At 42.2% G+C, this 123667-nt stretch overlaps 1 protein-coding gene across 2 annotated transcripts; it reads left to right on the top strand.

The window, feature by feature from the left end:
* Positions 1-39522: 39522 nt before the first annotated feature.
* CPXM2 (carboxypeptidase X, M14 family member 2) lies at positions 39523-106329 on the top strand. 2 transcript variants are annotated; one of them, XM_069020220.1, is made up of 14 exons: positions 39523-39996; positions 40236-40746; positions 61453-61562; positions 67872-68011; positions 81567-81651; positions 82634-82784; positions 89943-90031; positions 92732-92855; positions 93796-93992; positions 94831-95010; positions 96209-96506; positions 99943-100082; positions 100559-100658; positions 105147-106329. In XM_069020220.1, exons 1-14 carry the CDS (start codon positions 39823-39825, stop codon positions 105401-105403), a joined length of 2556 nt encoding a protein of 851 aa, XP_068876321.1. In that variant the 5' UTR covers positions 39523-39822; the 3' UTR covers positions 105404-106329. The 2 variants fall into 2 exon arrangements, with proteins under 2 accessions (XP_068876321.1, XP_068876320.1); XM_069020219.1 differs by lacking the exon at positions 39523-39996 and having other exon boundaries at positions 40111-40746.
* The last annotated feature ends 17338 nt before the right edge of the window (positions 106330-123667 follow it).

Here is a 123667-nt window from a genome sequence, read left to right as displayed (position 1 = left end):
CACTGTCAGCTACAATTTGGAGCCCTTCTGCAGGTGGAAGTCCCACCTAAGTGAGGGATTTTTTAAGAGACAAATATAAATGCTGCCTATTGATCATTTCCTCCCTGAATGTGTGTTGAGTGAGTCAAATGAAGCTCCTGTTCAGCTGACAGCTATCAAAAGCCCAGAGAATCCTCTCTGATTAGCTTCATGTGTCCTTTCAACCTTGATGCTGGACCCCACAATGCAGCTTTATTGATGGACTCACGAGTACATTTACAAATATTAAAAGTAACTTCTCCCTATTCCCTTCCACAGGGACATATTATTCACTTCATGTGTCTCTAAGCTGAAAATTAATGCTGAAAACTTGATGAATCCTGAACATTTCAAATGGGAATATGATTGGTAACATATGAGATGTTTTGCAACAGAAGACCATGTCTAGGTTCTCTGCGAACTGGTAATGTGCTGCTTGAAAAAGGATTCAGTCTGGGGTTTGAAAAGCTTAATATAAGTAACTTACTGAAGTATTCTCAACAAGCAGAACAGATTAGTTCTAGTTCAGAAATGCTCACAGTCCAAAAATGGTTGGAGAGCTGAGAATGGACTATTTTAGCAGTACAAATAAAAAGTGTCATGGGACCATGAAACAGAAAATCAGAATGAATTTGCCACCGTTTGCAGATGTAAAAAATTTAATCAACAACTTATCTACACCAAAAATTTCACCCAGATGTGCTTTGATTTGGAGTCAACACTGTGTGGTCAGGATAACTCTACACAGATGTTTCCTAACCTGGCCTGCCACGGTCAAATATTTCCATTTAGTTGTCAACTACAGCCATGATCTAATGATATTATTTTACCAGCCCTAAGAGCTAATTAATACATCTGTCCTTATCATTAACTTGAGTGCTGAACAGCTCAGGCACTCTCGTTTGTGCCTGGGGTCTTTCTGAAAGTGAAGTCTTCAACGAGGCTGCTTTTATGTCTCCAAAAGAGGATCTCCTGATTTTATCACATTGCAAACTTACGCTGTTGGGTTGTGGCGTGACTAGGGATGAAAGAGCAGCAAATGTTTGTTGAGAAGGTGTTTTGGAGGTAAGGATATCACTCTCTAGGTTCAGGCTGGAAAAATAAAATTGATCTGGTGACTCTGAATGAAATAAAACAGCGTTTTCTCAAGTGATGTGGCAGTGCTGTTTCAGAGCCTCTCTTCTTCAGCCACAGCCATTCAGTGGCTTCACAGCAAATCTCTACCCAGGACAAGGGTCACCCAAGTTCTTCCAGTTCCCTTTACCTTTCTGCTGACAATTCTAGCTGTGAAAAAATTCAATTTTATTCTTATTAGTCACTGTAGCACTGAGGTGAACTGCACCCCCAAAAGGGCAATGTGCCAAGAAGTTGGAATTCATATCAAGACAATATGTTTCAATTTTTTGTGTTTTGTGCCAAGGCATAGCAGCAGCTCCTTGCAAAGACCTCAGAAAATCCATGTCTCATACCGTGCTTCTGCTCTTATCTCTGCTGAACAAAACTAATCAGACAAAGATGCAGCTTTCCTGAGAGCAAAGGCACTGAGGAAAGGGTTCTTTCCAAATGTTCTCGCTGCTACTGCAGAAGAATGTGAAATGTGTTTTCTGTAAGACCTTGAGTGTTTGGGCCAAGCATCTTGGCTGTCTGGAAGAAGTACAATGAAAACAAAGGATCTCCTGCGAAGGAAAACAGGCAGTGGTTGACATGGAAAATGGTGTGTTGTTATCTGTTCAGTCCAGGCCCCAGGCCCTGGGCCTCAGCCTAGCAAGCTGAGGATAACTGGTGAAGTTGTTGCAGTTCTGGATGTATCTTTCTGCCAAGAAATTAATCCATTTTCCAACTGAGCCAAATGCTCTTTTGTTAAACACAAGGCACAACAGTGTCATAAAAAGTCATTCCTGCTTGATCCCCCTCGCACAGTTGAGGGGAAATTTGATAGGACCAGAGGGGACAGCCTCAATTTGCATCAGGGGAGGTTCAGGTTGGATATCAGGAAAAAATTCTTCGCTGAAAGGGTTGTCAAGCGTGGAACAGGCTGTCCCGGGCAGTGAAGCCACCATCTCTGGAGGGACTTAAAGGACCTGTGGATGTGGAGCTTAGGGACATGGGTTAGTGGTGGCCTTGGCAGTGCTGTGGGACGGTCTGAGATCTCAGAGGTCTTTCCAACCTCAACAAGCCTATGGTTCCATGAGCAGATCGTTCCTGACAGGAATTCTTGTCTTGCATTACCATCTTGTGGCCAATCCCGGCAGTGCTTTGTGCCATGCACGCAGGTTTTTCCTGCTTTGAAAAAATAAGAGGCAGGTGCAAAAAGACAGAACAATTTCCACCTCTTCTCAGATGCTCACAGGAATAAAATTTCCGGTGCAGCTCAGGAGCTGGGGAGTGTGTGGAGAAGTGCTGGCTTGGCACAGCCTCAGCATCAGGGAATCACAGAGTCATTTAGGTTAGGAAAGACCTCTGAGATCGAGTCAGAGATCTCAGCACTGCCAAGGCCATCACTAACCCACCACCCAAAGTGGCACATGGACACAGCTTTTAAATCCCTCCAGGGATGGGGACTCCACCACTGCCCTGGGCAGCTGTGCCAGGGCTGGACAGCCCTTTCCATGAAGAATTTTTCCTTAATATCCAATCTAAACCTCCCCTGTTGCAATTTGAGGTCTTCCCCTCTCGTCCTGTCCCTTGTTACTTGGGAGAAGAGACTGACCCCCACCTCATCCAGGGAAAGATGTCACCAGCAGCTGAGGCTGGGAGCTGTTCACTCTGCTGATTTAATCCCTGTCCTGCTGGGGACAGATGCTTTTAAGTCACAGCTCCTGTGAAAACTCCGCACAGCCTACATCAATAGAAAGACCCTCAAAATGATTGCCAGCATGGCAGGGGCTTAATGGGCTGCCAGGCTGGAAGCTGCCATTAAAATTCGAGGCCTGCTGTGAATATATTGTCACAATTAGCAGAAAATAAGGTCTGAAAGAGACACAAGTAGTAATCACTGCATCACAGTTCAGAGGAAAGGCACTTTCCCTCACCCTCATCATTTCTGAACATCCCTTTGCTGGGTGAAAAACTTCCCATTCCAGCAGGTTTGGATGTGACGGTGCCTCAGCTGGGCTGGACAGGCATGGCAGATCTACTGAAAAAATGCTGAAAATACAACTCAAGAGATTTCAAATTGCTGTTGAGTCACTGAAGAAACAGTTGCTGTGTGACACTGCACTAAAGGGCAGCGCTGGCACTGCAAGGCAACTGCACAGGACACCTTCCTCGAGGAAAACAGGGCAGATTTCCAATTCTTTCCTCAGTCTGGGTTTGTCTCACACACTTAGAAAATTATTTCTTCCTCTTCTAATGAATGGGAATGAAGAGAGGGAAGGGTTCTGCTGGAACTCAGAGCTTTGCAGTAAATGAACAGCTCCAGAGCACCTCCCAAAACTTCATTTAATTTAGGCTACAGAGGCTTAAGCCACAGGTGACGTGCAAATAACTTGGGGTTCAGCTTTTGATGAAGCTAAACCCAGTTCATCCTGATTGTTGAACACATTGTGTGTCTCAGACACCAAAGATTTGGGGCTGCTGTTGCTGCTCCGTCTGGGTGGTTAATTGGGTCTACACACGTTATTTCCTCCTCTAGGATGTTGAAACTTCTGTCCATCAGTACAAGCTGGGCACTCCTACAGGACAAGGAGGCAAAGGCTGTTGTATAACAGCTGCAGAAAGGGATGGAGAAAGGGGGAAAATAAGAAAGAAATCCTGTCGCTGAGTCTAGTGAATTCCTGGAAAGCTGAGAACAAATTGATGACACAAAATTGCATGGAAGAAAGTAAAGCCAAGCAAGGGAGCCAAAACCCCCAGAAGAAATAAGACAGAAATAAGCAGAAAGGGATGTGTGGCTGTAAGATGAAAAGGTGGATTTTTTAACCATAGGAAAAAGCTTAGGAAAGCAAAATAATCCTATCACCTGGGAAAGGATGGTGGCTTGACTGGAAAGGCATCAGCTGAGCCCACTGCAGGCTTTGCTTTTGTTGTTTGTTGCACTGAGAGGTCTAAATTCAGCATCAGGGATGGGATCCATAGAAATGTGGGTTACTCACCTCCTCTGCCTGGCTTGTGCAAGACTCGAATGCTTCATTGAAACTTGGGAAGGAGCAAACCCTGTGGAAGGGAATAGAACAATTATTGAGGGGAAGGTCTAAAAAAAGAACAAGAGGTGCTTGACTGGATTAAGAGTCTGAAAAGGAGGCTAAAAGCTGAATTTCTGGCTAAAAAAGAGGAAAGGATTGGCATTAGAGATTTCTCAGGTATCTCTGTCCCTGAGTGCAGGCTTTAGATGTGAGGATCCATTAAAAGGCAGGATGTATAACAGGTGGCAAAAATATGCCTTTCATTTTGGGCTGTTTGGGGGGAAAACTCGTTGATTTTAGGTGCTGGGGTGTGCTGCTGCCGACAGAGGCAACGTGGGGAGCAGAGAGGTGGGGTGCAGCACTTTGCCACCCCAGCCCTCCAGCTGCAGCTCTGAGGGGTCACCAGGCAATCTTTTCTTTTCCACTGGTGCAAGAGCAGCAAGAAATAAGCGTGGCTGGGCCGGCAGCACGCCACGAGAGGGCAGGGCGTAGCTGGAAATTCAGCTGCAGCTGGAAATCCAGCGCCACAGCCCGACCCAGCTCCTCGTCCTGCAGCGCAGCTGCAGCAAAGGACACCTGGAATGTGGAAAAGGGAGGGAAAGGAGGGACGTGTCTGATAGTGCATGTCTGGTGGGCAAAAAACCCAGAGATTTCACCAGAATTGCACCAAGCGGTGGAGAGAAATAGGTTCTCATGCTATGGAGCATAAACACACACAATATAACAGAATGCAATATAACTCATATGTAACTCAAGATAACTCATGTAAAACATAACCCAAACAGCACTGGGAGAGTACAATTTACACACAGTATAGAATCATGGGATTGATTATGTTGGAAAAGACCTTTAAGGTCATCAAATCCGCCCTCATGGCATTGATGCTCCTCACACAGAGCCATTGGCATCATGATCCCACTCTCTCTCCTGCGTGAACCGACAAGGACTGGGAGAACTTTGCTCTGCTCCACGCTGCTGAACACAAATCCCTTCTCAAACCTCAATGCAGTTTTGAAGGTGCCAAATAAAAGTCCCATTTCCTTGCTGTGACTGGAAAATGTAAGCCCAGCTTCTCTGAGTTTATAATTTCAGTGCAATATTTTATTCTCCTGTATCAGGATGTATCAGGAAACGGACACACGAACAATTCATCCCCACTGAAAATTCCTCCTGTGACAGTGGCACACTCAGCAGTCAGCTCAGTATTCATGGAATCATTAACAGCATTTGCTAAGTGCTCTGGTGCCTCACAGTGATATTACCAAACCAAGCACTGCTGAAGCATTTCTTTGCTTCAGTAGTACTATTAACGCATGAAAAAAGTTTCTTGGACTGAAAAAAATTTAAATAACACCTACCAAACTGGCAAATATGAGTCAGTCCTTGACAGTGCTGTGCCACACAGTCCAGAGTGAATCCTGGAACATTTGCTCCCAATCCAAAGCCAAGTGAGCAGGATGCCTGGCCTATTGCAATGGTTAATATGGGCCTTCCTGAAACTGGATTTAAAAATATTTCACTTCAGCAGGCGGTGCTGGAGAGCAGTTCTGTCATTCTAACCATGCCTGAGCTTTTGTGCTGCTGCGTTTAAGAACTGAATTCATACATTTACACCGGGCTGCTTCTCAGTAGTTTCCTTCTATCTGTGCCACAGCAGTGAATATTACTTAATGAACATCCCAGGAGGTCTAGCTTGCTGTGGAATTACAGACAGCAGGGGGGTGGGGGGGTGAAGGCAGCGCAGCAGGAGCTAAGGCAGGTGTTTGAAAGAGAACAATTCAGCAAACAATCAAACCACTGAGTTTCTGAAGCCAGGAGGTTCGAAGCACTTGGGCTAGCAAAGGTGTATGGTGTGAGCATGGTAAAACCTCACGAGGCAGAAGCTGTAGGTGTCCAGCACTGCAGGAGGCAGGGTTTGCTGAAGTTAGCTGCTGCCAGAGCCAGGAAATTGGGAATTTTAACACTTAAGTTGAGGAACTGACATGCTGGAGAACTGGGGAACTCAGGGCAGAGAGGGATGGAAGGCTCCAAGTGCAGCCCTGGTGAGGGTAAGCTGATTGATTTTAGAGAAACTGAGGCTTGTGCCAGAGTGGTTTGGTACTCCAGCTGCAAAGAGAACCAGCTACCACAAGATGCTTGCTCACTGTTCACTGCTGTCTTGGCAGGTATCTCAGACATTTTACACTGTAAGTGTTTAAAATTTGAAGGGCTTTCACCTGTGGGTGTTTAAAAATCTGTTATTGCTCTAAGGACTACCTTTTTTAAGATTTTTTTTCATGTCTTCTGTATTTTCTTTACTTCCAAGAATGCTGCATCAAGGATTTTCCCACAGACAATAATACACCCAGCTCATGGCTGTAGTCACCAAACCTGAAGGAAAGGAAGATAATTTTGCAGCTATCCCCCGCTTCCTTGGGATTCAGAAGGTGTTAAGGACCTTGCCATCCCCAGATCCTCCTCAAACCTCAAGGAAGCCTCTAACAAGACAGCCCTGGGCTCACCTTGCCTTCCCCTCAAGGCTGGCAAACCAGCAATGCTGGCTTGGCTTTACACCTAAACTGATATTTCCCTGGGAGTAAATTATCACCAAAAGTTCCTTGTCTCATGAGATAGCCTGGGGGAAAAAAAAAAAAGGTAACTTAGGCAACCCATCTTACCCACACGTAGCTCCTGGTGAGAAGACTGAAGGACAGTGGAGAGGATTTGGGCAGGTTTGCATCCCAGCATGGGGAGAAATTCCTCTGCTGCAAGGAGCCAGCCCAGTGTTTGCCTTCTGGTTGCTTTAAAAGGACAAGGCAAAAAGGGATATGAGGAATGTAACTGATTAGAATAAGTAGCTTGAACAATATCCTGAGATTGTTTTGATACACGGAGCTGTTCACAAAGCTTTGAGAGGGTAGCCAAAAACTGGTTGTCATTAAGTCCAAGAACCAACAAAATATTGATTTTTTTTTTAAATATAAAATTATTTTACATACTTTGAAACATGCACAGTGTTATTTAGCCCCATTCAGGCCTGGGTTCCTTAACATATTAATCCTGCTTTTCCCCAGAGCAACCAATTTCCACACACATGCTGCAGATTTTCTGCTCTGCCATTCAAACAACTTCCCAGAATAAGCTGGGCTGGTTCCTGGTTGTCTTTGAAGCATTTCCACACCAGCCCAGTTTTAATGAGCAGATGCAACACAAAGGGCTCATGTTTGCAGGTTAGGTCGATGCAAACACTTGGATAATGCCAAAGCTTTTCTATGGAATCACAGAATCCCAAAGTGGAAGGGACCTCAAAAACCATTAAGTTCCAACCCCCCACCATGGTCAGAGACACTGCCCATGTAACATGTGCACTCTAACACATCAGGAAGGATACTGAAGTATAATTTTTGGGTTTTTTTTCTCCTGAACTACAATTTTTCAAAGTCACTCCATGTTAAGGAAAATGCACATATTGAGATGCAAAGCCCTACGAATATTATTCAAGAAAAGTATCTCTAGGTGAGTCACTACAGGAAATGTAGATGCCTAAAATGTACATGTAGTGCTGTTCATTGCAGTTTAGGAATAATTTTACATGTTTAAGGTCAATTTGAATATGACTGTAAGGGGCAGCAGCACCTATTCCCAGCATCTACTATCTTATTTTTATATTTTATTGAATATATTTGGGAAAATAATTGCTTTCCCTTGTTCCAGCATGAAAATGAAATGAAACTCCCCCTTGCAGAGCAGAGCTGAAGCCTGAATGTCACAAGTCCCAAGAGATGGTGCCACCACATTCCCATAAGCAGGGACATCCCTGCTGCAGACAAACCCAGCTGTGCATTGCAGGGAACGTGGGATGGCTGCACAGAGACAGCAGGAGAGGGTGGGACAACACCAAAGTCACCCATGGAGAGAACAACACAAGTTCTCTGAAGCACTGGGCCTCCTCTGGGTGTTTCTTTTGGTGAAAAGACACTTCTTTCTTCTCCACCGACCTGTGAGGGTGGGATGGCACAAACCTTGCCTTGCAGGAGCAGCCAGCCCCAGCTGTGGGAGGCTTTTCTCCAGTGCTTGCTCCACCCAGGGCAGGTGACAGCTGAGCAGGTCCTGGGCAAACAGATGTGCATCCAACACACCTGCTGGGAGCCAGCTGGCGGCTGGAAAGGAGCTTGGCTGCTGCTGGAGGGGTATTTCTCACACCAGGAATTTGTTCTTACCAGCAAATCCAAACTCCAAGCGTGGGCTGCTGTCTTGGCTGTGTGAGTTGAAGGGCTGGAGTGGCCCAGTTTCAGTAAAAGAGGCACTTTCAGGTGAAATGTTCAATCTTCTCACCCCTGGAAGAAAATGCCTCATCAAAATTTCATATGGCCTTGGGATCTTGGTGTTTCATCAACAAGGCCTTTTCAGATGCATAAATAAGAAAAGACTGCAATATCACAAATTGCTTGTCTGGGGGAAAAAAAAAGAAAAGTAGATTAAAAAAGAAAAATTCAAGAATTTGCTTTAAATTTATGGACATTTATAGACACTGTTGGGAGTATTATCCAGCAGCAATACTGCTGCTCTTGCAGGAAACAAAAGTAACTGGGAATTTCCTAGATCATTCATTCTTTTTCCCTGGGGTACTTCTTAACAAGACCTTTGAGCTGAGGTCCTGAATGTGTTTCTGGGATAAGTGGTGCAGGCTGTAGGGGATAGATCACCTCAGATGGGTTTTTAGGTACCCTTCAGAACTGAGCATCCATTTATATGGCAACCTTGGGATATGGCAACCTATGGGATGTGAGTAGATGACCCCAAGCAGTCTTTTCCAGTTTCTTATTAAAGAAAATTAGTGAAAGAAATGCTTGCTGTTCTAGGGCTCTTTTATAATTCCCATAAAGACACTCTCATATAATAAAGAGAAGATTGTAAAAGACCATAATAATGTTAAAGAAGGTTTGATCTCTTTGTACTCATCATTCACCTCCCTAGTGAAAATAACAGGTTTTTTCCTTTACAAGAAAAATAAAAGTGACTGTTTGTGGTGAGGGTTTTTCAGTCTAGTTGTAAAGTCCAGTTACACAATGCCCCATCCCTGGAGGTGTCCAAGGCCAGGTTGAATGGGACCCTGAGCACCTGATCCAGTGGGTGGTTTCCCTGCCCATGGAAGAGGGATTGGAACAAGATAAGCTTTAATGTCCCTGACAACCCAAACCATTTTGTGATTCCATAAAAAAGTCATTTTCCAAAATTACAAAAAGTGTTTCAAGCCTCTAAGGAAAGAATAAGAAATCTTTGGGCTGCTATTGCTAAAGTACTTTAGGGTCTTCCACACTGCTGGGATTCCTATGTGTGCTTTTCCATCCTTCCCAGATATCCTTGAACCGAGTCAGATTCCTCCATTGCTCAGGGCCCTGCAGTGCTGCTTGTTGGGCTAACACAAAGTGGTAGAGAGGCATCACCAGCTACAAGGTTGTTGCCCTGCCCCAGAAGACAAGAATAACCCAGGTTGCTGTTAATAGAGCCCTCGGGGCAGATTAGAGTGAAATGACACTGAGCAATCAGTGTTTGTAAAAATACACATGGAGGGGTTACTGGAGAAAAGTTGGGATGCCCAGGAAAACATGTATGGAGCTGTTTTGGTTGTTGTTATCCATAGGACTATGACAATATAAAAGCATAAAAATATCACTTGAGAAAATGGAGAAGAAAGAGAAGGAAAGGGTAAGAGTAGAAAGATCTCACCCCCTCTAAGCCTTGCAATGAAACTCGGTTGTTGTAATTTAGATGTCCTGGTCAAAGCAATAGTTGCAGTCTGGATCCATCAGGGGAAGGGGAGAAATCCCAAAGAAGCAATGAGCAGAAAGCCCCAGGCCCCTCTATTGGGATTATATCACTCAGGTGCATGGGGGAACTCCCAGGTACCTCCCCTGGGGCAGGGAGCTTCAACTGGATGATGTCATGTTGTGGATCATGGACACCTGGATGATGGAATGTTGTGGATCAGACACTTGAGGAGTCTTTGACACCTTCTAAGGTGATACAGCTGATATAATATCAGTGCAGTTGAGCCAGTTATGGCACATCATTGCCCATCAGCAGAGGGGAACACCTTCAGGCCACGTGTGGACTTATCACAGCTGAGTTCACTTGATAAGGACAAAGAATCAGTTCCTGCCTCCCAGGGTTTGCCTCTTTCCTCATCTCACTCATCACCAGCTGTAGCCTGGGGTGGGCTGTGCTGTGCACCATTCTACAAAGGATGGGATTCATCCAAAGCATCTGTAGGACATTTGTTCTGTCCAGGTACCAATAAATGTCTGTTTTACTGAGCACTCCTGCACAAGGCCCTCCGTTCTTGGACCATGGTGTGTCTTCAAGACAAAAGAAAATCTCTAAAAACCGTTTGGTCACAAGAGAAATTCTATACTCTCAGATCATTCAGGTTTAATTAAATGAAAAAGAAATTCTATAAAAGGTGAACTGCTGCTAATGCTATATATTGAAAAATGCAAAGCTCACACCCATGAAATGTGAGATTAAAATAAAACATTAGGGCTTTTTCCGAAACTTGCATTTTCCTGTTTCCCACTTCATTTTCATGTTTTCTTTCCCAGCCACGTAGCCTAGAAATGAACCTCTTTTTAAAAGAAAGTTGAGATTCTTACACATTAAATAAGTTCAGCTGACGGAGCTCTAAAGAAAATATTCATTACCAGGTGAGTTGAAATAAAATCTCCTGTGTCTGGCACGGTATGTGCAGGGAGGTTCTCTGGGCTGGCTCCTGGGAGTGCTGGGTGTTTCTCCTGGTGCCTGGCTGATCTCCAGCCCTCTGCCAGGTCAAGGCAAACATTGGAAGCCTAGGCAGTGAACCAACTCCATCGATTGGCCTCATTATTAACCTCATTATTGCCTCATTATTTGCCTCATTATTGCTGCAGGTGAGTTGGTTACTCAGGTAGAGTTCCTCGAAAGCCAAGCATTTACATTCATCTATTTTCACAAGATTCTGCTCACACTTTGACCCTAAACCATCACATTTCTGTGCTTTTACCACGACAAACACTGTACAAATAAGAATGCATTTTCTGTTCTAACACCTGAGACTCTCAGGAAATACCAAATCTGTGCTGAACTAAAGGAGGAGGAAGTGCCAACACAGGAAAATAGAGCAGGCCTTGAATCAATTAGCACCACATGGTTTTATTTAATGCATTTATTATGGTTTCTACTCAAAAGCCAGCCCTTGCCCTGTTACATAAAGCTATCATTTCCTGGATGGCAGGACTGGAACCCTCTTTATAAAATATGATCTTCTTTTGGTTCGTTATTCCAAGAAAATTTTCTCTTTACTTTTGCTAAGCTCAACAAAGCAGAATGAGGCTGACTCTGATAGTTTGGAAGGAAACAGGTAAGAATTTTGTAGAATAGAGATTGTATGGATGAAGTGAAATGTACAGAGAGACACTGCCACCATTCCAGGTGCCATCATGTTAGTTGGACACCATTCAGAGAGAAAGTGGGACAAAGACACAAAGCAAGTGATTTTACAGCTCCTCAGGGAGCAGCACTGGCCAGGGGTCTTAAATGCATTAAACCCCAATCCTTAACTTTCATCATTGCTCCCTGCTGTCACAGGCTCATTCCCAGTCCCTCAAGCAACCTCCTGAAGGGTGGTGGAGCTGGTGAAGGACGTGCTGAGAGTCTGGGAGGGAAATCCTGAATTATCTGTGTTGACACTGATGAGCTGATATCAGTGTACAGCCACAGATCTGTGTCAGCTGGAGATCCAGGCTTGGGGATATTCCCATACCCTAAGGAAATAATACAGCTCCTTGTGTTTCTGCCCTTCTCATTTCCTCCAACTTTTCCTTGTTTATCCCAATGGTTTTTTGCCACTTCTCCTCCCCTTTTAACACTAATTCCCATAATCAATTATATTACACTTATTTTGAGCTTTGTACTGGTACATATAATTTCAGAATACACATTTCCATGTGTTTTCTATATAAAATGCCATACATTTTTCTAAAACGTGGCTTACATGAAGAATAAAAGGAATAAAGTCAAATGTCTGGTTAGAAGTTTCAAAGTTTGATTTAAAAATTAAAGCAAGAGTATACACATTAAAAAAAAAAAGGAAGAAATCAACATTTCAACACATCCTCCTGAAATCTCCTGTCTCCTTGCTCTGGTTTATGGTTGAACTGGCAAAACCCTCTACAAAATAATCTGTGGATCTACTCCGTTTGCAGAGCTGACATTTTACAGCTGGAAACAAGCACAGAAGCAGAAGTTTGTGTTGCTGTTGAATATAGGACCAGTTTCACTGATTTCCAAGGTGTTGCCTGAGTATTATGTGACTGATCCAATTTTTTTTAGAAAAAAAAAGAAAATTAAGATCTAAAATCTGAACTGAAATCTCTGCTCTAATGAAAAACACTTTAAGGCCTGACCCCACTCTGCCTCATGCTTGACAGAGCTACAGACTGAGACCTTATTACTGAGAAATTGTTTATTTAAATCACCACAAAATCACAAATAACTGCAAATAAAGTACCTGAAGTTTTCAACTGTTCAGAACCAGAGCTACAACCACACTGGCCTGAGTTTTGAGTACATGGTTTCACTCTAAGTTAGTTAAATAGCACATGAGTTAGTTAAACAGAGCAGTGGGGTTTTGAGGATATTGTCTTGGAAATATTTGGAAATTCCTGCAGTAGTTACTGTGGAGCAGCACATAACACAATCACAGCCTTCCCAGTGTTAATTGTTCTAAAAAGCAGGATAAAGATTATACTCCTGACACACAGCCAACTCGAAAATTACCCTCTTATTAGAGCTCTGACCCAGGAAGAAAAAACCTGTGACTCAGGACTCATGAGAACATTAAGAAATACAGTAGGATCTTTTAAACTTTTTATTCCCTCTTTCCTTCAGGGATAACAATAATAGGACTAATGACAACACAGGTTCTACCATTTTTAAAACTGAATTTGTTTCCTTGGTTGCGACATAATGACTTTGCTTAGCCTGCCTGGACTCAACGTGGCACTTCTTAATGAGCATTTTTATTAGTGTTTAAGGTTAATCATCTTGATTTTTTTTTTTCAGGAATCAAAAAATTGGACTAATTTTACTTCTTTTTGATGAAAATCCAGATGAAATCAACGGAACACGTGTCAGTGACTGCAGCACTGTAACACCACAGCTGGGTCACACCATGGGCTTGTTCTCCACAGGCAGCAGCATCTTCTGCTGGGCACCTCAGTGACTGCAGGGGTCAAACTGAGGAAGGTTTTGGTTCCTTTTTTAGGGGAACCAACCAGGATCAGGATTCAAACCTGTACAGATTGAGGAATGCCACTGAAACCTCTCTGCTGGGCTGATCTTATTTTTTTTTCTTTATTTCACTTACAGGACATATCGGAACAGGCTTTTTATTATTGGGATAACCTCTGGAAAACCTACAGTGACTGCAAGCAACAAAACACATTTTATTAATGCACCATGGGTTATTACCAAGAAATGGCAGCAAATTCAGAAAAATCTGTTCTTATTTAAATAAAATAAATGAGCCGGGTTTGAGATTTGCAAAAGCTTTTTAATAATATTTCTGTCTCAGAATGTGCATTTTTTCATGCTGATCAATATGAAGAATAACCTTACAGAAGTTGGTGGAGAAAAATGAATGTAGGGGGAGAACTGAGGAAAGTAATCTGAAGGAGAAACCACAGCCTCATGGTAAAGGAAAAAAGGAAGTGTCTGTTGTATCTCATAAGTGAAATTTATCTGTTACACTGACATTTTGAGGCTGTAGTTGCGGGTCCTTCGAGAGTAAATATTATTACACAAAGAAAAAGAAACTGTAGGGTCCTGACAACACAAGTTGTCAGCAATTTGATTCATTGCCTCAAGTAATTCTTGCATGTAAACAGAAGCCCCCCAAACCCACTCCCACACACTGCTGAAAGCGTTCTCTGTTTTGTTTTGTCAGCTGGATGAAAAGCCATGCCACAGTTTGTTTAAAGAAAAAGCTTTTTATTTCAGAAGACATACTCCTCAGTAAGTCACCAGAGACCAGCCTGTGGAGAAGAAAGTACAACAAACAGATCCAGGGTAATCCTTACCCTGAGAATATCGGGGTAAGAAAAATACATTTTCTAACTTAAAAAATCTCTGCCTTCCTTGGTTTATATTGTGTGATGAAGCCACAATGGGTTTACCTTCTAAAGTATGGACAGGGATCTTCACAAAAAGAAAGTTTAATTACTGTTTATCCTCTTAAGTGTGTTCTGGGGGTGTTACTGATTCGCTGGGTTTTTGTATCCACACCAAGAGTGTTTGAATTCAGGGATACACCCACACAAAATGTATCTTCCTTTTCTGACAGTTCTAGATACAGACTCACAGAGTGGTTTGGGTTGGGAGGGTCCTTAAATCCCATCTCATTCCACCCCCTGCCATGGGCAGGGACACCTCCCACTGTCCCAGAGTGCTCCAAGCCCCAATGTCCAGCCTGGCCTTGGACACTTCCAGTGATCCAGGGGCAGTCACAGCTTCTCTGGGCACCCTATTCCATTGAAAAAGCTCTGCCATTAATTACTGGTGACATTTTCCTGCTGAATTGTGATATCTTTGCCTTTAAATGCTGCCTACTCCACATATTTGGATCCCCATCCTGGTTGGGATCTGCCAGACGCATTTCAGACTCATCCTCTACCACTCAGTTGGGAGGGTGAAGAAAAGTCAAACCAGCCAGAAAATTCCAGCTCCACCAAGAGAACAGTAAATAGGACACCCCAATTTGAATTACTCTGTTGGATCTTGGGAACATTTTGAATAACTCTGGCTTGGTATTGTCCCAAAAAGTCAAAATTGTTCAGACACACTAATTAAAAAAAACAGAGAACAATCCATTTCATTTCTAACTGGAGCAGATCAAAAAACTCTATTGCATTTATTTTTCTTGTCCAAGTCCCAAACAACATCCCTCAACTTTGTGTTCTCGGTTTTGTGAGACTGAAATGAGACAAAGAGTGAAAAACAGCCAAATATGGAATAAACATTTTTCAGGGAAGGCGACTTTGAGAGTCAATCCACGATAACTTCCTGAATTACGTCTTAAACTAAGAGGAAATTTTTGTTGCATAGTAATTTTCTTCAGATTTTTTTAAAAAGTGATATATAAAGCCAGCGAACATCAGGCTTTGACAATTTTATCAAAATTCTGTAATTTTTACATGTGCTTTTGAACCCCTCTGGAAGTGGAATCATATGAATAATCTCTTATTCAATTAAGATGCGATTTTTATTAAAAATGGGTGTTTCCAATAACATATTTTTAGTTTTCTCTTTTTAAAATTGGCTCAAAGCCTGTAAAGGTAATTCTGCTTGTGGGCTGCATGGGCTGTGTCCCAAGACAGAGTTCTGCCAGCTTATCATTCCAGTAAAGCATTCATATTAGAATATAAGGTACAGACAGGCAAAAAGAACTTGATTTTGATGTTTCTGAGGAAAAAAAAAATTCAGATGACAAGTCACCCAGGTGAAAGAACAATGACCAGACTGAAAAGTTTCTCCCTGTTTCACCTGGGTAAAAGTCTAAGTTGGTAAGGATTTGCATTCAGCAGTTTCAAAGCACACTCATTTTGGTTGGGTTTTTTTTACATAAAAGAATGAATGCTCAGCAGAGAGATTCAGAGCCTCTTTCAGCAGCAGTCTTTGCCACCATCTACTGAGGGGGATTTTCATTGCCAGGGAAAGCAGGAGATTGCAGTTCAAACACAGCACTCTTCAAAAAGGCAGCTGGGATTCCTTCCCTCATTTCTGACCCTGAGATTGACCCATTTTCCCCTCATTTGCCAAGTGGAAAAATATCCTGACTTCTGTAATTAAAGCATTTTAATCAGAGGATGGGACAGAGAAGAAAATGGAGGCAGAGTTGGAAAATTACTTTGCCTAACCCTTATTTATTAAGTCAGATGGAGACCCTGGGGCCCATCCAGCACCTCAGAGCCCTTCCAGCACCTGAAGGAGCTCCAAAAGAGCTGGAGAGGGACTTGGGACAAGGGCCTGGAGTGACAGGACAAGGAGGAATGGCTTCCCAGTGCCAGAGGGCAGGGATGGATGGGAGATTGGGAAGGAATTGTTCCCTGGGAGGGTGGGCAGGCCCTGGCACAGGGTGCCCAGAGCAGCTGTGGCTGCCCCTGGATCCCTGGCAGTGCCCAAGGCCAGGTTGGACATTGGGGCTTGGAGCAGCCTGGGATAGTGGGAGGTGTCCCTGCCCATGGCAGGGGTGGGGGACTGGATGAGCTTTAATGTCCTCTCCAACCCAAACCACTCTGTGATTATATAACTCTATATAATAATATAGCTTCTATAATTCTATATAATTCCCACCTTCCCACCACGAGTTTCAGCAAGATCCCAGCCTTCCTCCCAAACCCCATCAAAGCATCTTTCAACCCAACAATGTCAGCACACACAGCCCTCCCCTCCCTCAGTGTCATCTCCACAAAGTTCCTGCGGTGGGACAAGTTGTGAGAAAACCTTCTTGGTTCTCTTCCACAGCTTTGTGACACTCGGGGGGGGAAAGAAGGAGCAAACCATACATCTGGGAATTGCTCTGAGTGCCCGTGGGGAAATCACCAGGGCTCAGATCAGCACCTCAGTCCCTTGGCATGGGAGAGGCATTCCATGGCATTCCATGGCGTTCCATGGTGTTCCATGGCATTCCATGACGTTCCATGGCACAGCTGGCTGATAGTGATGACCAGAGAGGCACAAGGTTGACAGGGATATAAAGAACTGTTCCCTGCACGTTGCAAAAGCTGTGCCACTTAGACAAAAGTTGTTGTTTTCTTTCACACTGACTGATTCCAGAGAGTCCCCAGAGCCCGCTGGGTCCCCAAGCTGGCGAGCTCATGATATTTTTAATAATCAGCAGTTGTGTCCATGTGGCTGGGCTGATGGACAGACTGACAGGATTTACCTTCAGGGTAGAAATTGCTCTGAAACTGTAACAGCAGCATGGAGGGATTGATGTGGAGAGGTGCTGGTTCTCACTTCTCTGCAGTCTGCAGGGGCAGGATTGCTCCATGCCAGGGCAGGAGGAGAGGTGGGCTGAGAAACGGAGCTCAAAACGAAGTGTTTCTATTTTTTGCTTTTTTTCCAAGAAGCAAGATCTCTCAGCTGGTGTTTTTTGCTGGAATGCGTTCAGAGCAATGGGATTATTTAATTTCTTTCTTCTCGTTTTTGTGTTTTGGGTGCTTTAAACCAACTGGACCAGATTTCTGCCCATCACAGCTGTGGCAGTGCAGCTGCCATGACATGGCTCAGCAGTGACAGCCACTTTGGGGGTCATAGCAGTGTCCTTTGGGGGTCTTCAAGCCACGGATATCTGGGGGATCAGGGGAGCCCTCTGCCCAGCCCCTGGGCCCCCATTTCAGACCTCACAAGAAGGGAGCTCATGAACACCCATTACAAGGTGTGAGGGACATTGCTCTTTTCTCCACTCCTCTGCCTTTGTGCCCAGCCCTGCCTGCTTGAAGCACAAAATTTCCTTTCCCCAATTTGCTCCTTCTAATTGTCCCCATTTTCAGCACGAGGGTTTTAGTGCTAATTTGACTTTTGCTTCAGCCTTGCTGTTTTCTTCTTATCCCCTGAATTCCCTACGTTTTCCACCCCAGCAGGGCTGTTGGATGCTTTCTTTCTGCTGGTAAATCTAAATTGTATGCCCTAACCCCGTTTGTACAGAAGATTAGTGGCAAAGCAGGCTGAGGAGAAGCAGCAAGGCAGTCAGTGAATTACCCCCTGGTTAAACACCACAACATGTGACAGGACCAGTGCATCACGAGCCCTCTTTGGTTTAGAAATGCAAATTTCAACAAGGGGGATTAGTGCAGTTTATAATGACCCAGAATGTTTGCCTGTAAAAAAGGAAGGCCCAGATGTTGGCCAGCAGACAGGGATTCAGCCTCTGGAGCCTCAGCAATGTGCCTGCCACGTGAAAAACCTGCTCCCATCGAGGAGTGGAGACTCCACGCTCAGTATTGATTGAAATTTATCAGCATATTCCAGAGGCAGCAGAGGGTTTATTTAGTGCAGACCACTGGCTGGAAACAACACTGTTGCTTCCCAGGGTCGAGCAGAGAGGTGTGTGGGTCAAACTGTGCATGTAAAGCTGGGCAAGGGGGAAAACCAAATCCTTTCTTCCAAGTCTCGGAGAAGGCAGCTCACCCCTCAGCCTGAAGGAGCAGCTCTGGAACAGGAGATCTGCTTTGTGTCTACCTGTGGGATTGGGAAATCAGCTGTGGGGACAGCTGGAGTCTGGAAAACTCTTCAGTTCTGCATCTGGTGGGAGAGAAGCTGCTGATCCCTCAGGGCACCTGGAGGAGCTTCTTGCTCATTAATGAGGGAAGAGCATCCTGTTCCTTTCCTTGCACTCTTGAAGAAGGCACAGCTTAAGAGAATGACCAGTGAGGATCAAAGATTTGCTGTAAATGTCCCCGTTTCCCTGTGGATTGGCCAGCTGGGGCCAGGAACTCTTTCTGAGGACACACAGTTCTTCCATATTGTCCATCATGGATTGTCTCCTGCCATCCCCTTTGGCAGGCTCACACTTTTCCTTTAGCCATGTTTAACTGTCTCACAGGTCAATGAAAGAAGAAATTGGGCTGAGGGAAAACCTCCAGCTCGCAGAAAAACCCCCTTAGGATTTTACTATTCATTGACTGGCACAGACTTATTTCTACTTTAAAATGGACATTATGGATTATTTTGGGAAGGAATCCTAGACTTAAACGCTGATTGAAGCGGATATGTTCTTACATACATTTTGAAAGCAATTCGATTTTCTTTAAAAATCAGAACTTTCCTTTTTACTTTTAAGGATCTTCAGCTACGGCTTCCCCCAAACTTTTCAATTTTCCAGAAGTTCCTTATTTCTCTCCATTAGGTGGCATGTCAGTTTATCCTTGATTAAATGCTGGAATTGAGTTCTCAAGGATTAAGCTGATCACTTTTTTCTCTTTGATTTCCATTTTTAACTCATATATATTTATTTAGGGTACTTGTTGAGCACCAGAAGCTTCATGTGCATTTTAAAATGCACAAAGATGTCCATATTGTTAAATACAATGACTAAAAGGTCAGATGTCTTAAACTCAGCTCTTTATAGAATTCCCACTGAACAAAATTTAGAAAGGTGTCATTGACATTTGAGTCTGTCTGTCCAGGATAGACAACCCTAGCTGGGGTTTAATAATACCTCACAAGCTTTCCTCCTTCTTCCAGACAGCTCAAAAGAAAGACAGAAACAAAAGGTGGAAATTAAGAAGACAATGGATATAACTCTGAAAGAAAAGAGAGAAACAGTAGAAGTAAATTATTAATAGAACAGCCTTGCTAAAATTGTATGGTCCTCTAAAACCATAAGACAGTTTTGAGGAAGATTTTTGGCTTTTAGGACGAGGTTACTCTTACATTTAAGTGAGATTGAATTAGTTATGTTATAAAGCAGGACATCTGTAAAAAGAGACAATAATTTAAAGGAATTCAGCTCCTAATGGAGTCGTCCTGAAGGCAAAAAAATCCTTTCTGGCCACAGTGAGAGCCCTGGCATTTATAAAGAAAATTGCCTGAAGGAGTCCAAAACCTGAGCGTAACCACTGCTGTACATCTGCCATTGACACTCCTCAGCATCCAAATAAAGACTTCCCTCCATGACCACAGAAAACTGCATCTAGAATTGAATCTAAGGTAGAATTCAACCCCACCAGAGTTAGAGTCTTGAAATGAATTTAAAAACATTTAGAGGGAAACTTAAAGACGGTGATTTGGTGGGCAAGAGTCACTTGTGAGGTAACAAAGTGGAGAAGAAAACAGTGAAAAAGGAAAATGCGGTGGGGGGTGTTGAGGTGGTGCAAAACTAAATGAAGAGTCCCTTAATCCAGGCCTTCCATGAGCCCTCAAAAGGCTAAGCTTTCATTTGTCATCACTTTGCCTGTGTTTACATTGCTGTACACATCATCCCAAAGTTCTGCTGGAAATTTTGTCAATTAAATATTTCTCAGCCCTTCTGCATCCCAGAAAACTTTAACTAAAATTATTCTTCTGGTCTGAATGTAAATAAAGTCTGTTATTAGAAAAGCTGCACTCAAGTGCTGCTTTAGAGTGTGTGTACCTGTCCTAGGTATGAGAAAAACTTCAACCATCTACAGATACATCAGAGGCAGAAAATACAAGATGAAACTCATGGTTTAGATTTACACTTAGATTCAGCATCTGGTGATTGAATCAAAATAAAAGCCTTTGGAAAAACAGAGCAGAAGGGACAATGACTTTTCTATATTTTCAAAATAATTTCATTAGTCAATTAATAATGCAATCCAGATTATCTAAATAATTTAGCAACTATTTATTTCCATTACTTACAATAAGGAAAATAAAAATCTGGCATCTTCCTAAAGTCATATTTTCTTGTAGCAAATGCATCTGTAGTTAATACAGACCAAAGGAGGAGAGAAATTTAGATTAAAAACACAGAATAAAAAGTTAAGCTTGTTACTTAAAAACTTCATAATAAAGGTCCTTGCTGCTCATATGACACTCACTATTAAGTATAAAATGTCTTTTAAATTGGACCTTTCTCCTCACCTGGGAAGTGTTACAGCATGAAGATACTGAACTGAATTCTGCAGATACCCCTGTTATGTACTCCACTCTATTTGCAGATAGACCCTGAAGAAAGAATTTCTCACTTAAAGGGAGACTAATTATATGACCTTTGCATTTTGAGGATCCATCTGGAGAATTTTAATCACTTAGACAGCATGAATGGTTCAAGTCAGCTCTACTTACAATCAATTACAACACATAAGCAGTTTTATCGTTTACACAAGCCAGAAAAGAGGCACCTTGATAGAAAAAAATGCTGTTTACAATCATACTGTGATCCATCTTAAGATTTATCTTTTCCCTGATAGCAATCAAGAGATCAGGATACCAGCTCTGATCAATATATACCAGAGGGACAATGTTTGGACAAGCTGGGATTGAGAAGCAGTGCAGCACATTTTCTAGCTCAAGAAGAAAGATTTCTATCAACTTTTAAAAGAATATTTAGTGGGAGGTGATACACTGTGCTCTTTTACACAGCAGCCCAGAGCCATGAAACTCCCAGAGATGCTTAGTAAAAATCATCCTGATACACCCTCAGAAATACTGTCCCTTTGGACAGAGAAACACAGCCAGGTGGGAGAGATGGGATGTGTAAAAGAGAGGCCCTGAGTGGAGAAAGTGCACTTGGGATGGCAATAGGAAAGGAATGAAGGACATCAGTGCAAGTGTTCTGAAATGCTCTGAAATGCTGAAGAGCTTCCTCGGCTCTGTGGAGGTTTTATATGTGCATTTCTCAGAGTCATTAGCAGCCATCAGACTCGGGAGAAAAGCTCTGCATGTCTTTCCATGGACTTGCCAGCTGAACAGCCCAGTAAGGTCACTTCTCCCCTTTCAAAATGTAGAATAGATTAGAGAAAACTTGATTATCTCTGCAACTTGCAAAGATGTTTTCGATGCAAACAAGAGGCTCTCAATCTTCATTTTGTTAAGCAGAACAAATGTGAAGTTTCTCATTATAAGGCATCTCTTCCAGGCTTTAAATTATGTACTGCTTTTTAAAAGTTCCGCTTCATTTCCTTTTCTTTGTAAAACTTACATTTTGCTATGGAACATCTTACTGCCAATTCCCATTAAAGTTAGGGCATCAAACTACCACTGAAGATCCTGGCTGAAGAGTTTACAGGTTTCACCAGTGATTGTTATGGTTCTTTTCAATCATCTTTATCTTCTGACACCTCACATTTGATAATATCCAGCTGCCTCAGCCACATGGGCTAAGATTCACTGAATTTTGGCTGTTAAGCTTATGAAAAGGTATCACTGCTATGGCTACTGCTCAGCAATCAGTTAGTGTGGGGTTTCTGTGCCATTACTCTGTCAGTAAAGTTGTTTCTTATTAAAACTCTGGAAGGAAAGATGTGTAGAAGGCAAAGAGCCTTTTACAGCACCAGAAAAGCAAAGTAGCTGCATTCTTTAGTTCTGGAGCAGTTCAGTATTTTTCCCTAAAATACTAACTCAGCCTCCTTGTGTTTATAAAGATGAATAGATTTTACTGCTCCTTATCAGAGAAGCAAATACGGACTCAGGACTGACTTGCAGATAAGGAAATGTCACAAAAGGACAAATCAAATTGTTGGGATTATTGGGGACTTCAGACATAGAAACTCTTGCCTTTCTATTAGACTAATGACAAATATCAGTTTTAAGATGCACAAGGCACGTCTGTATCTGCCTGACTGAATGAACTGAATATTGCAATATGCAATTGAGCTCAGCTCAGAAATGGGAGTTATCTCACCTTCTGGGCATGGCAGATCCTTAAACCTGGGCTCATGTGGTGCCTTTGCTTCCCAGAGGAATCCAAGACCAAAGGGAATGTATTACATGATTCCTCTTGGACCACAGGTCATCAATCAAATCAAAAGCTCAGCCTTGAGCTTTTAGTAGAAGATTTTATGTATATGCATGTTACCAGCTGGTTTTTGCCAGAGGTCCCTTATTATTTTCTTAAATATTATTAGTTCAGCCACAGGAAAAAAATATTAAGAAAACATTTGGGAGATTTTATTTCAAGATTTAGCTTTCACCCCAGTATCTGAAGCTGAACAAAACCATTTTCCCTAACTGCAAATCCACATCAAGATATTTCATCACACCTTGGATAAACAGACCCAGAGCCTGACAAAGAGTCTTTGCCTCTGCATGATTTTTCTGTGTTCTGTTTTTCTGCTGAGAACATGAGGAGGCAGGACACAGATACCTACAGGTGATGCCTGAAAATTCATGTGCAGGTGATTTAAAAGATTATTTCTTCACCTGCCCATGGCTCCCTTTGCTGTAAGAACTTTCCATAGCACATTACAAAGCTTTTTTCAGCTCTGCTATGATGCTGGTGAGCTGTAGTGGCTGTGGAACCTGAACATCTTGGGCCCTGTGGAGCCTGTGGGGTGGAAGTCTGTGGGGGAATACCTGGTGCCAGGTTTCTGCATAAATATGGAGACACCAGCAGCAAAAATTGGGTGGGATATTTCCTAGTTTAGAGCACCAAACCTGTTGAAATTTCAGGAGATGAACACTTCCCTTATTGAACCAGTAACTTTGATTTCATCAACTTCTGCACCCAAACCTAAGATAAGGAAATCCTGTGATGGACTTAGGGAAATCTATGGTAGGAATAAAAATAGTAACACACTGCTGATGTGAAATACATTATGGTTTTATTTCCAGAGACAGACTCTGCTATCAGATGACTATAGATGTGAGTTAAGCCAGTAGGTGGTTAAAAGCAGCATTTATGGGATAAACATCACCCAGGCCTTCTGCCCCTATTGCTGACCATATGGGAAACATGCTGGTGAGGCTGGGGGCCTTACAGAATTTTTAGTTCTGTATTCCTGTGTGGGAGAAAATGAAATATTTTTCTGTTGTGACAGCTGTAGGAAATGCTCCAATGTACCCTCTAATTCCCCTCATCGATCAGTTCAGATTGTTTTTAAATGGGGATCATAGGGGAGCCATATGCTCAGAGACATTCTCAGTACATTGTTCAGTTGAACAGGACTGAACTTGCTCCTTAGCAGGCTAATTTTTCACTGAAATGCTGTTTTCTGATGGAGTTTCCCAGCAGTTGGTGGCCCGTTCATTGTGCAAGGGCCATTTCAGTCAACTCCAAGCTCATATGGCAGAAGAGCTCTCCCCACTTCCTTCTAATTGCTTCAGACCTCTCCAAATGCAAACGATGCACAAAGGTTTTGAGCAGTGACAAGTGCAGCTGAGCAGATCAAAGCAGAAGATTGTTGTGAGGTGCTGTATTCTCTATTTGAAGAAAGTATTTCCTTTATCACAAGACTCACAGACGTGGCTGGATGTGCCTTTTGCTCTCAGAGGGATAATGGGTTCTTCTCACCCCTCTGGGCACTCAGCAAAATCTCTGAGCTCCCCCCTACCTTTCCCTTTAATCTGTAAGGTTCTCTCTGTGGGACTCCAGCTTTGCAGAATTCAGAATTTGAAGAAGATCCTGCCTTGCCTCCCTTTGTGTGTGAAGAGCTGCACGTTTCCAAAGGGAGCAGTTAGCTCTGAGAAGCTGCTGGCACTGAAATGCCCACAGCTGTTATGAGAGATAAATACTCACAAATGCCATTTTTTCTTTTTTTCACTCCCCAGCCTTTTATTGCTTATGAAGGAGGCCCTGGAAACAGAAGGAGGGTCAATGAAGATGAGATAAAAGGTTTAAAATTAGATAAGGATGAAGTTTTTTATAATGAAGGTGGTGAGGCAGTGGAACAGGTTCCCTCATCCCTGGAAACATTCAAGGTGAGGTTGGACAGGGCTCTGAGCGACCTGGTCTAGTGGAAGGTGAAACAAGATGATCATTAAGGTTCCTTCCAGTGCAAACCATTCAGTGATTCCATAACCTGCTCATTTTCAGGGATGTGCAGTCAGACCCTGTTCCCTGGGCTCCTGCTCTGGAAAAGGAGCAGGTTTCTGTGTGAGGCTCAGCCCAGTGCCTGGGCACTAAAAGGTGGCATCACCTCCAAGGAAGAGGAGAATGAGTTTTCCAGGCTGATGGAATTGCCAGCACTGGGCATTGCATAAATATCACCTGCTGCTTTCTGGGTGTGTAAATCAAGACTGGATCCATTCTGAGTAAGAGATATAAAGTGCTGTACTTGGAAAGCAAAAAAGGTGAGAACTCTGTTTCTTCTGCTCTCTGCAGCCTGGAGTAACAGCCCTCAGCATGGGAGATATTTTATATAACAACATCTGGTTACAGAGTGCAAACAAACCAACAATTTACACAAGGGCATGTGAAAAGGTTTGACATATGGTATTTATTTATGAAATTCAAAGAGGTGCCTGTATTCAGTTTACATTCAAATATTCCCTATGTCCCACGAAGAGACCCCGCGTGTAGGCTGAAATAATTTCACTGTATTTACTCATGATGCTATGCTAAGTAACCTCTAATTGGCAGGCTCAGATTATACAGACATTAATCACAATTTCCCCATGGAATAGACAGCTACAGCAATGTTTTCTGCAATAATTATCACCAGCAAATTCAGAACTGAAAAAAAAATTCACTCAATAAAATGTGAAAATTCTGTGGACAGCATTTGCATCAAAACAAATTTCTAGAATACCAACATAAAAAATGCAAGAATTAAAATCATGTTAACCACCCCAATCCTCAACTTTTAATATTTTTCATAGGGGAATAAGAAGCTGCAAATTTGGAATGGATTGTTATGGTTATCCATTTTGATATACTACATAATGCCAGCTAGAAGGAGTGTTTTATTAGGTTATTTCTACAGCAAAATTCACTTTTAAAGATATTCTCACTTCTCTGTCACATCTGTCAGCAGTTGAGCTGTTCCAATAAAGTTTAGCCTTGCTGTTTAAATTCACAGCTCATTTCTTTTGTGCTTTTAATTTGTTTTATCAGTTAGTTTCAGCTACTAGGGCTCATAATTCCATCATTTGCTGAGCCAAAAGAGCCCTCTGCTGTTGGATACCTACTTCCACCCAGGGGAACTTCTAACCCACAGCCAAGATTCCAGTTGCATAGCGCAGAAAAACAAGTTTTTAAGTTTTTGAAAGGCAGAATTTCTTATGCTGGCAACCTTCTCGTAGCTGTGTTCTGAAACATTTCTAAAAGCTGCCAAGAGGTGTGTGGGTTGGCATTGCAAACACTGGCATTTCAGCTCTGGTGGGATTCAAAAATACTTTCTCCCCCGGCTCCTTTCCTCAAATTTTTAAGTCTCAGATTTCACCTTGAACTCGTTATTCTTCAAAACAATATTGAGAAGAACGGCTCAAGCTGGGGTGTTGTGTTGAGTGAGAACCAGGCAGCCACAAGGTGTGGATTTGACACTCAGAGACAAGGCAGATTCTGTGGCATGGTTGGTTCTGTCTTGGACTGTGTGTCAGAGCATGACCACTTCATTCGGAGCAGGAGAAAGACATGAAACATGAAGTTTTTAAAATGTAAGCTGACAGTGCCTGCAAATGCCACCAAAGCTAGAAGCAGTCCAAAAGCTGAAGCTTTCCAGTTTATTTCCGTGGCTCTCATGAAAGTCTGGCTCTCATTAGAAGTGTGGGAATGTACCTTCAACAAAAGCTCTGCTACTGCAAAGTGAAAGCAATGTGCTGGTTGAAACTCCAGGTTTATGCTCTTCCAACATTAGCTGTGAGGGTTTTTCTATTCTGGCTGCTGCTCCCCTCACCCTGGTGGACCCATGGGCTTTTCCTAGGGCTGCCAAATCCTGCAGAGCAATCCATGGAGAAAAACCAGAGATCCTTCCTGGCAGGCACAGGGAGTGTCCCTCTGACCACCACATGGATTTAGGGGCACCTCAAGGACGAAAAGAAAGGAGGAGTGGACAGTGCAAGCTGGCTGCAGACACATCATTAAGGACAGTCCTTCTTGGAGAGTAAATTGACTTTGTGGAAGCCAGGACTGGGTCATCCACTTCAGCAGAATGAAATGCTAATTTTGTCTGCACCAGACTTACAGCAATTTATTGCTGCACGTGCTCCAGCCTGGCAGGATCCAAGCAGCAGGCCCAGAGCACTCAGCTGTGGCAGCGGGGATGGGGCTCAGCATGAGCCACGTTGGGGGCTGGATAAATGAACAGGGATGGTGCTGGCAGCTGCTTTCATTATTAAATATAATGAACATTTCTGTGCAACCTCTTGTAAATGGATCCATGGAAATGGGGATAATTTCAAAGACATCTTCAAGAAGCTGAAAGTAAATAGGCTCCCCTGAGACAGAGGCTGACCTTTGCTCTGCCACTGTCACCAGTGGAGATTTCTAAAAACCTCTAGATTTTTTTAGGGATTTCTAAATCTCTAAAGAGTGGACTCTGCTTTAGAGGGCTTCCTGCACTAATTGATGCCCAGTTGATCTGAACCTGGTCACCAGACCTCTCTCCTGATGTTCAAAGGAGATCCCAGAGTCATAATCTCTTGGCCCTAATTGTCACAGCATGTGGATTGCACACATGTAATTAATTTTGTTAGGGCTCTGGATGCTGTTACAAAATCCCAGTTTGATTCTCTAATTAGCCTGTTCTGTTAATTAATTAGGTTTTTATATCCATACTGTGAGAGTGTTTTCTCTAATAAACTTTTGTTTCAATTGGCCTGGCTCGTTGGATTTTGACAGAGAATATGGAGGCTGCAGAGATTTAAAATTACTGCTACAGATTTCCTTTCCCATATTCTTAATTTTATGAAATACAGATTATTGATGCTCTGGGTGAGGGACAGTCCCTAGCTTGAACTGATTTGTTAACAGTCAATACAGAATTTATGTGGGCAGATACATCATAAGTAGCTCAGTAACCAAATAACATTTTTATTCTAAATTTTATTACTATGGATTATTGAAGGATTTTTTTCTGATTTTGAGAGAGATATTTGGCCTGATATTTGAACACAGCTACTTGTTTGTGTCTGCACAATGCTGCCCATTGGATTTTTGGGAAAATCAGGACCAGTGAGGCAAAGGTCCCTGGGGAGCTTCCAGCCACCTCTGCCCATGTGGTGAGCCCACAATAACACGCAAAGAGAAGAAAGAAGAGTAAAAAAAAGGGGAAAATTGCATCACAAAGTGAGGGAAATGATGGAAACCTGGAGGCCTTCAAATCAAACAGGGAATCACACTCCTTCAGCTGCTCTCACATGGAGGTGCTCCCAGGCTGCTCCCTGTGCTCACTCACTGCCTGGCTGGGGGATGCAGCAACATTTGTCTGGGCATCTTCTAAAAATTCCATTTACAGCTTAAATTAATCCATCCTCCCTGGGCTTGTCGTAGGATACGTGCTGGGGGCACCTGGGGAATCAAACAGGTCTGGGCAGGAGAGACTGCTTTCAGAATTAATATCAATAAAAGCCAGGAGCAAGAAACTCCCCGAGACAGCATCCACCTGGAGAGAGAGGGACACTCACACCCTCCTGCTAATTTAGGATTGTTATTATAACTGAGCTCATTTGCATGTTATACTTAAAGTCCAGCTCGGCTGCTGCCGTTTATTTGGTACCACGATCTGCATTTATTTAGAGATGAAACTGGAGCAATTTGAGCTAATCTGTTCTGACCACTATAATGCAAATAGAAGTGCTAATCATTAACTACCCAGAGCCACACAGAAAGAAGAGTTAATTAATTGTAGGCACACACACGTATCAACCTTTTATTTAAAAAAGCTGCACGATGACATCCGCCTTCGAGAATGTCAACAGACATTTTAAGGAGTTTCTGCTGCTTCTGTCCAAGAGCATTCAGCTCCCCAGAGCTTCTGGAAAGGGAGTTAAATACCCAATTATAACAATTTTTACCATCCAGATCATGAGCCTATTCTCCAGAATTAGCCTGAATTAATGATTAGTGTGGAGAAAGAGAAGTTATACATCATTACCAGCTGCGTGTTTTTCTGGACAAAGCCAAATCCCCGACCTCAGTTTTAAACCCTCGTTAGCAGCATTTGCAGAGGAGGTCAGGCTGCTCCACACCCACCAGCACAGCTCCTGCTGCACCTCTCCTTAGTGCTTCCTGGGCAATCCCTCTGCCATCCCAAACGACAGGGATTCATGGCCAGCACCACCAAAAAACCAACACTGGCACAGCCAGCTATAAGAAGTCCACAAATCTGATCCTCTCGGGGTGCTAACCCTAAATTCAGGAACTGTGGAGCTTTTGGAAAAGTAACTAATCTTCTACCTTTCTTTAAAAACATAGGCACAAACCACACTTGCTATATGCAGAAAGTTATATTTTGAGTATAACTCAGAAATTTGCATGCCAAGTGCCCCCATTAGGGAAATGTCTTCATTTCAGTGAAAAGTATAAACATTCTTTGTTTGCCTCATTTTCTTTGGAAAGCAGCTTTTTGTATGAATCCACTATAACTGGCACCTCACCTGTTCTTTTTTTCCTTTTTTTTTTTGCAAAGGAAAACCATGATTATGCTTTATCACCAGTTTAACCAGGAAATTTGCAGAGATGAGACCTCAAAAGCTGCCTTAGCAGGAGGGAAGCTCTTACAATCCCTTCTGTCAACCTGCCTGTAAAACTTGTTGGCAGTTTACAGGTTGAAATTACAAACCAGAATGAGTGCAGGTGACACTATTGGAATAGATGACAAGAATTTTCCAGCCTTCTCCTCGTTAGGATGGTGGAACACCACTCACAATCAAATTATTAATTGTTATTCTTAATATAAATTAAAAAAACCTGAACAAAACCATAATTATCTGTGTTCAATATGTAAATACACATGAAAGGACAAGTGAATAATGCTGATAGATCTCCTCAGCTGCATAAAACTGCACATTTCTAGGGAGAATAAATGGAGGAAGCGAGTTACAGAAAGTTTAAGCAACATGGACAGGTTCACATATCAGCTCAGTGCCAGAGTTCAGAGCAACACTCAGCTCTGCTATTCCTCAGCGTTCTGTGCTCGTGGTTGGACCATGTGTAGTGCAAAGAAAGGAAAATATGCAAGGAACCCTCCTGTGCCTGGGGGAAAGGGAGTAAGTTATGGAAAAAGAAACATTTTCCTCTCTCTTGAGTCCTATACCTGATGTTTAAGGAGTGCAGTATTGCTGCTTATCTGTTGAAAGATGAACTTGCATTTTTGGTTGTCCAGAATTAATAGTTTCTGATAATTTATAAAAGCACAATACTGTCCACTCTGAAGAGACCATGATCACAGCTGTGCCATTTTAAACCTTTCTTTGTAGCACAGACATTTATTTTCTGACAGGGAACTGAAAGAGACTGACAGAGCAAGCAGAAATGTCTGCCTGTAAAGGCAGTGTTGCCTCAATAGATGGCTGTTTGGGCTGATAATAAAACCTCCTGGGTTTATCCTATTTTCTTAGAAAAACAGCTATTGGTAAAACTGGCACCGAGAACACCAACACGGTAATAAATGGAATCAGGAGCCACGTGAAACGATGGCACAGGCATGAAGGCCCAAGCTACAAAATAACTGGGTTGTCTGGAAGGGAATGGAGATAGAAATCCAGGGAATCACTAATTGAGGTGGCCTGAAGGAAGCTTTTTGGGGCTGCTGGAGCCCGGAGCTGGCCACAAGCCCTGCACTGCAGGGCAGGGCCGCTCACGCTGCTGACACGCAGGAGCAGCGCTCTGTAAACACCATCTCATTAGAGCTTTCTGAAAGGAAAACCGCTGGGAATTAGAGCTGGGAGCGACTTTTGCAGCCAGCAGATTTCACATTCCCGGCAGGTCACAGGAGGGATGAGGCTGGGGCTGTGGCTGAAGCCTGGCACGTGGTGCCCTCTCTGCTGTGGCTGCGGCAGGTGAGCGAAGGCCAGGCCATGCCTGCAGCAGGAAGTGCAGAAATGATAAAAAACATTGAAATATAGGAAATTTAAATCGATGTCAACAGCCCCCTGCTTCCAATAATCTTAGAAACTGCAAGGATTTTTTTTTTTTTTCCAGTTTAATGTTTATCTGTGGAATTTGGCTGTCTGTCTGGAATTTACTGTGTCTTGCTTTGCCTTTTGCTACCCTACTGGCTTGTTTTAAGCTTCTGGTGTTTTCCAGGGTATTTTAAACATTGCCTTTTAAGTATTTTTTTCTTTTGTGGTGGTCTTAGACAAGTAGGCAAGAGGAATTTGCACATGATTGGGCAAATAGCAAGAAATAAATATTTTCCATTGCAATTACAAGGTTGGCCTCCTCCTGTAAATTATTTATGGAAAAATACACTTAATGCCATTACCCAGATTTTCCAAGATAAAGGAAGATGAAGCTAAAGTTGCTGCACTGTAATCCATTAGTCTGGTATGTGTGATGGATCACAGTCAGAAGCAAACCATGTAGAAAATAGCTGTAAGTGATCCTCCAGCTGAACTTTTGGAGCTTATTTTCCACTACCAAGGTGTGGATACTTCTGGTAGAGCAGACGAAAACTTTCTAGGCACATCACATCCTCTTTCCCTGCCGTGTTATTGGGAGGGAAGGTTCCTTCTCCCTTTGCACTTAAGGTGAATAGATGTGATTTAAATCAAACGTGCCTATAAAGCTCCATTCCAAGCGGTGATGTGCTGCCTACATGTCTGGGAGCTCACTCAGGAAGAGCTTTTGGCAGTCTGCCCTCCTGCCCTGCCTGGCAGCCTTGGGAGGGCTGTGCAAGTCACATGCCAGAGATGTTGGTGCAGTACTTAAAGGAGGCTTATAAAAAAGACAAAAAGGGAATTTTTACAAGAAATGGTAATGATAGGAGAAGGGGGAACAGTTTCAAACTGACAGAGGAAAGATTTAGATTAGATGTTGGGAAGAAATTGTTCCCTGTGAGCGTGCTCAGAGAAGCTGTGGCTGCCCCTGGATCCTTGGAAGTGTCCAAGGCAAGGATGGACAGGGCCTGGAGCACCCTGGGATAGTGGAAGGTGTCCCTGCCCATGACAGGGGGTGGAATGAGATGATTTTTAAAGTCCCTTTCAACCTGAACTATTCTTTGATTCTATAATTCTTCTCTAGGGACTTGATGCCTAGGGCTGCTCACCACACTGAGTTCAGGTTTTCTTCATATCTCAGGTTCCCCTTTCCTAACTGAGTACCTTTGGCTCTCTTCCACACCCTCAAACTGGCATTTCTGCAAGAGAACTCCTGTGCTTGGGTTGCTCTGCAGCTATCTGCATGTTGAGAAATCAGCTAGCTAAAGAAAACAGAAAATTGTTAAACTCACCAGCGCAGTTTTCCATCCCCAGGGTTATTAACTTGGCTGTGTTTTTACTATTCAGCCAATTTTCATAACATGTGAAGGGAATTTATTTGCCATCTTGATTTTTCCATTCAGTTCAAATGAAATCCAGCAGGAATTCCAGCATCACTAGAGATGAGGGCACTGCAGATGGACAGACTTCTGGGAAAATGAGCGGACAGACAGCTTGGTGACAGGGCAACACAATGGGACAGGCATTTTCAAAGAAACTACTAAATAAATTATCTTCCACAGGGCTTGAGGCAGTAAAAATGAAAAAAAACGATGCTTCTGTTACATCTTAGGTTTGTTGGAGATGATCCAGATGTATAGGAAGGGTGTGGCATTTTTGTTAAGCCCGGTTTTCAAAGGACTGTTCTCAAGTGGCTTCTACAATTTATAAAACATTTTGACCTCATATGACTGTAATCTCATCTAAAATACATGAAAAGTACCCTTAAAACCTAAAGCTGTCACTGAGCATTAAATAACCAAAATTTGTGAGTCTGTGATGAAGTTCTCTGGAGAAAGAGGAGCAATGTTTTCAGTTTTCCTCATTTGCTGGCAAAGTGGCCTTCGGGAAGGTTCCCTGCAAATGATCTGGAGCCTCTTGTGAGTTTCTGCTGGGATTTTGTCTGAAGTGAATAAAATACAGATGATGAATGCATTTGAAAATGCTTGTTTATATTTAGAAAACACATCCTATTTAGCACAGCTCCAAACCACCTGTGAAACGAGATGGGGAAGATAATTATGGGACAGCGTTGGCCTACACAAACACCAGGCCAACCTCGAGGCTCAGCTCTGCAGATGTCCCATTCCCCAAGCTGCCAGCCTTGCAGGAGATCTGCTGATGCCATTCCCAAACCACTGCAAATCTGAAATCTCCCATGATGTGAAGCCCTGAGCCTGTGGTCACTGAGAAACGGAGAGGAGCCCTAAAGCAGGACACAATCCCAAGTGTGGGGGAGGTCTCTGCAGCAATGTTTGTATGGAAATCTGGGAAAGTGGCACTGGGAGCCTCCTCGACTCTATAACACCTCGCCATGTGGAGAAGAACCTTGGTCCTTGCTCAGCCTCTGGGCTCAGCCTTTCCCCTGACACACTATGCTTAATATCATAAAATATCCAGAAGAGGAGGCCTTTCCCAAGGTAAATGTGTAGGGACCATGGGAAGGAGAGAAAGAGAAGGTCATAAGCAATAAAAACCCAGAACAGCATCCCTAAAATGCCAGGAAAACGTTGAAATCGCTTCCTACCAGTTTTGTTATCAATCCAGTTATAGCAATAAAAAGGGAATAAGAAACTCCCTTGTCTAGGTGCTGATCAAAGGAGCCAGCAGCTCTTCTTCCACTTAGTCACAAGTGGTTTCCTTTCAAAAATATTGTCATTGCTCATGAGATAAGGATTTAAGTCCTGATGGATGCTTCTGGAAATTACTCCCTACTCCGCTGACAAGCTTATCTGGCCTCAAGTGAGGCCGAGGTATTTTACTTGGACTGAGTTTGCCACAACCAGTAGGAAGCAAACAAAACCATATCTGAACTGCACTGTGGGGGGCATTTGGCTAAATTTCAGTATTTCTAAAATGAAATTCAGTAACCTAAATGATAATGACACTCTTTAGGGTAAAACTCTGCTGGAGTCAGTAGTATCCCTAAAACTGCTGATCCCACTAATGAGTGGGATATACAGCCACACTGTGAAATATATACTCTGCCTTAGAGATCTTATAGTTTAAACACACAAAGAAGGTTAAAAAAGGGAGATGCTGATGTCCTAAAGATCCCTTTCAACCCAAGCTATTCTATGATTTCTGGAAACAAAATACTTTGGATGAATTATAAAATGCAAGGTTATTTTTATATCCTGCTTTTTTTGGCAGATTTAGTGCCAAGTCCTATGTGGAAAAATATATTAGTGCCTTTCAAACAGTGAAACTTTATAATTTATGTTATGCCACCTATTAGTAAGAATCTGCATAGCATTAAAGCTTCCCTGTGCCTCTAAATCCTATCATTGCACCTCTCAAATAGCCTTGTCCAGCAGGCTGGCACAAGCCCTTTTTTGATGGCTACAAGTTAAGTACAAATGAGTTTATTACACAGCTGTGAAATTATATTGGCGTATCCGGTAATGTATGTCTGACACAAATGAGTGAAAACTCATTTCATTGCTTTCCTTCCCCATTAATTCTTGCATTTTCACTGTTTTCATAAGTGAATGCACTGTGGAAGGTACTTCCAGCATATTGTCAAAAATATGTGGTTATGGAGATAAAATTAGATCGTCAAACATTGGCTATAAACATCACTAAATTAATCAGCTTGGGTTTGGAATTAAGCTATGCAGAGACATTGTCATCATAAGAAAATATTGCATTACATTAAGTATTTCTTCACCCAAAGTAATCCCAGCCGTGAATACTGCTTGTATCTGAAAGGAATAATTCCTGTCTCTTCTGTCTTTAAAACACAATCCTTAAATATAGAATTTTAAGGACTGCTCTCTGATGATGCGTTTGCCAGCTCTATCACATCTAGCATAACAAAGATTACATCATTTATGTGCCATCTTCAGTTCCCACTGGACTTTCATCCATGACTTCTCAGGGTACACTTAGGCCCTGTATATTGAAGAAATCCCAGGAAAAAATGACCTTTCAGTCGGCCTCAGACAAACTCCACGCTGCATTTCCCTGCTGCTGCCTGGGATGTGTTAAACATGCTGCTCACACTCCACATGGCACATGTGCAGCAATTTCAGTCCAGGAAATACCAGACTGAAATGTGAGAGTCGTTACTTTTTGGGATTCAAATGTTGGCAGGTAGATGATGTCCATGGGGACTTGCTGGAAGTGGCTGTTTTCATCCAAGTGAACCAAAAAGGGACGTTCCAGACGGGCTGTGAGCACAGCGGGGGAATTTCATCCTATTTTCTCCAACTGTTCCATATAACCACTGTCATCCTCTCATCTGTTGTCTCACTGCTGTCTCAGTTTCACAGTTAAAATGAAATTTGCACATTAAACTTGCCCATTTTTGGACAATGCAAACAACTCTAAACCACTGACTAGTGCAGAACCCCAGCCTTTCCAATGCTGATGAATCAACAAAATACAAAGGGTATTAGAAAAAAAATAGAATATTAGTTCTCCTTTTTGTATTGCTAGCATTAGAGAATTTTCAATCCCAAGGCAGTCTCTTCAGTCCCTTTCCTAGTGATAATCCTGCTGGCTTTGGTCCAGCAGTGGCTGCCAAATGCCAGGGCAGTGTGTTGTCAACACAAAATCTACAGACATTCTGGGGCAGGAGGAAGTGTAGTTCCCATAATAATAAAAATACCCCAAAAAACTATTACATTCTTTGCAAAAATGCCAGAAATTCCTTTTTGGCTTTGTTTATGTCACTGGTTAACTTTGCCTTTCTTAAAATTCTGTTCCTTCTCATGCGTTCAGCACAGAAAGAAAAAGTAAAGAAAACTCTGGCAAAGTGTACATAGAGAATTTTCATTTCTCCAGCAGAATGGGGCTGATGCAGATGGATCTGATCTAAATATCCCCAAACAATAATGATGGTGGGTGCAGTCTCTACTCGGCATTCACAGCATTTGTGCCATGAACTGATCCATCACTTTGAGGTGCTCAAAACATGAAAATCCCACAATTCCATTTCTGGCTCAGAAAAGGGTTCCTATAGTGAAAATGATATCACAGCACAGGGAAGTATAAGAGAACAAGGAACTTTTGTTTCCATGGCAATCCAAGCTCCTTCTCCAGACACAAGCACAAAGGCAATATGCTGAATGATTATCTGAAGGTCATGTTGTTTTTAGGGGAAAAAGTTAGGGAGAATGCACTGGGATGAATTCCCCAGCCAGGATGCACGCTGCATTTCTAACCAGTTAAAATAAACAGCTGCTGAAGGAAATAATTGCCTTCATTAAGGGCATCAGTTTATTTTAAAATCTCTTTGCCCAAAGGGAACAGCAGCCTGCTCAGGAGGATATTTCGTACCATTATTTGATACGTTCAGAGACAAATTTTGAGATTCTGGGTATATTTGACATCCCTCACCTGGTAACATAATTACATTCCCTTTAAAGTTAAATGTATCTTAAAACTGAGTAAAATATCTCCATGTGAGAGCTTGTTTATGTTTCCAGTCATTTTTTCTTGGCAAGAACCACTCTTAAGGCTCTGCCTTATCAACAAAGCAAACAGGGCTTTAAATGCCAGGATACCCCAGGGATACACTCAGGGTATGCAGGTGAGCAGAACCTTAGTACCTGTCTCTGTCACACGTGTAAGAAACAGGCATCAAAGAGCCACATAAATGTTCAATGCAGTTTACTTTGTATTTCCCAGTGTCAGTTTTAGGTTTCCATTTCCTCTGAGATGGTTTGACCTTGTTGACAGCAGGGATAAATGCTTTATGTGACAAAGAAAATTACTTTAGAAAGTGTAATTCTCTCTTCTTGCTCCATTCTGTGCTTCATGATTTACTACAGAGCTGAAGTACAAAGGAACAGAAACTTCACTGGTGCTCAGGAGGAAAGTTATTTTTAGAGTCATTTTGTTGCCAAAGCATATAGAAACCTTATGTGCTACCTCAGAAAGTTACCCTGGAACTGCAAGGAAAACAGAGATGCCTGTTTTTTTGTGTTTCCAACCACGAAGCTTTGCTCCCACTAAAAGAATGATACACATTCCAAATGAGAAGTTGCAGGAGTTACTAAGCTGTTCGAAGTTGAATTAAACCTAAATGTGTCCTCACTGATTGAGTAGTATAAATCCAAATTAAGATCCTCAACAAGGACTGTGTTTACAGGTACAACTTTACCTTTCCTCAGTGAAATGCATTCCTGAATCTGCTCTTTCCAGGGTCATTTAGCTTGGAAAAGATCTCTAAGATCATCGGACCCATCCATTCCCCCAGCACTGCCAATCCCACCACCAACCCATGTCCCCAAGTGCCACATGCACACAGCTTTTAAATCCCCCCAGGGATGGGGGACCCCACCATTGCTCTGGGAAGCCTGTTCCAACACTTGATCACCTTTTCCATGATGAAACCTCCCCTAATATCCACTCTAAACCTCCCCCAGGCGGGAGGTTGCTAGGGGATAAGGAAGAGCTGGGAGTGCCTCTTTTTCCAGAAGTGTTGTTGAAATTGGCTCAAAATAGGTGCCTTGAGAAATGTTAACACATCTTAGACAGCAAACCATCATCTTCCAAACAAATCCTTCTTGGGAACAGAGGGGGAAACCCTGCTCATTTGCAGACCACAGCACGTTGTGTTTCGCTGCAGCAGGACAAACATTTAGAGCACAGTGTAGAATGACTTGTACACTCTCACTGGCATCATTTCAGGAGGGAGGGTGATGCTAGTTACAGTTGTTTTCTACAAAAATCTGAGTTTAATTTATCTCCTTCCACATCAACTGCAGCTTTTTACAAGCTATTGTGATACTTCCCGGGCAAAAGAAAAGGAACAGCCCTTACACCCAAAATATCTGAGCCCTCAGTGATCTTAATAGTTCTGTGCCACTCTTAGAAGAAAAACCTCCTTTCCTGTAAGTTGTTTCTAGGATGCTGACAGATAAAAGAGTAGTAAAAACATTTTATGGTGAAGCAGATCAAAATTCTGCCTAGAGACAGACTTTTGTGTGGTCCCAACTTGCTGAATTCATGCACATCCCAAAAAGAGAGGTGGGTCTGGAAGGGGAAGCAGTGAATCCATACTCACACCCACAGAAAGTATTAAAACCCTAGAGAAACAAATTTGGGGGAGCTGGTTATTTGCACAGGTTGATACCCAGGAATAGATATTGATAGGTGTGTTTAGATGAATTAATCTTTCTGAAGGCAATTACAGACAGAGAGAAAAGAGGGAGTTTTTTGTGGTGACTGCAGGAGGTGGAGCAGTGGGTTTGGTGCTGCCTGATGTCCTGCAAAGTTCTTCCCAGTGGAATGAAAAATTTCCCCAAATCACATTCCTCAGGTCTTTACCTAAAGCACACTCGACTTTGTGTTTTATGAAAATGCTTCTTGTTGTGCTTAAAAATGTAAATACTGATCTCTGTGTCTGTTTTTGAACATTACAGCGAGTTAAATAATGATTTGCAGCTAAAGCTCCTCTAGTTGCCAAAAAGCCAAGTCCTTAATGATGTCATGGAAAAGTTTATTTTTCTACTACTTCTCTAGGTGTGAGAGTGTTCATAATATTTGCAGAAGACTGGCTGTGCTGCAAATGGCAGCAAAATTAAACACACTTTCTGTAGCTTGTGCTCTGTCCTCAGAATTTAGGACCAAGGCAGGAGAGGACTGGGTGCTCCAGAAAGGGACAACAAAGTAAGAATATCTGTGAAATCACTAAGAGGGGATTTCCAGGATATTCAGCCTGCTCCACACACCATACCCAGTGGGACTTAGCTCCCACACTGCATCCAGAGGCAGAGGTGACAAAGACATCTATTACAGATAAAAGGGTCTGAAAAGTTTGAAGGGAAGAAGCTTTTCATCAAATAAAGTTTATTTATACCCATATAATTCAGCAAAGCAGTGAAAAAGAAAAGTATATTTTATTCTAGTTTTAAAAAATGAAAATTCCTATGTTTAAAATAGAAAAATGCACTGTTTTCAGATTTAAAGGGAAAAAAAAGTAAAAATTCAGGATAAAAATATAATTGTATTTTTCTAAGAGGAAGGACAACAGACACAATATAATCACTAAATTCCTTTTGGGATAGCAGCTGAGAAAGCAAGGATAATCATTGCATATATGGGACGGGATCACCCACTGCCTGGAAACCAAATATATCAAAAGATACAGGTACAAGACAGGAAATAATGCTTATTATGGTATTAAAATGCTGAGAAACACACAAAAAATGTGAGCACAAAGCCAGAATAAGGACTGGGGTAACAGAAGTAATGCTGTCTCCCAGATGACTGGACCGTGGCAAGAAATACAATATACATGATGAAAATATAAGCTGGTATTTTCAACACAGGAGTAAGAATTCATATTTCATGTGAGCCAACAGTTGCACATTTCCTTCAGCACTGAAGGTTATTTTGAGGTATGAAAAAGATGAAAGATAAGACTTTGCTCTCAGACAAATCGACTTCATTAACGACACTGGGTTGCGTGTGTGTAGCACAAAACATCCTGGTCTGCTGGGAAGATGTTCCAGTGAGAACAAATATCAGGATTATCCCAAAAATGGTGAGAAAAAGGGCCACAGATGAACCATGCTCTTCCTGGTTTTCAGCTGGGCTGAATCCAGGGAGCTGCCATGTACCCCAAGAGAAGCCTCTTATAACTTGGCACATGGTAAGTGTTGAGTTGTATTAGTTATAGATAACTTACATAAGTTGTTATAAAATAATAAGCTACTGCAAAGTATATCTAAAGCTATATTATTTAAACTATATTATTTAAACAAGCTATAAGTTACTATAAACTGATATAACTTTATATATAAAATATAGTCATATCTAGAAACTAAGTTAGATATAACTTTTTAGGTCATATATATGTAAATTAATAGAAACAAGAGAGGCTGAGAATGGTGCTGGAGAAGGATCCTACTTTGTAAAAGTTAAAAGGGGGGAAAAAACCACCACAAAAGGGAATAACTTCTATGGAATGAGGATTATTTGCCACAGTCTCACATCCCACGTATCCCCCCCGGGTGCCCAGGGAGGCAGTGCCAGCAGATGACCCCTGCCCGGCACAGGCTCGGCGTGCCCACCCCCATCTCCCAGGGGAGGGAAACACTTTGGACACGGGCTGGGAGGAGAAGGCTGCCTGCCAAGTTTACTTTTCTTGGAATAAGCGCTCTCTTGGATGAGCTGCGCGCAGGAGGAGTGGGGAGTCCGGGGACTGAGCGGAAACTGTCGCGTAACTCGGGCTGTGGGGAGAGCGGCCCCGAGAGCTGCGGGGCAGCGGAGGAAAGCGGCCAGCTGGGCATCCCACCTGCCACGGGCCGGCCGAGCGGGGAGAGTGTCCGAGTGTCCGAGCGTCCGAGTGTCCGAGAGTCCGAGCGTCCGAGTGTCCGAGCGTCTGAGTGTCCGAGCGTCTGAGTGTCCGAGCGTCCGAGTGTCCGAGAGTCCGAGCGTCCGAGCGTCTGAGTGTCCGAGCGTCCGAGTGTCCGAGAGTCCGAGCGTCCGAGCGTCCGAGCGTCCGAGCGTCCGAGCGTCCGAGCGTCCGAGTGTCCGAGCGTCCGAGCGTCCGAGCGTCCGAGAGTCCGAGCGTCCGAGCGTCCGAGCGTCCGAGCGTCCGAGTGTCCGAGCGTCCGGCTGTGCCACCCTGCCCCGTCCCCGCAGCCTGGTCCCGCACCGGCACGGGCTCCTTCCCCTGCCGCTCCCGCAGGGCTTTTCCAGCTGCCCGAACTCTGCTTGCCCTCTCTCCAAATAAAGTTCCAGGACTCGCAGAGGAGGCTCCTGCGAAAGCACGCGATGATCGCCCGTGGCCATTCTCAGCTCTGGCTCGCTCTCTGCACCTTTGGGCTGGCGCTGCTGGAGGATGTGGCCCGGGCTGTCCCCATGGACGATCAGGATTATTACCTGCAGGAAATTACCAACAGGGATCATTATTACTCCTTTCCATATCCTGGGGAAGAGTTCTTTCCTTTCACGGAGCAGCCCGGAGAGGAAGGACCTATTCGTGCTGCAGAGGCAGAGGAGCGCCCAGGGTTCAAACCGAGCAGGAAGGAGTTAAAACAGAAGAAAAACAACAAAAAAGGAAAATCCATTATTGAAACGCCACCAGGTAACTTTCCACCTTCTCCTCCAGAGTTTGGAGTCTGCTGAATCTCACGCTGACGGTGACTTTTAGCATTAATGAATATCCAGTTAATGGCAGTCTTGGTAATAATAAAACAAATGCGGTTGTGGTGATGATGATGGCAACACATTAAATTTTAATATCCCGCAGAACAGACCTGCAGAACTTTTACAGACTTTTCAACTCTTTCCCTTTCAAGTAAAGAGATTATTTCAGAGTCGGAATGTATTAATTCTGCTGTACTCTGGCTAGTCCGTGGGCTTTTCCTTCTTAATTATTCTTAATGACACTTGGCAACTGGCTTGCTGTGAAAGCTGCTGTTCTATAAGCAAAAGAACAGAGACAGATTTCCTAGTAAAAGGTGATTATATATAGTGACATCTCACCTTACCCACTGCCACTTTAATCTGAGAGGTTTCTGAATTAATTTCAATTCTAAACCTGTGAATTTCTCTGAGATTTCACTTTGAAGCCCCCCAGAGGAAGATATGTAAACAGAGATCTTCCTGTAAAAGGCTAAGCCCTAACAAGCTCAATTTAATTAAACAGCAACAGCAATGCCTTATAATAAAGAGGACACCCTTAATTCCATTTCCTAAAGTTTGCAGAAACTTGATCAGCTTTTACCACCCATTGTTCCCATTAACACCTAATTGCACCACCCCAAAAGAGTAATTCCTTTCTGTGTTCCCTGACTGTCTGGTAGGTACTTTACTGGTTTGGGATACTTAGGAGTGAGTTTGATCCATGAAGTTTAGAGTTGTAAAATTTGGGGCCAAATCTCACTTCCCTACAGCTGAGCTCCCCTTTACTTCAGGGGGAAGCTTCATGTTAATGACTGGGGTATATGGCACAAAATTTGTGATTTAGAGCCATCAGTGCAGCAAAACAGAGCATCAGGGGTTGTAGAGTGGCTTCAACTTTGTCCAGTTACATCCAGCAGATAGCAAACAAAATATTTTAAATTTATTGTTAACACCAACTGAATTAATTAACATTTGAGCAGCAAAGATATGGGCTTTTATACTAATAAATACTGATAAGAAAATGGAATTTCTAACATCTGGAAAGCTGTTTGTGGAGCAGGCAGCGTGGCTTGCCAGGGTCACTCAAGGCAGAAGTCAAGGGGGATGATGGCAAATGCACCTTGTCCAGGCAGCAGAGACAGGAGACATCGGTGTCCCTGTCCCCTCAGGGACCAGCAGCCACGCAGCAGCTTCCCAAGGGGATGATACCATCTCAAGGACTGGCTTATCAGCTTTACTATCTCAGTATGGTCATTGCAGTCTATGTGAGATCATCTGAGAGAGTTCTTGTTTCAATGTGTCATTTGTTTGGTTTTTTAAATTAAGGACAAAAAGGCTCCGCTTTCCCGGCAGACTGAATCAGGTGGATTATGATAGGACAAGGGGGAATCACTTCCCACTGCCAGAGAGCAGGGATGGATGGGATATTGGGCAGGAATTGTTCCCTGGGAGGGTGGGCAGGCCCTGACACAGGATGCCCAGAGCAGCTGTGGCTGCCCCTGGATCCCTGGCAGTGCCCAAGGCCAGGCTGGACATTGGGGCTTGGAGCACCCTGGGACAGTGGGAGGTGTCCCTGCCCATGGCAGGGGTTGGCACTGGATGAGCTTCTAAGATCCTTTCCAACTCAAACCATTCCATAAATTTATGATCATGGGAAACACTTGGATTTTAAAGCTCTGTATAGGCAGCAGGTTTTTGATTCCTCATTGTGGTGGAGACAATAGAGATTTCCATCCTGCAGTGGGATGTTCTGTGGTTCATCTCTGCTTTTACCTTTCCCGTTGGCTTTTTCCCAATTTCCCCAGCATCTGGGGATTCACACTTGCTCCAAACCTGACAGTGATGAGAATAGAGTCCAATCTATGAGGGCAAAGTTCATTTATCTTTACAGACTTGAATCTTCCTCGTTCTCCGCCTGCTGCACTGAGCACAAGGGCAGAGGCTCATGATGCACCACCAAAAGCAGCTAGAAGTGGCTCAATCCCTCCTTCCACAGCAAGTTTGGGCTCTTTGGACACAGCTGAGCTTTTCAGCTTTCACCAGCCATGTGCAATAAGAGGTTTCAAAGCCTCTGAGCTTTTAAAAAAATCACCAGAGGTACAACAAGCAACTGATCTCCTCCACCAAACTCCTTCTCCTTGATCCAGGATATGGGTGATTGACATCAACTCAGCAAACTGGCTGCTGGGCTTATTTATGTGGGAAAATTCAGTGGATTTCCCTGGGAGCAGCGGAACAATTTTGACTGCTATGGGCACAATAAGCCCTGAGGTGAATGCCCAGTGAGGAGAACGGTCACCATTTGTTACAGATGAGAGTGAAAACAGGACAGTTTTAGCAGGAAGTGTCAGGCAGTTTGAGCTGCAGTGTTAAAAGTTCTGGCTATAATATTTCAAATTTCTCCTTCCTCCTCACCCAAAGGCAGACAAGGGCCAGGTCCTGCCAGGGCAGTAACTCTGATGTTTAGTGCCATGTCCCCATGTCACCAGGGATCGGTTTGGAATGAAGATCTGAAAATCTGGCCCTCACAGAGATGTTTAAATACTGATACATACCTACATTTACTCACATTTGGATGTTTAGAGGCCAGCTAGAAACAATAATAACAGCTGTCAAACAGATATCAGTGAATAATAATAAATTGTAAATAAATCTGGCTGGGTAAGGATGTGCATTGTGCTTACATGTACACAACTGTATTTATGCATCCCTCCAGAAGTGGAATTACTTTATTGGCCATGCAGTAAATACCAAAATTTGGGGTTTGTGAGGCTCGCTGGCAGCCAGGACATGCGGGATTTATTAGTTGTAACAAACAATAGCCTGGCTGGGAGCTGGGATGAAGGAGGAGGAGGAATGGGAATGTGTGATGTGCCCTTTGGCTGAGCAGCTGGTCCTGATCAGCCCCAGCTTTGAATCAAAGTGGAAATCAACCGGAGCAGTCTCAAGGACATGGCACTAAACAGATGACACACACTCAATTTATTTCAGCTAATTACTGGAGGTGGCCAGAATATAGATATTTGCAGTATGTGAAATATTAATGTAGAAGGAAATCCAATTGATGCCAGTGGGTTTGCAATTTTTTTTATTTAAAATATTAGAATCAATATTTGCAAATACTCGATCCACGTAAAAGTAAAAAGTATCAATTGTCTCCTTGCTCTTTAAATGCCTCATAAATTAAGTGGTACTAGGTCATCCTTGGAAGGCAAACAGTTGGATTGACGGGTTTTGTGTATCTATAGAGATTTCCATTTTCTAATTCCATCCTTGTTTGTATAGGCCTCTGTCCAAAGCCCACTCAAATCAATGGAAAGAGTCTTGTTAACATCAATGTTTTGCTTTTATGAGGCTTTTAATAGAGTTTGATATATGGTGCCTCAGCTACCATCTGTGGGGCAGATCTCTTCAGAGTCTGGGGCTCTGACTACAGGCAAAAATTCATCATAAAGAGATTTATGGGGCTGAGGTGCCCAATAACACTCCTCAGTGTGGCCCAGATCTGCCACAATGAAGTCTGTAATTATTTTGATTTGATTTTCAAAACTTAAACTTGTAGTTCTTTTTCTGGCCATACCTCAATTCTGAATGCATTTAGAAAATAGAGGAGTAATATTTATTTATATGGCAGTGCTCAAAGTGGGGCTTAGAGCACATTTGTTCTGTATTTCACAGATCTCCCAGCGTTTCATCTCTGCACAACCCAACATTTGTCTGTGTTTAGCAATCAGGATTTCCTTTGTCTCATGTTATTTAGTGCTTTCCCCAGGCTTGATGAAACTCCTCAGATATGTCACTGTTTACTTGCCCCATATTTGTTTATTTTTCTGCAATGCTGCCACCTGTTCAGCAATGCAGTTCTTAAGGTTTTTGGTTTGTTATTTCTTTTTAATTCATGTAGTGCATAGGATGGGTCAGGTCCTCTCTGGGGCATGTGTGTGAGGAGGAGTAAGTAAGGGAAGGCAAGGAGAGGATAAAATGGACGGAGCAAGCAACCATGGAAATTATCCTGCAGAAAGAGCTTGACTTTAAAAAATAGACTGATAGTACTTTAATTGAGATGTTTATCAAGATAATGAAAGCTTGGAGGGAGAGCAATGGATGAATGAGGAGGGGAAGCTGAATCACAGGGATGCTGTTCAGGAAAAGCTGGAGATATTTTGGTGTGAAATGGAGGCGGAGATGTGACGAGTGTGTGAAGTCAAAAACATGACAGGTTTGTGGCGTTACTGGCACTCGAGTGGTGACTTTGTTCACTAGAAAGAAGAAATGAGAGAGTGACACATAAGGCATTGAACTGACAGCTGAAAGCACTTCAGAAGTGGTCACCAAGATACACCAGCACAGCATTTCTCATGTGCTGGGTATCCCCAGTGCTGCTCTTTTCTAGTCCTTTGGTATCCCCTCTCTTAAACCTTCCCTCTCTGAGCAGCCCAGACAAAGAGGAGCACTCCTGTGACCTAGAGCATAGATTTTAATTTTAAAGCTTTTGCTTAAACTTCTTACAATAGGGACTTTTAAGATTGAACTTGCTGGCCCTAGGTGGATATCCCATGAATTTTAATATGACCTGTATTGCATCCTAATTGCCATATGTGACAAGCAAAGATGAAAACATGTGGCTTTTAATGAGCTTTCTTTCATCTACCAGCCTCTATTTTCTCCTCAGCTCTTCTAAAATATGTAGGGTAGTGAAGTGTTCACCATTCCATTTAAGAGCCCATGCTTTAAAAAATGTCACAACAAAAGAGGACAAGGGATGACTCAGAACGAATAATGAGCAGTACCCTCAAAATTGGCCAAACCTTTTTGATTAGCATCATTCCTTACCCATGGCTTCAATGAATAATGTAACATGAGAAAGAAAATAATGGGAATAAACACATTTGATTATGCCAGAGAAAACCACTTTCAAAGATAATTCTTCCAGGAGCCTTTTCTGAATTCAACCTCATGTTTAAGATGAGAAAAATGTCTCTTTAAAAATACCTCTTTAAAAAAGGGGATGATTTCACTGAATAGATTTTTAATAGTCTGAACCTGAGCCTAGACTTGCTCCTGAAATGCCAGCACAATATGAGACACTCATTAGCTGAATTCAGTCTTGGGGTTTAGTGTTATTATCTGTTCAGTGAGCTGGCTAGACAGGTCAATCCCATGGCTCACAACCAAATTTCACTTATTTCTTTTGGGTTTGGAATGAATGTTTCTGTCAGCTACATGAACTTTGAATTTGTCAGAAAGATGAAGTAGTGGAAGTAGAAGCTGTGGTACAGAAGAAGTAATTTCCTGAATTTTCAATACCTGAGCTGGCATTTTTAAGTCTTGGCCCAATTTGCTGTCTGTGTAAAAAGCAAACTACCAAAAGATTGGTGGTCTGAGCACAGAGTTGGGATTTAAGTGTCATATTCACACAGTGGTTTCTCGTGATTTTATTGTTATTATGCAAAGGATGCTCTAGGTTTGGTCTTGTCAGGCTCTGCTGAGGTGATGTCTTGTGGGATTATGTGGTTTATGGAAATATAAATATGTGCCTTTAACACTGGGTACTCAAGGAAAATGGGAACAAGCAAAGCTCTGATCTAGCCAGAATTACTTGCCTTTTACAATGCACTTTTAAATTCAGTGCCTGGACAATGAAATGAGAATGTTCAGAGGAAACTGTGGGCAACCCAAAGATGAGTCTCCACTACTGCTGCTGTCTGATTATTTTCCTGATGACAATTCCTGAGCCACAGCTCACTGAGTGCATTTGTCTCTTTCAGGGTCAAGCCTTGCTCCTCTAGTGTCTTTTTCTGGCTATTTCAGCTTCAAAAGCTGTTTGGTGGGCTGTTTGCATATCTAATCAAGCAATGAGAAACACCTACATTAAACCATTAATAAAATACACTGCAATGTTAATTCATTACTTCTGATGCAACCACAATTATAATTTCCTTGTGGCACAGCAAAAGGAACATTTCTGATTCCATTCCCCTGTGGTTTTAACATCCCACTGTGGGCAAGAACAGGGTACTCTGGAAGTCTGCTGTGTGCTGGAAGGGATGGAGCACTATCAGAGAGGAGCAAGGCGTTTTATTCTTCGTGCACTCACCAGGGAGGGCTAAATCGACTTGACAGGTGTAAAAGGAAAACTGTTTCTCTTTTCTACCCGTAGCTAAAAATGGCAACAAAAAAATGGTGAGAAAAACAAGAATAATGAAGAGATGCCAGATGGTGACTCAGGGAGTCAGAGTGCCTGTGAAGGCATCAGAGGAAGTGTGTGGGGATCACCTGAGGCATCTTCAGAGCTCTTGGGTTTAGCTGTTAATCTCTCCAGCCCTGCCCGAATTGAATTACAAAGGATATTCTGGTGAGTCTGCTGACAGATATCTGAAGTCCTGCTTTGGACACAAAATGCTTCCCTTCTGGTGGGGAACATCCTGGTGGTAGAGAGCAAGGCCTTGCACAGTATCATTATGGGTTAAATGGAGACAAGGAAAGACCAGGGCTTCATTCCTCATTTTCTCAGTGGTTTACATCATTTTTCTAAACAAAAAAGGGCTTTAAAGACTTTCTGATTCTGGAGGGGTGTTTAGAGGAGCTGTCTTATAAATGGGAATCAGCCCCAATACACTGTGAAGCATATTTTATAACAACACATTTTGAAGAATTACATGAGATTATACCAGTCTGTCAGAGGTGGAGAAACTCCTTTTACTCTTGGCTTAGGAAGAGTGAATCATTTCCTATTGTGACACACAAATGCCCCCCAAACCTGCACTGCCTGGGCTCTGTGGGGCTCTGTTGCTGGGATTTGACATTGCAGAAAAGTGACAAAAAGCTGGCAATCTCCAGAGGACCACAGTGACATCCAGTAACTGCGCCTCATGGCTGGAGCTGAGTTGATTTAGGAGTGAAAGTGCCCAGTTATGGGATTAATCTTCTGTTTCTGTGTGGTTGCTTACCTGTAAATGAACAGGCCTGTAAATAATAGTAAATAATAGTTCTGCTCCTGCTTTCACACAAGCATTAGCAGGATGCTGTAATTGCAAAAGTGCTGCTGCATCCAACAGGCCAAGAAAGGAACACAGTAAAAGCTGTGTGCAGAAGTTAAACATCGTTTGTAGTTGCATGTCTTTTTAATTCTTTCTGCTACACATTGTATCTGCTCTGTAGTTTCTAGCTACTGACATAGAAAATATTACTTTCAAAGTGAACAGTAGAAGTGATTAAATGAGCTTTTTTATGGGAGAGGTTAATTGCTTACAGATTTATTTTGTGCTTTACTTTTTTTTTCTTAATGGATTGCCAGACAGACTTCTTGTGTGACTATATGTCAGCCTGGGGCTGCTGGTGAATTATTTGAGGTATGTACCTGGCAGAACTGTTCTCCTGTAATCAACATGATTCCCAAACACCAAGTTCAGCTAACAACACAACTGAGATCTTCATAAGTTGATACTAAAGAATTATGTGTATATCTATAGATAAAAACTTTAAAAATATGGGAATTTTGAAAGTTCTACCCAGTTGGGTAAAGCATCAGAGTCCTCTGGTCATGATGATTCTTTCTTTTGGACCTCAGCAGCTCATCCAGACAGTGGCTGACAGACCTTCCTAAATCTGATTTTCTTGCTTAGACTGTGGGGCTTGAGTACTGTAGATGATTTCTTCCTCACCCTCCCATAGATCACAAATTTAGTGGTTTTCTGGTTGTTTCCCTTCATTTTGGCTCTACAGGATTAGTCCTCCTGGCTGGGACGTAGAAGAGACCCTGAGGGGGAAGCCCAAATGCCCCTACTTGTCTTCCAGGAGGTCTGCAGACCCCATTGTCCCCAGATTTGCTTTTTAGCTGTTTCCTCATTTGAACTTTAGAAAGCAAAGCACCCTCCCATTTCAAGGGAGTTGTGTTTGACAGGGGAGCTCAGAGCGAGGCCGAGCATCCCCTTCCTTTTCCACATCCAGGATTTTCGGGAGATGCCGAGCCCATCAATCATCCCGGTGTGCTGGGCCGAGGTGTTTGCAGTGGCAGCAAACTGAAACCCATCTTTCTCCCTCTTTGCCAGAAAACAGAGTATTTTTATGTTCTCCCCTTCACAGATACAGTGGTTTATGGTGACAGGTTTATGGCTCCTCACAACTTTCAGGATGCTCCTAAAACATCTGTCAAAGGAAGGGAACAGTTCAAAGTATCTTGGCAGAGCTGATCTCAGACCTGGATGTCAGCACTCCCTACACCACAGGTACAACCACCCCTTAGGCCAGATTTGGCTCTAACACACTCTTCCCCCCCCCCCACCCCAAGATAATTTTCAATAGTGTAATAAATTTTCCCATGCACAAGACAGAAGCTGTCTGAAAACAAGGGACCAGACCTCAATCTTCCCAAAAATGTTTCACTGTCTGATAACAGAACCTATGATTTCAGCCAAACAGCCTTTCACATGTGATTGCCTAAAAATAGAACTTCAGCCCCTGACAACAGGATTTTTCTCCTTTTTGCCCATAGTTGCTTATGCACTGAAAAATACTGTCAAAGCTTGGACTTGATGATCTTGGAGGTCTTTTCCAGCCTTAATGATTCTGCGATTCTAAGTTACAGAAGGCATTGCAGACACAGTTAAAATTGTGTTTGTCATCACAAACTGGATGACAAGTGCCCTATCCCAGAGGACAGAGCCAGTTTTATCCCCGAGTATGTAGACTGCACTGTCTTTAAATTCCAACCAAAAATTCCACTGAGAACTCTGCCAAAAGTAAATCTGGGCTATATATGGTCTATGTAGGTGGCTGGTGGGGAGCCTGGAATTTCCCCTGGTAAATCTGGAGTGGATTTGGATTTGTTGCAGGATGGGGCTGACCCAAGAACGTGGGGATGTGTCCCAGTCTTCAGTGCATGTCCCTGGAGCAGGAGGCTTCCCCCAGGTGAGGCCAGAGCTCTTATGCTGCTGAGGAGTAGAGGGATGAGGAGAGGAGCAGCCAGGTCCAGAACACACCCCAGCTGAAACAAAGAGAAGAGTTTCTGACAGCTCTTCTGGGGGTTATTTTGTTCCTCAGGCTCCTCTGGATAATTCTGGATCTCAGCAGAGGACTGCAGTCCAAAACTCCTGCAGGATCCCCACATGAGTGGCCCCACATCTAGTCCAGTTCCTTTGCATCAGGTATTTCATTAGGTACATGGAAGTGACAGAAAGGGCCCCCAAAAATCTTGATTCTGTCTGGTAGTGGAACAAAGGATTGGGGAATCACATACAGAGACAGAAACGTGAGTGAACTCTGAGTGTTCTTCCAAAGCCCTTTCAAAATGCTGACCAAGTGAGTCCAGGTGGTGCAGAAGCCAAGAGATGGATGAAAGGCAAGAGCCTCACAGAAGGAAATGGATGAATTCCTCAGCTGCCAAACTTGCAGGAATGAGGGCTGAGGCACCTGAGGCTGGTAGCAACGGGATACAAAATCCTGCTGACACATCTGATTTGTTCCATATTCCAAATAAGTACTTGGCTTTTTTGGTGCTTGAATGCAAGTCAAATGGCAATCAGACATGTAGACCCCCTGCTCTCTTACAAGAAGAATAAAATGGGGAACTTTTTAAAATATGATAAAAAAGGGCTGATATGGAGTTAGTGCAGATAAAATGCCACAGAACTCTTTGAAAAAGTGGACAGAAAATAGCACAGAACTTTTCCTCTGCAAGCCTTTCCATATTTCTTCTCATTAATCCTGAATCAGATTTTTTTCCTTTCCAATTAGAAAGCTGAAAAATGAGGAGTTTTATGCTCAGGGAAGCTTGCCTTGAAGCTTTCTCTATTCCATGGCTTTTCAAGTGCAGAATACCTACAGTTAGAAAATACTTTTGGCTCCTGTGGATGGGAAGCAGGACAGGCTCTCCAAGGCAGCACTGGAGTTAAAAAGTCTCAAATCATGACCTGCACTTTTCACATTAACATGTTGATGTTTTGCAGTGGAGATGAATCTCTTGGTGACAATGTGGGCACTTTTCTCCAGGGAAAGGACGTCAAACCTCACTGGGCAACTGGTAAAAATTAGAGTTTATCCTGAGCTCTCCTCCTTGGGTCCATAGGCTGGGATATGTGTTGCCTTCAGCTTGGATTTTTGGGCTTTCAGCCTGGAGCAGGCAGACGTGAATGCATTCAGTTTTATACTCACTAATAACACACATTCCAATTCATTTGGAGTTCCTGACACACTTTGCTTTGAACCACTGAAGCCTCCAATGTGCTAAATGTGGAGCCTGTGATTATGAGCCTTTGCTGGATCTTGGCTGAATTGTTAAACAAAGCAGAAAAGATGTTTGGACAGGATGAATTTTGGGAATCTTTTGCGGGCTGCATAAGGCTGTGCAACCATAGGAAGCTGGAATAGGGAGAAAGGAGCTCTGAACACTCAGGGCTGGAGAGGTGCCCACCCTCAGAAATATTTGTCTGAACCTTGTTTGAACTGCTTTATCTCCTTTGCTTTGGAGCTGGAGCTTCACACTGACCTCCCAGCTGAAGCTCCAGTCCTTCCCTACAATCCTCTCAGAGTTACCAAAAGCAATGTCCTTCTCAATTTTAGCATTTCTCTTTCTGCAGGCAGGAAGCTCAGAGAAAATGCTGAGTGTTCAAAATTTTAAAGGTGTTAACTAAGCTTTTAAATCCACTGAATCCTGGTGCTTGCTTAGTCTGGAGGCATTTTAAAATTTATTTATTATTTCCCTAAGATGACTTTTCCATGATTAGTTTGAAGGCAGGTAGAGAGGAGAAAGTTGAACAGAGAGACTCTGGTATGTCCAAATGCCATCTCCACAATGGACACATGAAAGCTAAAAAGTCCCCTGAGAGCTGAAACCCTTGGGAAGATGAACAAAAACTCAGGGAATCACACCTGAGGAAATGTGGGAAAGGGACAGCCTGGCTGCAGAGGGGGCTTTCTGAGCTCCTTAACAATCATACCTTTCTCTGAAATTACTTTAGGGAGGAACTGATTGCCTTTGCAAGCTGGGCTTTCTCCTTAGATTTTCCGTGTTTTCCTGTGGGATTCCTGTGCTACCCTGGGGTTTGTGTCCCCTCAGTGAGCCCAAATGCCAGTCAGAGACCTCTTCCCAAGGGAAGCATCTCTCCTGAACCCCTATAATTCCTCTACTCTTTCCTTTTTTATTTATTTCTGGGGTTTGGGTTGGGGTGTGGGGTTTTTTGGTTGTTGGTTTGGCTTTTTGTTTTTGGTTTTGTTTTTTTTTTTTTTTTTAATAAAAGAGGGTAGTCACACTTCAATCCAGGCCTGGATTTGATTTTCTCAGATCTCAGAGGTTTAGTTATTTTTTGAAATGCTGCTTTTTGGTGCTTTGAACTCTTAAATCCTCTGCTCTCAGGGTGCTTCTCAAGGGTGCAACAGCTTGGACATAGTGGGCTTTAAAGGGAAGAAGAAAGCTCTGTTATATGAGTTCCTAAATCTTTTGCTTTTCTGCACTTCTGGATACATCCAAAGAACCTCTGGTTATTTTCTGTGTGCACCTGGCCAATTTTTCATCCCTTCACTGAAGCAGTGTTCCACTGTTTGGGCATCTAAATGTATAAGTTACTTCTGACATTTTAATTCTGTCTTAGAGCTGTCCATCTAAGAATGCCCAGTTTATCAAATGAATAATCAGTTAAATAAAAAAAGAGTAATTAAGTGAGAAGCAGACAACTCTACCAAACATTTTTTTTTTTTTTTTTTACTCTGCTCTAGAAATTACAAACTGATTCCTTTTTAAGGCTTGGGAAGGAGTACAAAGCTTGAGTTCAGGTTAATTGTAACCACACAAATTTCCTCTGGAATCACTCTCTGAGCAAGAGCTCCAGGCACTATGATAACTTCTATGCCTTATGAGAAGTGTTTGGGTTTATTAATTTCTCTTGTTATTTCACATGCAATAATAACAACAGATGTGATGCTAGGAAAAAAAAAAAGTATAAATGTCTAAATTTGCTGGAGCAGACACACCAGGTCTTCATAAAACTCAGACCTTACACTTTATAAAAGGTTTTAAAACTGAGTTGGATTGGTTTGAGGTATTTCCTGTCACAGGCTCCTTATGTAGGTCGAGTATTTATCCCAGATGTGCAGCCTGGCAGAGGGCTGGGCAGGAAGGGAGACCAGGGTGACAGCTCAAACTGACCCTGGGGCTGGAGCACTGCCTCCCAGCCATGCCCCCTTAGTGCTGCTGGAGGAGAAGGGGTGGGAATTCCAAGGGGTGAGGGTTGGCTTGGCAATCCCAGCCCACCTTTGAGGGTGTTGCTTGTGCATGGAGCTGTGTTTGCAGCCGTGTGCTCAAACTTTAAGTCACCACTGAGGAGCAGCACATTGTTGGGAAGATTTCAAACAGACAAGGATGAGTTTTATCCAAGGCAGCAGAGGAGCACTGATGATCAGGTCAGAAGGATGATCTTATACCACTCATCCAGTCTCACTGCAGATACAGACTGCTGCTAGCCTGCATTCTGTTGATAATTTGAGTATTTTTAGTTTTAATCATAAAAATATGAAAGATGACATCTCAACTCTCAGCTGAGTAATGACTCTCGGCTGCCTAAAGGCACAGCTCATGCTACTTCATCAGCCTGCCTCTGGAGTTTTCTGGCTCCCATCAGGAGCTAAATCAGAAAGCTAAACTGAGTCAGAAAGCTCAGCCAGTAGAAAACAGCGTATGAAACCCAAAACTGAAGAGCCAAGTGATTCTATCCACATCCATGATTTACTCGTGTTAGGCTTTGAGCTACATCATCGAAGGAAGTTAATGCATCTCTTTCAGTATCATTTTCAACTCATTTTCTGCCTTGTTGAGAAGTAAAAAAATGCAGTTTTGTCTGTGCTGGAGCTTAACTGGATTAAAATTTGAATACCATTAAGTGGAACTGACTGGGAAGTGCCTGATTCCAGCCTTTCTCAAGTGTAAATTTAGCACTTGGGAGTGGAGGTGACTGTAGTAGTGGGGATAAAATTTAATGGCTTGTCACTACTAATGAGAACTTCACAGTTTCTCAGGTTTTTCCTGCTCTGTGTGTGTGGGCTTCACATGTGTGCTCAGGAGAGTGAGAAGCTGAAAGGTGGGTGATATCAGAGTGGTGCCATTTATTCCAGTGGAATTAGGCATTTCCAGAGGATTTCTGAAGCTGTTCTTGTGTATCTCAGCCCCAGGTGAGCAATTCTGATCCTCAGGGTGGAGCATTTACAGCCCCTTTCCTGTGTCCTCCCACTTGGATACTTCCTTTGGGCCACCTTAAATGCATGTTGTGTTCCAAAACCATGGCTGTGCTGCAAAATCCTGAAAAAACAGTCAGAACTCCCAGGAAATGTATATTTCTAGGACCAGGAGTTATGGATACTTTCCAGTTTATGTATGTTTAAGGAATTTCATGACCATGCTGTCACCCTGCCCAGTGAATGTGCTATACCAACTATGGATATATTGGATATATTTACTGCTTTATAAAATTCCTACTACAGCCTGCACGGAGGGGGAGGGAAATAATTGCACCACGAGCCAGTTTTGTACTCATACAACTTCTTATATATTTATCCTGTTTTTGGTAAAATGCACTTAAGTGGGATTGCTAATGTGGTTAAATTTGAGCACTTCTAAGATGTCTCATTTATTGAGCCGGGGTTGTATCTTAAGATCAGAGCTATTTCTGTCTTGGTTTTGTGCTTGTTAATGGTATTCCAAGTTTCAGTGTTTATTTTTAATGGCTACAATTAATGCTCTCAGTGTAGAATCTTTGCTCTTGCAGTACACCTCAGTGACCTGGTATTTTTAGCTATTTCTGGCACGAAGATGTGTTTTTAATGGTAATTTTTGTCCTATACCCAGCCATTGTGCAAGTGGTCTGTCTCAGTTTTGTTCTCCATTTTTTTGGCTAAGTCTGTTTGTTTGGCTCTGGAAAAAAAGAGGATTGTTCTCATTTTTGATGGCTGCACTCAGTTTTGTGGCTTTAGCCACAAAAAAAAGTTTTTTCTGTGCTTGAGAAAAAAGTCAGAGAAGACAGTTTAAAATTAATAGCACAGAATCCAGCCTTTGTAAAGCTCATAATAAAAAGTTAAGAACTGATATGATATTTTTCAGAATGGATTTCTTTTTGGCCATTAAAGATAATATGCTCTCTTCAGTGTGATTAAATTAAATACTCTGTAGAGAAAGGGGAGGTCTTTTCAGGTGTGGGTACAAATGGGAGGGTACCTTGTGCCACATCTCAGGTCCCATCCTCTGCCAGGCTGGTGGCAGCAGAAGGCAGCTCAGGGAATGAATGTGATGTCTGGAGTTTAGATGAGCCTCTTGAGTCTGAAGGCTTGGCCAGAAAACTCCCAGGCACTCTGGAAACTCCTGCTTCCAGCTGTGCCAGGAATAATAGAAGCTCTTCCTGCTAAATGATTTGTTGCATCTCGAGCCAGCCACAACCTGCGCTTGTGAGAGAGCAAAAATGTGAAAAATAAGGAAAGAAAATGAAAAAGTGTATTTTCTGAACCTCACTTGGTTTCATGTCAAACATGACCTAAAGAACCCGATAATTTATTCTTTTATTCTTAATTTATTCTTTATCTGTTTTTAATTCTTCAAGAGCAATCATAAGAATGAGTGTATGTTGCAGTGCTGGGAAAAATATTTCCTCCTGAGAGAAGTCCCCGATGTTGTAGACCTCAAAGAAGCATTTGTTGGTTGTCCTAGAAAAATATACAGCTTCAAGGCAACATTAACCAATAATTAATGAGCTCTTAGGATAGGAAATGTTGGCACCTCCTTAATTCTTTATTTGATCTTTGGTCTGGGACTATAATTCAGCATTTTAGCTTCGGTGCAGGGGATTTCTTGTAAGTGCACTTTCCTTGCTTTGCTCTCGTGGTGCTCTGGGAATGGGGTTTTCAGAAAAAGTAAATAAAAAGCAAAATGTGTGTGTTCGAGGAACTTTCACCTGCCTCGAGATGCTGCTTCAAATGATCTGGGGTGTAGGGTGACTGGGGGCCTGAATTCAGGCCAGAAAACACACTTGTAATTGTTAGCAATGCTTCAGATATGAGCAGAGTCAGAAAACCACTCAGACTGAAATCCATGGACGTTGTTCCAGGGAAAAGCTGGGCCATAGCAACGGTAGAGTGTGAGTCATGAACATCTGTGGGAATTTCACACTTCCATGATCACATCACCAAAGCAGCAACATTTAGAGACCACATTTGCACCCCCCCCCAATGCCCTCAAAAATAAATATACAATATTTATGTAATATATATATAACAAATTGTTTAGAAAATGGAAAACTTTATTATGTTTAACTCAGCCCCTACAAAGGCTGTCCATCACAGAAAAGCAATCAGAAGATATTTTCAGCAAGGTGAAAGTCATCAGAAATGTGCTTTTACTGTTATTTCACCTTGCAGGTGCCTTGCAGCATTAAAGTACTTTGCATACCTGTGACCTAAGCATAACTTTAGCTGCAGAAATTAGACTGCCAGAGTTCCCATTCAAAGTTTCTGCTGTTGGAAGATGAATTATCAACCAAACTTTTCAGAGGAAAACCTCTAAATTTAGCTGCAAGGGCAAAATTTATGATATTGGCCTCATTAAGAATTTTTATGCAAGACCATAAAGACCTAAGAATAGTATGAATAGTATAATGAGCATTAAAATCTTAATTCTCACAAAGTATACACTTATTTCTGTGCTTAATTTAGCTCTATCAGTAGCTTCACAGTTTTGCATCTTAACTGCATGTTAGAGTGTTTTGTTTAAACGAGACTTGAATCCTGTATCTTCCCGTGGGACAGGAGATTGTCAGACTGCACAAAGCTGATATTTCTCCTTTTCCAGGTCTCAGTCTCTCTGCTCATCAGGAGTTAGACAAGCACAGACTTGTAGGAATTGGAGAGGATTACAGGTATGGCTCTTAAAATACAGGCTGAGGAGGAAACATGATGCTTCTCTCTGCCCTTCCATTTGAAAAACTGGACATATTCCAAAATTGATGGAAAGCACTCCTTAAAGAAAAGAATGGTTTGTCTGCTTTGCCTCTGAAGGAGGAGGACAGAATGATTTCCTAAATGCATCTTTATTAGATACAAGAGCCATAAAAGCAATCTGGGCTTATCTGGTACTCTTTATTTAGACCAGAAGGAAATAAAATAAATTAATAATTTAGGCAAGAGTCATGAACACAAGTGTTTTCCTTGCCCTGCTCACCCGTACATCCTGTGGAACTGTTTCTGAGGATGCCTGCTAATACAGCTGTGTGATACAGAACAGCTAAAATTGCAGCACAGCAGCTGTAATTATGCTGCAGGAGTGAAGGAAACCAAGCTGGCTCTGCAAAAGGTGGGGGTTTTGTCCAGAGCTTCAGTGGAAGATGCTGCAGCAATAGGACAAAGCCACCATGAGGATGAGAGCGCTTTCAAATATCCCCATACATGCTGAGATTGCAAATTGAGCCCCTGGCTTGAGGAGGGAGCTCAGCAGCACCCCCAGGTATTGATCTCACTATAGGCAACCCTAAAATAAGAGGTAAATTCAAAATTCTAGAGATGAGATGGTGGCTGAGATAATTCCTGAGTGTTTCTCGTGCTGATTTTAAGGGACAGGGGATTTCTCATGGTGCCCAGCTACCAGAACTGCCTTGGTGCCCTCAGCTGGGACTCAGCCCCCTGGGAGAAGGATAATTGACAATAATGGACACTGAGATGTGGCCATTTAACATTGCTGTAGGAAGCTGTTCTGGAATGAAAACCTCACAAGAACACACTTCCACAGACAAATGTTATTAAGTCTGAATCCAAGCTTTGTGTCTTTTCTCAGCCTGGAATTAATTGATTTGATCCAGACATCTTCTTATTGTTTCTAAAGTGAATACCTATCCATGGCTGCAAATCACAAGTAAAATCATGGTTGGATATGGGCCAGGAAGAGCAAATGTCCACAGCAGCTTCTTCCCTGAATGTTTGCTTTTTATCTCTGAACCAGAAATGCTGTAGGTGCATTTCATTAGTAAGTTCTTTTGTACATAGGATGTGTATTTCCATGTCTCTCAAAGCCACAGCTGAATTCCCTGTGTTTTCTAATGATGAAATTTTCAGTTGGTTAAAGAAACAACCAAATAACTGGGTCATTTCCAGCTGAATCCATTATGCAATCGATTCACACAATCTCTGATCATTCCTGCTGTCCAATTTCTGTAGCTTCCCCAAGGTTTTTTCAAAGTGGCATAGAGAGTACAAAATTGTTAAGACAGTCTTACTGACTGGGTGGCAATTTTCATTGCTACATGAAAGATTTCTTCAAGTTAAATAAAATATATTAAAACAATACTTTAAAAAGGAAAGTTTTTATGAATGCCATAAATCAGCTTCTTTTCCCGTATGTTTTTCAAAACTAGGTTGTCCTGGTTATCTCCAGTAGCTTTAAGAAGCAGGGGACACACACCCCAACAAAATAATTTATCCAAAATTAAATTCACAGCATGACTCAGGATTTTTTTTATTTTTCAGTCGTGAAATGGCAACTTCAGGTGGATTTTTTGAATTATAATGAGTAAATTAGAGTTAATCAGAAGAGGCCATACTGAAAAATTTGTCACCACCATCTCTGTGCATTACAAATTGTTGGTTTGGTCTGCATGCTCCTCTTTTCTTCCCTTTATTGGTGTTGGAATCTGTAAGCATGTGAAAAACATGAATATTCCTAAAGTATTAATATTCAAATATTATGGCTAAAAATAGAAGACATCATTTTAGTTAAAACCAAAATCAAAGGTCTTCTCTAGTGGAAAACTGCACAAATTCCATACATCCAAGCTGCTGCAAACAATAGTCTTGATGATTCCAAGAATATCATCCCCATGTGGAGTTACACAGATGGAAACAGCTAAAGGTCTTGGAATGCAAATCCTGTTGCTCTGCTCCCAGCTCAGGATGTCCACTGGAGAAAGAGGAGGAAATTATTTTCATTAATTTTCAGTCAAGTGTTGGAGCAAAATATTCAGGTTTTTTCTTCCCAATATAAAAGATAAAAAGTTGATTTGATTTGGTGAGTTAGTGAAGTCACAACTTAAAGTCTAGAGAAAGCAGGTGATCTCCTCTTAATATATAGGATATATTATAATATTAATAGATATTAATATATTAATATATAGGATAACTGTCAAAAATAAATTCCAGGATACTCTTGAATTGGTGGTAAAGATCCTCATGATTTCACCTGGAATGTTGCAAGGCTTGAGCAGACTGGGAAAGGACAGAGTGCTGTGAAAAATGCATTGCAGAGTTTCTGCCAGAGTTACCTGTTCTACCTGTTGCAGTCCCTGCCTGCTCACACAGCCTTGGTTTCATTAACAGCTCCTGCTAAATTGAGCATTTCCTAATATTGGCCTGATAATCTGATGCATTCATAGACAACACAAGTAATTCATCCTTGAAAAATAAAGAGCAGTCAAGTGCCTTTCTCTGAGATCCATATGAATGTTTTTTGTCTATTATTGAGCTTCAGTTTCTCTAGAAACAGAGATAAACACCAAAACACTCAGGGAATTTTTTCAGCCTGGAAATACCAACCTTGCAGCCTAAATCCACAGGCAACCCAGGAATTCTGCAGCTTTATAGTGAATTAATAACATTTCATTCTGAATAAAACCAAACCTTCTTCTCATACCTGCATGGGCAGGTGAATGTCACTGCAGGGAACCTCAGGCCACTCTGACAGGCAGCTGCCAGGCTCAAAAATAGCCCATTTCATACAGCTTTCATCAAAATAGGGTTTTGCACAGCAGAGAGCAGGGGTGGATAGGGACTGTGCCTGTGCATCCTATGGAGCAGGGATGTGACACCTGGGGTAGCTCCACAAACCTTTGCTGCAGTTTGGTAGCAGAGAGCAGGATGTGAAACAGAGACTTTTCACCTTCTATTTTATAACTCCCAGCAGTACCTGTAGATTTCCCCTTGGCTTTGGTAGGTGCAGCACAAACATTGAATTAAATGATATTTTACAGACCAAACATGCAAAAGCAGCTTGCTTTTATTTTCAGCTTGCCTTTATTTTCAGCTCAGACCTGGCACAGGTCGTTCTGGGTAACTTTTGAGTGCAGGGAATGTTGAGATTGTTCACAGAGGAAAATGCACCAAAGTGCAAAAACATTCTCAGGATTGCACCATGAGATTGATTTCCAAGCCTCTCCTGAGGACCAAACTTGTTAAAAAAAGGCAGGCAGCTCCCAGCTATGCAATTTACTCCCAGCAGAGATCTGTCAGAGCCTGAGACTTCTTCCAGTTGGAGTATGATGAAAGATGCAACACTCTATAAGGAAATGCAATTAAAACAATCAGACAATGAAACCAAAGTCCTCCCAGCTATTCCTTCCTCTGGCTTTCCTTGTGCATCCTGTCTCTTCTCTGTTTTGGATAATTGAATTGAAAGCTCTTTGAAATGAGGAACTGTCTACATTTTAGCTTTTATGTAAGACTGAGATCACTGTTGGGACTTTAGAAAATACATTCATTTTTAGCATTTGCCTTTACTACCTCTGAAGGAAGCATTTGGCCCTGGATTTGTGTGAGAACACTCCTAAGGATGAACGAAGCAATAGCAGCGTGAATTGACAGCAAGTAACATTTTTCTGGAAGGATTTTAGTTTGTTGTGAACTAAGGAGGAGTTTGGGAAATCTCATGTCTTGCAAGTTTGTGCCTAACAATGCAAAGCTGCACCTGAAAGTTAAATACAACCAGGATGAGATTCTCAGGTACATTCTCACTGCCCAGGGCAGTGGTGGACTCCCCATCCCCGGAGGGATTTAACAGAGGTGTGGATGTGGATGCCCTTGGGGACAGCCGTGGTGAACATGCAGTGCTGAGGGAATGGTTGGACTTGATGATTTTTGAGGGCTTTCCCAACATAAATGATTCTTTCATACTTTGATAACCTCATGACATTTTGGTGAGGGATTAAAAAGCCAAACATTTTTCTGCTAATCACGAAACAGAATTTTCCCAGCCTCTTATCTCCCAAGAGCTCCAAGCACTGGTTTGCTAAAGTAATGTCATTTGCTTTTCTTTCCTCAAGGATGTGAAGAATTTGGGGCTTAAAGACGTGGTCCTTGGTTCAAAATTGCTCTGTTTGTGCTTAATCACCACCTCTGCAGAGCTCAGCTCTCCGGGCTCCCAGACCTCTGTAACAGATGCTATTGTGCACCAGGAGGGACTCTGAGTGAAGCTTCCAGAACAGATTTTAATTAGAAACATAACTTCATACAGTAGCTTGGAACGAGTACAGGGAGGGAGAAAAAAATCCAAGCAAGTGATGGAAAAGAAAACACCAAAAAGAAAAATAAAAGGGCGTTTCAGTGGTGTTTTGTACTGAAAAGCACTTGACAGGAAATACTGTGCATATCAGTGAAAAACTGAGGCACAGAGCAAGCAGTAATAACTCTCTGAGCCCCTGAAAATGGTGTAAATCTGCGTTGCCTCATTGATTTTCCAAGAGCTGCCATTTCTCATTGACCTCAGCACTGCTGTGCTCGTTTATCCCAGGGAGGACCCCGGCCAGCCTGGTGCTGCCGAAATCCAGAAACTTTGAATACTTGTTTGTTTTGTGTTGTTTTGTTGTTGTTTTGTTTGGGGTTTTTTTTTGTTTTTCCTGTTTAATTAAAATTTAATCAATCTTTTGTTTTGTAGATTGCCCTCCACTTGGTCTAGAGACATTAAAAATTACTGACTTCCAGCTCCATGCCTCCACAGCGAAGCGCTACGGCCTTGGGGCCCACCGAGGAAGGCTCAACATTCAGGTAACATCAATTTTTCCCCCAAAGTGGGAGCATGGCTCCAGGTTGTGCTGCTGAATAAAGAGAACCAGTGGATAGTTATTGGTTCTGACTGCTTTGTCAGCTCATGTAATGCAAATGAAGGGGAAACACTGGCACTGTGGAAGTGAGTAGGTTTGATGGATAACCTTTGGGTTCGTGGGCTAGTTAGGAAAATCTCCAAAGTGGTGTGCAAATCCAGACAGACCTCTGTGAGCAAGCACAGGTGGAGGCAGCTCCCTTCCCAGCTCCAGGAAATCATCCCAGCTCCCTTCAGAATCAGCCTGCAAGGAAGCTCTCACAGCAAGTTGCGTTTTCTTTGTTGTTTGCATGTAATTAATGACAATGGTTAATTGGAAGGGTGGTTTCAAGTGAAACCCTTTCCCTAAGGCAGTTTTTTTCAGAAGCAGTGATTATACCATCCAAAAAATGCTTCAGTTCAGGACTCTCTAACATACAGTCTTGTCTAGCTTCTTTTATTTAAGATTAAAAATGTGTTTAGGTGCTTTGCAGGACCAAATTCCATTTTGCCATTTCTCATGTTTCTGTTTCCCACTTTCTTATTAGTGCTGTTCTCTGAATTACAGTCTGTCCAGACTAAAAATGCTACTTTGCATGATAAAGCACAACATTTAAAGCCATAAACAGGATATTAGCACTGAGCCAACAGTGAGAGGTCTCTGAAGTTTATTTAGTTTGTTATCTTTTATTATTAGATGCCTCCATTTGTTTTAGTCTCCAGCTGAAGGGCTTTGATATTCATGGGGGCTAAGGCTGGGACTAGGAGGGATGAGCTCTGATCAGCAGTGCCATTCCACATGGTTCCCACAGGAAGAGGGATCACCCTTGGTTAAAATCCCACTGTGCCTCTGCACACGCAGCTCTCTGAGCTTCTCGCTGGGGAAAATACCTGCATACCCCTCCTGGGTTTATTTCAGTGCTTGTTTTAATGTGTTAGTTGGTCAGAAAGCTCAGGAAACCACTTTGGAAAAGCCAGCTGGGGAGTGGGAATGGGTTCTTCCTTTCCAATCTGGTGTGCAGGTACAGGGGGGTGTGTGTAAGGTGAGGTCTCACCTGCAGCCTTCATATTTATTGGCTTCTGAGATCTCACTGAGGTAGTCTGCTTCTTTACTTGATATTTTCTGCTAGGAAAAAAACCCCTCATGATCACAAAAATAGGATGCAGAGGATATTCAGGGCGTTCTGGAGGAATGTTTAATTATTTTATAGCACTCTTGTTTATATAATGGCATAAAACCAAGGACTGCGATGCAAACCTCTCCGTTGGTTGTGGCTACTTATTTTTCATGCTGCTGTTGAAATTCAATCTATTTAAACACAAGACCACACTGGTTTAGACCAGGAGTCCATCCAGTCCTGTCGCCACCAGTACTGTGTTAAAATAAATAGAGAGATGATAAATAAATATATAATATATATATAATAGAGTGTTACCTGTGGCTGATGTTTCCTCTAAATCTAGTCTCCAGAGAAGCCAAGGGCACAGTCTTTACTGGGAAGCAAGGCAGAAGCAAAATGCCACTCAGCTCTTCCTGAAATTTCCCAAAGCTTGGATTAGACCAAGTGTGATCCAAAGCTTTTTACCCCTACTGAAACTATAGACAGAGAAATTCCCTAACGCCCCCGACCACTTAGGGTTGCTACTAAGGCTGGCACTGTTAGAAAGAAATTGGGCTTGCCTTTATGTTTCTTTACAAACAGTTTTCTTTGGGCTTCATTAAAAATGAACAGGAGTAAAACTTTTCTAAACCTGGAGCCTGCAGGTCCCTGTCACTGGGAATTCAGTCACCCTCTCGCTGGGGTTCCAGTGCTTCATTTTACTCTGCAGGAGGGTTTCTGAATTTCATATTTAGAGCGACTTTTCTTCTAAGCAGGGACAGGTACTGCAGGTGGCTGATGTGCCAGGTGGGTAATGAGCTCCCTGGTGATTTCTCTTTGCTGCTCAGCACAGGAGGTTGCAGCACGCTGGGCAAAGGCAAAAGGCACTGGGATTTAAGCTGCTGTGTTTTCCTGCTGTTCAGAACTGAACAAGAAGGAAAACACTTGGCCCAGCTCGGTAACACTGATGTGCCTCTGGAATTCTGTGAACATGTTATGCTGTGGGTGTGGTGACAAGCAACTTTATGGGCTGCTGCTTTGTCCAGTGATCTGGATATCAACACAGAGCTGTCACAACGTTCATGGGACTGTGGTGTTCCCCCCCGAAATAATACAAAATCTTCTCTCTGCCCAACCTCATCATCTGATGTGAAGTCAGCTGAGGAGCTCAGGGCTCTCCCCAGGTAACTGGCACTGCCTCAATTCACAGGGAATTTGCAGAATAATTAAGTTTTTCCAAAGCTTTTGAAGGTTTGTTTTGGTTTTTTCCTTTTTCCTGTTTCGATTATCTGAAGCACATGAAATGAATCAGTTGGTGTGTGCTTTATTCCAAAGAAGGACTGGCTTAAAATTGGATCAGACCTTGTAGGATCTACTTCTCTTGTGCCCTTGCATTGTGTGGGACCTGATTTTGCTGTCAGTCCTGCCTGAATATGAGGATTAAGATGGGGTTTCTCAAGGGCAGAAACCGTGTTAGCAAAGCCCCATATTCTGGAGATCTAGCTGCAACTGCAATAGTGGCATAACCAGTAGTAATTTAACATCATCAAGAGAAATCATGGCATAAAATAATATTAATTGAGGCTCTTTGCCTTCGGGGATCAAATTAATTAATATTTGTCACTTATACGATAATTAAGAGTGGTTGAAACGTGAATAATTAGTCAAACTATGTTTCTTCCCCTTCCTCATTTTCCTTGTTAGGGAAATCCAAACATTGAAGATTAACCAAGTAAAGCAATCCTGTGTCTGCAAACACAGGTATTTGTGTACAAAGGAGACCTCCCAGAGCCTAAAGAGGTTCCAATAGAGCTGCAGAGGGACTTGGGGCAAGGGATGGAGGGACAGCACACAGGGAATGGCTTCAGACTGCCAGAGGGCAGGGCTGGATGGGATATTGGGCAGGAATTGTTCCCTGGGAGGGTGGGCAGGCCCTGGCACAGGGTGCCCAGAGCAGCTGGGGCTGCCCCTGGATCCCTGGCAGTGCCCAAGGCCAGGCTGGACATTGGGGCTGGGAGCAGCCTGGGACAGTGGGAGGTGTCCCTGCCCCATCATGGCATGGGGTAAAACAGGATAATCTTTAAGGTCTCTTCCAACCCAAACCATTCCATGATTCCACGTTTGCCTTCCCGGGTCTTTCTGGTTCCTTTTGAAAAGCTGCATTATCAAATCTCCAGGAAAAGACCAAACTACTGAAGATCCACTTGCAGCCCGTGTGTTTTAGTTCTTCCCTACTGGCACTGGTTGCTATAAATACCTGTGATGAGTAATGCTTTTTTTTTTCCCCTCCCAAACTTCCTATGGTAAAATAATTTTTTTGATCATCTTGCTGGGGATGGAAAAGATTTTAAGTAGAGGTGGTTTGATATTTGGTGTATTTTTACTGCTGTTCCAGCTGATTTCTGGCAGAAGACTGGAATTTCTTTCTTTATTTGAATCATTTTGGTAGTATCATCTCTCTCCTCATTATAGAAAAAGTCTTTTAAAACAGTAGTAATGTGAGCAAGTTTTTATTCTGCCATGCAAACATCTAATTTGGAAGAGAAACATGAATTAAAATTCAAAGTCACCTTATTTGTAAAGTAATTGTAACCTTCATCTTATTTTCTGGACACACAACAAGCAGCTGATTTGGTTCAGCTGAATTACAATTTTCAACTTTCACACTTGGGAATAACTTCTTTATGAGTGACAGAACAAAGTCTCTCTTCCTCTATCCAAAAGGTATTTTTTTCATAAGATACTGCATATTGAGAAACATTTTGCATTTGGCTGCAAGTGAAACACAAACTGGGTTAGACTTGGAGTTATTCCTGAATATTCTGTGAAGGGAAAAAGGATTTGCTCAAGACTTTGCCCTGGCTTCCAGTTTTTGTTAGCTCCTTCAGTCCCCTGCTTATGAAGATAATTTAAGTATCCATGACATAACTTGAATCTGTTCTTTCCAGTAATTCAATATTGATTTTTTTTAAAATTCAAGTAAACACCTTACTGAGGAAAGGTATCTTGATCTGTGTTATTTGATGGAATGCTTGGTGATAACTGTACCCACCTCTCAGGAATGATCATTTTCCCAAAGAAATTTAATAGGAATTCTAATTACTAAATATTTCCTTGAGTTTATAAGTTTATTTATTTTATTGAAACAGTTTTTTGAAGTGGCCATAGGGCAAATTAAGCACCTTCAGAAAAAAATACAGACTTGAATCTTGAGAGGAGAAATTGTAGCGCAGATTTCTTGAGTTTTTTTCCTTCAGAAACATTTCTAGAAAGGGCTCCTTGATTGAAGTCCTCTTTTTCAAGTAGTATTCTGTGCTGATTAGACTCAGACACCTTCTTCTTTTTACCTGTATAAACCATTTCTTTACCTTCAGAGAAGCTGATATCAGAAAATAAGAGAGCAGGAAGGACTAGCAGCATGATTTCTCCTTTTCTTTCTTATTTTTTTCTTTTTATGGTATCTTTGCCCCGATTTAAAACCAGAGTATTTTAAGCTGTGGATAACTAAACTCCCCATATTTTATGTGCAACTTAACTTTATTTAAGCCCAGTTGAAACCATGGATACTCATGTATGTAACCTAGGTGGGAGGTTTTTTTTTTAATAAGCACTTTTTCCTTCTGCTTTCCTCTTCTCATTGTAATGTGGAGGAGAGCTCTGTTCCCTGATAAGCATCACACCCATGGGAAACACCCTCAGCTTGAATAAGGACCAGGGATTGGGAGATGGGGGGACTTGTTCTGCAGGAACTGGTGGAATTTCCCCGGTGTGAAGGGGATTAGCAGGATGCTGGTTCAAGGTGCTCTGTAGATGTTAACACTTCCTGGCAAGCGTTGGTTTTAAAGCCTGAGGCTGCTTCAAATTCCATCGTATTTTAAAATGCATTGAAACCTTTCCTTGCAAAGGGTTATAACTCAGGTCAGTGACCATGTTTGTATTCTCATGTTTTCCCATTGTTCTGCTCTCCTGGAAGAATTTATCTCCCATTGTTAAAAGGCTTTTTCTCTGTGTTTTTTTTCTTTGACTTCTATACAAACTTCCCCTTAAAGTATCAGACCTAATGCATAGGAGTAGGTGGCTTAATTTAATTTTGCTAGATGGAAGAATACAAATAATTTTTAAGCTGCCTTATCTCAGATCTGAATACCTGAGAAAATGAGAAGGTTTAGGAATTTAATTAGTGTCCTGTGTTTTGCAGCACTTCCTTCAGATCCCATCAGACTCACACTGGGAAAAGGGATTAACCACTGCATCCTCTCTGAGTTAGAGCCACCCAATGCCCATTTGGGTAGAAACAGTCTGTAAACCTCTACATGTTCATTTGGGAAATATTTAGCAATATCCATTCTTGGAATTGCATGGATGGTGATGGTAAATCCACATACACCACAGATGAAATTCCACAAAAACACATGTAGCCTCAGAGGACCACATGGTAAAGCTTCTGTGCTCTTTATGGCAGTATCCAGCTGGGTGCCAAACATTTCCTGGGTTTTAGAAGGAAAATAAATCTCTGAGGGCTTCAGATGCTAGGTTTCATTAAATTCTAGTTCAGATTTATTAGGAAAACAGCTTACCCAAAATACCTTCAGCTATTTCTTTGAAAATGCTGGGAAGGCTGTTTGTGGTGGGTTTCCCAGCAGAAATTGGGATACAGATTTGTACTCAAGTTGGGGAACAGCCAGACATTCCTGAATTTTTAACCTTTGCCACCCTAGCTATGAAAATTAATCATTCTGGTCCTGGTGGGAAGTTGTGTTACTGTTTCCTTATGCCCTCCACTCTGCTCTGCTGCTTCCAGGGAAAATGGGATTGTCTAATCACTGACCATTATTTACATGGGCTGGAGCTGGCTTTTTAGAAATGTCAAAGCTCCGCAGACCATGTGGCTAATTTGTTCTGGATAAAGGCTCTATCAGGCCACAGGCACAGACAGGTGAAGCTCTGTTTATCTTTTCTGACTTAAATTTATACAAAAGCATTCTTAGTTTTCAAAGGAACTTCCCAGAATTTCCTGCCCCGCTTTGAGTAAGGAAATATTTTGGTGAGGGCCTCAAGGGTCTCAAAGTGGTGCCAGAGGAGTGAGTGGGATGAGTGATGTGTTCCTTTCTTTTTCCCATGAAAGACCTTCAGTTTCCTAGCTCTGATTTATGGTCAGCTTTGCCTTCTTTTCAGGCAGGTGTTAACGAAAATGATTTTTATGATGGTGCTTGGTGTGCAGGAAGAAATGACCCCTACCAGTGGATTGAAGTAGATGCTCGAAGGCTGACAAAATTCACTGGAGTCATCACACAGGGAAGAAACTCCCTCTGGTCGTAAGTACATGCTGGCTTTTCTCCATGGGATTCTGAGCTTTCAGGCCAAGGAATTCATGTCCTGATGTGCTTTGGTTCTTCAGGAAAAAAAAATCAAAACAGAAAGAGTGGAAATTCTGTGAGACATTGAGAAATTGAATGGGGGAACACTAAAAGGCCAAGTCTTTATATATGGTATAAAATAGAAGTTTAAGGGTAGCAAACTTCCATAGTCTTTATCTACATCTGAGCCTTTACACTCCCCTTGTTGTATTTGCTGGTGTTAAACTTCCTCATTCTTTTCCAATATTCAATTTGATTAGTTTAGATAAAGTGTTGGCCCTTTTTATTTAGTTTAAAATAACTACTCCTCTTTGAGATGTCTTAATCCCTAGGCAATCACCAAGTAATTGCTGTAATTCCAAAATAAAATTATTTTTACATGAGCAGCTAAAACAAACTTTATAGCACTATATATATATATAAAAATATTTTATATGTAAATATATTATTTATAAATTTATATTTATATCTTTAAATTTTATTAACTGCAATAAATATTTTAATTATACGTTTATATATGATTGTATAAAACAAAAAATAGATATAAATACTATTTTTGAGCTTTCTGGTCACTGCCTGTGCTAGAGACTGTGTTCATGGCACTGAGAAATAAGTGTTTTGCCCAGATTTGTGTGCATTTACTCCTCTGTGTCTGTTGCTGAGTGTATATGAGGGATGCAGCTATCAGATGGCAGAAACAGGAACTGGAGGTGAGTATTTGGGGTTTTTTTTCCTGCTCTATGTGTGTTTTTTTGGCCTTTTAATTTGTCATTGGGTCTCACAGCTATATGTGAGCAAACAATGCTGCTTGTGCTGCTGGACCTTTTGCCCAAGTATGCAGGAGATGCACAGCCACTCTGACAGATCCATTCTGGTCAGAACTCTCCCTTAGAAAAGGAATGTGACATATGATTAAAGGTAAACCAGAAAAAATGCCACTAAAACTTAGGAAAAGAATAATTTTCTTTCAACAGTTTAATTGTCTGTGGGTTTTTTTTTTTTTGTTTTAATTTCTTTCAGCGTGGCTGTGGGAGTAGGAGCTTATTTGGCAATAAGGTTTCTATATTCATTCCACATTGTTCTGTGGTAGGTAGATAATTACTGTAGCAAAGCCTTACTCTTTTCTTTATTCATCCTCTTGACATTGCTGTTCCTCTCAACACCAGAGCTGCACTGCTTCATCCTGTCGTGTTTCTATTTTTAGTTCAGCTCTGTTAGGAGTTTGCAGCAGGACCTGACACTCTATTTATAGCTGGTATTCACAGTCATCTTGAGGGGTTTGGGGATTTTTTTGAACCATAGAAGCATAGAATCACAGAAGGGTTTGGGTTGGAATGGACCTTAAAGATCATTGAGTTCCAAGCCCCTGCCCTGGGCAGGGAATTTTGCTTTTCCCCTTTTTTTCCCATTAAAAATTGATGGGCAGAACCCTGAGGGTCTGCAGGAAGAGCAGGAGTGGTGCTGGCAGAGCAGGTCCAGGCTCCTCCAGGATTGCTACTCAGATTTGAGGAAAAACAGGCCCATTTCTGCCTGATAGGAGCAAAGGTGGTCTCAACTGGACCAACTGCACTGCAGGGCACGTTAATGTCTACCAAAAACCACGTCCTGTAGAACTGAACTGTGCCCCATGGAAGGACCAGGGGAGTGGGGGGAAATACTCCCAGTAAGGGACAGAAAAAGAGTGGGGTAGGACTTTTTTTGGGCTGGGCAGGTTCCTTTGTGCCTGTTTTGCTCAGAAAACAAAGGAGACTCATCGGCTTCCTTGCCTTGCCCTCAGCTGCTGACTGTGATGGTATCAAAAAGAATTGTTTGTGATATGAAAGTTTGTACCAAAAGATGCCCTTCTGTTACCTGAGGCACCTTCCCAGCTTTATGAGGCTGTGTGACAAGATGAGAGTGCTTTCAGACTGATGGAAACATACGTTGGAGAATAATCTTATTGTAGGTTGGAGAGCCAAAAAAACACCTCTCTGATCTGGGTTGTATTAGAAGTGAAAGCCTGCCAAGCAGGGGAGCCGAGGTAAGATTTTTATTTAGTCCAAAGCCTTGGAGACTTTCCCAGCCTTATATTTTAAAAATAAAAAATCAAGGCACTGAAGGAAGGCAGGCTTATATTAGATATTGGGAAGGAATTGTTCCCTGTGAGGGGGTTGAGGCCCTGGCACAGGGTGCCCAGAGAAGCTGTGGCTGCCCCTGGATCCCTGGAAGTGTCCAAGGCCAGGTTGTACAGGGCTTGGAGCAGGCTGGGATAGTGGAAGGTCATCTTTAATGAGGTGATCTTTAATGTCCCTTCCAACCCAAACCACTCCATGATTCCATGACTCTGGGATACATGCTCTGCTCACATTATTATGTCATAGGGGTAAGGAACCAGTAAATCAACTCTTTTTGTTGAACAAGAATCTTCAACAAATGAAAACATGTACTTCACTGGAAGATCTGCCTACATCAGATTTGTACCTGCCCTGCTCCCTGTAGTTTCCTGCTGATGACTTAATGAGGACATTTAAAATGCCAAGGCAGGGCAGGCAGGGACACCCTGCTGAATCCTGCATCAAACAGCTGTGCCTGCAACACTTGAGTTCTCAGCAGCCTGCCTTTGCTCTCCTTTGTGCAATGCCACAGCCAGAGCTCTTTTACTGGTGCTGGACTCATCCTTTTCCTCCTTTGGAGCAGCTCTGGCACCTGGAGCGTGGTTTTTTTGTGACCACTCCAACCAGACACGATCTGCTCACATCCAGCTTTACTTATCAGGTGGTTTTTGGGGGGCTTTGTGTGCAATGACGGACTAAAGGTTACACTTCACACAATGCAAAGAGCACAAAAATGCTTGAGGTTGCCACTTCTTGTGTGCTGGCAGGAGCTGCTTCTCCTCAGTCCTTCCTCTCCTGCTATTCCCCATCTGTCTCCTCTGGTGGATTGTGGCTCCTCTCACCCAGCCCAGGCTTGAGACAGGAGAGCCTTGAGGAGGAAGAGGCCGAGTTGCAGAAACAGCTCTTGAAAACACAGATGACCCGACTGGAGAGAAGGAAACTGAGCCTGGTTTGTAATGAATACTTGGATTGTTTAATCATTTCCTTTTTAAAGAAAAGCACTTCTGAGTCAATTTTTTTTTTGCTCCAACGGCCCGGCTGTGAATTCTGTGATGGTCACATGGAATCAAATCTTTCTGCTTTTTTTTTTTTTCTTTTTTAATGCCTGTAACAAGCAAAAATAGGCTTTGAACAAAAAATCCTGGATTTGAGGAGTCCTTCCTTTTACCAAAGGAAGCTCGTGGGCTCAGGGGCTGTTGGTGTTCAGGCACCTCAGTCATTCCTGGGAAACCTGAAATCATGGAAAAGTGCTCTTTTGCCACCATAAATGGGCAAATCTGCTTAGCTCATCCAGAAGATCAGCAGATGATGAATTTCACAGAAAAAGTGGAGCCCAGCTGCAAGAACCAGGACTTCTTTTTGATTTTCACACTGAAGACATCCAAAAGTCAGGAGTGCCACAAATGCTGGTTAATAAGAATAAAATCCAATGCCTTGAAAGTGGGCAGAATATCAGTTGCTTTGGGGGAGAAATAATATATGCAATTTTTCCTATTGCTGCCAATACATCTTTCAGTTTTAGGAACCAGATTTCTTTAAACAACTGTTCAAGGCTGTAGAGTGGGACACTGGATGCATCACTGTGGAACTGTGCCACTTATTTAAAGCAATGATGTGGTAGTTTAAAATATGCACTCTCTTGACAGAGGGAAAGAAAATATTAATCACTCTTAGCAGTTTGGGAAGAATCTAAAAAAACAGAATAAACTTGTTTCCCACAAACCCAACTCTCTTCTGATAATTCAGCATCATCTTTTGTATCAAGAGAAAACCCACATGTCAAAATAGAGTCAGTGTGTGCTGACAGGAATTTAAAGCTTCGGGCTGTGTGAATGCAGAGGATGTTTTGGTTTTCAGGGGAGGATGGAATGTTGCAATGAGCAAGATGTATTTGTGATGATGCATTTTCTAAAAATTAACCTTTTGGTCATGGTAAATTGTGAACTGCCACTGCCTGCCATGGAATGACAAAGCGACAACAACAAGAAAAAGCATGGAGGAAACAATCTGTGCAGAAAGCTGGAATTCCAAAACAAAATTCTGAAGTTCTTAGGAAAAAATCAGAATAGATTTACTTTCAAGTATGTTCTCTTTAAGATTTTCATCTTCATGAAAATATTGAAGTTTTTTTATTTTTATGCAACATATTTGTCTTTAAGGAAAAAATGGAGGGGGAACATCTAAATTTTTCAAGTCTGATTTGGGTAGAGATTAGTCCCTGTGTCCTGTAAAATTACAATAGGTCTTGAAAGGTTTGAGGAGATGCCACATCATGGTGTTGCTGGCTGGAAGGAATGACTTCCATGTATTTCCTGGTTCTAAATTGACACACTTTTAAGCTGATCACTTATTTTGATTCATGCTGAAGAAACATTTTCAACTAGAGCTGGTGGAGACACCATTGCACCCTCCCTACTCTGTCACTTGTTTGATTTCCCTCTGCTGCTCTGTAGGGATAACAAATAACAAATATTCAGCAGATTGGGTTTTGTGTCTCTTCATGGTTTTGCTAAAGATAATACTGTTGTGACTGAATAGGGGACTAATTTTGCAATTTTTTTGGTAGCACACCCTTGACCTCAGCCTTCCCTGTGTGCAGTGTAGCTCTTCAAGATGCCCCAGCATCCCTTTTGACAAACTATCCTGAGGGAATTGTAGGTCTGTAACAAGCTGGGTGCCTTCCAGAGATACAGTTGAGGATAAATTTAGGTCAGTGCAATCTGCTTGCTTGCTTTTAATTTCGGTGGTACAGCATTCTGCTCTTTCTTTAGTCACAAAATGAATGTGTTGCCCCACATTCCAGCTTATTGCTGTACTCACCAGCAGTTTCTCAGAAGGTGAGATTTGTTTTTAGGCAGTCTGTATGGCAAGGGGGTAATTTCCTTGCTTGCAAGGCAGTGAAAACCAGAGTGACAGAATCATTAAGGCTGGAAAAGGCCTCTAAGATCATCAAGTCCAACCATTAAAATAACACTGCCAGGGTCCTAGCAGCTATTCCTGGTACTAAGGTCATGGTCTCAGCAGTAACATTGGCTTCCTGAAGAGAGAATCACATGAGCATCTTCAGTATTCTGACAATAACAGAAGACAGAGCAGTGATAATCCTTCCTGTGACACTGTGGTAGCATTTGGGAAAGTGGAGTGGATATTTACAGGTATTTGAGCTGTTACTACAATCTAAGAAAACAGAATTTTTCATGTACACATGAAAGCTCCAAATTCAGCAGTGCATTGCTGCTTGTGAGAGCAGAGAAGAACAAACCCTAAACCCTGCCCAGCTCACAAGTGCAACAGACAAACTTGGCACTGACTTTTGGAGCAGTTCCTCCTGTCCCCACGCAAAGGCTGTGAAAACGCACCCTGGTGAAACTTCAACAACTTCAGTGGATATGTCTCGATGTTCTACCCAAATCCTGTAACAAAACAAGCAGCTGCTGTGTGCAGACTCGAGTTGTTCTGGTGCATTAAATCAGTGCTAACTCTTACTTGCCCTGACTGGGTGACAGGACTGCAGAGATTATTACAGCTTTCCCAAAGTCAGCCTCATGGAGTGAATTGTTCCAAATCCATAGAAATCATGTCAAGTGTATTGATGGGAGTTATAAAACAACCTGAACTCAGTGCAGGAAAAACTCCCTTGATATAATAATGTCAGCAGTTACATGTTATACTAATGTTTATGATTGGTTTATTTAATAAGCTGTATTTTCTGTTGACTGTGGCTCGGTGGATCCTTCTCAGGGGCTTTCATGAGCCAGCCTTTGGCAGCTGCCCCTCCAGTGCTCTCCATCTGTTTAAGTTCAACCCCTGTGCCCTGTTGATTTTCCAGCTCAGTTCTTGTCCCCTGCCCAGGATTTTGTCACAGCACTGGTCACTGCTGATGAGCACTGCCCACCCCCCCGTGGCACAGGGGAGCTGCCTCGGTGACCAGCTGGGGTGATCCTGTGTGGGTGGGATGCTGACAGTACACCCAGAGACACTTCTATGCTTTCACAAGTTTGTTTGACAAAAATGTCAGGGCTGATGCTGCTCTGTTGTGGGTCTGATTTGTCACAGGGATCCTCTGCCCAAGCCTCGGTGACTCACTGGGAGGGAGCAGGTCACTGCACCCCCGGGGACAGCTCCTTCCTGCTCACTCTGCGCTCTCCAAAGGTGCTGAGGAGTGGACAGAACCTTCCTGCACAGTGAGACTCACTGGGGATGCTCACAAGTGGAAAAAGATCTTTTTAACCTCCGCAGAAGGGACTTGAAATCAAAAGAGCCGAAGCTGAAGCCTTTTGGAAAAGGCGACTTCAAATGAATTTAGGCATCTGCTGCAGCAGATTACTCACACTTACTCATCACAGCCTGGAGTTGTGTATTTGCCACGTGTGTGATGACTTGTTGCACTGTGAATGGTTGTGTGGGGGTCACGCTGGGGACATCAGGCTCCTTGTCCCTCCTCTGGTGGCCTTGCCAAACCAGCGTCCCCTCCACACGCACCGGGTGGCACTCGGCCACGTCTCTGTGGGCTTGGGAGCAGTGAGACCTCAGCTGTGGACACAAACAGCCGTGTTTGTTTGCTGGTTACTCTCAGGGCTTTTGTTTTTCCTTTATTTTCACATTCATGCAGTGAGGCAGTGCCTATAAAGTCAGGATTTTTCTCCTCCAATACATGAGGTGTTTGCAAGGGTGGGATAGGCACAAAAAAGAATGAACAATTCAAAATGCCACAATAGGAGGTTCAGAAGAAAAGGCATCACAGCTTGGTTGTGTTCAGCAGATACAGAGGATCTGGTGTAGGAAGAATTTCAAACTCATGCAGATCTTGTTGCAAAGAGTGGCCCAAAATGATGGGTGTTAAGACCAAAATGTTTGGGGCAGAGGATGTCGCTGACCCTGGCACCTTCAGGCATTACTGCCTGAATGTACAACAGTGAAAACAAACACCCACAGCTGGCACCAGATCTTCTAGAAAGACATACAATTTTTGTAAAGACCTGGCTGTAAGTTGCAGAGGTTGGGTTGGAAAGGTATTTGCAACCCCAACTCCTGTTTATTGAGTAAAGCTTTGTAAAAACTGTGCTGAATTCATTTCATGCAAGTGAAATTCTGGCCCTGAGCTTTTCTTCGTAGGGCCTCTAAAGAGATGGATTTCACAGCAGTACATTCATTTAAGTCAGCTAGAAGCAATTTTAAAAATTAAACATTCAAAGATTTCAATTATTAAAAAACTACCCTTGCTGGCTGGTCAATCTTCATCTCCTAAATCATATTTATTTTAATTAGTTTGCAAAACTTGCTGGGATACCTGTGGTTTGCCTGGGAATTCTTTGACTTGACTTGTTTGGAAGCTGTTTGGCAGTGGGTGATTTAAAATTTTATCAGCATAAATATTATTATAGAATATTTATAGAATATTAATATTAATGGTTTTACATTTAATTGCATGAGAGTACAAATTAATTTTCCAAGTAGAAACCCATTTAATTGCCAGCATGCTGATTTTGTTCCATGAGTACCATTTAGTATAAGGCTTGTCCAGCATGGTTTTGCTATAGAGATTTTGCTATTTCAAGTATTTTGGCTTGTCAATTTGTATATTATTGCTGGGCACACATTTATTTGCCTGGCTGGTTCTATTTTATATTAATTTTAGGGGTTTGTATTGCAGATAAATCAGGTTAGCCTGACAGCAGAAGAATAAAATGCTCAGCTGGAGCCAGGTCCATTGTAGATGATGATCATGTGAGCTCTGCTGGTGCTTGCTGGTCTCATCCCTAGAATGTCAGAGAATCCTGGAAGAGTTCAGGTTAGAAGGGACATTAAAAGTCATCCAGTCCCAGCCCCTGCCATGGGCAGGGACACCTCCCACTGTCTCAGGCTGCTCCAAGCCCCAATGTCCAGCCTGGCCTTGGGCACTGCCAGGGATCCAGGGGCAGCCACAGCTGCTCTGGGCACCCTGTGCCAGGGCCCCACCTCCCTCACAGGGAAGAGTTCTTTCCCAATCTCCCATCCGTCCCTGCCCTCTGGCTGTGGAAAGCCATTCCCCCTTGTCCTGGCACTCCATGACCTTGTCCAAAGTCCCTCTTCAGCTCTCTTGGAGCCTCTTTAGGCACTGGAAGATGCTCTAAGGTCAATCCAGAGCCTTCTCCAGGCTGAAGGACCCCAATTCTCTCAGCCTTTCCAGACAGGAGAGCTGCTTCATCCCTTCAATCTTCTTTGTGGCCCATCTCTGCTACTGTGGGCTTGAGCTTGTGCTCACCAGCACCTGCCAACCTTCCTTGTTTACCTCAAATCACGTGGGGTTTCCTAGATGTGGAAAAGCACCCTCAGAGACGAGGATCAAAGTGTCAGTTTTATTTCACTTGTTGCTTGTTTAGCCTTCCATGATAGAGAAGCTTGGCCTTAAAATATTACAAGCAGCAGGTGCTGCTCAAACAGAATGAATCCAAACAGCCCCAGTTCTCAGCTGACCCACTGCCTGCTGGAGCCTGGGCAGGAAAAAGCCTGGCATCCTTCCATGCTTCCCATTCAGCACTCGCTGGGTGTCCTGCTGAGCTGGGATTCAGCCTCGTGTCCAACACACAGAAAGAAAAGTCAGGAAATTGTATCAGCAAAGGCAAGGCTAGAAGATGTTTTGTTGTTCTGGTGCTGTCATGCTCGTTTTGTCTTTGCTCAGTAGCCTGATGCTGTGGTTAGATAAGGAAAAGCTGATTGTTGGGACAGGAACCTGCTGAGGCTGTAGGAGATCTGCTTTTAATTCTCTGCTTTCGTTCAGGTTTACTCTCTGTGTCCCTGGGCAAGTTATTCAATCCCTCAGCTTTTCTTTTCGGATGCAAATGGAAAAGCAGGACACTTCCATGCATCACAAGAGACTGCATTTGATATTGAAGGTGTTCGGATAAGCTTTGTCTAAAGCCAGTGCATTACATGATAAAAACCAAGTAATTAGTAATAATTCAAAAATCCAGCACATTAAGTGAATTTGAATTATATTTTGATTTTTGCATTTACTGTCTCTGAAAGGAATTGATTAATGTTGGCAATGGATACTGAGATTTTTCAGATAGGCTGCTTCTGAAAAGATATGGCTGGCATAAATTTTAAAAGGGATTATTACTGGGATGCACCTGAATCCAAAGGACCAGTGTCAAATCTGTGCCTCGTGATCTTTTTCCAGCATTGAGGAAGTTTGTGAGGCAGAAGTGGCACTTTGTGGCAGAGGGTGATGAACTGGGGGTAGCCTCGAACACTTGTGAATTGTCACGCAATGGCTTCTGTAGGGCCTTGCCCTCTGCCAAGAAAGCTCGGTAATTAATGCACTCTTTTCTGAATGCTGGCCTAGGACTTCCCTGCAACTCTGTCTCCTCATCTCTATAAACCCAACAAATATCTGTATTTTTCTCCCGGGAGTGCAGTGGTAGGTCCTGGGAGATTTTATAGAGTGAAACCAGAGAAGCTTCTCTAGAACAACAGCAGGGACATCCTGAGTCTTGGAAAACATTACAGCTTTCTTTCAGCCTTTCTTAGACAGCTTTATTGTTCAGTGCTGATGGGCCAAAAAAAGATTGGATGTGACAGAAATCCCTGTCTGCAAATCCCAAACCCGAGGAGATGGATCTTGGTGTCACCAGGTAATCACACAGACAAAATTCCCCAATACTTCTTCTAGCACAAGGCTTTGCTTCAGCTGTCATGCTCCTCTGATGGACTGCCACAAAAAAGCCTTAAATTTCTGTGCCTACACGAATATGCCATGTGTGTATGGAGCTCCTCGATTCTGGGAAGTGCTGTTCTTGCTGCAGACAGGCTGGAGCATGGGCAACACACCCAGCAGCTTCCTGGGGTTAGCAGCCCTCCTGTGCCACATATGGGTGGGAAAACTGCAGCTCTCAGGAAGATTTAGTGAGCTGGATGTTCTTCTGCTGGTATGGAGCTGTAGAAGTGTCTGGGATCTGATGATGCTCAGTCAGAAGCCCTGAGCATTAGGCTTTGCTAGTTTTTTCCAGATCCTCTGACCACAAGAACACACACAGAGTTCCCCTACCCCAGTGGGATTTTAGGCAGAAGGTGCCATTCCTCAGGGGAATCTGAATTTGCAGCAGCCTTCTCAATAGTATCAAAATCTGGGGGTTTTATGGCATTGAGAAAAAAAAAAGGGAAGGATTTCAGCCCCTGGAGGCAGCTTCGCATGGTAGCGCCAGCGGGAGAAGGATCTGGTCCCCTGTGATATTTTTATGCTGCTTCTTCCTTACAGGCAAACAGAGTTAATAGTGTATGGTGTGTACCTTCATACATTGCACTGATTTACCTCATCCATGACCCTCTGAGGTCCTTCTATCCTGCCAGTGTCCAAGGCTGGATGCAGTCCATTGGGATTTTAATTGCATTCTGCCTCTCCAAAGCACGTTACTTGCTGCCGCTCAAGATGGAAAATGTGCAGGACTACTTGTTTATGTTTTCCTTTGGGAGAAGTTTGAACTTTTGTAATGGTAGGGAGTGAGAAAATCAAAATATTTTAAAGTCCCAGCTTAGAAATGTTACTGTGACAGCAACATTTTCTCATGCCAGTAAAGCGAGCATGTTCTTTTAAAACCTCCTATATGTAGCATGATTTTCTTACAAAAGTCTGTTACAGAGTCTGTCCAACATTGTCATTGTTTTATGTGACTTTAGTGCTCTGAATTTCTTTGGCAGATGTTGAGCAGTGAGTATGGATGTGTTGTGTTTGTCCTCCTAATCTGATATGTGCAGTTGAAGTGAAGAAAGTTCTGTAATACTTCAGAAGCAATGATGTTATTTGGTTTGTGGCATTGCCTCTTTTGGCCATTTAGCCTGATTTTGAGAGATGGCCAAGGATAGCAAAAAAAGCAACCATGCAAAGCCCACACAAAAACCCCAACAAAACAAGCAAGCAAATAAACCCAGTAAAACCCCCAATACAATTTTGTGTTCATTGAATATGTACACTGCCACCAGCACTCTCCTTCAAACCCAGGAAATTTGCTCTTAAGCTTTCCTGTTTCTAGTAATTCAGAAAAAGCTATTTTCCTCTTTTTGGAGTTTTGCTGTTGGCCATTTTATAGAACCATAGACAGGTTTGGGTTGGAAGGGACCTTAAAGCTCATCCAGTCCCAGCCCCTGCCATGGGCAGGGACACCTTCCACTATCCCAGGCTGCTCCAAGCCCCATCCAACCTGGCCTTGGACACTGCCAGGGACCCAGGGGCAGCCACAACTTCTCTGGGCACCCTGTGCCAGGGCCTCAGCACCCTCACAGGGGAGAATTTCTTCCCAATATCTGATCCAAACCTACTTTCTTTCATCACCCTTGTCCTGGCACTCCATGTCCTTGTCACAAGTCCCTCTCCTTCTTTTTTGTCATCTCCTTTCTTTGCCAGAAGTAAATCTGCCTTTCTTCAACTTAAGAATACAGAGAAGCTGAGGGAAAAAAAATAAAGTTCTTTGCAAGAGTCAGTAGAAACTTATCCAGCATGCTGAAGTCACTGTTTATTTTGTTGTGTGTCATTCATCATTTTACAGCCAAATTCTAGAGATGCCAGCACGGCACTTCTCAGCTCTCCAGTAAATCTCCTACCCCAGGAGCCCTTCCACTGAAAGGCTGACAATTAGGATTTTCAGAGTGCTGCTAACTTGTTACAGTTGTTTACCAAATACTAAAGTTGTGTGCATTACAAGTGATAGATGTACCCTTCTTTTCACGATAACAAAAAGTTCGGTCTGCTTGGCAATAGTCAAGATTTTTCCATTTAATCTAACATGAATGGCAAAATCTATTCACTGAAGGGGGCTGGTGAAAGAGCTGCAAAGGACTGGTTTAGTGTCTAAAACAGAGCTGGGTTTGTTCAGACTTCTTTTGGTTTGTTTCAAAATCTTCTTTTTTTTACTTTTGGGGGCATTAGTATAGAACGTCCTGAAGTGATTTTCCAACTCCTTCTAAATATTTACCTCATCTTTCTTTATAGGTGTGTAAAAAAATCCCAAAACTCTATTGTCTGTTTTGTACAAGGCTTGGTGAACTGGAGCTGATGGCTTTACTCTTGTTCCATCCTTGTCCCTTTTTGGTCTTCATTAGAAGCCTGACTCTCTTTAGTGAGCACATAAAGGCTGGTTTGTCCCTTCAAACACAGGCACAGTGGGTCTGATGTGTGTGTGTGTGCTCAGAGGCAGTTTGCTAGTATTATTAAATTATTTGAGTTTCGGTTATTGATTTAGTTCAATTGAAAAGAAAAAACAAAACAAACCGAAGTTGTATTTGTACAGGAGCAGTACAAGGGGAAGTTTTTAGGTGTGTCTGTCCTTCCAGGTACTCCTGATCTCCAATATTTACACTCTGATGCTTCTTCAATACCTGCCCCAAAGATGCCGGTTCTTCTCTCCAGTGCTGAGAGCTTTCCTTGCCCTGCTTTGTCTCCCAGCTGTGGGAATGTAGCTTAGCTAAGAACCTGTGCTGAAGAAGGGCAGCTCCAGAGCCCTGCTGGTTGCACATGATCAGTTTATATCCAGAAAAATGGAATTTAATCATCCTGGACTGACTTCACGGTACAAACGTTCCTCCAAGCCACAACTCTGCTCCCAGTGCCTGCCTGACCAGGTGTTAGGGGAAAAAACAAATCAGTGCTGCTCTTCCTGAGTAACAAATCTGAGAGGAGAGGTGGGCATTACCTTCTCCAGCCTTGCCCATACCTGTGCACACATTTCCATGGCTAATGCCCAAGCAGGGTGAAACTCCACGGCTTTAACTCCAGGATATAGAAAGAAGAATTATACATCTCCTCCTACTCTTCTTTAGCTGGATGCATACAAGGCATAACTGAAGTATTTGGCTTTTTTAGATGAAAGGGGATTTTGCTGTAAATCTGATAACATTAGAAAAATCAGCTATTGGGGATTGATCAGGATGTTGTAGGAGTGCAGTAGTCCTGTGATCAATTATCTCTCTGTCCCTATCTCTTGCTAATAAATACAAGAATAACTGCAGGCTCCAGTTATTCTTCTATTGAAAGAAATGGAAATTTTGCTGGTTGAAATTCACAGATATTTCATCCTTGAGGATTTATTACTTTTTTCCTATCTTCTCTGATAATAATAGCAGAACTAATAAATGCTCTGCAGCTGAAAAGATGATCTTTGAACACTGCATAAATCTGTTCTAGATAAGCCATTTATCCCAAACTCTGCATATAAAAGGAGAGGAGAGCAGCAAGTCTCTCACCTCCTGGAATCCCAGAATATTATCTCACTGGGATTTTGCTCCTATTTGCTAGGCTTTTTGAATTTTCTGTTGAATCCAGATTGGCATGACTTTGCCAAATGGGATTTCCACTGCTAGCAGCTTTATAAGCTTGATTATATTAAATAGTGTGCAGTCATTCTAAGTTATGAAAAGTAACTTATTTATTCTCTGTCTTTTTCAAGGAGTAACTGGGTGACCTCTTACAGAGTGCTGGTGAGCAATGACAGCCACGCGTGGACTGCTGTCAGAAACGAGTCTGGAGATGTGGTGAGTAGAATGAAACATGTTTTATGAAGAAGAGCAGAGGTAGGAAAGCAGGGACTGGCCACAGATTACTCAGTGTATGACTTAAAAGCAGCATTTCTCAGTGGTCCCATTGATTTTAAGAACAAATCCCAAGGTACAGAAATGGACACAGAATTGTCCAGGGGGAATGGGGAGACTGCACTCATCAAAAAGCAGTTCTGGCCTGAGCCACCATCAGCCTGGACCTGGAAGGTGATTTTATATTTCTATTACCTGTCCTGGTTTGGCCAAATTTAGAAATATATCCTCTGAGAGAAGGCAGGCTACAACCATCCCTCCCCCACCAGGTTCGGGAAAAAATACATTTTCCTCGAAGGAAAGTGAAAGAGATGAAAACCATTTATTTAACAAACACTCAGGAAAAGGATAATGATGCTAAATGATAAAACCTCTTGCTCTGCTGAGAGAAACCTGGGAAAATTTCAGAGTCCTTCCATAGATCTCTCTCCCCCTCCTTGGAGCTGGGATGGGGTGGTGGGCCCACCTCCAGGGCCAAGGCCTCGGTGGAAGGTCCTCCTGATGTATTCTGATGTTGAAACAGTCCAGCAGAGAGAAAGGGAAAAAAACAAAGTCCCAGGAAAACAAAAGTTCAACTCTCTGAAGGAAAAAGAGCTGAGGAAAAAAAAAAACTGCCAAAAGCTGGCTGGAAAGAAAAGCAAGCCAGGTGCTTCCCTTCCCTCCCTCTCTCCTGCCACAGGTGGAAAAAAAGTATCTCTGTGTGACCCTGAACAAGCTTCAAACTGCTTTGAAAAAGTTTTGCTCAGTTTTTCCTCCCCCCTCTCAAGCTCAGTTTAGAGGCGTAGAAAGACACAAAAATTAATTTCTGGGCATAGGGCAGCGATATGGGATACACATCATAAAGTCACCCCAAGACATTACCAGAACTGCTGAGAGACATTTTGAAGCACTGATGTTGCCACTTGCCCGTGTTTGGCCTGCCCAGATTTTCGAAGGGAACAGTGAGAAGGAGATCCCAGTGCTGAACATGCTGCCGGTGCCGCTGGTGGCGCGGTACATCCGCATCAACCCCCGCTCCTGGTTCGAAGAGGGCAGCATCTGCCTGAGGCTGGAAATCCTGGGCTGCCCCTTGCCAGGTAAGAGCCTTTATCAATTGCTGTTGGCATGGCTGCTGTGCCAAGACCCAAAAATTTCATTTCCTTTGGATAGCTTTGCTTTTGGTATCATATTTGTCTTTAGTGAGTAGAGTCACGCAGAAAGAAACAGAAATATCTGCCCAAGCCAACAGGCAGTATCAGGATAACTTTTGATCTGCAAGCCATAGTATCTGTAAGTGCCTTTATTAATAAAACAAGATTGCATGGATGATCTAACAAGGTTTTCTTTGTTGTTTGGGCTTAAATGCAGTGCAACAAATCTTCCTGAGTGCACATGTACAATGGAGGCAATAGGATTATGTATTGGGAAAGCTGGTTGCAGATGTCTCAAGCTTCTAAGGCAAGGAATTACAATTACATAACCTGATTTTAAATTTTTTTATTTTTTCTTCATTATATAGGGCATAGGACTTCCCTGAAATATTTTGAAGGCAAATCCTTTTGCTGAACTCATACTTAGCTTTCAGGGAGGAAGGAGGGGAGTAGGGGGTGAAAGGAATTTTTAGGATATTTCAGCATATTAAATCCAGCATCATCCCTGGTAAGTCCAAAGTGAAGGGAAATTGTCCTATGTTATGCAAGGCTACTGAAAAAAACCAAACCAAAATCCTCCAATACTGCAAATTCTGGCAAAGCCATGATTCTGCTAAGCACATTGTGAATAGTCTTGTGGGGGGTTGATGTCTTCATTTCTGTGTGTACATGTACATAAATGTTGAAAAAACCCTCTTTTCTCAAATCTTTTCTAAGTTGCTCACTACTCACTCCACACCTCCCATCTGCTTTTTTTGGTTGTTTTTGATCTCAGATTCTGGCACCATGGGGATTTTTTTGCCAGGGTCTATGAATAGTGTTTTACAAAATACTAGAGACAGAAAAAACTGCCTTTCCATTGGTGCTTTAACTGTTCCTGCCTCTGTTCAGAACTTGCTGCCTCCAGTTCCTCTGGTCATGTAGGGTCTTCACATGCCAAGCAGACATAGCTTGATTTTTGTCCTTTGGATGTTTAAACACTCAGGAAAAAAAAAAAACAAAAAAAAAACAAAAACAAACTTTTTGAATGGAAGGGATAATTCTCTGCCAAAGAGAAGTGTGGGGCAAGTATTGCCATAAAATTCAGCCTGTAGTTGTGTTATCAAGAAGCACTGAAATTTAGCAGCATGTAGATAACTGCTGTCAGTGGGTAAAAAATGCATCCTGGACTTGATGGCAGAGACCAAAGGTGCCCTGTGCATGTGAACTTCCCTGTTTTTGGGAGGATTCTGATTTCTTTTAGCTGTGGATTTAGAACACTGCACCTCTGTGGGTTGCTTGTTTGCCATTGTGATGGGCAATTCCACAGACAATATTTCCCCTCAGCTCTTGAAAGAACTCTCAGAGAGCAGTGATTTATCCCAAATTCCTGTGGGTTTGCACAGGATCCACTCTCTATAAACCAGGGTGTGAGGCTGAAGGGAAAGGAACCTTTCTTCAGCACCATGACTTTTTACTGGCACACAGGACACACACAGAGGGCTCCAGGGAATGACAGAGATGACACCCAAATTGTTTTGTAGGGTAATTTGTAGGGAAATCCTCACAATCCCTTTCTGTTCCCTAAAACTGCATCTAAACAGGAAAAAGCAAACATGTCAGTATTTGGAAAGGTGATTTTTGTCAAGTGCAGCAGTTTTTTACTCTGGATTCTTACCGGATTTGCACCCATCCAGGGCCAAATTCTGCTTGGCAGTGTTGGCATTGGTTACCCTTCAGCTTTACAGGGCTGTGTCAGTGGGTGAAGCTGGGAACACATCAGCACTTTCACCACTGTCCTGCTGAGTGCTCTTCCAGCTTTTCACAGATCTTGGATTCGCATGGAAGCAGCATCAGTGCGTCCTCCTGGTAGTCATTTATTGAGTTAATTGCCCGCAGTGGCTGATTCAGTATATTCCTGAAAGAAAATACCAGAATCATTCATTGAGAAACACAATGGGAGTGGGGTGTGTTCATTCAAAATGTAATTGGACTGAAGAACTAATAGGTTTTGATAAGTGCTGACCCATCTTTTTAGCTCAGAAAGAGCTGGCATTTCTTTCTCCTTGCTCATTTTGTTCCTCGCACGCAAGGCGCCCGGAACAAAGCTGTTCCTCAGGTTCCAGAAGCCTTTCCATGCACGTTTTCTTCCTGTAGGACGGGACATTTTTTTTGCAGCTCCCTCTAAGTGGATTCCTCACCACTTATTGGTGCCATTTTGCTCATTCCAACTTAAATATCCGGTTGGTTTGGCTGTGGGAGCAGTGGCTTTGTGCTCCTCTAAAACTTTGTCTTGACTGTGGGACTGGAAATCAAGGGCTCTTCTTTTCTTTTTCCATAAAAATGACCAATTTTCCTAAATTCTCCAAAGTCAGGAAGTGGAGCTCTGTTAGTTCACTCACCTCTAGCCTTTCCAAAGCCTAGAGACACAGGGAAATACCTGTGGGGAAATACCCCAACAGCTAAAGGAGGGTGGAAAGAAAGAAACTCAATTTTCAGGAGCATTAATTTCTTTTCATGTCTTCTAGACTTGTAATTTTAAGGTTTATGTCTTTATTAGTCCCTGAATATATTAAGCCATTTGCATTCAGTCTGTGCTCTGTATCAGCTTTCCATCAAGCAGGCTGATGAGGGAGGGTAATAAAGGAATAAGGAGAAAGGATAAAAGATAAAGAACAAACCTGACTACGATAATAATATTCTAGGAGAGGTTGTTAGCACTGTCGGAATGAGATGGAAATGGTTAAAGACAGCTAGAACCTATTCCTGTGGGCAGGGCTCTCTCCATAAAACCTGCTGCACGTGGTAGATGCACCAAAAATCAGATAAATCATGAGAAAACACTATTTGGAGAATTGGAACAGAGAAGTCACTGCTTGTCTACTCAGTATGATGTAAGATAATTGTAATTTTTATCAGTGAAATGCTTATTGCTTATCTATAACGTACGTTTTTGTTGTGTCATAGACTAGTTTGGACAAATAACCTTTTCTAAACTGTTACAGTAGCTCTAATAAAATAAAAAAACCCCTGTGTTATCCAGCTGTGACAGTGCTGTCATTTGGGCAACAGAAGGGATTTGCTGCTTCACCAAGGGAAGGACCCTTCTCCCCAGAGGAAAAACGCCAGAAAATCCTACCTATAGCAACAATCAGTGCTGCCATGTCTCACTGGGCAAAAAGAGGACAAAAACCACAAGCATTTAATTCCCTCTCTGCTTTCCAAAAATGCTGGTATTTACACAGATGGAGACTGACACACACAATCTTTTGCATTTGCCTCAGAGGGGTGGATGTGCTTTCCTTGCCTTTTCTTTCCCAAACCTAAGGAAGGTCAAAAAGAAATTGTATATGATCAAAAGTACCCAGAGATTGGAGAGAGAAAATTGGTTGAGTTCTTCATGCATTTATTTATATTGTAGAGTATTCAAGGCATGAGGCAATTATTTTAATGGAATAAATTTGTGATGAAATTCAATTTTTAATAGTTCTTATATAGAAAACTATCACTGGTACCATGATTATGCCATTACTTTGAACCCAAGATAAAAAATGAACTTTAACAACTCTGTAATGGAGTACTGTGTGTTGCAGTGCCTTCAGTCTTATTTTTATTGCTTCTCTCTTAGTGCCAGGCTACCTGGTCAAGTCTAGACTTGTGTTCATTTTTTGATAAAAATGTGGCTTTCTGCAAATATCTTTCATTATAAATGGTCGTGTAAACAGCAGTTCTAAATCCAGCAAACTACTTCTGAGAGTAAAAGGAGAAATTAATCAATTTATAGTTGAAAACAATTATTTCATTGCTGATTTCATGTGTGATGTTAATGCTCACGAGGCTGCCATGAAATAGATCATGTGGAAAAAAACTTAGGATCACCTGATGTGGCTGCCAGCAGATTTATTACAAGATTACACATGTGCTGTCTGTGAGATGTTCAATTTAGTGAAGACAAGTCAAATTCACTTAAATTACATGGAAATTAAAAAAATCAGTCATTTGCAAAATAGCACGTTGAGGTTTTAAGGCAGTCTAAAGGATTTGGATCAGAACATTCTTTCTATCAAAAGCTTCTCTCAATCACTTGCATTGCCTTCTTTATGTCCTGCATTTGGAGCACCACTTCTGAGAAGCTGAAACCCACTGGAAGCATCAGGGCTCCACTGGCTGAGGTGCTGTAGAGCTGTAATAAGTGAAAATCCCCTTTTATTCATCAACTGCAGAGCAACTGATCCTTTCTGGAACTTTTTTATGGGCAGCTTTCAGAGCCCTCATGCTGCAAAGTAGTTGGGCTTTAACCCACTTGGAGTTCTGCATCCAGCCCTGGGGTCCCCAGCACAGGAAGGACAAGGAGCTGCTGGAGAAAATCCAGAGGAGGCCTCAGAGATGATCAGAGGGATGGAGCAGCTCTGCCATGAGGAAAGTCTGGGAGAATTGGGATTTTTCAGCCTGGAGAGGAGAAGCCTTTGGGGTGATGTAATTGTGACCTTCCAGTACCTGAAGGAGCCAATGAGAAAGAAGGAAAGAGACTTTGGACAAGGGCCTGGAGTGACAGGACAGGGGGGAATGGCTTCCCACTGCCAGAGGGCAGGGTTAGATGGGATTTTGGGAAGAAATTCTTCCCTGGGAGGGTGGGCAGGCCCTGGCACAGGGTGCCCAGAGCAGCTGTGGCTGCCCCTGGATCCCTGGCAGTGCCCAAGGCCAGGTTGGACATTGGGGCTTGGAGCAGCCTGGGATAGTGGAAGGTGTCCCTGCCCATGGCAGGGGTGGCACTGGATGGGCTTTGAGGTCCCTTCCAAACCAGGCTGTTCTGTGGCCCTATGAACCTATGATTTAACACTTTAGTCACTTGTCCACCCTTACAAAGAATAGAAGGATGAAGGGAACAAGGTGCATCTACCAGCAAACTTCATCACTTCTACCAGTGGTGTAACTATAGATTATTACTGATATATCCCTCTGTACAAATGTGAGTGCCACAGTTCTGCAGGATCTTTTCTCCTTGGAAGAAAAAGAGACTTTCTGTGCAATTTCTGCAAATAAATCAGTATATTTCTATTATAACTCTTCTGTGGTTTGAGTTTCTCAATCTTTTATTCTCTCTTTTATTAAAATTTTCTTTTTTTTGCTAAAGTGGATCCATCCAGCTGTGCACAAGCCTTGTTTGCCTTTCTACATTTTAGCTTTTAATGTTCTAATCTGTATTCCTGTTGCAGCAGAAATCCAGTGATCCAAGCAGGCTACAGCAGAGCCTGGCAAAATATGAGTGTTAATTCCCTAGGGAACTGTCAAATTGAGCTCTGTTGTTGAGGAAGGGCCAGAGATACAATCATTCTCACTGCACAATTTTTTTAAGTTTCCACCAGCTCTACAGCATTCACAGTTATTCCCATGATATTAGTGTTTGATGTATGGAAAAAGAGCCAGGCTTTGACAGGAACGGGATTAAAGTACCAGGGAAAAAAAATCAGTTGCTGTATATTTTGGCTTGTGGTGATAGAGAAAACCTTCAACATCCTGGCAGTTTTATGATGTTTATTTTTATATTTTTACAACATGGGGATATTTTTTCAATTATGAAGATATTCTGTGGGGCATTAAACACATTGTCTCTTTTGAGAATATGGGGGTGGTTTTTTTATGATTTCCATTTCTCATCCATTGGTATATTAATGAATAATTTCGACAAATTAGCATGGATTTTGATGAGACAAGATAATTTTGGACATTTTTCAGTTGTATTTGTAGAGCAGCCTTCATGTGACCTTCCAACATCTCTACTGTAGATTAGGAAATGGAAGTGGAGACAAGGATGGGTTCTGTTATTGTGAACCTTAATGGAACTTGCATGTTTCATTATAGAAATAACTTAAATAGTGCAAAAGACCCCAAAAATTTTAGAATTTTATGGGAATATTTAGTGGGTTTAATGTCAGAAATATGAAACTTGAAAATGTTGTAAAGTATTTTGCAGTGTTATGGGTTTTCCATAATTTCATTAAGGGTTTGTTGCTGTGGGATGGTAACTACGTGCTCTTCTGACTCAGAATTATTCTTTTTTTCCCCCCAAAAAAGGCACAACTGGCAGGTGATACTGTCTAAAACCATTTTCCTTCTCTAGAGACCATGTCTTTTTGTGTTGCAATGAGACAGGATGACACTTAGACTTTTTCATATTTCACATTTCCCCCAATAATTTTAAACCAATGAAGATGATTTTGTCTGAAGGCAAACAATTTTTCATGGAACCTGACAGCCACTGGCTTGACAAATGATTACTCAAAATTCCAGACATCCCAGATGTGGCCACTTAAGGAATGTGTCCAGTGTTTTCCAGCTAGACTTGTTTGTCTCTGAAAAGAAATCAAAATAGATTAGGCTAGGAGCACATTTATCAGGAACTTCAAAGCTGAGCCAGAAGAGTCTTGGCCTGGATTTTATTTCCAGGTGAAGGGCCTGGAATGCCAAGGAGACAAAAGATTCTTTTCTAACCACATATCCTCCTTTGGTGCTTCCAAATGCACAAACTATAAATAATAGCCATAAATAAGTGAATATGTAAATTTTTAAGCGACAAAGACCTCTGACTTGCACAAGAACTGTTTTGGAAGATAATTGGGAATGTTTAATATGCGCAGTTGTTCCTTTCCATGTTTCACAAGCAGCGCATAGGCTTGGAAAATACTCATCAGGAAAACTAAAACTCCTTGCAATAGTAAATTAATCAAGTGGACACAGAATATTTACTGTGGCTTTTCCCTCTAATTTGATTTTTCTTCTACTCTTTTATCTTGCATCTGACTCATCATTTCCCAGTGACATTTTCCCTCCTCTGCAGCTTAAGGCTGCCCTTCTGCTTTTCTGTTGAGTTTTTTGTGCAGAGGAGCTGTCTGGAAAGCTGATGCCTCCTCCTTGCTTTTATTTGGATCTGTATGAATTGATTTGTGCAGTGATTAGAAATATTTAAAATTAGTTGGTTTTTGAGTTTTGCTTATAGAAAACCTGTTTTAAGTACACACAGGACCGTGAGATTCAGATTTCCACGTTCCTTACATGCACTGTGCCAAAGCACCTCCACATTTGAAAATCCTAAGCAGGTGAAAACTCTTCTATTTCTTTTCTCAGATCCAAATAATTATTACCACAGAAGAAATGAAATGACAACCACTGATAATCTGGACTTTAAGCACCACAACTACAAGGAAATGAGGCAGGTAGGCAGAGGCTGGTGTGTGATGGAGGGTGGATGGGTGCAGGCTTTTCAGCCCTGTGGAATCCGAATTCCAGCTCTTAAAAATATTATTAAACTCTGTCTGCAATGTGTTTTAAAATATTTTCCCTGTTTTAATCGATTAAAAGCAACATTCAAATAAAATCCCAAAGTCTTGATTTGTACATAAACTAACCTGAAAAATGTGACACTACATGACAGAGGGAGTATTTTCATATAAGGTGCCACTCTTTTTCTTCCATGTGTAATTGAGTGGTGAATGACACAGTGGTTTCTCCTTCTAGATTTGACTCTGGTTTAGCCATCAGTTTTCTCAGTTATTTCAGTGGATTTGCATAATCAGAATAATCTCTAGAGTCCAATTCCATATTCACAGTTGTGAAAATTAGCAAAACTTCATCAAAAACACCAGAAAAAAAACCCTGTTAGTATAATTTTAACTCTACCAGGCTTGTTAATCTTGTTTCTTTTAACTTCACACAGCCAGCCTTGTTCTTGGCTTTGTTATTGTTTTTAATCTTGCTTCATATCACCACAGACACAAGTGTGTGTTATCCTGAAGAAATATTTCTGCCTGCTTTGTCTTCAAATATAAAGATAATATGTTTGGACTTGATGTGTGTGAATCACTTGCTGTGTGCTGGATTTTCAGTGTATTTATACTGCATGAATCACCACTGGTTTTTATTGAACAATTGTGTACTGAGTCACACATTTATTTTGGTAGAGATTTCATGGCCCATATTTCTTAGCACAAAGATTAGATGAGTAGGAACTCAATTGGCATAATTACTGTCAAGAACAATAAAATAAAATGTATTTATGTTGTCATTGCAGAAAGACAGGTTGGCCAGGTTAGAAATATCTTGGGGAAAAAAAAAAACCCCACAGCTTTAAACCAGAGGTTTTTTGCACTCTTCATACAAGTGGAAAATCTGTGACAGTGGCTGAGAGAAGTGAACTGTGTACTCTCCAAATTTCTGTTTTCCTCTGTGTCAAAATAATTAATTTGTTTGGAGCTCATTGGATTTTAATTGCTGGTGGGCAGAATACTGTAGGTTGCATTGCAACAAGTCTTATATTCCTAAAACTATTCTCAAAACTTCAGTGCAAAATGGAATAATAACTGCCAGAGACAACTTCTTATTAAAAACAAACAAACAAACAACATAACCAAAGGTAACACCCCAAAAAATCCCCAACCCCCAAAAATATACACTATTGTCACTTTTCATAGCTACTTCACCACCAGCCATCTCAGAAAAATGCTGTTCTTTGAAGTGATTTATTATAAATGCTGAAGGAGGAGGAGATGGTGTTCTCTGGGCCAGGTTTTGGAAGCATTAAATTACATTGCAATAAATCAAGTATTTGTGAGATGGAGGGATTTTCTCAATGTCAGGTTATTTTAATAGAACTCTCTGGTTAGGAAGATAAAATTTATGGCTCCAGTTTTCTCCTTGTAAAAGAGAATTCAATATTCTTCTTCCAGTCAATGGGACCACCCACTGTATCTTGTGTGCAGAAGTCAGGATTGGTTTACAGCCCAAAATATGTATTATGTGCTGGTTTCTATGTCTGTATTTCTATGTATCCATGTGGCACAGGACGCTGTTACATGTTTGATGTGGATGTTTGAGTACAACCTTGTCTTTGAGACAACAAACCCAGATCACAGGTGAAATATTGTGCCATTTCTAGGAAAAGGGTATGAGAAGATCAAATATGAAATATGTGCATTTTCAGCATTGTATTTCCATAAACTATTACCTCCACTGCATTACATGTTACCAAAAGAGTCACAGTAAAGGTTACTACTGAGGCTCTAATGCAGGAAAAGTTCTTTGACTCAGAAAATGATCACATGTTTGTGATTAAAGAGATGGTGGGGAGTTTACTGAGGCCAAAGCAAACATTTCCACTGAATGTAATATACTTTGAACTTGGTTCTGGGCATTTTTCTCACTGTTAATGGGCATTTCCATACTTTCAACCACTTTCTAAATTGATGTTCTTGGTATCCTGTGAGCACTGGAGTGCCAGGCACGTCAGGAAAGCTTCTGCCCCATGGAAGTTTCAGAGACAGAAGATTCTGTGCTGGGTTTCAGAGACAGCTCTGAGACAACAGGCCCACATTCCCCATTTCTCAGCTTGTGGAGCTGCATGGATGCAGGGAAATATCAGCAGCTGAGTTTCCTTCAATCTGAAGAAGATGTGAGGAGAGAAATTAGTAAACACAGGTCTGGGTCAGTAACATTATTTATACAGTACAGTTTTAGTCTTTGGCTAAAATAGAACTGCTTTTAATACAATGTCTCTACTTGCTGGCAGAGTGAAAAAAATAAAATTTCTATTGGAGGGAACGTGGCAATCTGCAAAATGAATGCATTTCTGTGCACTGACACCCTGGGTCACAAGTCCCTTACCTACAGTACATCACAAAGTGTGGTTGTTTTAATTACACTCCATTATTTTAATTACTCTCCATTGCATAATGTTTTTAAAATGTGATAGCAGAGCTATAAATTCATGAACTAAACATAAAGCTTTTACAACTAAGAAATAATCAGAGAAGCAAATGAAGTGTTTATGCCACATCCTATTTAGAACGAACCAGTTCATAGTGGATCTATTTTGATGCTGCATTGTCTAAATATGTCTCTTTTTTTGTTGTTGTTGGCAGTTGATGAAAACTGTGAATAAAATGTGCCCAAATATCACAAGAATTTACAATATTGGAAAAAGCAACCAAGGACTGAAGCTGTATGCTGTCGAGATTTCTGACAACCCAGGAGAACACGAAGTTGGTTAGGATTTTAGTCTTAACTAAATCTGTTGAAGGGTGTTGGGATTTGGCTTTTTTCCCCCTCCCCTTTCTCTGTGTCTGCACTAATTATCACTGATGGAATTATGTTCAGGGCAGCAAAGATTTCAAATGTATGTGGGAGGAACCTCAGTGCTGCATTTCTAAATTGGGAAGAGGAGGGTGAGCACAGTTAGAAGAGGTTTTGAATGTGGGATCAATTCTTTAATGATCACTCTTTACAGTAATAAAATAAAAGTGAATTTTAGTGCTGGGGGATGGTTTTTAGTTGTGGGGATTGATGTAGCTTTTGATAGAAACTTACCTTTTTCATGTGGGGTGAATGCATTGCAGGCAGGGATAGGCCAAACCTCCAAATAATTTTTTGTTTGTGAGGGCTGGGGTTCAATTTCTTACCATGATACAATCCTTCAACATAGAAACTCATTGAGTCTTTGGTGTTTCCCACTATCATAGGGCCTGGGACAGCTTTTGGAAAAAAAAGGAATTTTGTGCTTTGATGTATCCATGAATATCCTGATATTCATGTTTATTTACATTTAAATTGGTTGTTACGAAAATTCTCTTCTGTCCTAAAGAACTGCTAGCAATGGCTTTTTCATGTGATTTGAGACTATCAGAGCTGTTAAAATCTACCTCTAATGTGCCCAAATTGGGAGTAAAATTAAAAATATATTTAATCAAAAATGGGTTTTGGAGGTTTTACACAATGGCTTTGGACATCACAGATACAAAAGCCTGTTCTAAAATAGAAACAGAAAGCAATTTATTTCTCCAAAGTGACATTTTCACCTCTCCTCTGTGCAGTTAAGACATTTCTCCAACACTCCTTCAGTAGAATGTTGCTGATTGGCACCAATGCCATCTGATAGAGATTTGATTTGCTGCTCTGACTACAACTCTGCTCCGTGGTTTTTCCACAGGGGAGCCAGAATTCCACTACATTGCAGGAGCTCATGGGAATGAAGTGCTTGGACGAGAGCTAATCCTTCTGCTGATGCAGTTCATGTGCCAGGAGTACCTGGCTGGGAACCCACGCATTGTGCACCTCATTCAGGACACGAGGATCCACCTGCTGCCCTCAGTGAACCCTGATGGATATGACAAGGCTTATAAAGCGGTAATAGGATGATGAACACATCAAGGAATTCTTTTCATTCCAGGAGATGAGTCAAAAATGCCCCTCTTGTCATTATTTTCTTCAAAGCCCACATTTTACAAGCGATCAAAATTTAAAAATGAAAAGATGAGCACATCAAAGTAAACGCAAACCACTGAAACATCTCAGGGAAAAGCTGAAAGAAACAGAATTTTATGTGATGTTGGCTAACAGGAGAATGAACATGGAAAGAAGGGTCACAAAGGCTGCCAGAACAAACCATCCTGAGGTGTACAGAGTGATGGGAACACCATTATGGAAAATGGAAAATTCGTACAGTCTGTTTCTCACGAGAAACCAAGCTCAGCACGTGAAAATTTGCATTCCTCCGCAGCTGAAATTTAATAGTGTGCCTTTAAGGAGAGCAAAGTGTGTTGGGCATCGTAATAATTCAGTCTGGATAAAGACAGACACCAGGAAAAATTGTAGGGGCTGGTCAAATGCACTGGAAAACCTTCCAGAAAAGTCTGCAGAAGACTGGAACAGAAAAGTCAGAATCATAGTCATGGGAGGGGATGTGTGCTGGCTCCATTGAGAGACATATTTTGGCTAACTTCAAGTAAATTTTCATGGGTTTTCCTTCATCTCATTCAAGATTTCATACAAATTTTTTTTAGAAAGTGCCAGTTATATTTATTTCAGTTAATTAAATAATTCATCTTCCATTTCTATGTATAAAATTATCTCTGGTACATTCCCAAACACTCTGCACACTCTGCAGGTTGTTCTACTCTGAATGAATATTAATTTTAATTTTCTTTCTTTTTCTTTTTTTTTTTTTTTTTGTTTTTAATCCAAGGGTTCAGAACTGGGGGGCTGGTCTTTAGGACGATGGACTCAGGATGGCATTGACATCAACAATAACTTCCCTGACTTAAACTCTCTGCTCTGGGAGTCAGAAGATCAGAAGAAGAGTAAAAGAAAAGTTCCAAACCATCACATCCCGATCCCTGACTGGTACCTGTCTGAAAATGCCACTGTGAGTAAGGCTGGGAGAGGGGACACAAAGGCTGGGATGTGCTGGGAGAGTGAGAGTTACATTTCTCAAGAAATGAATAACCTGGGGGTGATGTTCCATACCTGACCTAAACTGCCTGTCACTAATACCCTGTATGTCAGTGGAAATAAAAATGCACCACAAAAGGACCATTTTCCCCCAAGGTTTTAGAGGCAGATCTTGAGGAAGAAACTCTTTCCTAGAGGATTTTCTTTTCCCTCAGCTATTGCAAAAACCTGCAGGACTCAATACCGAAATTTAGGCAGCAAGGTAGGCAAGGAGAAGCTCTCCATGAGCTCAGCCATGTGGATCAGGCTTCTCCCTGGTTTTGTGGTGTAGATGAGCTCTTTGATAACTCACTCACAGATTTCTCCTGGGGTTCTCTTACTTGCTCTTATTTGAAATATATTCTTGTCTTGAAAAACACGGCAACAGATCAGGCACATGCAAAACCAGTGCAGTGGCTTGTGCTGAAGTGGTTTCTTGGATCATTGTGCCAGAAATTTAACTTATTTTGGCCTGACCTTTTAAATACAATAGCAGCTATTAATAGCAGCTTCACTGGGGCAGTGTTAGTAGTTTAGAATCACACAATCAAGGAATAGTTACAGTTTAAAGGGACCTCTGGAGATCATCCAGTCCAACCCCTTGCCAAGGTAGGGTCACATAGATCAGGTGACACAGGAACACATCCAGGTGGGTTTGGAGTTTTTCCAGACAGGGAGACTCCCCGACCTCCCTGTGCAGCTGTTCCAATGCTGTGCTACCCTCGTGGAAGAGTTCATCCTCATGTTGAGGTGAAACTTCTTGTATTTTAATTTATGGCCATTATTTCTATGTTTAAAATCCCTTATTTTGGAAACAAAAAGAGGGGGAGCAGTGTCACCACCTGACATCTCTGTCAGTTCCTGCTCTTGGTCTCACTCAACACAGATGTTCCCATTCTGTAAATTACTGACATGAAGGTTTTGTTAGTTAGTTTTAAGGGATGTCTGTGACCTCCCAAGGATGGCCAACACGCACCACAATTTAAAAAAGGCCTTCTCCTTGCCCACATGCCTTCTGCTGGCTCCTCATGCTCAGGAACTCCCAGCAGGACTCCTGAGCCTGGCCTCCCTTTGAAACAGCATTGTATCAGATTCCCAGGCTGAATCAAAGCTGCTCTTTCTTTTTCTCCCAGGTGGCAGTGGAGACAAGGGCAATCATAGCCTGGATGGAAAAAATCCCTTTCGTGCTGGGTGGCAACTTGCAGGGGGGAGAGCTGGTGGTGGCCTATCCCTATGACATGGTGAGATCCATGTGGAAAACCCAGGATTACACCCCCACCCCGGATGACCACGTGTTCCGCTGGCTGGCGTATTCCTACGCCTCCACGCACCGGCTGATGACGGATGCCAGGAGGAGGGCCTGCCACACTGAGGACTTCCAGAAGGAGGATGGCACTGTCAATGGAGCCTCCTGGCACACCGTGGCTGGAAGTAAGTGGTAGGAACTCCAATTAGTGTTACCTTGTTAATTAGGGTAAAGTCATCACTGCCTGGTGTGCGCTGTGGAGGTGGTGGTGGTAAAATGTGTGTTCTAAGAGGAATATTTCCTCATTTCATCACGTATCAGATGTCATTACTGTCATTAATACCTGGTGATTGCTTCTTTTCCAACCAACTTCTCCAAAATGCATGTGCACATGGTTAGTTTTAAGAACTCTGTGCACTCAAGGCAGTTTGTCAGGGAGAAACCAACCCAGTCCAAACCCACTGGCAGGGGGGACCCTGTCAGCCTTTGCCATCTCACAAGGTGGCAACAAGAAAACTACTGCCATGCATCAGAACCAGGGTCAGAGCTGAAACAGTGGCTTCAGGGAGAGATTCCAGTGGCTCTCAGAGAAGGAAATCCTGGTTTCAGCCTCCTGCTGACTGAACTCACACAGATCAGCCCCCACTCCCATTCACTCGGAGCTGTAATACTCCATAAAAAGCCTCTGTTTGCCTGCTACTGTCCTATTTCTAAAAGACCTGGACATCCTTACACTTAAATTTTGCATGGGCTCCACCGGCATTCTTCCAGGACCACTCACAGCCTGGATCAATCTCCATACACCCAAGCCTGTCGCCCTGCTAAGGAGCACAGAGGGGAAGCCATGGCCTGTGGTGCAGCCAAAACCTCGGTTTCCAGGAAAGCCTAATTAGAAGCCCATTTTTAACAGCATTAGGCACGTTTGTCTCTCTGGGTGTGCACTTGGAGCAGGCTGGGAATCAGAGACTCTGCTGATTCATCACAGTTCTGCTCAAAATCCTGGTGTTTTATAAGTGCATCAGTCAAACAATGTATTCCCTGAAATTAGGAAATGAGACAGGCATGTGCCACCAGTGGGCTGACAACAGGAACAGCACTAATGGCAAACAGATGCAGGCCAGTGCCTGTGCAGGCCAGGTTTTGCTGGAACTGGCTCGTGTTTGGAGCTTGTGGGTACTTCCACTGCATAAACATTTCTGGAATTTGGACATGGCTTTTATGGCTTTTACGTTGGCCTGTGTGAAGTTAGTGCTGGCTGGCCTTTAAAGGCTACAATCAAGAATTAGCTTTTCAAATATTTTTTCAGGAGTTTAAAAAGTGTTGGGTGAATTTGGGGGAAACCTTGAACTCTTAGGACTGACAGTACATTTCTATGCATTTCTGCAAATTCTAAAGCATACTCTGAGAGCTAACTTGGCCACTTAATTATCTAATTTAGGAGTTTAATTTTCCTAAGTGCTACAAGAAACATCATTATGAATCAATCCAGAAAAGATGGCATTGGCCTTGTCACTAACAGCTGTCACACTGAGTTACCTTAAGATGGACAACATAGATGCTGAGTATTACCCTGATTTCTTAGGACCAATTACATATTGGATTTGTTTCATCTGATCTGTTTTATTGCTTGATTATGTTTTAATTATCATTTACGTCCTGCTCTGTTACATTATAGTAAGACTTCCAGTAAAGTGCTTGCAGATGCTCTCCCACCCATCCTTCGGTGTGGGTGGCATCTCCTCTCCGTACCACACCTTGAAACTGTCCATCCCCTCTCTCCTTGTCCATCTGTGTCCTTGCAGTGGTCCTGCACAGAAACTTCTCACTGCTCATGCCATGGGAAAATTTAGATGGGATTTTTCTAATTTATTTTCAGTCCCCAGAGAAGCATGTGCACCACAGATACCCAACACCTCCTCATGCCTTTAAAACCCAGCCGTGTTATTTCCTGCACATACTTTGAACTGCAGTGAATGCAAGTTCTTCAGCAATTTTACATATAAAGTTTCTGCACTGGGTGAACTGCACCAAGGCAAAAAAGAGATTGGTTTCATTTTATTTCCAGTGGTTTTGAGGCTGGATTTGCATGTTCAGGCAGTAGGAAAGAGCCGCTCTTGACAATGTTAAGCCATTTTCTTAAATACATGTATTAAAACTGAGCAATTACTGTGTGTGGCAAAACATTTCACAGCAGATTAATCAGGATGCAATACAGTATGTGAGGGGAAAATAATTGTGGCTGTTTCTCAAGTGGAGGGGAAGCACGTTTATGAAGAGTAGCATATGCCACTGGCTGATATTTAGGCTTTCCCCATCAACAAAAGTGAAAAGTTTAACATCTGTGTTATATAATCCTCCTGCTCTGCTTCCAGAAGGCACTGAGGGCTCATTAAATACTTGACTACTGCTCTGTGGTAATTGGACAGGAACAGAGATTTTGGTTTAACTCTTCTCAGAGAGAAGCACTCAGTGAATGCAAATCCTGTTAATCTCTGCCATTTAAAACATAACAATTAATGATCATTAACGAACATATTTTAAAATATTTTCTTATTAGAAATGCAGGTGGAATAAGAAAGGAAGCTCACAGAATTTCTTCGTCTTGTGTTCATGCTCTGTATCTTGTTATCTATGTGATAGTGGAGAACTGAGAAGCAGGAAAAATAATGGTGAGAAACAGGAGAGAAACCTGGAGATTGGAAATGTTTGAGCTCTGTATGTAAGGACAGTCCTCTTTAGGGCTCAGGACCTTTGCAAAGGTTACAGTGGTCCCTGTAATGCAGAATTAAACTGAAACTCCTCAGAGACTGGAGGCACTGACGTTCCTGGGGCTTGATTAGGACATATTTCTAATGGAAATCCCTAATGCAGAGCAGCAGTGCAGATCCCAGTCTTCTGCAACACCTTTCGTTTCTTACAAACTACAGACACTATATGTAACATCAAACAATTATTACTACCTTGATTTTTCTGGCTTTTCTATCAGTTAGATTACTCAGGGAGGAAAACAGACTGAGGAACTATTTCACCAACTGCTCTGATAAATCACTTTTACATAACAATCCCTGTGAGCACAATGCTCTGTGTCCTGGCATTCAGGGTTCTATAAATTGGGTTAACAGCTGCACCTCCCTGAAACCCACCACAGACAATTCCATTTCTAGGCAGGGCACTCATAAGGGAGAGCTGCTCCATGGACAATGTCCAGGGTTAGGGATGCTTAGTGTTTTCTTAAAGCAAAGCACAAGTTTTTGCTGTAGAGAGAGACCTTTTTCTTGGCTGTGTCCCCATCTTCTCCACCAGTAGAATCCCAGGATGGTTTGGGTTGGAAGGGACCTTGAAGCCCATCGAGTTCCACCCCCTGCCCTGGGCAGGGACATCTTCCACTATCCCAGGTTGCTCCAAGCCCTGTCCAACGTGGCCTTGGACACTCTGGTGCTTTGCTACAGGATATGTGGCATCTCTAAAAACCTTTTGCCCCTCCGATTCTGCAGACTGAGCCAGCTGCATGAATACCCAACTTGTGTTTGTAGAAGTTACATTAACTTGCAGAAAATCTCAGGTCTGATCAATAGATGAAAAACGAAATGAAATTGTTCCCTTTTTCCCCACTATTGACAGGCATCAATGACTTCAGCTACCTGCACACCAACTGCTTTGAGCTCTCCATCTATGTTGGCTGTGACAAGTATCCCCACGAGAGCGAGCTGCCCGAAGAGTGGGAAAACAACCGCGAGTCCCTGATTGTTTTCATGGAACAGGTATTCAGCAGAGCTGTAACTCCTCTCAGATTGAGAGATTAAGGCTTCTGCTATTTCTCCTGCGTGACTAATTATGTGGTTATTGGTATTTTTGATAGACATATCTCTTCAGCCAGGCTGGTCTGACTTCAGGGAATAAAAGAATGAAGCTTCTGAAAATTTGATGTGAGTGCTGAGCTTGCTAGAAAGGGCTGCTAGAAAAAAAAAACCCCATATTGTGTCTGTTGCTTCATCTGTTCTTTGTATCTTGAATTTGATGCCTCAGGAATCCTAACAAAATTCACCAACTGATTCACAAGTTAATGCCTGAAGGGTTGCTATGGGGTTAATAATGATATTTTACAATTTTGTGAGCCATAAAGTAGGAATACGAAAATATAATTCACGTATGGAATTAATGATTCATTGTAAGCTCCTGGGAATACTACTGTTCATTGCTGTGCAATATTTACTTGCTTTTTTTATTCTCTCCACAGGTCCATCGTGGCATCAAAGGCATCGTGAAAGATGTGCATGGGAAGGGAATTCCAAATGCTGTGATTTCAGTGGAAGGTGTTAATCATGACATTCGCACAGGTAAAAAAGACCCAATAAAAATAAAAACCAAACCCCCTAAACCATGTTCCTGAGTACCACATCCACATGTTTTGAACACTCATGTGATGTATTTTTATGTCTTTCCTGGTGTTCTGTGTCCTTCATCTGCTGCCACTTTCATGTGCTTTGCCACTGAGGTACAGAGTGGCAGGTTTGGACACATAAACTGATTTCAGGCTATGGAGTATCATAAAGCTTTGTGATTTCCAAAGGTTTAATGTTTGCCACAGGAGGTGATCTGAGCCAATAATGAATCTTGGAATATACAGTTTATGATTAATTTCAGTGCGACTGTGTCTCCATTGTAAAAAAAAGCATTGAATGACAGATATTTAATTAGGCAATAATGATTCTGCCTTAAATATTTCAAAATGGGACCACTGGGAAATGACAGTGGGAATTAAAGTAATCAGCTGCTTTTTCTTGTCTAGAAAGCCTTGGCAGTGCTGAAATTCTGCCATAAAGCGTGGGTTGTATTACTCTGTTAACAGAATTAATGTGTTGCTCTGGTTGAGGCTGAGTTAATGCAATATGTGATTAATGTCCAGCTCTCTGTACTCTGGATTGTCATGTGAAAGAAAAATAAAGTGCAATAAATGTGCAAGATCCCCAAACCCACCTTGTAACACTCGGGGAATCTTGCAGCTATTTACATCTTGACTTATTGCTGAGCCTCCGTGGCTCAAGGCCATCTGCACTTGTTAGTAAAAATAAAAGTACTTATCTCATTCCCTTTAATTTTTCTTTTTAATGAGACGTTTAAGCTCACACTCTGGAATCACTGTGGAGATGGGAACATAAAAGTTCTATCTTGTTTCATATTATCCAGATAACAATACACGTCTCATTAGTCCCTGAAACCAGAGGATTTATGCTGGAGCCAAAAAGCTAAAATGACATGTATAACTCCAGAGAAAGAAGGCAAATTGTCAGCAGTCTTCTTTCATTTATACCTTTTAAAATGAAAAATGTATCCATTTAAACCTCTGAGTTGCCTTGATGTAAAAATAGGCCAGGCAGGAGAAGAATTATGGCCCCTATCTCTATTCACATGAGTTTTGTTTCAAGTGAGCTGAGCTCTGCTGTTTCACTGATGCATTAACATGGTCAGCTGCCCCGTAGAGCCAGACAAAAGTTGTCTGTAAAAGCCCTCTAATAACATTTAAGGGTTTGAGAAAATTTCTTTGCTTCTTCCTGTGGACTGAAATAAAAGTGCACGGTTTGGCTTTCTCCTGGCCATACAATATCCCTTCTGGACAGAGAGGGATGCTGACATTCAGCTAACACCACTAATGGGCTAATTGGAGCCATTGATTCCAAGAGCCAGAGCTTTGTGGGAAATTATTCCATTTTCCCTCGATGCAGATGTAACTATTGATTAAGTCTGAGTCATTCCATGTTGTTACAGTCAGATAAGGACTGGAATCTACGAGAAAAACTCTGGAAAAGAGTTCAGTTGGATAAAAAATTGCACCTTTCCCCCACCATGGTGCAAAGGCAGTCTGGGGGGTTGCTTTCTACAATTTGGGAAATGTCAAAGTATGTATTGATGGAGAAATGTGCAGTTTCTTCCTAGTGAAACACTTCTGTGTCACAGCCAGACTTCAAAGACAGATGTTTTGAACCAAAGCATAATTAATTTGATTTCACAGCATGTCCAGAGAAATTTTTATGAATGTTTTGGTAAGTTTGCTGTGATTTCAGTATACCTGATGTACCAAAACCCAAGGATTTTGAAGTAGCATTTAGTAATATTTAATATATTTAATGTCTTTATATATTAAATATTTATTTAATTAGTCTAAGCTAAGCACAATTCTGGCATTACAACTCTCCAGCCTCATTCCTGGCTGCCTGGTCCATACAGAAAAGTTGAGTTTAAGTTGTTACATGCTTTGGGTATGCAGCACTGTGGCCAGGTTTCCTGGAGAGTTTTTTATAGGTAAAAGAGCATTAGAAAGATTTTCATAATGTATTTAAATCAGTGGAATTCAGTATATTTAAGTGTAAAAATTGCTTTTGCACTTTTACAATTGCATAATTGTAACTAAGGTCTGTCCTATCAGGCTCAAAGGATATTTCTCTAAATTGTAGAATTTATGGAGTAATCTGACGTATTAAATTCATAGCAATGCTATCTTCGTCCCTTAATGCATTGGTTTTTTATCTAAGCAGACATGGCAATCCTTTTCCAGCCCCAGTAGGTGGATATGGATGCAGTCTGCCTCCAGCCTGCTCCCACTGGAACCTATTATTTCAGCAAACCTATTATTTACTAAATTTATCTGTGTTTTTAACTGTGTTTCTTTTTGCCATCTGTTCTGAATTTTTTTTTTTTTTTACCTACTGGATTTAATCTGATTTTCAGAAAACCCCAACCTTTTAGCCTGGTATTAAATTCTGGGCACTGACAGCTGACAGAAATACTCCTGTCTGCTTGCTTGTAAATGGAAAAGAGGGAAAGTGCATCCTGCTGAAGGCTTAATACCCAGCTTTGTAATAAATTCCCAGTGGGGTGTGAATGTGTAGGTTTATTCCTGGCCCTTTGTGGGGTTGTGATGAACTGGCTGTTAAATGTGTCAGAAAAATGTGGGTCAGGTTTGCAGTCCCGGGGCTGAAGCCAGGCTAGGAGCAGGGATGTGATCACAGGCACACACGGGGTGATGCAGAGCCCTTTGCCTGCCCTGGGGTATTGCCAGAGCATTTACAGATAAAAATGAGCCCTTGGGGGTGAATACGAGGAACCTGGGCAGATTTATGGTTTGGCCTTTTGTTCAGGTTCCAACAGACCCAGTGGTGAGGGAGAACTGAATAAAGAGCCTCTCTTAGAGCCTTTCCTAAAAGCACCCAAGTCCTGAGAAACAGAAAATTTGGACCTGATTATCACCCTAAATCTGGTCCTATTTGCTGAAGGGAAAACCTGAGCAAGTTGGGATTTAAGAATGGACCTGATCAGGTGCAAATCTGGCACACTCAGACTGCACTTTCAGGGTAGAGGCAATATTGCCATTTGTTAACACTTGCTGTTTGCAAGCACATTTTTTATTTGACCAAACTCTAAATTAAAATACTGTTTCTTTAAACAGAGGCTGACCTGTCTGATCATTTCCCAAATATAATACTTTTATGCAAATCATCTTCAGTTTTTGCTACAGTCTGCACTGCCAGCGAGCCAAGGTTGGTGTTAGTAAGGCTGTCAGGTCTCATCAGTGCTAAAAAACCTCAACCCCTCCTCATGCAGGAGATGTTCCATTTCTATTTATACATGGAATTGCATATTTGAATATGTACTTTCATTCACAGGCAGTTTTTCCAGGACAGAGTGCAAAACTAATTTTAGGCAATAGTTTTTCCCCTTTTTCAATTCACAGCTAAGAATACTCAGTGGTTAAAATCATATTTAAAAGAAGGCTAAAATCATCCTGATGCACATATGGGTACATAAAATGGGTATATCTGAGATCATTCATGAGGAAAAAGGAGAGACCAAAAACTCCTGATTCAATGAGGTGTAAAAATACATTTTTATGAGTAGTTTAGTTGATTACAGGAGCTTGGTTTGAGCATTTACATTTAACCAGGTAGTTAAACGTCCTAGTGAATTGACCTTTGTAGGAAAATCAGTGTAATAAACCCCAATGTAAGGCTTCATAGCAGGGGATATTTACTTACATGTCAAAGTGAGTTGATATTATGTATTCACACACTTTTCCCAATAAATAGCACCAAAATCTGTGTCCTGGCTGTCTGGTCAGGGTCATGCGATGTGGGTATTTTATTAGGGCTCCTCTGAATCCCTGTTACGATTAGTTTGGGAAAAGTCTTTTATACCCCATGGGAATCACCAGATTTTGCCTCAGGCCTTTCCAACTGCCAGAAATCTACAGCTGGATTGGAGCCTTTTTCATCACTTGGAAAATATGATTGAGGCGTGTTTTCCTCTTGGGTTGGAGGAGGAGGGGTACTCGTGATGGGGGCAGCCCCTTGGACAGCCTCCTGGTGTGAGGATGGAGGGTTCTGCCTGTGGTGTCTTCTTACCCATGGCCAAGGACTTGTCCTGGGAATGGTGCAGGGCTGGGAGTTGGACTCAGTGATGTTTGTGGGTCCCTTCCAACTCAGCTTATCCCATGTGATTCTGTGTCCTCATTTAATGGACTCAAGTTGTGCCAGGGAGGCTTAGATTCGATGTTAGGATAAATTTCTTCATGGAAAGGGTTTTCAAGAACTGGAACAGGCTGCCCAGGGTAGTGATGGAGTCCCCACCCTTAGAAGTGATCAGAAAATGTGTGGATACGGCACATGAGGACACAGTTTAGTGGTGAACACGGTGGTGGTGCTGGCTGGTGGTTTGACTTGGTGATCTTTTGGGGAGGTCTTTTCCAACCTCAGCGATTCTATGACTTTATAAACAACACTTTCCTCAAGGAGAAAGGACCAAAGTCCTGAACACCGTGTTTATCCCACCAGGAGCGGACGGGGATTACTGGCGTCTCCTCAACCCGGGCGAGTACGTGGTGGGCGTCAAGGCCGAGGGCTACACCGCCGCCACCAAGACCTGCGAGGTTGGCTATGACATGGGGGCCACCCAGTGCGACTTCACCATCTCCAAGACCAACCTGGCGAGGATCAAGGAGATCATGAGGAAGTTTGGGAAGCAGCCCCTGAGCCTGTCGGCGCGCCGGCTGCGGCAGCGGGCGCGGCAGTGGCAGCAGCGGCGGCGATAGAGCTCGGCCCCAGCTCTGCTTCTCTCAGCCTGGCTGTAGTCGTAGTGAGAGTTACATAGCCCATCTCTTCATGCATTTTTCTCTGCACGAGGCCTTTCTGTTAGTGGAGCTGGATGGATGCTGGGGGGAGTTCTCCTTTTGGTGGGAAAAAAATCGGAAATGAAGTTCAAGTCGAGCCAAAAGGAGCCCCGGGCTGAGGGGAGAGACAGGGAGAATGGAGGAAGGTGTTTTGAGTTGACCTGGAATGAAATGTTTTGCTTGTTGGGTTATTTAATCATTTAAAAATTGAAAAGAAAGGATAAAAACAACAGCAACAAAAAAGAGATGCTTATAAAGAAGAATGAAATGAAATTGAAATGAAAAATTGAAAAATGTATCTAAAGTATAAAATTGGTATATTTTTGCAACTCAAAAAAGTTTTGACACTCTTCATGTTTTATTCTCATGTGGGAGGAAAAGCTGAGAGGGGACAACTTCTGTTTAATGTGATTAGAACTTGTGTCAAAATTCCTCTCTTTCTCTGGAAGTTCCCCTTTAGACAAGCTCTATACTTCAGGAAAAAAGTCTGCAGTGAATAACCCACCTTTGCTTTCCTGCTTGGGTTGTTTAGATTTAAGGATGCTTTGTGCTTCCAGAGTTTAATGCCAGGAGGGTTTCCTCCTCTGGATTTTTAAGGCTGCAGTTTTACTCCATGAACCAAACCTGACAAAAAGGTTATGGGATCAGGACAACTGCAGCACTGTGGCATGGCAGTTCTCCCTTGATGTGGGAGAAGGACTTGAACAGAGCTTTTCGTGAGGATACAGCCAGTTGTGTCATGTGTGTGAGAGGCTTAGTCACTGAGAGGTGCTTAATTCACAAATCCACTGATACCACCTTTTTTCTTGATTTTTGGCCTGACTTGAAGTGCCTTTTGTGCTCCTGCATGCCTCTGTCTGCTGTGACATGCAAGGCGTTCTGGGTTCCTCTGCATGGCCTGCTCATCTTGCTGCTGCTTTTCTGGCCTTATGCCTCGTTGGGAGCAGGATTTGTGCTTTATTGTTGGCTTTTGAGTAACAAAATCATACAGCAGGACAGGATTGGGGTTCAGGAAAGATGCAGACCACATCTAGGAAAGAATTACCCAACACTGGACACAGTGTCAGCTGATGAAAATACAACTTTGCTCCATTAGCTTCAATGCTATGACCCAAATTATACCTAAAAACCCAGGGTCAGCTGCATGATTTTGGCCAGTCTGGGACTAAATAAACATCTCTTAACATGCTTGGTAGAAAGCCTGCAGTAAACTCTTCCAAATACAATTCTGTTTTAAACATTTTGATTGCTATTTACAGTTTTTGCCAATTTGATAGGATTCTTGGAAAAGACATTCAGCAAAATATCATTGAAATTGAAGGAAAAATAAAGAGCAAATAGAAAACTTACTGTAAAAATACCATGGGCCATCTGTATTAATTTTTTTTTTTTTTATTGTCAAGGAATGTAGGAAACACATAAAAGGCAAAAGACTGCAGACTGAAAAACATAATCATGAGCCCTCGCATAGTAAATAATCATATTCTTAAATTTCCCAGACAGTTTCAGCCCGTGCTTGTCCTGCAGATACCATTAAATAACAGCAAAGGCTCCAAGAAAACAGAAGAGTGCATTTTTAATTCTCTGTGACTGAAATTATGGAACACCTCCAAGTCAGTATAATTTCAATTAAGTAATAGAAGTAAACAACTCATCCAATCATTCCATCCTGTGGAATTATATTTTACTAATTTCACCCTATTTACCACCCTTACAGTGTCCTGTATGGCACATATTTTTGGGTAGCAAATACAACTGCAGTTTGTGAAGAAGGGATATTTTTTTTCTTGAAAGTTGAGAAGGGATTAATTATGTCTTTGTGCAGGTAACAACGTGAAATAATTTTGGAATATGGAGTAATGACAGCAGGCAATTGTCTGCAGTTAAATTTAACTTGTTCATTGGCATATGTAGATTTTATTATCACCACAATAGACCAAGACCACACAAGATTTTTTGGGTTATGAATGGAGTTTTTTGGGTGGATTCTCTCTGGAGTCCCACAAAGGCATCTTGCAAGGGTGGTTGGAATGCACAGGCAAAAGTGGAACAAAATAGCCAAATTTAAATTGGATTGAAGGTGGAAACCACTGTCTTTGTCCTGGCAGGAGAATTCTTTCTACCTTGAGATAATGGTGTGAAGAGTTTAACTTTACAAACCTCGAGGTTCCTGGGCTTTGTTCTCAGAAGTGAGGTCCTCTCAACGAGAAATTATTTTTCATTTGATAACAAGAAGTGGATTTGATGGGGAATTCTTGGACATCCATTGGCTAAGATTGGATGGACTCTGATTGCTGAAGGCCTCAGGTGCTGGGGACAGTGGCTTTGGTGTTCTTTCCTGGCTGTCACTAGTGCTTGCACGTGTTTGGGCACAGCAGAACTGGGACTACTGCAGGTGACTTTACTCCATTTTAGTCCAGGCATTCCTAAATAAATGGCCTAATAGCTGTCAAGTGGACTTGTCTGTGCAATTATTTTCTGATTGTCCAGCACTGGAAAACACTCAGGCTCCTAGGAATTTTCCCAGGAATTTCAGATATGTGAATATCTCGTGCCGAGATGTTTATGCCTGCCCTGGATGTAATGACACCAATCTGATGTGTGCTCCATTTACTGCTGTAGTTATGCACTTGGGAGTTAAAATGTTTCTTTCCTTTGAAATACACATCACCATTATTTAACCTTCAGACAGACCCAAACCACAAACCAGTAAATCTGGATACCAATGTTTTCAATTTATCTGTCTTTTCCACCTCTTTAGAACAGGTATTTTTTTCTGAAGTCTGTGCTTTTAATCTCTTTTCTTTTTAGTGTTGTAGGAAAACAGACAACCCTACAGAAATGCCAAGAAATAAAACTTGAGGGTGGATATGGCCCTTTTGTAATTACAGATCCATGTGCACAGCCTTTAACAGTTCTCTTATGTGAGAATTTTGCTAAGTCTTGATCATCCCTGATATGAAAGAGAAAAATACAATCCCTTCCAAATAATAAGAAATTCAGCTGCACAACCTCACCCACACAGGAAAGGTTAAACAAATGAAAGGTTAAAACAGGAGATATTCCACTCTGCTTGATAATACCAGCCATCAGTCATCTGCTCCCATGCAGAGCCCTGACAATCACAAAACACAGTGGGAGCTGCCTGGCTTCTCCTTAACTATCCCTGCCAGGTTATCCAGGTATTCATTTTTATTGGTTTAATTATCATCTCATTTTTCCTCATCCACCCTAATAACTCCAAGTACAGTAATCTCTCTGAGACAGCTCTCAGTACCTGCAAATTCCAGACTGGTTTGGGTTTGAAGGACCTTAAAATTCATCCAGTTCCACCCCTTGCCATGGGCAGGGACACCTTCCACTATCACAGGTTGCTCCAAGTCCCATCCAGCCTGGCCTTGGACACTTCCAGGGATGGGTGAATCAAGCTGGGAATCCACTGATATTATATCTGCTTAAACACATTGGTGTAAATGTAGTGTAATTTGGTAATCTCTAATCCAAGTTTAATTTTCTGGCAGCAGAAGAGTTTTAGGAATATCTGAGTATGGCTTTTACCAAGAGGTTGAACTCTGTGTGGGTAAAACATGATGAAAATGAATATGAATGAAATCAATGTCTGTGCTAGTTAAGAAATACATTTTTTCATAGGCTATTTTAAGCCTGTCACATATTTTCAGCTTCTGTCACCATCTACTTTCCCTTCTCTTACCCGTGTGTGGTTGTGGGTTTTTTCCTCTAACTTCAGCTCATTATTTTCATGGAATTTGGGACATCTTCCCAAAGTGTGGATTTCAGCAGTGAGCGACAGTGATCCAGCCAGATTTACTTGTCTCTTTTATCACGCTGTGGCAGGTGGTTGACCTTTCTGAGAAACACCAAAACAGAGATGAACTTGAAACAGAATACAAGTGGTTTCACACCAATGCCTTCCACCAGTTAACCTTTAAAAACTGGCACGAGATACGTTTGCTGTGGGTCTGAAAATGCCCACGTTTGGAGATTTTTTTACATTTTATTTCATAACCAGTCCCTGTGTGAATTTAGGCAGCAGCCACAAGCCAGAGGGGGAAGTTTAAAAGCACAGACAAGTTGTATGAATTGTGGTGTGTCCTTGCTGCAGGACAAACAGCTCTGTGCACACTTCCAGCCCTCCAGCCAGAGCCCAGAGAAGCTCTGCTGCTTCACACTCGCTGGGGATACAACTTTCCAAAGCCTTTTTCCTCTCCTACTGCAGCAGCTGCACACATGGAGAGAGGGTCAGTGATTTTTACATTTATTTCATGGATACTTTTAGGACCACTTCTACCTGTGCTGCTTTGTGTTATCATAGTGACAAACTTTTTTTAGCTCCTTCTAGTCCTTAATAAACAGCTGTGAACCCTTTTGGCATCAGCTGATGCACTTCTAGAAGTTTTAGTGTTTTCTTCTGATATCTCCTTAATATTCCAAGTTTAAATCATATCTATACACTTAATCTAAAGTGCTAACTGGTCTTTAATTTCTTTTTGAAGGTCATTAAACTTCAGATGACATTTTTGTATTTCATTGTAACGCTGTAAGATTTTTTAGCAGCAAAATTTACATTCAAGGAAGCCATCACAGTGAATGCAATGTTGTCACTAAATAAGCATTCTCTGCCATCTTCCATTGATAAAATCAACATTTTGCAGCATCCAGGGTCACTCTATAGCTAGGTGAGGCTCACAAATCCACCAAGTCCACGCTGAGATTTGGAGGACAACTTGTTGATCACTTTTGTGGCTTCTCTGTCCTCTTAACCTGACAAGAGACTCTATTTGATTTTGATGGAGATTACAGTTTCCATTAAAATTTTAAACATTGCTCACATGCTCGTGGTGTGCTCCTTGCTCAGTAGGCAGGTAAAAGGATATTTTAATACATTTCATGAATTTCAGAGGGGCCATATTGACTCAACAGTTTTTGATGCAACATTTCAGCTTAATATGGAAATGAATGTTTTCATCACCAAAAAATGACAATAATTGGATTTTGGAAAGCTTGTAAAAAGACTCTAGGCAGTGAGCACAAAGGTACTTTACAGGTGTAGTTTTTAAAACTTAATCTGCCTTTTCAGGTGTTTGAGTGCCTTTGTTCACCTTCTGGGGTGTCACACTCAGAGATGTTAAATCCACCTTCCCCTCCCTGGTGTTGGGTGATTCCCACAGGCTGGATTAACCAATATCCCACAGTTTTCTGCTCTTTACTAAACTGATTTTCAGACCAGACACCTTTTATATACTTGTCTCTCCAGGGGAAGGTCCAGCCTTCCTCAGGGAAGGTCCCTGCAGCATGACTGGAGTGCCAGCTTCCCATCTGGAGAGAACACTTGGATTTCCACTTTACAGCAGCACTTTTAAAAGTGGGTTTTTTCCACCAAAAAAAACACTTTTAAAAGCATTGCACTGTATATCCTGAAATACTGGTGGTGTTTAGAGAAAACAGTAACAATTCCCACCTATTATTACACTAAGTAATCTCAACCATCTGATATTTTAATTATTCTAGTCATTAACTCTCCCTTAATTTGCAGCAGCTGCTTTCTAAAATTCAATACATCACTTATGTCAACAGCACAATCATTCTTATTAACTCTGCTGTCCCAAAAGCTGCAAAAAAGAGCATTCAGAGTAAACTGCCATTTGGAGATTAAATATTCATCCAGCCTTATTGTCAGCAAGTAAAAATATGAAAAATGGAATTACTTTTGGTGGTTTAAATGTGACAGAAATTCAATACCTGGGTTAACAAGGAGCAATGGCAGCGTAATCTCACTTAACCAGACCAGTGGGATTTAAATCTGAGATCTGTTTCCTACCACAAGGATCTGGTCTGGTCACATGGCCTCAGTGTAAAAAGTGCAAAAATCACATTGCTATTTATGAGAGTTTTGGGAGTCCCATAACTCACAGGTGAACAGAATCATTAATTTGCATTGGTCACAGCTCTGGCTCAGCTCAGGGAGCAGCTCCTGACTCCAAGGTTGTCCTCACAAGCAGAATGGGTAAATTTACAGAATAATTGGGAGAGGAGTGGGAAGTGAAGGGAAAAACAGATTCTGTTTCTATGATCTGCCCTGTATCTGCCTTATTTTTCTATATTTGGCTAATGAAGGGCAGCTGGAGCCACTGTAATCAACATAATGATTCCTGGGAACATTCAAACCCCAATGATTGCACTGAAGGACTGAGACAATCAATCAGCAGCTCCAGCAGAAACACATAAACTGTTAAATCTCCTTATTCAGTTCAATTCTAAATGGCTTTGCTACTGTTGGTTGCTACGTGGTCATTTTTAAACACTAAAACAAATTCCTTGAGTGTTAGAACTTTGAGAGTTGTTCTTCAGAGACACTTATCTGGTTTTACTTGCCCACTTTTTGTGACTTTTGCCCTAAAAAGGTTGTCAAGGACCAGTTTAATGACTCTGAGTCACTGTAAATTTGGGTACTGATGGTCCTGATGTCAACACCCTCAGTCAATGCACCCTCAGCACTGTGTGCAGAACATACCTGATTTAGAGAAAATCCAGCATTTTAAAATCAGTTGTTCTCTAATGAAAGTGTCCTTAGAATTAATTGCTGAATTTCCATCTTAGCTTCAGAAGCAATGCATCATTCTTAAGGCAGTACGAGTCTCCAGAGGGCACTTTGCAGATTATCAAAATCTTTAGATGTATTATTAAGACCTTGACTGATGCATGATTGATTAAATATAAATATAAATAATAAAAATAAAAATAAAAATAAAAATATAAATCAATAGGGCTTCCCTAGAACTCATCCCTGTCTTCTGCAGGGAACTTGGTAGATTTTTGGGTCTGGTGTTAGGGAAATGAGACCAGAAAAAGTGTGAGATTGGAGCAGGAGAAAGAGAACTACTTTTGCAGAGTAAAAGCTGAAGGATGGAAATGAGGATTCATTTCCGTCCTTGAAATCTTCTACTCCCCTATTTCTCCTGAATAAATTTGCCTTTTCCTGAATTTTCAAATAGTCCTTGTTCCTGAAGCAACCACTGAGGTGAACAACAAAGGATGTCATAAGTGGTGGCATTTCAAGATTCCCAGTGCAAGCCAGAGAGTTCAGAATCAGATGGTGGCAAATTCTATTTCAGCAAATGCTGATAATTAGTTTTTCATAGAACAGAAAATTACTCTGAAATTCGGGATCTGGCAGAAAGCTGACTTGGTATTTTCCCACCAAGGGACCTGAAAGCTGATAAAAGCCCAGGGTAGGAAAGGGGATGGTCAGAGCAGCATTCCTTCAATGAGTTTGTGATTTGACATGAACTGCTGAGGCTGTTGAAATCACCCATTTCAAATTAAAAATAAAATAAATGCCAGTTATTAGAAAGAAAAAAGTTAAACTCTGGATGGGAAGGAAGGAGCAAACTAGGGTGTTAAGAATGATGAAGTAGGAATGAGTGTGAGCCACACCAGCAGTGGGGTGTGTGTTTGTGTGCCTTGTGTGGGCACACAGGCTCCTATGTTTGTCCATAGACAGAAGCAGTGAGGAGGGCAGGCAGCCCTCAGGGGGCACCAGCACTGCAGAGCTGCCAACTGTTCCACGTTAGAAACCCCAAATTGCACAAATGCAGCCTTAATATAGTAACAACCAGAGCAGAGTGTAGGAGTCTCCAGTGTTTATCAGCTTCCCTGAGTGTATCTCCTCGAATTTCAGCGAGCCTAAGAACTCAGGATGTAAAATAGTGGTTATAGCATCCCTCCCACCATCGAAAAAAGAAGAGAAGGGAAAAGAAAAGAAGCAAAACAAAAGCCCCCACAGTGCTGAAGAGAACCCCAGGGTCTCCTGTGACTTGTGCATCTGAAAATGTTACCTTGCATTATTCGGGAATTTAGCCACAGTTCATGCCAGGTTGTAAAGAGACTTTAGAGAGGAAACAAGAACAGATGCTCATCTGCTGAAACCATACAAAGCCTGCTGATGTCAAGGTCAAACTGCCCAACCCCTTTGTCTCTGCATTTGATTCATACTGACTTCCTTATCAGTATCCCAAAGCTTGCCAAGAGTTACTCTTTATCTGATTCCCTCAGGGAAAGCAGGAGGATTTTCTACATCAAAGCTCATGACCCATGCACACCTGGGTGTTTATAAAAGGTCTGGCACATTGTGGGTGCTGCTGTAAACAAACTACTAATAAAAATGTAATTTGACAGGTCTTCTTAAATTTATAGAGCCTTTCAGAGAATAGAATTGTTTAGGCTGGAAAAGCCCTCTAAGACCTCTGAGTCCAACCATTCCCTCTGCCAAGGCCGTGTCCCCATGTTCTCTCACCCATGTCCCCAAGTGCCACATCCACACAGCTTGGGGACTCCACCACTGCCCTGGGCAGCTGTGCCAGGGCTGGACAACCCTTTCTATAAAGAAATTTTCCCTAATATAGAACCTAAACCTCCCCTGGCCCAGCCTGAGGCCGTTCCCTCTCTCCTGTCCCTGTTCCCTGGGAGCAGAGCCCGACCCCCCCGGCTGCCCCCTCCTGTCAGGGACTTGTGCAGAGCCACAAGGTCCCCCCTGAGCCTCCTTTGCTCCAGCCTGAGCCCCTTTCCAGCTCCCTCAGCTGCTCCTGGGGCTCCAACTCCTCAATATCCCTCTTGTCATGAAGGGCCAGGTACTGGACACAGCATTTGGGGTCCTTCAGCAAGGCCAGCGCAGGGGATGGTCACTGCCCTGGTCCTGTGGCCACAGCAGGGACAATAACATTTTTTTTAATGGTTAGCACCGAGGCTGCTCCTGTGGCACTGCCGCTGTAGAAAAGCTTTGTGCACACATGAATTATTCAGGGTAAGAACTCTGATAACCTCCTCGAAGATCAGGCATTGCCACCGGCTGAGGTGCTCCCTGCAAAGTGCCCCCTGGCATTTCAGCCACCATTTGTCACATCAGCTCTCTGTAAGCAGCAGTGCTTGTGCCCCTCTAGCCCAAAATACCTGAAATATCTTGAATAACTTCAGTGACTCAGCAGCTCTCTACCCCTTCAAACAGGCAGGGGGTAATTTGTAAGCAAACAGAGCTAAATTCAATCAGCTGTTCACAACAAATAATTTGAACATCACTGTGTGTGCAGTTAAAGCAGATCATCTTAATGTGAAAATGATGGCAAGTACAGAATCACTTTAATAGGATGATTAAGAACTGTGGGCTCCCGGGGAAAGCAGTGCAGCAGTGTGTGCACCTGCATCCATTAAAAGCAGCAAAATATAGGGAATAACAAGCAGTAACCTGCCAGCCAATCTGTGGGGCATGGGAAGAGCTGGTGGGAACTGGGGTGGACAGGGAAAAGAGAAAATACATGGTAAGGGATGGTGAAATGAAGTTCTCGAGCATAATGCAAAACATAAAAGGGTGTTGCTGTTCCTGGCCGTGGAGTGGAAGCTCAGGGGTGGAGAGGTGAGCTGGGCAAGGGGAATGAGACTGGGAAGTCGTGGGGCCACACTGGATACTTGCCTCGCCCTGAGAGACTCTAAAATTGATGGAGATTTCAGAACACACATGGAATCTGGGTTATGGAGGCAGAAAAAGTAAAATTAGAAAGGCACAGGTAGAATCTCTGTCACCTAATCAACTCAATCTACTCTGCTCATTTTTACCATAACAAGAACAAGCCTCAATCCCTGGAAAAACTCTGTGAAAGCTGCCCAAAGAAATAGAGGAGAAAACAATCCAAAGTAACTACAAGTTCTTCTGAGATGATCTCACTGCCCATGTATATTCATTGTTTGCTGCTAGGCAGAAATATTCTTTCAGTCCTCTTGAGGTAGAAGAAGTGGAAATTACAATTACAAAATACTAATATCTTTTCTAAAATTAATTGACTAATTTTTAACAGACAATAGATTTTATTGCCTTTGTATTATTCCTTTGGAAGAATACATTTGTAAAGCCATCCATATTTATGTGTGCTTCAAATATAGAAGTATATATCTATGAAAAAATGCATAGATGTATATTCCCTTCCTCTTCTTTCTTTTGCATTGCAAAGAAGGGACAAAGCATGAGTAAAACTATCTTTAACAAACCGACCCAGGCTGCAATAGCTGTGTTAAGGCTACCAAGGTCACAGGAGGAGGTGATGCTTTTGTGTGACTGCCAGTGACAAATATCAACACTAATGTGAGCTTATTGACAAGCACCATGGTAGAGATGGCCAGGGAAGCGAGGCAAAGGCCCTGCAGTGCACAGAAACTGATAAAGTGATTTGTCATCTAATAAAGGATGCTGGTATGTCCCTCCTGGATTGGATGTATGTCCTTGATTATCAGGCAGCGCTTCTTTACATGGAACATCTACCTGCTGCTGAACACACCATTATTTAGGGCATGGTGTGAGTTCATCATCATTTACATTTTTCTTTAGATTCAGATACCATCTGCTGCTCTGTTTTCTTTTGCCTAATGTCACAGCCATAAGCATGTAATTACCATACTCCTACTCTTTTTTTTCCATGTTCTTATTCATTTCAAGCTTAATTTCAGTCAGTTTTTGTCTTTAGCTTTCTTAAACCCTGCAATTATTAGAAGACACTTAATGGGATCAACAGCAATGTTTCATGCTGCAAGGATAAATTTTGAAATGGATTAAATGAGGACAGATGACAAAGTGCTGAAAGCAATCTTTATATCAGAAAAAAAATGGAAGGAAAGAGTAGCCTTGTAAAAACTAACAAATGATGACTTTGTATATATTAAAACCTCTAAATCTCAGGGTTTTTTTCTCATAGTGGTAAAACAAGAATTTGCAAACCTGAAAAAGTGTAGGCCTTTGTAAATATTAATGTAGGAAAGTGCAACCCTGGCTCTGCTCTTCCGTGCACGTTCAGAAAAAACTCAACGTGGGTCAAGTTGGACCCTCAGAGTCCTGCCAGGTTTGCTGCTTGTTTCTGGGTTATTCTGTACCTTAAGGGGGTTATAAAAGTGAGGGAGAGGGACTTTGTATACAGGCAGCTCATGACAGGATTAGGGGCAATGGTTTTTAACTGATACCACCCTCACAGGGAAGAATTCCACCTCAATATCCCATCCAGCTCTGCCCTCTGGCAGTGGAAGCCATTCCCCCTTATCCTGGCACTCCATCCCTTGTCCCAAGTCCCTCTCCAGCTCTCTTGGAGCCCCTTTAGGCCCTGCCAGGGGATCTGAGTTCTCCCTGGAGCCTTCTCTTCTCCAGGTGAGCACCCCCAGCTCTTCCAGCCCGGCTCCAGAGAAGAGGGGCTCCATCCCTCTGACCAAAATGGATATTTCCATGATGTTTGCCCAGCATATTCCAGCACAACCATTGGAAAACAGTCTGTACAACTACACAGGGGGATGAACATCAGTTTAGGTCAGCTGCTTGTTATCAAATGTCCCAGAAAACACTAAATGCCTCCCAACCTTTTCCCTTCAGAGGCCTCTTGGGCCCCTGGTGCTGTGCTGAGATTTGCTGTGCTGCCCCAGTGTCAGGGACCAGAGTGGCTCAGGCCCCTCCAGGGACATACATGAGCTCTTTATTTTGTGTTGGGACTCCTACAGCTCTATCTGGGCCTCTCTTCTATGCTGCACGTGCTACTAAGTACAAAGGATTAAAATAAATATTTGCATTGTTTGGGGGGCCTTGCCACGCTGGGAACGTGCCCACTGTCTGCTGGCATTGCAGCTGCTTTCCTTCCAAAGCCAGGCCAGCAGAAGTTGGCATGAGGCTTTTAGCTTGGTTCTAGCATGATGCTGGCAAAAGAAAAAAGTTATATAATGATATGGATGGCAAGTCATTTGAAACTACACTTCCTTGCATTTTCCAGGATAATTATTCTGTCTCTGCTAAATCTCCAGGCGAAACTTTCCAGGAATTAATATGCCTTTGCATTTGCCTTTGTACTGTGAAAGACAATATTTAGGTCCTTCCTAAGGGATGAAAAAAAGTTGTAATGGAGACCAGAGCAAAATAAAACCTCCCACAGATTCAGAGAGGGAGCAGCGTCCCAGAATCCCTCACATGGTGTTCGCAGGTTTCCTCTGCCTGTTTGTTTGAGCCTGGAGCCCAGGATGGAGCTGTGATTCCGGGAAATGCCTTTTCCCCCATGTGAGAACATGCTTCTTGTACTGAGGTTTGCAGAGCCAGCTTCTCCTTTCAAAGATAGCAGTGAAGGCTTTGCGTTTGGAGCCTGGTCTGTGCCTTGCTCTCAGTGTAAATTGAAAGTGGCTACAGGCTGAACGTGAATAAATAAATGATTTACCTCAGCCAGCCCTGCCAGCCTTCGGGAGAGGAGGGTGTTAATCCGTGGAGACACTTGTTAATGGGTGTGCCTGGCAGGGAGGTGGGGCATGCACACAGAAAGGTGGGGAAAATAGTTATTTAAAATAACGGGGGAAGTGGGGAAAAAAAAAGACACAGCACAAAGATAGGGTGTTGGTTAAATCAGAAATTATTTCATGTCTGAGAAGTTTCAGCTCTTCTGGGATCTCTTCTGCTTTTCTGCAGTGGAGATTTAACACCTGTATGGGAAGCAAAAGAGCCCTTAAGAGGCCTAATCTGTGCACTGGAGTGGAATTTAATCTTCAACTCAAATCTCTGCCTGGAGATCACGGGGAGAAGACTGGAAATGTGCTGATTCCAGTGAGTGGAAGGTGTCTCTGCCCACGGCAGGGGGTGTGGAATGAGATAACTTTTAAGGTCCATTCCAATCCAAACTATTCTCTGATTCTATGCTGTTATTAAAATCCATTAGTCATTATTAAAGTATTAATGATTAATCCCTGTAAATCAGCAGGAAAACGGGTTTCAGGACCAAGAATTTGGGTTTTACATAGAAAATAAAAGACATTCCCTATGCAGGAAATTTGCCACTTGGGTGGTTTTGAGGAAGAATCTTCAGCTTGAGACCTTTCTGTGGGAAATCTGAATGGGAAAGGATGTTCAGGGAGCAGGAAGAAGGAATCCCCCAAACCTTGAAACCAACTCTGAAACCTGCTCAGGATGTCAGGGAACAACTAAACTTCAGTGCAACCATGTGTACCAACATTTCTGTCAAAACTAGACATAAGCATTGTATATTCAGATTCTCCAATTATTCCACTTGTGTTGCTCATACTGGAATGAAGTAAAATTCCATTGCAATGCACTTTGTAGCTGTTTTCCAAAAAACAGGAGGGACTGACCAGGTCACATCATTGCCATGACACCACAGGCTTGACTTTTGCAACAATGAAGTGAAACAGACTTTTTAAAACATTAATTTTATATGAAAAAATAGCTCATGCCAAGTCATTTATCAGAATCACATTTCATTAACAGTAAACAAAATCACAATATACAGATATAGTATGTATTTATTTATATATGTCACTTTGTATTAACCATTAACTCTATGTAATAAAAATATATTACAATATTTGATATGTATCCACAAAGCACAAGCCATTGTAAACAGAACAGACAGCACAGGCCCCATTATTCAAAATCTGCACTCGGGATTAACATTGATTTTGTTGCATTCCTTTTAACTGTAGACACAGAGGATTTTATGTGTTTGCCTTTGCATGAATGGATTTGTTTCTCTGGAATATCTCTTAGGAGACTATCGAGTTTAGCTTACCTGAGACCCTAAAATCCATGTTACCTCATGGCACTCTTGAATGTGTTGTCATTACAAAGAGGTCTGTGCATCCCTTTATCCATACAGTTTAGAAAGGTTTCATTTATATTCCCATTTCCCCCCTAAATAAATAGCCCCTGCAATTACACCCCATTGTTATACAAAAAAGTTAAATGCAATAAATTATAGTGTTATATTTATAATAATATAATCAAACATGCCCTATCTACAGCAGCTATTATCAATGTTATTTCATAACTATCTTCCTTCAGACTGGCTCTAGGTGCTTTTAGAAATAGGAACCCATCTATTTTCAATATTTGCAAAGCAAAACAAAATACTTTAAATACACAGACTGAACCTTTTATACCTCTCATGATATGAATGGTCCTTACTCACCCAAGCAACCCCACTGTCCTTGCAGCAAGGAGTTGTAAAACCAGCTCCTTACAATTTTTTTTTAAATCAAATAATCTTCTAATAGTCTAATCTAGGGGCAAATGTTTATATCTAACTGTATCTAGAAGGACTGGTAATAGGTTACATTCCTGCAAGAATTCAGAAGGGAATGATTAGTGATTGCCAAACATGGAAATTTTAATCCTAAAATAATCTTCAGAAACAAAAATGCTGTGAAAAAAATTCTAAAGATTAGAAAAATGCCATGTGTATAAATAAAGTTAATCAAGGCACCTCTTAGTTACCTATTTCTATTTTCCAAGGCAATATGTGATAATAGTTTTAAAATGTCTTATCTGGGAAGCCCTATGGTTTCTTCTATAAAAAGACCCATTCCTTAGCCTGGCTGATGCAGGTAGCTTTATTTCACTTGAATGAGGCTGGGCACAGAGCACACAGAACTTGTCCCCAGCCTTGTCACTTGTTTGCTGTGTGACCCTGAGGGCACCAAGCATTTTACTGACTTTTTCCTCACAAAAGTCATTAAATTAATGAGATTTCTTACTTTGTATTTTTTTCCCTGTGTTGCTCATTGATCCCATCAGCAAAACAGGAGGAGAATTTACCTGTCTGTGCACAAGAACTTAGTGGTCAGGAGGTAAATTAAAACACTTTGGTATCTGACAGGGCTTTTTAAAGTTTTTGTTCCAGAGCTCAGCGTAACACAAGTGCAATACAACAGAGCAGGACACTGGGATGGGCAGCAAGGGGAAGGCTGCAGCCAGCTCTGCACCATGGACCTGCTGCATGCCCACTGGTATCTCACTGGGATGCTCTGGCATTTCATTCAAAAGCACTGGATCCGAATCCCAAGGGAATGGGGACTTCCAATTTTTTGCTCTTCGCATGACTTTTAAAAGAGGTTTGTTTTAAAGCTGAAATTGTAGAACTACAGTGACTGGAAAACAGTTTTCTAATACCAGCAAGATGGAGGGGGACTTTGGACAAGAGCAGGGGGTGACAGGACAAGGGGAAAGGGATTCAAATTGACAGAGGGGAGATTTAGATTGGGTATTAGGGAGAAATTCTTCCCCGTGAGGGTGGTGGCGCCCTGGCACAGGGTGCCCAGAGCAGCTGTGGCTGCCCCTGGATCCCTGGCAGTGCCCAAGGCCAGGTTGGATGGGGCTTGGAGCAGCCTGGGACAGTGGAAGGTGTCCCTGCCCATGGCAGGGCATTGGAACTGGATGATCTTTAAGCTGCCTTCCAACCCAAACCACTCTATGATTGTATAATTCAGTAACAATTCCAAATGGAAACCCTTTTCCTAACACGACTTTGTGTGTAAATAATCAGCCACACGGGCTCGTGCCTTTGGGTATATTGAAACCCTGTGAAACAGCATTTCTTCAACCAAAAAATGGTCTTTTACTCCACGATTGCCACCCCTGCTGTCACACCCCTGATGCTTTTGCTTCTTGGCACACACATTTCTGAAGGGCACTTGAAGTCTGTAGGGCTAATCCTCCTCCTTAGAAATATAGACCTATAAGATAAACTATAGCAACTTCTCCAGTTCATTAGATCAGCAGTATTTGCTTAAAAACCAACAATCCTAAATACATATTTACACCATACACACCAGGAATACAGGTAAGAAGCTGACATTTTACAAAGACTCAGCAGCTCTTTTCTCCATGTAAACTTTTACACCCCCCCAGGAGGGACAGTTGCCTTTTGGAGCAGGATGGTTTTCCTAAAAAAAAGGTCATCTGTCATAAATTTTCACTATATTGAATGCTGAAAGCATGAAAAGCAAATTAAAAATATTTAAGGCTACAATGTCATTGTTCTCACTTATTCAGGTGTGGGGAGGTTACAAAGACATAATCCCTGATTCTGCAGACACATAAGCTTGTGCTCAGTCCTCACAACCCAGCAAAGCAAACACACGGTGACTCTGGGATCAGGACCTAACTGAGCTTTCCCTGCTGATCAGTGATTTTTAGAGTCAAGTAACAATGAGCTGACAGAGGTGTGAAGTCTCTGTCTTTGCTTTTAAGCTTTGTTTAAGGATAAGAACGTTGAGAGTGGGGAGAAGACAGATCTAACAGCAGTGAAAAGCAATTTCCAAAGGGTTGTTCCAGAGATATTCACTGTACATGAAAAACTGTATGGGACAAGGAATTGAGAGTCTTCTTCATTTAGGATTAAGAGAGGTAAGGGAGCTGTGAAACCTGAGGCATGTAGGTCCAGAAAAATTCACATTCTGCAAGTGATCTAAACCTCTTGGACTTTAAGAATTAGACTCTCTGGTCATTCAAAAAACTTGAGTAGTTTCCACATAAACCATCTGAAAACCATTAGAGTCTTCCCAAACCCAAAAGGATCCTCCTGTGGCAGCTGTGCTGCTCCTGCAGCCTCAGCCCAATCTGTGGCACAGCTACAGGGCTTTGACAGGATTTTCACCTTTTCCTTTGGAATGAGTGAATGTCTGAGAGACTTGGAGAGCTCTTGGGGTGGAAACTGGGCACTGGGAAAATCCCACTGCAGCCAAGGAATCCCATATCATTGCAGCAAAGCCACTTTGTACTTCCCAACCTCCCTGACCCTCAGCCTCCCACTCACATCCATTCCTGCCTCACTCTTGGAACCTCTTAAAAATGTTTTGATTTTGAAGTTAAGTCTAAAATGTCTTCTCAAAGTTATTTTTTAAAAAAAATATCCTTGCCAGAAGATTTTACTGTTGATCTGAAGCAAACCAAGATAATTTCCTAGATGCACTGGCAAAATTGAGAGGGTAAATCACTGCCAGAGGCAGGGATGTGGCTTTTGGGGGCCTTTTGGGGGCCTTTTGAGGTTCCTTCCAACCTCAGCTGGTCTGTGGTGCTGTGATATGAGTGGCTGCTGCTGCAGCAGTCGTCAGACTTCATAAGGATTTGTCTGGATCATTTTTAATCTCTAGCTTTTATTTCTTTTCAGACATAAAGGAAGTTCTAAAAAGTCTGATTTAGGGCTACTGCAAAGAGATTGTTAGGGTGATCTGCTCAAAGAGGAAAGACAGGGATAGAACTTATTGAGTTATGTGGTTGCCTGACATTGGAAGTGAGAACTTACACACCAGAGCAACTCCCTAAATCCTGTCTACATCCTCCCATTTGTAAATGCCATAAAAAGCAGGGCTCTACACATTGAGCAGACATGTATAAAACCTGGATAAAGTCATCTAATAGACCCAATCCTCAGGTGAAACAACCATTATTTTATGTCAGGAGAGGGCCTAGTACCCAATAATTGTTCAACAAACCCTGTTCAGCCTCTCCTCGATTTTGCCAAATCCAATTACCCAGATCTTCACATTCAAGCTGGCTCAAGAACATAACATAAACCAGGATCACAGCTCACAGTTAGGGCTCTGAAATTACATAAAAACCGTTAAAATGAACAAAGGGAAAAACTCAGAATCCACAAAATGACACAGTGGACTACATTCTCTTAATCATCTGCCAGTGCTCTGCCTGCCAAATTTACAAGATAGAAAGGAAATGTTAATTGAACATGCGTGTGAGGAGTAGATATTGCATATGGGTCACAGATACCAACAAACAGAAAACTGCATATTGCCTAAGCAGCTGCCCAGATTTTGCACATGCAGCTCCAGATTTTGGGCACAGGTTGCAGCCAAACTTTACAAACTTTTTCAAAAATATTTAAGTAACAAATGGAAATCCCCCTCCCCCCCCCCCCCTTTGCACACATGTGTGTTAGACAAGAGAACAGTTCTGCTTCATGAGCAGAGACAATAAATACTGTGCATTACACTTACCACTGTTATTTTAACTCACTCGGGTCAGAGTGTTGTATAGTACAGATAATACTCAGCAGACAGATGGTTACTCATATCTACATTCATCACTGAGACACACACTTTAGAAGATTTTGCCATTGCCTATAAGAATTCAGCTGAATATCTAGCACTTAACAAGCCACAGTATCGTATTTCGAGTGTCCCATAAAATGTCATCAGGGAATGCTGGGGTGCTGTTTTTATTTTGTGTTCTGAGGCAGTTTGTCAAGCACCAGCATTTACAACTCCTGCTTGCTTCAGATGGTCAAAACATGACAGAGAGCTGATGCAAGGAAGGGGAAATTATATCTATTCTCTGTTATAGGATCAATTATACAA

The sequence above is a fragment of the Aphelocoma coerulescens genome, chromosome 6 (genome assembly GCF_041296385.1).
Source record: "Aphelocoma coerulescens isolate FSJ_1873_10779 chromosome 6, UR_Acoe_1.0, whole genome shotgun sequence".
NCBI lineage: Eukaryota > Metazoa > Chordata > Aves > Passeriformes > Corvidae > Aphelocoma > Aphelocoma coerulescens.
Note: the sequence above shows the minus strand (reverse complement) of the source record. Positions and strands in the feature narration are given on the sequence as shown.

Excerpts from the sequence above, each read along its gene's own strand:
- CPXM2 (XM_069020220.1), top strand. The coding sequence starts at position 39,823 with ATGAGCTGCGCGCAGGAGGAGTGGGGAGTCCGGGGACTGAGCGGAAAC. Across the intron at positions 92,856-93,795 it reads CCCAGGAGAACACGAAGTTG|GGGAGCCAGAATTCCACTAC; the intron begins GTTAGGATTTTA and ends GTTTTTCCACAG. Across the intron at positions 93,993-94,830 it reads ATGACAAGGCTTATAAAGCG|GGTTCAGAACTGGGGGGCTG; the intron begins GTAATAGGATGA and ends TTTTAATCCAAG.